This window comes from Scyliorhinus torazame, unplaced genomic scaffold, assembly GCF_047496885.1.
Source record: "Scyliorhinus torazame isolate Kashiwa2021f unplaced genomic scaffold, sScyTor2.1 scaffold_690, whole genome shotgun sequence".
In the NCBI taxonomy this organism is placed as follows: Eukaryota; Metazoa; Chordata; class Chondrichthyes; order Carcharhiniformes; family Scyliorhinidae; genus Scyliorhinus; species Scyliorhinus torazame.
The window spans coordinates 1-111,976 of NW_027308417.1; the positions used below are offsets into that span (position 1 = coordinate 1).

Sequence of the window (111,976 nt, forward strand, 5' to 3'; positions counted from 1 at the left end):
GGGAAGAGCGTGTGGCAGAGGGGGAGAGCGTGTGGCAGAGGGGGGGAGAGCGTGTGGCAGAGGGGGGAGAGTGTGTGGCAGAGGGGGGAGAGCAAGCGACAGAGGAAGAGAGAGCGTGCGGCAGAGGGGGAGAGAGAGAGCGGCAGAGGGGGAGAGAGCGAGCGGCAGAGGGGGGAGAGCGAGCGGCAGAGGGGGAGAGAGCGAGCGGCAGAGGGGGAGAGAGAGCGGCTGAGGCGGGAGAGAGAGCGAGCGGCAAACGGGGAGAGTGCGAGCGACAGAGGGGGAGAGAGAGCGAGCGGCAGAGGGGGGAGAGCGAGCGGCAGAGGCGGGAGAGAGAGCGAGCGGCAAAGGGGGAGTGTGCGAGCGGCAGAGGGGGAGAGAGCGAGCGGCAGAGGGGGGAGAGCGTGCGGCGGAGGAGGAGAGAGAGCGAACGGCAGAGACGGGAGAGAGAGCGAGCGGCAAAGGGGGAGGAGTGCGAGCGGCAGAGGGGGAGAGCGCGAGCGGCAGAGGGGAGAGCGCGAGCGACAGAGGGGGAGAGAGAGCGAGCGGCAGAGGGGGGAGAGCGAGCGGCGGAGGAGAGGAACGGCAGAGGGGAGAGAGAGCGAGCGGCAGAGGGGGAGAGAGCGAGCGGCAGAGGGGTAGAGAGCGAGCGGCAGAGGGGTAGAGAGCGAATGGCAGAGGGGTAGGGAGTGAGCGGCAGAGGGGTAGAGAGCGAGCGGCAGAGGGGTAGAGAGCGAGCGGCAGAGGTGGAGAGAGCGAATGGCAGAAGGGGAGAGAGCGAGCGGCAGAGGGGGAGAGAGCGACCGGCAGAGGGGGAGAGAGCGAGCGGCAGAGGGGGGAGGGGGTGTGGCAGAGGGGAGAGAGCGAGCGGCAGAGGGGGAGTGAGCGAGCGGCAGAGGTGGAGAGCGAGCGGCAGAGGAGGAGAGGGCGAGCGGCAGAGGGGAAGAGAGTGCGCGGCAGGGGGGAGAGAGAGCGAGCGGCAGGGGGGAGAGAGAGCGAGCGGCAGTGGGGAGAGAGCGAGCGGCCGAGGGAGAGAGAGCGAGCGGCAGAGGGGGAGAGAGCGACCGGCAGAGGGGGAGAGAGCGACCGGCAGAGGGGGAGAGAGAGCGAACGGCAGAGGCGGGAGAGAGAGCGAGCGGCAAAGGGGGAGAGTGCGAGCGGCAGAGGGGGAGAGCGCGAGCGGCAGAGGGGGAGAGCGCGAGCGACAGAGGGGGAGAGAGAGCGAGCGGCAGAGGGGGGAGAGCGAGCGGCGGAGGAGGAGAGAGAGGAACGGCAGAGGGGGAGAGAGAGCGCGGGCAGAGGGGGAGAGAGCGAGCGGCAGAGGGGTAGAGAGCGAGCGGCAGAGGGGTAGAGAGCGAGCGGCAGAGGGGTAGAGAGTGAGCGGCAGAGGGGTAGAGAGCGAGCGGCAGAGGGGTAGAGAGCGAGCGGCAGAGGGGTAGAGAGCGCGCGGCAGAGGGGGAGAGAGCGAGCGGCAGAGGGGGAGAGAGCGTGCGGCAGAGGGGGAGAGAGAGCGAGCGGCAGAGGGGGGAGAGCGAGCGGCAGAGGGGGAGAGAGCGAGCGGCAGAGGGGGAGAGAGCGAGCGGCAGAGGGGGAGAGAGAGCGGCTGAGGCGGGAGAGAGAGCGAGCGGCAAACGGGGAGAGTGCGAGAAACAGAGGGGGAGAGAGAGCGAGCGGCAGAGGGGGGAGAGCGAGCGGCAGAGGCGGGAGAGAGAGCGAGCGGCAAAGGGGGAGTGTGCGAGCGGCAGAGGGGAAGAGAGCGAGCGGCAGAGGGGGGAGAGCGTGCGGCGGAGGAGGAGAGAGAGCGAACGGCAGAGACGGGAGAGAGAGCGAGCGGCAAAGGGGGAGAGTGCGAGCGGCAGAGGGGGAGAGCGCGAGCGGCAGAGGGGGAGAGCGCGAGCGACAGAGGGGGAGAGAGAGCGAGCGGCAGAGGGGGGAGAGCGAGCGGCGGAGGAGAGGAACGGCAGAGGGGGAGAGAGAGCGAGCGGCAGAGGGGGAGAGAGCGAGCGGCAGAGGGGTAGAGAGCGAGCGGCAGAGGGGTAGAGAGCGAGCGGCAGAGGGGTAGGGAGGTGAGCGGCAGAGGGGTAGAGAGCGAGCGGCAGAGGGGTAGAGAGCGAGCGGCAGAGGTGGAGAGAGCGAATGGCAGAAGGGGAGAGAGCGAGCGGCAGAGGGGGAGAGAGCGACCGGCAGAGGGGAGAGAGCGAGCGGCAGAGGGGGGAGGGGGTGTGGCAGAGGGGAGAGAGCGAGCGGCAGAGGGGGAGTGAGCGAGCGGCAGAGGTGGAGAGCGAGCGGCAGAGGAGGAGAGGGCGAGCGGCAGAGGGGAAGAGAGTGCGCGGCAGGGGGAGAGAGAGCGAGCGGCAGGGGGGAGAGAGAGCGAGCGGCAGTGGGGGAGAGAGCGAGCGGCCGAGGGAGAGAGAGCGAGCGGCAGAGGGGGAGAGAGCGACGGCAGAGGGGGAGAGAGAGCGAACGGCAGAGGCGGGAGAGAGAGCGAGCGGCAAAGGGGGAGAGTGCGAGCGCAGAGGGGGAGAGCGCGAGCGGCAGAGGGGGAGAGCGCGAGCGACAGAGGGGGAGAGAGAGCGAGCGGCAGAGGGGGGAGAGCGAGCGGCGGAGGAGGAGAGAGAGGAACGGCAGAGGGGAGAGAGAGCGAGCGGCAGAGGGGGAGAGAGCGAGCGGCAGAGAGGGAGAGAGCGAGCGGCAGAGGTGGAGGAGAGCGAGCGGCAGAGGTGGAGAGAGCGAGCGCAGAGGTGGAGAGAGCGAGCGGCAGAGGTGGAGAGAGCGAGCGCAGAGGGGGAGAGAGCGAGCGGCATAGGGGAGAGAGCGAGCGGCAGGGGGGAGAGAGAGCGAGCGGCAGGGGGGAGAGAGAGCGAGCGGCGCAGGGGGGAGAGAGCGAGCGGCAGAGGGGGTGAGAGCGAGCAGCAGGCGGGAGATAGCGAGCGGCAGAGGGGGAGAGAGAGAGAGCGAGCGGCAGAGGGGGAGAGAGAGCGAGCGGCAGAGGGAGAGAGAGCGAGCGGCAGATGAGGAGAGAGCGAGCGGCAGAGGGGGAGAGAGCGAGCGGCAGAGGGGGAGTGAGCGAGCGGCAGAGGTGGAGAGAGAGCGAGCGGCAGAGGTGGAGAGCGAGCGGCAGAGGTGGAGAGCGAGCGGCAGAGGGGGAGAGCGAGCGGCAGAGGTGGAGAGCGAGCGGCAGAGGGGGAGAGAGCGAGCGGCAGAGGTGGAGAGAGCGAGCGGCAGAGGTGGAGAGAGCGAGCGGCAGAGGGGGAGAGAGCGAGCGGCAGAGGGGGAGAGAGCGCGGCAGAGGTGGAGAGAGCGAGCGGCAGAGGGGGAGAGCGTGTGACAGAGGGGGGAGAGAGTGTGGCAGAGGGGGGAGAGCGTGCGGCAGAGGGGGAGAGCGTGTGGCAGAGGTGGAGAGAGCGAGCGGCAGAGGGGGATAGCGTGTGGTAGAGGGGGGAGAGCGTGTGGCAGAGGGGGGAGAGCGTGCGGCAGAGGGGGAGAGCGTGCGGCAGAGGGGGGGAGAGCGTGCGGCAGAGGAGGGGAGAGCGTGTGGCAGAGGGGGAGAGCGTGTGGCAGAGGGGGGAGAGCGTGTGGCAGAGGGGGGAGAGTGTGTGGCAGAGGGGGGAGAGCAAGCGACAGAGGAAGAGAGAGCGTGCGGCAGAGGGGGAGAGAGAGAGCGGCAGAGGGGGAGAGAGCGAGCGGCAGAGGGGGAGAGAGCGAGCGGCAGAGGGGGGAGAGCGAGCGGCAGAGGGGGAGAGAGCGAGCGGCAGAGGGGGAGAGAGAGCGGCTGAGGCGGGAGAGAGAGCGAGCGGCAAACGGGGAGAGTGCGAGCGACAGAGGGGAGAGAGAGCGAGCGGCAGAGGGGGGAGAGCGAGCGGCAGAGGCGGGAGAGAGAGCGAGCGGCAAAGGGGGAGTGTGCGAGCGGCAGAGGGGGAGAGAGCGAGCGGCAGAGGGGGGAGAGCGTGCGGCGGAGGAGGAGAGAGAGCGAACGGCAGAGGCGGGAGAGAGAGCGAGCGGCAAAGGGGGAGAGTGCGAGCGGCAGAGGGGGAGAGCGCGAGCGGCAGAGGGGGAGAGCGCGAGCGACAGAGGGGGAGAGAGAGCGAGCGGCAGAGGGGGAGAGCGAGCGGCGGAGGAGGAGAGAGAGGAACGGCAGAGGGGGAGAGAGAGCGAGCGGCAGAGGGGGAGAGAGCGAGCGGCAGAGGGGTAGAGAGCGAGCGGCAGAGGGGTAGAGAGCGAGCGGCAGAGGGGTAGAGAGTGAGCGGCAGAGGGGTAGAGAGCGAGCGGCAGAGGGGTAGAGAGCGAGCGGCAGAGAGCGCGCGGCAGAGGGGGAGAGAGCGAGCGGCAGAGGGGGAGAGAGCGTGCGGCAGAGGGGGAGAGAGAGCGAGCGGCAGAGGGGGGAGAGCGAGCGGCGGAGGGGGAGAGAGCGAGCGACAGAGAGGGAGAGAACGAGCGGCAGAGGGGGAGAGAGCGAGCGGCAGAGGGGGAGAGAGCGAGCGACAGAGAGGGAGAGAACGAGCGGCAGAGGGGGAGAGAGCGAGCGGCAGAGGGGGAGAGAGCGAGCGGCAGAGGGGGAGAGAGCGAGCGGCAGAGGGGGAGAGAGCGAGCGGCAGAGGGGGAGAGAGCGAGCGGCAGAGGGGGAGAGAGCGAGCGGCAGAGGGGGAGAGAGCGAGCGGCAGAGGGGGAGAGAGCGAGCGGCAGGGGGGGAGAGAGCGAGCGGCAGGGGGGGAGAGAGCGAGCGGCAGAGGTGGAGAGCGAGCGGCAGAGGTGGAGAGCGAGCGGCAGAGGGGGAGAGGGCGAGCGGCAGAGGGGGAGAGAGTGCGCGGCAGGGGGGAGAGAGAGCGAGCGGCAGGGGGGAGAGAGAGCGAGCGGCAGGGGGGAGAGAGAGCGAGCGGCAGGGGGGAGAATGCGAGCGGCAGAGGGGGTGAGAGCGAGCGGCAGAGGGGGAGAGAGAGCGAGCGGCAGAGGGGGAGAGAGAGCGAGCGGCAGAGGGGGAGAGAGAGCGAGCGGCAGAGGGGGAGAGAGAGTGAGCGGCAGAGGGGGAGAGAGAGTGAGCGGCAGAGGGAGAGAGAGCGAGCGGCAGAGGGTGAGAGGGCGACCGGAGAGGGGGAGAGAGCGAGCGGCAGAGGGGGGGAGAGAGCGAGCGGCAGAGGGGGGGAGAGAGCGAGCGGCAGGGGGGAGAGAGCGAGCGGCAGAGGGGGAGAGAGCGACCGGCAGAGGGGGAGAGAGCGAGCGGCAGAGGGGGAGAGAGCGAGCGGCAGAGGGGGAGAGAGAGCGGCAGAGGCGGGAGAGAGAGAGAGCGGCAAAGGGGGGAGAGCGCGAGCGACAGAGGGGGAGAGAGAGCGAGCGGCAGAGGGGGGAGAGCGTGCGACGGAGGAGGAGAGAGAGCGAGTGGCAGAGGGGGGCGAGCGCAAGCGGCAGATGAGGAGAGAGAGCGAGCTGCAATGGGGGAGAGGGCAAGCGGCAGAGGGGGAGAGAGAGCGAGCGGCAGAGGGAGAGAGAGCGAGCGGCAGAGGGGGAGAGAGAGCGAGCGGCAGAGAGGGAGAGCGCGAGCGGCAGATGAGAGAGAGCGAGCTGCAGAGGGCGAGAGAGCGAGCGGCAGAGGGCAAGAGAGAGCGAGCGGCAGAGGGGGAGAGAGAGCGAGCGGCAGAGGGGGAGAGAGAGCGAGCGGCAGAGGGGGAGAGAGAGCGAGCGGCAGAGGGGGAGAGAGAGCAAGCGGCAGAGAGGGAGAGAGCGAGCGGCAGAGGTGGAGAGAGCGAGCGGCAGAGGTGGAGAGAGCGAGCGGCAGAGGGGGAGAGAGCGAGCGGCAGAGGGGGAGAGAGCGAGCGGCAGAGGGGGAGAGAGCGAGCGGCAGGGGGGAGAGAGAGCGAGCGGCAGGGGGGAGAGAGAGCGAGCGGCAGGGGGGAGAGAGAGCGAGCGGCAGGGGGGAGAGAGCGAGCGGCAGAGGGGGTGAGAGCGAGCAGCAGGCGGGAGATAGCGAGCGGCAGAGGGGGAGAGAGAGAGAGCGAGCGGCAGAGGGGGAGAGAGAGCGAGCGGCAGATGAGGAGAGAGCGAGCGGCAGAGGGGGAGAGAGCGAGCGGCAGAGGGGGAGTGAGCGAGCGGCAGAGGTGGAGAGAGAGCGAGCGGCAGAGGTGGAGAGCGAGCGGCAGAGGTGGAGAGCGAGCGGCAGAGGGGGAGAGCGAGCGGCAGAGGTGGAGAGCGAGCGGCAGAGGGGGAGAGAGCGAGCGGCAGAGGTGGAGAGAGCGAGCGGCAGAGGTGGAGAGAGCGAGCGGCAGAGGGGGGAGAGAGCGAGCGGCAGAGGGGGAGAGAGCGCGGCAGAGGTGGAGAGAGCGAGCGGCAGAGGGGGGAGAGCGTGTGGCAGAGGGGGGAGAGAGTGTGGCAGAGGGGGGAGAGCGTGCGGCAGAGGGGGGAGAGCGTGTGGCAGAGGGGGGAGAGCGTGTGGCAGAGGTGGAGAGAGCGAGCGGCAGAGGGGGATAGCGTGTGGCAGAGGGGGAGAGCGTGTGGCAGAGGGGGGAGAGCGTGTGGCATAGGGGGGAGAGCGTGTGGCAGAGGGGGGAGAGCGTGCGGCAGAGGGGGGAGAGCGTGCGGCAGAGGGGGGAGAGCGTGTGGCAGAGGGGGGAGAGCGTGTGGCAGAGGGGGAGAGCGTGTGGCAGAGGGGGGAGAGCGTGTGGCAGAGGGGGGAGAGTGTGTGGCAGAGGGGGGAGAGCAAGCGACAGAGGAAGAGAGAGCGTGTGGCAGAGGGGGAGAGAGAGAGCGGCAGAGGGGGAGAGAGCGAGCGGCAGAGGGGGGAGAGCGAGCGACAGAGGGGGAGAGAGCGAGCGGCAGAGGGGGAGAGAGCGAGCGGCAGAGGGGGAGAGAGAGCGAGCGGCAGAGGGGGAGAGAGAGCGAGCGGCAGAGGGGGAGAGAGCGAGCGGCAGAGGGGGAGAGAGCGAGCGGCAGAGGGGGAGAGAGCGAGCGGCAGAGGGGGAGAGATGGAGCGGCAGAGGGGGAGAGAGAGCGAGCGGCAGAGGGGGACAGAGCGAGCGGCAGAGGGGGAGAGAGAGAGCGGCAGAGAGGGAGAGAGAGCGAGCGGCAGAGGGGGGAGAGCGAGCGACAGAGGGGGAGAGAGCGAGCGGCAGAGGGGGAGAGCGAGCAGCAGAGGGGGTGAGAGCGAGCAGCAGGCGGGAGATAGCGAGCGGCAGAGGGGGAGAGAGAGAGAGCGAGCGGCAGAGGGGGAGAGAGAGCGAGCGGCAGAGGGAGAGAGAGCGAGCGGCAGATGAGGAGAGAGCGAGCGGCAGAGGGGGAGAGAGCGAGCGGCAGAGGGGGAGTGAGCGAGCGGCAGAGGTGGAGAGAGAGCGAGCGGCAGAGGTGGAGAGCGAGCGGCAGAGGTGGAGAGCGAGCGGCAGAGGGGGAGAGCGAGCGGCAGAGGGGGAGAGCGAGCGGCAGAGGGGGAGAGAGCGAGCGGCAGAGGTGGAGAGAGCGAGCGGCAGAGGTGGAGAGAGCGAGCGGCAGAGGGGGAGAGAGCGAGCGGCAGAGGGGGAGAGAGCGCGGCAGAGGTGGAGAGAGCGAGCGGCAGAGGGGGGAGAGCGTGTGGCAGAGGGGGGAGAGAGTGTGGCAGAGGGGGGAGAGAGTGTGGCAGAGGGGGGGGAGAGTGTGGCAGAGGGGGGAGAGCGTGTGGCAGAGGTGGAGAGAGCGAGCGGCAGAGGGGGAGAGCGTGTGGCAGAGGGGGGAGAGCGTGTGGCAGAGGGGGGAGAGCAAGCGACAGAGGAAGAGAGAGCGTGCGGCAGAGGGGGAGAGAGAGAGCGGCAGAGGGGGAGAGAGCGAGCGGCAGAGGGGGAGAGAGCGAGCGGCAGAGGGGGGAGAGCGAGCGGCAGAGGGGGAGAGAGCGAGCGGCAGAGGGGGAGAGAGAGCGGCTGAGGCGGGAGAGAGAGCGAGCGGCAAACGGGGAGAGTGCGAGCGACAGAGGGGGAGAGAGAGCGAGCGGCAGAGGGGGGAGAGCGAGCGGCAGAGGCGGGAGAGAGAGCGAGCGGCAAAGGGGGAGTGTGCGAGCGGCAGAGGGGGAGAGAGCGAGCGGCAGAGGGGGGAGAGCGTGCGGCGGAGGAGGAGAGAGAGCGAACGGCAGAGGCGGGAGAGAGAGCGAGCGGCAAAGGGGGAGAGTGCGAGCGGCAGAGGGGGAGAGCGCGAGCGGCAGAGGGGGAGAGCGCGAGCGACAGAGGGGGAGAGAGAGCGAGCGGCAGAGGGGGGAGAGCGAGCGGCGGAGGAGGAGAGAGAGGAACGGCAGAGGGGGAGAGAGAGCGAGCGGCAGAGGGGGAGAGAGCGAGCGGCAGAGGGGTAGAGAGCGAGCGGCAGAGGGGTAGAGAGCGAGCGGCAGAGGGGTAGAGAGTGAGCGGCAGAGGGGTAGAGAGCGAGCGGCAGAGGGGTAGAGAGCGAGCGGCAGAGAGCGCGCGGCAGAGGGGGAGAGAGCGAGCGGCAGAGGGGGAGAGAGCGTGCGGCAGAGGGGGAGAGAGAGCGAGCGGCAGAGGGGGGAGAGCGAGCGGCGGAGGGGGAGAGAGCGAGCGACAGAGAGGGAGAGAACGAGCGGCAGAGGGGGAGAGAGCGAGCGGCAGAGGGGGAGAGAGCGAGCGACAGAGAGGGAGAGAACGAGCGGCAGAGGGGGAGAGAGCGAGCGGCAGAGGGGGAGAGAGCGAGCGGCAGAGGGGGAGAGAGCGAGCGGCAGAGGGGGAGAGAGCGAGCGGCAGAGGGGGAGAGAGCGAGCGGCAGAGGGGGAGAGAGCGAGCGGCAGAGGGGGAGAGAGCGAGCGGCAGAGGGGGAGAGAGCGAGCGGCAGGGGGGGAGAGAGCGAGCGGCAGGGGGGGAGAGAGCGAGCGGCAGAGGTGGAGAGCGAGCGGCAGAGGTGGAGAGCGAGCGGCAGAGGGGGAGAGGGCGAGCGGCAGAGGGGGAGAGAGTGCGCGGCAGGGGGGAGAGAGAGCGAGCGGCAGGGGGGAGAGAGAGCGAGCGGCAGGGGGGAGAGAGAGCGAGCGGCAGGGGGGAGAATGCGAGCGGCAGAGGGGGTGAGAGCGAGCGGCAGAGGGGGAGAGAGAGCGAGCGGCAGAGGGGGAGAGAGAGCGAGCGGCAGAGGGGGAGAGAGAGCGAGCGGCAGAGGGGGAGAGAGAGTGAGCGGCAGAGGGGGAGAGAGAGTGAGCGGCAGAGGGAGAGAGAGCGAGCGGCAGAGGGTGAGAGGGCGACCGGAGAGGGGGAGAGAGCGAGCGGCAGAGGGGGGGAGAGAGCGAGCGGCAGAGGGGGGGAGAGAGCGAGCGGCAGGGGGGAGAGAGCGAGCGGCAGAGGGGGAGAGAGCGACCGGCAGAGGGGGAGAGAGCGAGCGGCAGAGGGGGAGAGAGCGAGCGGCAGAGGGGGAGAGAGAGCGGCAGAGGCGGGAGAGAGAGAGAGCGGCAAAGGGGGGAGAGCGCGAGCGACAGAGGGGGAGAGAGAGCGAGCGGCAGAGGGGGGAGAGCGTGCGACGGAGGAGGAGAGAGAGCGAGTGGCAGAGGGGGCGAGCGCAAGCGGCAGATGAGGAGAGAGAGCGAGCTGCAATGGGGGAGAGGGCAAGCGGCAGAGGGGGAGAGAGAGCGAGCGGCAGAGGGAGAGAGAGCGAGCGGCAGAGGGGGAGAGAGAGCGAGCGGCAGAGAGGGAGAGCGCGAGCGGCAGATGAGAGAGAGCGAGCTGCAGAGGGCGAGAGAGCGAGCGGCAGAGGGCAAGAGAGAGCGAGCGGCAGAGGGGGAGAGAGAGCGAGCGGCAGAGGGGGAGAGAGAGCGAGCGGCAGAGGGGGAGAGAGAGCGAGCGGCAGAGGGGGAGAGAGAGCAAGCGGCAGAGAGGGAGAGAGCGAGCGGCAGAGGTGGAGAGAGCGAGCGGCAGAGGTGGAGAGAGCGAGCGGCAGAGGGGGAGAGAGCGAGCGGCAGAGGGGGAGAGAGCGAGCGGCAGAGGGGGAGAGAGCGAGCGGCAGGGGGGAGAGAGAGCGAGCGGCAGGGGGGAGAGAGAGCGAGCGGCAGGGGGGAGAGAGAGCGAGCGGCAGGGGGGAGAGAGCGAGCGGCAGAGGGGGTGAGAGCGAGCAGCAGGCGGGAGATAGCGAGCGGCAGAGGGGGAGAGAGAGAGAGCGAGCGGCAGAGGGGGAGAGAGAGCGAGCGGCAGATGAGGAGAGAGCGAGCGGCAGAGGGGGAGAGAGCGAGCGGCAGAGGGGGAGTGAGCGAGCGGCAGAGGTGGAGAGAGAGCGAGCGGCAGAGGTGGAGAGCGAGCGGCAGAGGTGGAGAGCGAGCGGCAGAGGGGGAGAGCGAGCGGCAGAGGTGGAGAGCGAGCGGCAGAGGGGGAGAGAGCGAGCGGCAGAGGTGGAGAGAGCGAGCGGCAGAGGTGGAGAGAGCGAGCGGCAGAGGGGGAGAGAGCGAGCGGCAGAGGGGGAGAGAGCGCGGCAGAGGTGGAGAGAGCGAGCGGCAGAGGGGGGAGAGCGTGTGGCAGAGGGGGGAGAGAGTGTGGCAGAGGGGGGAGAGCGTGCGGCAGAGGGGGGAGAGCGTGTGGCAGAGGGGGGAGAGCGTGTGGCAGAGGTGGAGAGAGCGAGCGGCAGAGGGGGATAGCGTGTGGCAGAGGGGGAGAGCGTGTGGCAGAGGGGGGAGAGCGTGTGGCATAGGGGGGAGAGCGTGTGGCAGAGGGGGGAGAGCGTGCGGCAGAGGGGGGAGAGCGTGCGGCAGAGGGGGGAGAGCGTGTGGCAGAGGGGGGAGAGCGTGTGGCAGAGGGGGAGAGCGTGTGGCAGAGGGGGGAGAGCGTGTGGCAGAGGGGGGAGAGTGTGTGGCAGAGGGGGGAGAGCAAGCGACAGAGGAAGAGAGAGCGTGTGGCAGAGGGGGAGAGAGAGAGCGGCAGAGGGGGAGAGAGCGAGCGGCAGAGGGGGGAGAGCGAGCGACAGAGGGGGAGAGAGCGAGCGGCAGAGGGGGAGAGAGCGAGCGGCAGAGGGGGAGAGAGAGCGAGCGGCAGAGGGGGAGAGAGAGCGAGCGGCAGAGGGGGAGAGAGCGAGCGGCAGAGGGGGAGAGAGCGAGCGGCAGAGGGGGAGAGAGCGAGCGGCAGAGGGGGAGAGATGGAGCGGCAGAGGGGGAGAGAGAGCGAGCGGCAGAGGGGGACAGAGCGAGCGGCAGAGGGGGAGAGAGAGAGCGGCAGAGAGGGAGAGAGAGCGAGCGGCAGAGGGGGGAGAGCGAGCGACAGAGGGGGAGAGAGCGAGCGGCAGAGGGGGAGAGCGAGCAGCAGAGGGGGTGAGAGCGAGCAGCAGGCGGGAGATAGCGAGCGGCAGAGGGGGAGAGAGAGAGAGCGAGCGGCAGAGGGGGAGAGAGAGCGAGCGGCAGAGGGAGAGAGAGCGAGCGGCAGATGAGGAGAGAGCGAGCGGCAGAGGGGGAGAGAGCGAGCGGCAGAGGGGGAGTGAGCGAGCGGCAGAGGTGGAGAGAGAGCGAGCGGCAGAGGGGGAGAGAGCGAGCGGCAGAGGGGGAGAGAGCGCGGCAGAGGTGGAGAGAGCGAGCGGCAGAGGGGGGAGAGCGTGTGGCAGAGGGGGGAGAGAGTGTGGCAGAGGGGGGAGAGCGTGCGGCAGAGGGGGGAGAGCGTGTGGCAGAGGGGGGAGAGCGTGTGGCAGAGGTGGAGAGAGCGAGCGGCAGAGGGGGATAGCGTGTGGCAGAGGGGGAGAGCGTGTGGCAGAGGGGGGAGAGCGTGTGGCATAGGGGGGAGAGCGTGTGGCAGAGGGGGGAGAGCGTGCGGCAGAGGGGGGAGAGCGTGCGGCAGAGGGGGGAGAGCGTGTGGCAGAGGGGGGAGAGCGTGTGGCAGAGGGGGAGAGCGTGTGGCAGAGGGGGGAGAGCGTGTGGCAGAGGGGGGAGAGTGTGTGGCAGAGGGGGGAGAGCAAGCGACAGAGGAAGAGAGAGCGTGTGGCAGAGGGGGAGAGAGAGAGCGGCAGAGGGGGAGAGAGCGAGCGGCAGAGGGGGGAGAGCGAGCGACAGAGGGGGAGAGAGCGAGCGGCAGAGGGGGAGAGAGCGAGCGGCAGAGGGGGAGAGAGAGCGAGCGGCAGAGGGGGAGAGAGAGCGAGCGGCAGAGGGGGAGAGAGCGAGCGGCAGAGGGGGAGAGAGCGAGCGGCAGAGGGGGAGAGAGCGAGCGGCAGAGGGGGAGAGATGGAGCGGCAGAGGGGGAGAGAGAGCGAGCGGCAGAGGGGGACAGAGCGAGCGGCAGAGGGGGAGAGAGAGAGCGGCAGAGAGGGAGAGAGAGCGAGCGGCAGAGGGGGGAGAGCGAGCGACAGAGGGGGAGAGAGCGAGCGGCAGAGGGGGAGAGCGAGCAGCAGAGGGGGTGAGAGCGAGCAGCAGGCGGGAGATAGCGAGCGGCAGAGGGGGAGAGAGAGAGAGCGAGCGGCAGAGGGGGAGAGAGAGCGAGCGGCAGAGGGAGAGAGAGCGAGCGGCAGATGAGGAGAGAGCGAGCGGCAGAGGGGGAGAGAGCGAGCGGCAGAGGGGGAGTGAGCGAGCGGCAGAGGTGGAGAGAGAGCGAGCGGCAGAGGTGGAGAGCGAGCGGCAGAGGTGGAGAGCGAGCGGCAGAGGGGGAGAGCGAGCGGCAGAGGGGGAGAGCGAGCGGCAGAGGGGGAGAGAGCGAGCGGCAGAGGTGGAGAGAGCGAGCGGCAGAGGTGGAGAGAGCGAGCGGCAGAGGGGGAGAGAGCGAGCGGCAGAGGGGGAGAGAGCGCGGCAGAGGTGGAGAGAGCGAGCGGCAGAGGGGGGAGAGCGTGTGGCAGAGGGGGGAGAGAGTGTGGCAGAGGGGGGAGAGAGTGTGGCAGAGGGGGGGGAGAGTGTGGCAGAGGGGGGAGAGCGTGTGGCAGAGGTGGAGAGAGCGAGCGGCAGAGGGGGAGAGCGTGTGGCAGAGGGGGGAGAGCGTGTGGCAGAGGGGGGAGAGCGTGTGGCAGAGGGGGGAGAGCGTGCGGCAGAGGGGGGAGAGCGTGCGGCAGAGGGGTAGAGAGTGAGCGGCAGAGGGGTAGAGAGCGAGCGGCAGAGGGGTAGAGAGCGAGCGGCAGAGGGGTAGAGAGCGCGCGGCAGAGGGGGAGAGAGCGAGCGGCAGAGGGGGAGAGAGCGTGCGGCAGAGGGGGAGAGAGAGCGAGCGGCAGAGGGGGGAGAGCGAGCGGCGGAGGGGGAGAGAGCGAGCGACAGAGAGGGAGAGAACGAGCGGCAGAGGGGGAGAGAGCGAGCGGCAGAGGGGGAGAGAGCGAGCGACAGAGAGGGAGAGAACGAGCGGCAGAGGGGGAGAGAGCGAGCGGCAGAGGGGGAGAGAGCGAGCGGCAGAGGGGGAGAGAGCGAGCGGCAGAGGGGGAGAGAGCGAGCGGCAGAGGGGGAGAGAGCGAGCGGCAGAGGGGGAGAGAGCGAGCGGCAGAGGGGGAGAGAGCGAGCGGCAGAGGGGGAGAGAGCGAGCGGCAGGGGGGGAGAGAGCGAGCGGCAGGGGGGGAGAGAGCGAGCGGCAGGGGGGGAGAGAGCGAGCGGCAGAGGTGGAGAGCGAGCGGCAGAGGTGGAGAGCGAGCGGCAGAGGGGGAGAGGGCGAGCGGCAGAGGGGGAGAGAGTGCGCGGCAGGGGGGAGAGAGAGCGAGCGGCAGGGGGGAGAGAGAGCGAGCGGCAGGGGGGAGAGAGAGCGAGCGGCAGAGGGGGTGAGAGCGAGCGGCAGAGGGGGAGAGAGAGCGAGCGGCAGAGGGGGAGAGAGAGCGAGCGGCAGAGGGGGAGAGAGAGCGAGCGGCAGAGGGGGAGAGAGAGTGAGCGGCAGAGGGGGAGAGAGAGTGAGCGGCAGAGGGAGAGAGAGCGAGCGGCAGAGGGTGAGAGGGCGACCGGAGAGGGGGAGAGAGCGAGCTGCAGAGGGGGGGAGAGAGCGAGCGGCAGAGGGGGGGAGAGAGCGAGCGGCAGGGGGGAGAGAGCGAGCGGCAGAGGGGGAGAGAGCGACCGGCAGAGGGGGAGAGAGCGAGCGGCAGAGGGGGAGAGAGCGAGCGGCAGAGGGGGAGAGAGAGCGGCAGAGGCGGGAGAGAGAGAGAGCGGCAAAGGGGGGAGAGCGCGAGCGACAGAGGGGGAGAGAGAGCGAGCGGCAGAGGGGGGAGAGCGTGCGACGGAGGAGGAGAGAGAGCGAGTGGCAGAGGGGGCGAGCGCAAGCGGCAGATGAGGAGAGAGAGCGAGCTGCAATGGGGGAGAGGGCAAGCGGCAGAGGGGGAGAGAGAGCGAGCGGCAGAGGGAGAGAGAGCGAGCGGCAGAGGGGGAGAGAGAGCGAGCGGCAGAGAGGGAGAGCGCGAGCGGCAGATGAGAGAGAGCGAGCTGCAGAGGGCGAGAGAGCGAGCGGCAGAGGGCAAGAGAGAGCGAGCGGCAGAGGGGGAGAGAGAGCGAGCGGCAGAGGGGGAGAGAGAGCGAGCGGCAGAGGGGGAGAGAGAGCGAGCGGCAGAGGGGGAGAGAGAGCAAGCGGCAGAGAGGGAGAGAGCGAGCGGCAGAGGTGGAGAGAGCGAGCGGCAGAGGTGGAGAGAGCGAGCGGCAGAGGGGGAGAGAGCGAGCGGCAGAGGGGGAGAGAGCGAGCGGCAGAGGGGGAGAGAGCGAGCGGCAGGGGGGAGAGAGAGCGAGCGGCAGGGGGGAGAGAGAGCGAGCGGCAGGGGGGAGAGAGAGCGAGCGGCAGGGGGGAGAGAGCGAGCGGCAGAGGGGGTGAGAGCGAGCAGCAGGCGGGAGATAGCGAGCGGCAGAGGGGGAGAGAGAGAGAGCGAGCGGCAGAGGGGGAGAGAGAGCGAGCGGCAGATGAGGAGAGAGCGAGCGGCAGAGGGGGAGAGAGCGAGCGGCAGAGGGGGAGTGAGCGAGCGGCAGAGGTGGAGAGAGAGCGAGCGGCAGAGGTGGAGAGCGAGCGGCAGAGGTGGAGAGCGAGCGGCAGAGGGGGAGAGCGAGCGGCAGAGGTGGAGAGCGAGCGGCAGAGGGGGAGAGAGCGAGCGGCAGAGGTGGAGAGAGCGAGCGGCAGAGGTGGAGAGAGCGAGCGGCAGAGGGGGAGAGAGCGAGCGGCAGAGGGGGAGAGAGCGCGGCAGAGGTGGAGAGAGCGAGCGGCAGAGGGGGGAGAGCGTGTGGCAGAGGGGGGAGAGAGTGTGGCAGAGGGGGGAGAGCGTGCGGCAGAGGGGGGAGAGCGTGTGGCAGAGGGGGGAGAGCGTGTGGCAGAGGTGGAGAGAGCGAGCGGCAGAGGGGGATAGCGTGTGGCAGAGGGGGAGAGCGTGTGGCAGAGGGGGGAGAGCGTGTGGCATAGGGGGGAGAGCGTGTGGCAGAGGGGGGAGAGCGTGCGGCAGAGGGGGGAGAGCGTGCGGCAGAGGGGGGAGAGCGTGTGGCAGAGGGGGGAGAGCGTGTGGCAGAGGGGGAGAGCGTGTGGCAGAGGGGGGAGAGCGTGTGGCAGAGGGGGGAGAGTGTGTGGCAGAGGGGGGAGAGCAAGCGACAGAGGAAGAGAGAGCGTGTGGCAGAGGGGGAGAGAGAGAGCGGCAGAGGGGGAGAGAGCGAGCGGCAGAGGGGGGAGAGCGAGCGACAGAGGGGGAGAGAGCGAGCGGCAGAGGGGGAGAGAGCGAGCGGCAGAGGGGGAGAGAGAGCGAGCGGCAGAGGGGGAGAGAGAGCGAGCGGCAGAGGGGGAGAGAGCGAGCGGCAGAGGGGGAGAGAGCGAGCGGCAGAGGGGGAGAGAGCGAGCGGCAGAGGGGGAGAGATGGAGCGGCAGAGGGGGAGAGAGAGCGAGCGGCAGAGGGGGACAGAGCGAGCGGCAGAGGGGGAGAGAGAGAGCGGCAGAGAGGGAGAGAGAGCGAGCGGCAGAGGGGGGAGAGCGAGCGACAGAGGGGGAGAGAGCGAGCGGCAGAGGGGGAGAGCGAGCAGCAGAGGGGGTGAGAGCGAGCAGCAGGCGGGAGATAGCGAGCGGCAGAGGGGGAGAGAGAGAGAGCGAGCGGCAGAGGGGGAGAGAGAGCGAGCGGCAGAGGGAGAGAGAGCGAGCGGCAGATGAGGAGAGAGCGAGCGGCAGAGGGGGAGAGAGCGAGCGGCAGAGGGGGAGTGAGCGAGCGGCAGAGGTGGAGAGAGAGCGAGCGGCAGAGGTGGAGAGCGAGCGGCAGAGGTGGAGAGCGAGCGGCAGAGGGGGAGAGCGAGCGGCAGAGGGGGAGAGCGAGCGGCAGAGGGGGAGAGAGCGAGCGGCAGAGGTGGAGAGAGCGAGCGGCAGAGGTGGAGAGAGCGAGCGGCAGAGGGGGAGAGAGCGAGCGGCAGAGGGGGAGAGAGCGCGGCAGAGGTGGAGAGAGCGAGCGGCAGAGGGGGGAGAGCGTGTGGCAGAGGGGGGAGAGAGTGTGGCAGAGGGGGGAGAGAGTGTGGCAGAGGGGGGGGAGAGTGTGGCAGAGGGGGGAGAGCGTGTGGCAGAGGTGGAGAGAGCGAGCGGCAGAGGGGGAGAGCGTGTGGCAGAGGGGGGAGAGCGTGTGGCAGAGGGGGGAGAGCGTGTGGCAGAGGGGGGAGAGCGTGCGGCAGAGGGGGGAGAGCGTGCGGCAGAGGGGGGGAGAGCGTGCGGCAGAGGGGGGAGAGCGTGTGGCAGAGGGGGAGAGCGTGTGGCAGAGGGGGGAGAGCGTGTGGCAGAGGGGGGAGAGTGTGTGGCAGAGGGGGGAGAGCAAGCGACAGAGGAAGAGAGAGCGTGCGGCAGAGGGGGAGAGAGAGAGCGGCAGAGGGGGAGAGAGCGAGCGGCAGAGGGGGGAGAGCGAGCGGCAGAGGGGGAGAGAGCGAGCGGCGGAGGAGGAGAGAGAGGAACGGCAGAGGGGGAGAGAGAGCGAGCGGCAGAGGGGGAGAGAGCGAGCGGCAGAGGGGTAGAGAGCGAGCGGCAGAGGGGTAGAGAGCGAGCGGCAGAGGGGTAGAGAGCGAGCGGCAGAGGGGTAGAGAGCGAGCGGCAGAGGGGTAGAGAGCGAGCGGCAGAGGGGTAGAGAGCGAGCGGCAGAGGGGTAGAGAGCGAGCGGCAGAGGGGGAGAGAGCGAGCGGCAGAGGGGGAGAGAGCGTGCGGCAGAGGGGGAGAGAGAGCGAGCGGCAGAGGGGGGAGAGCGAGCGGCAGAGGGGGAGAGAGCGAGCGGCAGAGGGGGAGAGAGCGAGCGGCAGAGGGGGAGAGAGCGAGCGGCAGAGGGGGAGAGAGCGAGCGGCAGAGGGGGAGAGAGCGAGCGGCAGAGGGGGAGAGAGCGAGCGACAGAGGGGGAGAGAGCGAGCGGCAGAGGGGGAGAGAGCGAGCGACAGAGGGGGAGAGAGCGAGCGGCAGAGGGGGAGAGAGCGAGCAGCAGAGGGGGAGAGAGCGAGCGGCAGAGGGGGAGAGAGCGAGCGGCAGAGGGGGAGAGAGCGAGCGGCAGAGGGGGAGAGAGCGAGCGGCAGAGGGGGAGAGAGCGAGCGGCAGAGGGGGAGAGAGCGAGCGGCAGAGGGGGAGAGAGCGAGCGGCAGAGGGGGAGAGAGCGAGCGGCAGAGGGGGAGAGAGCGAGCGGCAGAGGGGGAGAGAGCGAGCGGCAGAGGGGTAGAGAGCGAGCGGCGGAGGGGGAGAGAGCGAGCGACAGAGAGGGAGAGAACGAGCGGCAGAGGGGGAGAGAGCGAGCGGCAGAGGGGGAGAGAGCGAGCGGCAGAGGGGGAGAGAGCGAGCGGCAGAGGGGGAGAGAGCGAACGGCAGAGGGGGAGAGAGCGAGCGGCAGAGGGGGAGAGAGCGAGCGGCAGAGGGGGAGAGAGCGAGCGGCAGAGGGGGAGAGAGCGAGCGGCAGAGGGGGAGAGAGCGAGCGGCAGAGGTGGAGAGCGAGCGGCAGAGGGGGAGAGGGCGAGCGGCAGAGGGGGAGAGAGCGAGCGGCAGAGGGGGAGAGAGCGAGCGGCAGAGGGGGAGAGAGCGAGCGACAGAGGGGGAGAGAGCGAGCGACAGAGGGGGAGAGAGCGAGCGGCAGAGGGGGAGAGAGCGAGCGGCAGAGGGGTAGAGAGCGAGCGGCAGAGGGGGAGAGAGCGAGCGGCAGAGGGGGAGAGAGAGCGGCAGAGGCGGGAGAGAGAGAGAGCGGCAAAGGGGGGAGAGCGCGAGCGACAGAGGGGGAGAGAGAGCGAGCGGCAGAGGGGGGAGAGCGTGCGACGGAGGAGGAGAGAGAGCGAGTGGCAGAGGGGGCGAGCGCAAGCGGCAGATGAGGAGAGAGAGCGAGCTGCAATGGGGGAGAGGGCAAGCGGCAGAGGGGGAGAGAGAGCGAGCGGCAGAGGGAGAGAGAGCGAGCGGCAGAGGGGGAGAGAGAGCGAGCGGCAGAGAGGGAGAGCGCGAGCGGCAGATGAGAGAGAGCGAGCTGCAGAGGGCGAGAGAGCGAGCGGCAGAGGGCGAGAGAGAGCGAGCGGCAGAGGGCGAGAGAGAGCGAGCGGCAGAGGGGGAGAGAGAGCGAGCGGCAGAGGGGGAGAGAGAGCGAGCGGCAGAGGGGGAGAGAGAGCGAACGGCAGAGGGGGAGAGAGAGCGAGCGGCAGAGAGGGAGAGAGCGAGCGGCAGAGGTGGACAGAGCGAGCGGCAGAGGTGGAGAGAGCGAGCGGCAGAGGGGGAGAGAGCGAGCGGCAGAGGGGGAGAGAGCGAGCGGCAGGGGGGGAGAGAGCGAGCGGCAGGGGGGAGAGAGAGCGAGCGGCAGGGGGGAGAGAGAGCGAGCGGCAGGGGGGAGAGAGAGCGAGCAGCAGGGGGGAGAGAGCGAGCGGCAGAGGGGGTGAGAGCGAGCAGCAGGCGGGAGATAGCGAGCGGCAGAGGGGGAGAGAGAGAGAGCGAGCGGCAGAGGGGGAGAGAGAGCGAGCGGCAGATGAGGAGAGAGCGAGCGGCAGAGGGGGAGAGAGCGAGCGGCAGAGGGGGAGTGAGCGAGCGGCAGAGGTGGAGAGAGAGCGAGCGGCAGAGGTGGAGAGAGAGCGGCAGAGGTGGAGAGCGAGCGGCAGAGGGGGAGAGCGAGCGGCAGAGGTGGAGAGCGAGCGGCAGAGGGGGAGAGAGCGAGCGGCAGAGGTGGAGAGAGCGAGCGGCAGAGGTGGAGAGAGCGAGCGGCAGAGGGGGAGAGAGCGAGCGGCAGAGGGGGAGAGAGCGCGGCAGAGGTGGAGAGAGCGAGCGGCAGAGGGGGGAGAGCGTGTGGCAGAGGGGGGAGAGAGTGTGGCAGAGGGGGGAGAGCGTGCGGCAGAGGGGGGAGAGCGTGTGGCAGAGGTGGAGAGAGCGAGCGGCAGAGGGGGATAGCGTGTGGCAGAGGGGGAGAGCGTGTGGCAGAGGGGGGAGAGCGTGTGGCAGAGGGGGGAGAGCGTGCGGCAGAGGGGGGAGAGCGTGCGGCAGAGGGGGGAGAGCGTGTGGCAGAGGGGGGAGAGCGTGTGGCAGAGGGGGAGAGCGTGTGGCAGAGGGGGGAGAGCGTGTGGCAGAGGGGGGAGAGTGTGTGGCAGAGGGGGGAGAGCAAGCGACAGAGGGGGAGAGAGAGCGAGCGGCAGAGGGGGGAGAGCGAGCGGCAGAGGGGGAGAGCGCGAGCGGCAGAGGGGGAGAGCGCGAGCGGCAGAGGGGGAGAGCGCGAGCGACAGAGGGGGAGAGAGAGCGAGCGGCAGAGGGGGGAGAGCGAGCGGCGGAGGAGGAGAGAGAGGAACGGCAGAGGGGGAGAGAGAGCGAGCGGCAGAGGGGGAGAGAGCGAGCGGCAGAGGGGTAGAGAGCGAGCGGCAGAGGGGTAGAGAGCGAGCGGCAGAGGGGTAGAGAGCGAGCGGCAGAGGGGTAACGAGAGCGAGCGGCAGAGGGGTAGAGAGCGAGCGGCAGAGGGGTAGAGAGCGCGCGGCAGAGGGGGAGAGAGCGAGCGGCAGAGGGGGAGAGAGCGAGCGGCAGAGGGGGAGAGAGCGTGCGGCAGAGGGGGAGAGAGAGCGAGCGGCAGAGGGGGGAGAGCGAGCGGCAGAGGGGGAGAGAGCGAGCGGCAGAGGGGGAGAGAGCGAGCGGCAGAGGGGGAGAGAGCGAGCGGCAGAGGGGGAGAGAGCGAGCGGCAGAGGGGGAGAGAGCGAGCGGCAGAGGGGGAGAGAGCGAGCGGCAGAGGGGGAGAGAGCGAGCGACAGAGGGGGAGAGAGCGAGCGGCAGAGGGGTAGAGAGCGAGCGGCAGAGGGGGAGAGAGCGAGCAGCAGAGGGGGAGAGAGCGAGCGGCAGAGGGGGAGAGAGCGAGCGGCAGAGGGGGAGAGAGCGAGCGGCAGAGGGGGAGAGAGCGAGCGGCAGAGGGGGAGAGAGCGAGCGGCAGAGGGGGAGAGAGCGAGCGGCAGAGGGGGAGAGAGCGAGCGGCAGAGGGGGAGAGAGCGAGCGGCAGAGGGGGAGAGAGCGAGCGGCAGAGGGGTAGAGAGCGAGCGGCGGAGGGGGAGAGAGCGAGCGACAGAGAGGGAGAGAACGAGCGGCAGAGGGGGAGAGAGCGAGCGGCAGAGGGGGAGAGAGCGAGCGGCAGAGGGGGAGAGAGCGAGCGGCAGAGGGGGAGAGAGCGAGCGGCAGAGGGGGAGAGAGCGAGCGGCAGAGGGGGAGAGAGCGAGCGGCAGAGGGGGAGAGAGCGAGCGGCAGAGGGGGAGAGAGCGAGCGGCAGAGGGGGAGAGAGCGAGCGGCAGAGGGGGAGAGAGCGAGCGGCAGAGGGGGAGAGAGCGAGCGGCAGAGGGGGAGAGAGCGAGCGGCAGAGGTGGAGAGCGAGCGGCAGAGGGGGAGAGGGCGAGCGGCAGAGGGGGAGAGAGCGAGCGGCAGAGGGGGAGAGAGCGAGCGGCAGAGGGGGAGAGAGCGAGCGACAGAGGGGGAGAGAGCGAGCGACAGAGGGGGAGAGAGCGAGCGGCAGAGGGGGAGAGAGCGAGCGGCAGAGGGGTAGAGAGCGAGCGGCAGAGGGGGAGAGAGCGAGCAGCAGAGAGGGAGAGAGCGAGCGGCAGAGGGGGAGAGAGCGAGCGGCAGAGGGGGAGAGAGCGAGCGGCAGAGGGGGAGAGAGCGAGCGGCAGAGGGGGAGAGAGCGAGCGGCAGAGGGGGAGAGAGCGAGCGGCAGAGGGGGAGAGAGCGAGCGGCAGAGGGGGAGAGAGCGAGCGGCAGAGGGGGAGAGAGCGAGCGGCAGAGGGGGAGAGAGCGAGCGGCAGAGGGGGAGAGAGCGAGCGGCAGAGGGGGAGAGAGCGAGCGGCAGAGGGGTAGAGAGCGAGCGGCGGAGGGGGAGAGAGCGAGCGACAGAGAGGGAGAGAACGAGCGGCAGAGGGGGAGAGAGCGAGCGGCAGAGGGGGAGAGAGCGAGCGACAGAGAGGGAGAGAACGAGCGGCAGAGGGGGAGAGAGCGAGCGGCAGAGGGGGAGAGAGCGAGCGGCAGAGGGGGAGAGAGCGAGCGGCAGAGGGGGAGAGAGCGAGCGGCAGGGGGGGAGAGAGCGAGCGGCAGGGGGGGAGAGAGCGAGCGGCAGGGGGGGAGAGAGCGAGCGGCAGAGGTGGAGAGCGAGCGGCAGAGGTGGAGAGCGAGCGGCAGAGGGGGAGAGGGCGAGCGGCAGAGGGGGAGAGAGTGCGCGGCAGGGGGGAGAGAGAGCGAGCGGCAGGGGGGAGAGAGAGCGAGCGGCAGAGGGGGGAGAGAGAGCGAGCGGCAGGGGGGAGAGAGCGAGCGGCAGGGGGGAGAGAGAGCGAGCGGCAGAGGGGGTGAGAGCGAGCGGCAGAGGGGGAGAGAGAGCGAGCGGCAGAGGGGGAGAGAGAGCGAGCGGCAGAGGGGGGAGAGAGAGCGAGCGGCAGAGGGGGAGAGAGAGTGAGCGGCAGAGGGGGAGAGAGAGTGAGCGGCAGAGGGGGAGAGAGAGTGAGCGGCAGAGGGAGAGAGAGCGAGCGGCAGAGGGGGAGAGGGCGACCGGCAGAGGGGGAGAGAGCGAGCGGCAGAGAGGGGGAGAGAGCGAGCGGCAGAGGGGGGGAGAGAGCGAGCGGCAGGGGGGAGAGAGCGAGCGGCAGAGGGGGAGAGAGCGACCGGCAGAGGGGGAGAGAGCGAGCGGCAGAGGGGGAGAGAGCGAGCGGCAGAGGGGGAGAGAGAGCGGCAGAGGCGGGAGAGAGAGAGAGCGGCAAAGGGGGGAGAGCGCGAGCGACAGAGGGGGAGAGAGAGCGAGCGGCAGAGGGGGGAGAGCGTGCGACGGAGGAGGAGAGAGAGCGAGTGGCAGAGGGCCGAGCGCAAGCGGCAGATGAGGAGAGAGAGCGAGCTGCAATGGGGGAGAGGGCAAGCGGCAGAGGGGGAGAGAGAGCGAGCGGCAGAGGGAGAGAGAGCGAGCGGCAGAGGGGGAGAGAGAGCGAGCGGCAGAGAGGGAGAGAGCGAGCTGCAGAGGGCGAGAGAGCGAGCGGCAGAGGGCGAGAGAGCGAGCGGCAGAGGGCGAGAGAGAGCGAGCGGCAGAGGGGGAGAGAGAGCGAGCGGCAGAGGGGGAGAGAGAGCGAGCGGCAGAGGGGGAGAGAGAGCGAGCGGCAGAGAGGGAGAGAGCGAGCGGCAGAGGTGGAGAGAGCGAGCGGCAGAGGTGGAGAGAGCGAGCGGCAGAGGGGGAGAGAGCGAGCGGCAGAGGGGGAGAGAGCGAGCGGCAGAGGGGGAGAGAGCGAGCGGCAGGGGGGAGAGAGAGCGAGCGGCAGGGGGGAGAGAGAGCGAGCGGCAGGGGGGAGAGAGCGAGCGGCAGAGGGGGTGAGAGCGAGCAGCAGGCGGGAGATAGCGAGCGGCAGAGGGGGAGAGAGAGAGAGCGAGCGGCAGAGGGGGAGAGAGAGCGAGCGGCAGATGAGGAGAGAGCGAGCGGCAGAGGGGGAGAGAGCGAGCGGCAGAGGGGGAGTGAGCGAGCGGCAGAGGTGGAGAGAGAGCGAGCGGCAGAGGTGGAGAGCGAGCGGCAGAGGTGGAGAGCGAGCGGCAGAGGGGGAGAGCGAGCGGCAGAGGGGGAGAGCGAGCGGCAGAGGTGGAGAGCGAGCGGCAGAGGGGGAGAGAGCGAGCGGCAGAGGGGGAGAGAGCGAGCGGCAGAGGTGGAGAGAGCGAGCGGCAGAGGTGGAGAGAGCGAGCGGCAGAGGGGGAGAGAGCGAGCGGCAGAGGGGGAGAGAGCGCGGCAGAGGTGGAGAGAGCGAGCGGCAGAGGGGGGAGAGCGTGTGGCAGAGGGGGGAGAGAGTGTGGCAGAGGGGGGAGAGCGTGCGGCAGAGGGGGGAGAGCGTGTGGCAGAGGTGGAGAGAGCGAGCGGCAGAGGGGGATAGCGTGTGGCAGAGGGGGAGAGCGTGTGGCAGAGGGGGGAGAGCGTGTGGCAGAGGGGGGAGCGCGTGCGGCAGAGGGGGGAGAGCGTGCGGCAGAGGGGGGAGAGCGTGCGGCAGAGGGGGGAGAGCGTGTGGCAGAGGGGGGAGAGCGTGTGGCAGAGGGGGAGAGCGTGTGGCAGAGGGGGGAGAGCGTGTGGCAGAGGGGGGAGAGTGTGTGGCAGAGGGGGGAGAGCAAGCGACAGAGGAAGAGAGAGCGTGTGGCAGAGGGGGAGAGAGAGAGCGGCAGAGGGGGAGAGAGCGAGCGGCAGAGGGGGGAGAGCGAGCGACAGAGGGGGAGAGAGCGAGCGGCAGAGGGGGAGAGAGCGAGCGGCAGAGGGGGAGAGAGAGCGAGCGGCAGAGGGGGAGAGAGAGCGAGCGGCAGAGGGGGAGAGAGCGAGCGGCAGAGGGGGAGAGAGCGAGCGGCAGAGGGGGAGAGATGGAGCGGCAGAGGGGGAGAGAGAGCGAGCGGCAGAGGGGGACAGAGCGAGCGGCAGAGGGGGAGAGAGAGAGCGGCAGAGAGGGAGAGAGAGCGAGCGGCAGAGGGGGGAGAGCGAGTGACAGAGGGGGAGAGAGCGAGCGGCAGAGGGGGAGAGAGCGAGCGGCAGAGGGGGAGAGAGCGAGCGGCAGAGGGGGAGAGAGCGAGCGGCAGAGGGGGAGAGAGCGAGCGGCAGAGGGGGAGAGAGCGAGCGGCAGAGGGGGAGAGAGCGAGCGGCAGAGGGGGAGAGAGCGAGCGGCAGAGGGGGAGAGAGCGAGCGGCAGAGGGGGAGAGAGCGAGCGGCAGAGGTGGAGAGCGAGCGGCAGAGGGGGAGAGGGCGAGCGGCAGAGGGGGAGAGAGCGAGCGGCAGAGGGGGAGAGAGCGAGCGGCAGAGGGGGAGAGAGCGAGCGACAGAGGGGGAGAGAGCGAGCGACAGAGGGGGAGAGAGCGAGCGGCAGAGGGGGAGAGAGCGAGCGGCAGAGGGGTAGAGAGCGAGCGGCAGAGGGGGAGAGAGCGAGCGGCAGAGAGGGAGAGAGCGAGCGGCAGAGGGGGAGAGAGCGAGCGGCAGAGGGGGAGAGAGCGAGCGGCAGAGGGGGAGAGAGCGAGCGGCAGAGGGGGAGAGAGCGAGCGGCAGAGGGGGAGAGAGCGAGCGGCAGAGGGGGAGAGAGCGAGCGGCAGAGGGGGAGAGAGCGAGCGGCAGAGGGGGAGAGAGCGAGCGGCAGAGGGGGAGAGAGCGAGCGGCAGAGGGGTAGAGAGCGAGCGGCGGAGGGGGAGAGAGCGAGCGACAGAGAGGGAGAGAACGAGCGGCAGAGGGGGAGAGAGCGAGCGGCAGAGAGCGAGCGACAGAGAGGGAGAGAACGAGCGGCAGAGGGGGAGAGAGCGAGCGGCAGAGGGGGAGAGAGCGAGCGGCAGAGGGGGAGAGAGCGAGCGGCAGAGGGGGAGAGAGCGAGCGGCAGAGGGGGAGAGAGCGAGCGGCAGAGGGGGAGAGAGCGAGCGGCAGAGGGGGAGAGAGCGAGCGGCAGAGGGGGAGAGAGCGAGCGGCAGAGGGGGAGAGAGCGAGCGGCAGGGGGGGAGAGAGCGAGCGGCAGGGGGGGAGAGAGCGAGCGGCAGAGGTGGAGAGCGAGCGGCAGAGGTGGAGAGCGAGCGGCAGAGGGGGAGAGGGCAAGCGGCAGAGGGGGAGAGAGTGCGCGGCAGGGGGGAGAGAGAGCGAGCGGCAGGGGGGAGAGAGAGCGAGCGGCAGGGGGGAGAGAGAGCGAGCGGCAGGGGGGAGAGAGCGAGCGGCAGAGGGGGTGAGAGCGAGCGGCAGAGGGGGAGAGAGAGCGAGCGGCAGAGGGGGAGAGAGAGCGAGCGGCAGAGGGGGAGAGAGAGCGAACGGCAGAGGGGGAGAGAGAGTGAGCGGCAGAGGGGGAGAGAGAGTGAGCGGCAGAGGGAGAGAGAGCGAGCGGCAGAGGGGGAGAGGGCGACCGGCAGAGGGGGAGAGAGCGAGCGGCAGAGGGGGGGAGAGAGCGAGCGGCAGGGGGGAGAGAGCGAGCGGCAGAGGGGGAGAGAGCGACCGGCAGAGGGGGAGAGAGCGAGCGGCAGAGGGGGAGAGAGCGAGCGGCAGAGGGGGAGAGAGAGCGGCAGAGGCGGGAGAGAGAGAGAGCGGCAAAGGGGGGAGAGCGCGAGCGACAGAGGGGGAGAGAGAGCGAGCGGCAGAGGGGGGAGAGCGTGCGACGGAGGAGGAGAGAGAGCGAGTGGCAGAGGGGGCGAGCGCAAGCGGCAGATGAGGAGAGAGAGCGAGCTGCAATGGGGGAGAGGGCAAGCGGCAGAGGGGGAGAGAGAGCGAGCGGCAGAGGGAGAGAGAGCGAGCGGCAGAGGGGGAGAGAGAGCGAGCGGCAGAGAGGGAGAGCGCGAGCGGCAGATGAGAGAGAGCGAGCTGCAGAGGGCGAGAGAGCGAGCGGCAGAGGGCGAGAGAGAGCGAGCGGCAGAGGGGGAGAGAGAGCGAGCGGCAGAGGGGGAGAGAGAGCGAGCGGCAGAGGGGGAGAGAGAGCGAGCGGCAGAGGGGGAGAGAGAGCGAGCGGCAGAGGGGGAGAGAGAGCGAGCGGCAGAGAGGGAGAGAGCGAGCGGCAGAGGTGGAGAGAGCGAGCGGCAGAGGTGGAGAGAGCGAGCGGCAGAAGGGGAGAGAGCGAGCGGCAGAGGGGGAGAGAGCGAGCGGCAGAGGGGGAGAGAGCGAGCGGCAGAGGGGGAGAGAGCGAGCGGCAGAGGGGGAGAGAGCGAGCGGCAGAGGGGGAGAGAGCGAGCGGCAGGGGGGAGAGAGAGCGAGCGGCAGGGGGGAGAGAGAGCGAGCGGCAGAGGGGGAGAGAGAGCGGCAGAGGCGGGAGAGAGAGAGAGCGGCAAAGGGGGGAGAGCGCGAGCGACAGAGGGGGAGAGAGAGCGAGCGGCAGAGGGGGGAGAGCGTGCGACGGAGGAGGAGAGAGAGCGAGTGGCAGAGGGGGCGAGCGCAAGCGGCAGATGAGGAGAGAGAGCGAGCTGCAATGGGGGAGAGGGCAAGCGGCAGAGGGGGAGAGAGAGAGAGCGGCAGAGGGAGAGAGAGCGAGCGGCAGAGGGGGAGAGAGAGCGAGCGGCAGAGAGGGAGAGCGCGAGCGGCAGATGAGAGAGAGCGAGCTGCAGAGGGCGAGAGAGCGAGCGGCAGAGGGCGAGAGAGAGCGAGCGGCAGAGGGCGAGAGAGAGCGAGCGGCAGAGGGGGAGAGAGAGCGAGCGGCAGAGGGGGAGAGAGAGCGAGCGGCAGAGGGGGAGAGAGAGCGAACGGCAGAGGGGGAGAGAGAGCGAGCGGCAGAGAGGGAGAGAGCGAGCGGCAGAGGTGGAGAGAGCGAGCGGCAGAGGTGGAGAGAGCGAGCGGCAGAGGGGGAGAGAGCGAGCGGCAGAGGGGGAGAGAGCGAGCGGCAGAGGGGGAGAGAGCGAGCGGCAGGGGGGAGAGAGAGCGAGCGGCAGGGGGGAGAGAGAGCGAGCGGCAGGGGGGAGAGAGAGCGAGCGGCAGGGGGGAGAGAGCGAGCGGCAGAGGGGGTGAGAGCGAGCAGCAGGCGGGAGATAGCGAGCGGCAGAGGGGGAGAGAGAGAGAGCGAGCGGCAGAGGGGGAGAGAGAGCGAGCGGCAGATGAGGAGAGAGCGAGCGGCAGAGGGGGAGAGAGCGAGCGGCAGAGGGGGAGTGAGCGAGCGGCAGAGGTGGAGAGAGAGCGAGCGGCAGAGGTGGAGAGAGAGCGGCAGAGGTGGAGAGCGAGCGGCAGAGGGGGAGAGCGAGCGGCAGAGGTGGAGAGCGAGCGGCAGAGGGGGAGAGAGCGAGCGGCAGAGGTGGAGAGAGCGAGCGGCAGAGGTGGAGAGAGCGAGCGGCAGAGGGGGAGAGAGCGAGCGGCAGAGGGGGAGAGAGCGCGGCAGATGAGAGAGAGCGAGCTGCAGAGGGCGAGAGAGCGAGCGGCAGAGGGCGAGAGAGAGCGAGCGGCAGAGGGGGAGAGAGAGCGAGCGGCAGAGGGGGAGAGAGAGCGAGCGGCAGAGGGGGAGAGAGAGCGAGCGGCAGAGGGGGAGAGAGAGCGAGCGGCAGAGGGGGAGAGAGAGCGAGCGGCAGAGAGGGAGAGAGCGAGCGGCAGAGGTGGAGAGAGCGAGCGGCAGAGGGGGCGGACGCAAGCGGCAGATGAGGAGAGAGAGCGAGTTGCAATGGGGGAGAGGGCAAGCGGCAGAGGGGGAGAGAGAGCGAGCGGCAGAGGGAGAGAGAGCGAGCGGCAGAGGGGGAGAGAGAGCGAGCGGCAGAGAGGGAGAGCGCGAGCGGCAGATGAGAGAGAGCGAGCTGCAGAGGGCGAGAGAGCGAGCGGCAGAGGGCGAGAGAGAGCGAGCGGCAGAGGGGGAGAGAGAGCGAGCGGCAGAGGGGGAGAGAGAGCGAGCGGCAGAGGGGGAGAGAGAGCGAGCGGCAGAGGGGGAGAGAGAGCGAGCGGCAGAGGGGGAGAGAGAGCGAGCGGCAGAGGGGGAGAGAGAGCGAGCGGCAGAGAGGGAGAGAGCGAGCGGCAGAGGTGGAGAGAGCGAGCGGCAGAGGTGGAGAGAGCGAGCGGCAGAGGGGGAGAGAGCGAGCGGCAGAGGGGGAGAGAGCGAGCGGCAGAGGGGGAGAGAGCGAGCGGCAGAGGGGGAGAGAGCGAGCGGCAGAGGGGGAGAGAGCGAGCGGCAGGGGGGAGAGAGAGCGAGCGGCAGGGGGGAGAGAGAGCGAGCGGCAGAGGGGGAGAGCGGCAGAGGCGGGAGAGAGAGAGAGCGGCAAAGGGGGGAGAGCGCGAGCGACAGAGGGGGAGAGAGAGCGAGCGGCAGAGGGGGGAGAGCGTGCGACGGAGGAGGAGAGAGAGCGAGTGGCAGAGGGGGCGAGCGCAAGCGGCAGATGAGGAGAGAGAGCGAGCTGCAATGGGGGAGAGGGCAAGCGGCAGAGGGGGAGAGAGAGCGAGCGGCAGAGGGAGAGAGAGCGAGCGGCAGAGGGGGAGAGAGAGCGAGCGGCAGAGAGGGAGAGCGCGAGCGGCAGATGAGAGAGAGCGAGCTGCAGAGGGCGAGAGAGCGAGCGGCAGAGGGCGAGAGAGAGCGAGCGGCAGAGGGGGAGAGAGAGCGAGCGGCAGAGGGGGAGAGAGAGCGAGCGGCAGAGGGGGAGAGAGAGCGAGCGGCAGAGGGGGAGAGAGAGCGAACGGCAGAGGGGGAGAGAGAGCGAGCGGCAGAGAGGGAGAGAGCGAGCGGCAGAGGTGGAGAGAGCGAGCGGCAGAGGTGGAGAGAGCGAGCGGCAGAGGGGGAGAGAGCGAGCGGCAGAGGGGGAGAGAGCGAGCGGCAGAGGGGGAGAGAGCGAGCGGCAGGGGGGAGAGAGAGCGAGCGGCAGGGGGGAGAGAGAGCGAGCGGCAGGGGGGAGAGAGAGCGAGCGGCAGGGGGGAGAGAGCGAGCGGCAGAGGGGGTGAGAGCGAGCAGCAGGCGGGAGATAGCGAGCGGCAGAGGGGGAGAGAGAGAGAGCGAGCGGCAGAGGGGGAGAGAGAGCGAGCGGCAGATGAGGAGAGAGCGAGCGGCAGAGGGGGAGAGAGCGAGCGGCAGAGGGGGAGTGAGCGAGCGGCAGAGGTGGAGAGAGAGCGAGCGGCAGAGGTGGAGAGAGAGCGGCAGAGGTGGAGAGCGAGCGGCAGAGGGGGAGAGCGAGCGGCAGAGGGGGAGAGCGAGCGGCAGAGGGGGAGAGAGCGAGCGGCAGAGGTGGAGAGAGCGAGCGGCAGAGGTGGAGAGAGCGAGCGGCAGAGGGGGAGAGAGCGAGCGGCAGAGGGGGAGAGAGCGCGGCAGAGGTGGAGAGAGCGAGCGGCAGAGGGGGGAGAGCGTGTGGCAGAGGGGGGAGAGAGTGTGGCAGAGGGGGGAGAGCGTGCGGCAGAGGGGGGAGAGCGTGTGGCAGAGGTGGAGAGAGCGAGCGGCAGAGGGGGATAGCGTGTGGCAGAGGGGGAGAGCGTGTGGCAGAGGGGGGAGAGCGTGTGGCAGAGGGGGGAGAGCGTGCGGCAGAGGGGGGAGAGCGTGCGGCAGAGGGGGGAGAGCGTGTGGCAGAGGGGGGAGAGCGTGTGGCAGAGGGGGAGAGCGTGTGGCAGAGGGGGGAGAGCGTGTGGCAGAGGGGGGAGAGTGTGTGGCAGAGGGGGGAGAGCAAGCGACAGAGGGGGAGAGAGAGCGAGCGGCAGAGGGGGGAGAGCGAGCGGCAGAGGGGGAGAGCGCGAGCGGCAGAGGGGGAGAGCGCGAGCGGCAGAGGGGGAGAGCGCGAGCGACAGAGGGGGAGAGAGAGCGAGCGGCAGAGGGGGGAGAGCGAGCGGCGGAGGAGGAGAGAGAGGAACGGCAGAGGGGGAGAGAGAGCGAGCGGCAGAGGGGGAGAGAGCGAGCGGCAGAGGGGTAGAGAGCGAGCGGCAGAGGGGTAGAGAGCGAGCGGCAGAGGGGTAGAGAGCGAGCGGCAGAGGGGTAGAGAGCGAGCGGCAGAGGGGTAGAGAGCGAGCGGCAGAGGGGTAGAGAGCGCGCGGCAGAGGGGGAGAGAGCGAGCGGCAGAGGGGGAGAGAGCGTGCGGCAGAGGGGGAGAGAGAGCGAGCGGCAGAGGGGGGAGAGCGAGCGGCAGAGGGGGAGAGAGCGAGCGGCAGAGGGGGAGAGAGCGAGCGGCAGAGGGGGAGAGAGCGAGCGGCAGAGGGGGAGAGAGCGAGCGGCAGAGGGGGAGAGAGCGAGCGGCAGAGGGGGAGAGAGCGAGCGGCAGAGGGGGAGAGAGCGAGCGGCAGAGGGGGAGAGAGCGAGCGGCAGAGGGGTAGAGAGCGAGCGGCAGAGGGGGAGAGAGCGAGCGGCAGAGGGGGAGAGAGCGAGCGGCAGAGGGGGAGAGAGCGAGCGGCAGAGGGGGAGAGAGCGAGCGGCAGAGGGGGAGAGAGCGAGCGGCAGAGGGGGAGAGAGCGAGCGGCAGAGGGGGAGAGAGCGAGCGGCAGAGGGGGAGAGAGCGAGCGGCAGAGGGGGAGAGAGCGAGCGGCAGAGGGGGAGAGAGCGAGCGGCAGAGGGGGAGAGAGCGAGCGGCAGAGGGGGAGAGAGCGAGCGGCAGAGGGGGAGAGAGCGAGCGGCAGAGGGGGAGAGAGCGAGCGGCAGAGGGGGAGAGAGCGAGCGGCAGAGGGGGAGAGAGCGAGCGGCAGAGGGGGAGAGAGCGAGCGGCAGAGGGGGAGAGAGCGAGCGGCAGAGGGGGAGAGAGCGAGCGGCAGAGGTGGAGAGCGAGCGGCAGAGGGGGAGAGGGCGAGCGGCAGAGGGGGAGAGAGCGAGCGGCAGAGGGGGAGAGAGCGAGCGGCAGAGGGGGAGAGAGCGAGCGACAGAGGGGGAGAGAGCGAGCGACAGAGGGGGAGAGAGCGAGCGGCAGAGGGGGAGAGAGCGAGCGGCAGAGGGGTAGAGAGCGAGCGGCAGAGGGGGAGAGAGCGAGCGGCAGAGAGGGAGAGAGCGAGCGGCAGAGGGGGAGAGAGCGAGCGGCAGAGGGGGAGAGAGCGAGCGGCAGAGGGGGAGAGAGCGAGCGGCAGAGGGGGAGAGAGCGAGCGGCAGAGGGGGAGAGAGCGAGCGGCAGAGGGGGAGAGAGCGAGCGCCAGAGGGGGAGAGAGCGAGCGGCAGAGGGGGAGAGAGCGAGCGGCAGAGGGGGAGAGAGCGAGCGGCAGAGGGGGAGAGAGCGAGCGGCAGAGGGGGAGAGAGCGAGCGGCAGAGGGGTAGAGAGCGAGCGGCGGAGGGGGAGAGAGCGAGCGACAGAGAGGGAGAGAACGAGCGGCAGAGGGGGAGAGAGCGAGCGGCAGAGGGGGAGAGAGCGAGCGACAGAGAGGGAGAGAACGAGCGGCAGAGGGGGAGAGAGCGAGCGGCAGAGGGGGAGAGAGCGAGCGGCAGAGGGGGAGAGAGCGAGCGGCAGGGGGGGAGAGAGCGAGCGGCAGGGGGGGAGAGAGCGAGCGGCAGGGGGGGAGAGAGCGAGCGGCAGGGGGGGAGAGAGCGAGCGGCAGGGGGGGAGAGAGCGAGCGGCAGAGGTGGAGAGCGAGCGGCAGAGGTGGAGAGCGAGCGGCAGAGGGGGAGAGGGCGAGCGGCAGAGGGGGAGAGAGTGCGCGGCAGGGGGGAGAGAGAGCGAGCGGCAGGGGGGAAGAGAGAGCGAGCGGCAGGGGGGAGAGAGCGAGCGGCAGGGGGGAGAGAGAGCGAGCGGCAGAGGGGGTGAGAGCGAGCGGCAGAGGGGGAGAGAGAGCGAGCGGCAGAGGGGGAGAGAGAGCGAGCGGCAGAGGGGGAGAGAGAGCGAGCGGCAGAGGGGGAGAGAGAGTGAGCGGCAGAGGGGGAGAGAGAGTGAGCGGCAGAGGGAGAGAGAGCGAGCGGCAGAGGGGGAGAGGGCGACCGGCGGAGGGGGAGAGAGCGAGCGGCAGAGGGGGGGAGAGAGCGAGCGGCAGGGGGGAGAGAGCGAGCGGCAGAGGGGGAGAGAGCGACCGGCAGAGGGGGAGAGAGCGAGCGGCAGAGGGGGAGAGAGCGAGCGGCAGAGGGGGAGAGAGAGCGGCAGAGGCGGGAGAGAGAGAGAGCGGCAAAGGGGGGAGAGCGCGAGCGACAGAGGGGGAGAGAGAGCGAGCGGCAGAGGGGGGAGAGCGTGCGACGGAGGAGGAGAGAGAGCGAGTGGCAGAGGGGGCGAGCGCAAGCGGCAGATGAGGAGAGAGAGCGAGCTGCAATGGGGGAGAGGGCAAGCGGCAGAGGGGGAGAGAGAGCGAGCGGCAGAGGGAGAGAGAGCGAGCGGCAGAGGGGGAGAGAGAGCGAGCGGCAGAGAGGGAGAGAGCGAGCTGCAGAGGGCGAGAGAGCGAGCTGCAGAGGGCGAGAGAGCGAGCGGCAGAGGGCGAGAGAGAGCGAGCGGCAGAGGGGGAGAGAGAGCGAGCGGCAGAGGGGGAGAGAGAGCGAGCGGCAGAGGGGGAGAGAGAGCGAGCGGCAGAGAGGGAGAGAGCGAGCGGCAGAGGTGGAGAGAGCGAGCGGCAGAGGTGGAGAGAGCGAGCGGCAGAGGGGGAGAGAGCGAGCGGCAGAGGGGGAGAGAGCGAGCGGCAGAGGGGGAGAGAGCGAGCGGCAGGGGGGAGAGAGAGCGAGCGGCAGGGGGGAGAGAGAGCGAGCGGCAGGGGGGAGAGAGCGAGCGGCAGAGGGGGTGAGAGCGAGCAGCAGGCGGGAGATAGCGAGCGGCAGAGGGGGAGAGAGAGAGAGCGAGCGGCAGAGGGGGAGAGAGAGCGAGCGGCAGATGAGGAGAGAGCGAGCGGCAGAGGGGGAGAGAGCGAGCGGCAGAGGGGGAGTGAGCGAGCGGCAGAGGTGGAGAGAGAGCGAGCGGCAGAGGTGGAGAGCGAGCGGCAGAGGTGGAGAGCGAGCGGCAGAGGGGGAGAGCGAGCGGCAGAGGGGGAGAGCGAGCGGCAGAGGTGGAGAGCGAGCGGCAGAGGGGGAGAGAGCGAGCGGCAGAGGGGGAGAGAGCGAGCGGCAGAGGTGGAGAGAGCGAGCGGCAGAGGTGGAGAGAGCGAGCGGCAGAGGGGGATAGAGCGAGCGGCAGAGGGGGAGAGAGCGCGGCAGAGGTGGAGAGAGCGAGCGGCAGAGGGGGGAGAGCGTGTGGCAGAGGGGGGAGAGAGTGTGGCAGAGGGGGGAGAGCGTGTGGCAGAGGTGGAGAGAGCGAGCGGCAGAGGGGGATAGCGTGTGGCAGAGGGGGAGAGCGTGTGGCAGAGGGGGGAGAGCGTGTGGCAGAGGGGGGAGAGCGTGCGGCAGAGGGGGGAGAGCGTGCGGCAGAGGGGGGAGAGCGTGTGGCAGAGGGGGGAGAGCGTGTGGCAGAGGGGGGAGAGCGTGTGGCAGAGGGGGGAGAGTGTGTGGCAGAGGGGGGAGAGCAAGCGACAGAGGAAGAGAGAGCGTGTGGCAGAGGGGGAGAGAGAGAGCGGCAGAGGGGGAGAGAGCGAGCGGCAGAGGGGGGAGAGCGAGCGACAGAGGGGGAGAGAGCGAGCGGCAGAGGGGGAGAGAGCGAGCGGCAGAGGGGGAGAGAGAGCGAGCGGCAGAGGGGGAGAGAGCGAGCGGCAGAGGGGGAGAGGGCGAGCGGCAGAGGGGGAGAGATGGAGCGGCAGAGGGGGAGAGAGAGCGAGCGGCAGAGGGGGACAGAGCGAGCGGCAGAGGGGGAGAGAGAGAGCGGCAGAGAGGGAGAGAGAGCGAGCGGCAGAGGGGGGAGAGCGAGTGACAGAGGGGGAGAGAGCGAGCGGCAGAGGGGGAGAGAGCGAGCGGCAGAGGGGGAGAGAGCGAGTGACAGAGGGGGAGAGAGCGAGCGGCAGAGGGGGAGAGAGCGAGCGGCAGAGGGGGAGAGAGCGAGCGGCAGAGGGGGAGAGAGCGAGCGGCAGAGGGGGAGAGAGCGAGCGGCAGAGGGGGAGAGAGCGAGCGGCAGAGGGGGAGAGAGCGAGCGGCAGAGGGGGAGAGAGCGAGCGGCAGAGGTGGAGAGCGAGCGGCAGAGGGGGAGAGGGCGAGCGGCAGAGGGGGAGAGAGCGAGCGGCAGAGGGGGAGAGAGCGAGCGGCAGAGGGGGAGAGAGCGAGCGACAGAGGGGGAGAGAGCGAGCGACAGAGGGGGAGAGAGCGAGCGGCAGAGGGGGAGAGAGCGAGCGGCAGAGGGGTAGAGAGCGAGCGGCAGAGGGGGAGAGAGCGAGCGGCAGAGGGGGAGAGAGCGAGCGGCAGAGAGGGAGAGAGCGAGCGGCAGAGGGGGAGAGAGCGAGCGGCAGAGGGGGAGAGAGCGAGCGGCAGAGGGGGAGAGAGCGAGCGGCAGAGGGGGAGAGAGCGAGCGGCAGAGGGGGAGAGAGCGAGCGGCAGAGGGGGAGAGAGCGAGCGGCAGAGGGGGAGAGAGCGAGCGGCAGAGGGGGAGAGAGCGAGCGGCAGAGGGGGAGAGAGCGAGCGGCAGAGGGGGAGAGAGCGAGCGGCAGAGGGGTAGAGAGCGAGCGGCGGAGGGGGAGAGAGCGAGCGACAGAGAGGGAGAGAACGAGCGGCAGAGGGGGAGAGAGCGAGCGGCAGAGAGCGAGCGACAGAGAGGGAGAGAACGAGCGGCAGAGGGGGAGAGAGCGAGCGGCAGAGGGGGAGAGAGCGAGCGGCAGAGGGGGAGAGAGCGAGCGGCAGAGGGGGAGAGAGCGAGCGGCAGAGGGGGAGAGAGCGAGCGGCAGAGGGGGAGAGAGCGAGCGGCAGGGGGGGAGAGAGCGAGCGGCAGGGGGGGAGAGAGCGAGCGGCAGAGGTGGAGAGCGAGCGGCAGAGGTGGAGAGCGAGCGGCAGAGGGGGAGAGGGCAAGCGGCAGAGGGGGAGAGAGTGCGCGGCAGGGGGGAGAGAGAGCGAGCGGCAGGGGGGAGAGAGAGCGAGCGGCAGGGGGGAGAGAGCGAGCGGCAGAGGGGGTGAGAGCGAGCGGCAGAGGGGGAGAGAGAGCGAGCGGCAGAGGGGGAGAGAGAGCGAGCGGCAGAGGGGGAGAGAGAGCGAGCGGCAGAGGGGGAGAGAGAGCGAACGGCAGAGGGGGAGAGAGAGTGAGCGGCAGAGGGGGAGAGAGAGTGAGCGGCAGAGGGAGAGAGAGCGAGCGGCAGAGGGAGAGAGAGCGAGCGGCAGAGGGGGAGAGAGCGAGCGGCAGAGGGGGGGAGAGAGCGAGCGGCAGGGGGGAGAGAGCGAGCGGCAGAGGGGGAGAGAGCGACCGGCAGAGGGGGAGAGAGCGAGCGGCAGAGGGGGAGAGAGCGAGCGGCAGAGGGGGAGAGAGAGCGGCAGAGGCGGGAGAGAGAGAGAGCGGCAAAGGGGGGAGAGCGCGAGCGACAGAGGGGGAGAGAGAGCGAGCGGCAGAGGGGGGAGAGCGTGCGACGGAGGAGGAGAGAGAGCGAGTGGCAGAGGGGGCGAGCGCAAGCGGCAGATGAGGAGAGAGAGCGAGCTGCAATGGGGGAGAGGGCAAGCGGCAGAGGGGGAGAGAGGGTGAGCGGCAGAGGGAGAGAGAGCGAGCGGCAGAGGGGGAGAGAGAGCGAGCGGCAGAGAGGGAGAGCGCGAGCGGCAGATGAGAGAGAGCGAGCTGCAGAGGGCGAGAGAGCGAGCGGCAGAGGGCGAGAGAGAGCGAGCGGCAGAGGGGGAGAGAGAGCGAGCGGCAGAGGGGGAGAGAGAGCGAGCGGCAGAGGGGGAGAGAGAGCGAGCGGCAGAGGGGGAGAGAGAGCGAGCGGCAGAGAGGGAGAGAGCGAGCGGCAGAGGTGGAGAGAGCGAGCGGCAGAGGTGGAGAGAGCGAGCGGCAGAGGGGGAGAGAGCGAGCGGCAGAGGGGGAGAGAGCGAGCGGCAGAGGGGGAGAGAGCGAGCGGCAGAGGGGGAGAGAGCGAGCGGCAGAGGGGGAGAGAGCGAGCGGCAGGGGGGAGAGAGAGCGAGCGGCAGGGGGGAGAGAGAGCGAGCGGCAGGGGGGAGAGAGAGCGAGCGGCAGGGGGGAGAGAGCGAGCGGCAGAGGGGGTGAGAGCGAGCAGCAGGCGGGAGATAGCGAGCGGCAGAGGGGGAGAGAGAGAGAGCGAGCGGCAGAGGGGGAGAGAGAGCGAGCGGCAGATGAGGAGAGAGCGAGCGGCAGAGGGGGAGAGAGCGAGCGGCAGAGGGGGAGTGAGCGAGCGGCAGAGGTGGAGAGAGAGCGAGCGGCAGAGGTGGAGAGCGAGCGGCAGAGGTGGAGAGCGAGCGGCAGAGGGGGAGAGCGAGCGGCAGAGGTGGAGAGCGAGCGGCAGAGGGGGAGAGAGCGAGCGGCAGAGGTGGAGAGAGCGAGCGGCAGAGGTGGAGAGAGCGAGCGGCAGAGGGGGAGAGAGCGAGCGGCAGAGGGGGAGAGAGCGAGCGGCAGAGGGGGAGAGAGCGCGGCAGAGGTGGAGAGAGCGAGCGGCAGAGGGGGGAGAGCGTGTGGCAGAGGGGGGAGAGAGTGTGGCAGAGGGGGGAGAGCGTGCGGCAGAGGGGGGAGAGCGTGTGGCAGAGGTGGAGAGAGCGAGCGGCAGAGGGGGATAGCGTGTGGCAGAGGGGGAGAGCGTGTGGCAGAGGGGGGAGAGCGTGTGGCAGAGGGGGGAGAGCGTGCGGCAGAGGGGGGAGAGCGTGCGGCAGAGGGGGGAGAGCGTGCGGCAGAGGGGGGAGAGCGTGTGGCAGAGGGGGAGAGCGTGTGGCAGAGGGGGGAGAGCGTGTGGCAGAGGGGGGAGAGTGTGTGGCAGAGGGGGAGAGAGAGCGAGCGGCAGAGGGAGAGAGAGCGAGCGGCAGAGGGGGAGAGAGAGCGAGCGGCAGAGAGGGAGAGCGCGAGCGGCAGATGAGAGAGAGCGAGCTGCAGAGGGCGAGAGAGCGAGCGGCAGAGGGCGAGAGAGAGCGAGCGGCAGAGGGGGAGAGAGAGCGAGCGGCAGAGGGGGAGAGAGAGCGAGCGGCAGAGGGGGAGAGAGAGCGAGCGGCAGAGGGGGAGAGAGAGCGAGCGGCAGAGGGGGAGAGAGAGCGAGCGGCAGAGGGGGAGAGAGCGAGCGGCAGAGGGGGAGAGAGAGCGAGCGGCAGATGAGGAGAGAGCGAGCGGCAGAGGGGGAGAGAGCGAGCGGCAGAGGGGGAGTGAGCGAGCGGCAGAGGTGGAGAGAGAGCGAGCGGCAGAGGTGGAGAGCGAGCGGCAGAGGGGGAGAGCGAGCGGCAGAGGTGGAGAGCGAGCGGCAGAGGGGGAGAGAGCGAGCGGCAGAGGGGGAGAGAGCGAGCGGCAGAGGGGGAAGAGAGCGAGCGGCAGAGGTGGAGAGAGCGAGCGGCAGAGGGGGAGAGAGCGAGCGGCAGAGGGGGAGAGAGCGCGGCAGAGGTGGAGAGAGCGAGCGGCAGAGGGGGGAGAGCGTGTGGCAGAGGGGGGAGAGAGTGTGGCAGAGGGGGGAGAGCGTGCGGCAGAGGGGGGAGAGCGTGTGGCAGAGGTGGAGAGAGCGAGCGGCAGAGGGGGAGAGAGCGAGCGGCAGAGGGGGGAGAGCGAGCGACAGAGGGGGAGAGAGCGAGCGGCAGAGGGGGAGAGAGCGAGCGGCAGAGGGGGAGAGAGAGCGAGCGGCAGAGGGGGAGAGAGAGCGAGCGGCAGAGGGGGAGAGAGCGAGCGGCAGAGGGGGAGAGAGCGAGCGGCAGAGGGGGAGAGATGGAGCGGCAGAGGGGGAGAGAGAGCGAGCGGCAGAGGGGGACAGAGCGAGCGGCAGAGGGGGAGAGAGAGAGCGGCAGAGAGGGAGAGAGAGCGAGCGGCAGAGGGGGGAGAGCGAGCGACAGAGTGGGAGAGATGGAGCGGCAGAGGGGGAGAGAGAGCGAGCGGCAGAGGGGGACAGAGCGAGCGGCAGAGGGGGAGAGAGAGAGCGGCAGAGAGGGAGAGAGAGCGAGCGGCAGAGGGGGGAGAGCGAGCGACAGAGTGGGAGAGAGCGAGCGGCAGAGGGGGAGAGCGAGCGACAGAGGGGGAGAGAGCGAGCGGCAGAGGGGGAGAGAGCGAGCGGCAGAGGGGGAGAGAGAGCGAGCGACAGAGGGGGAGAGAGCGAGCGGCAGATGAGAGAGAGCGAGCTGCAGAGGGCGAGAGAGCGAGCGGCAGAGGGCGAGAGAGAGCGAGCGGCAGAGGGGGAGAGAGAGCGAGCGGCAGAGGGGGAGAGAGAGCGAGCGGCAGAGGGGGAGAGAGAGCGAGCGGCAGAGGGGGAGAGAGAGCGAGCGGCAGAGGGGGAGAGAGAGCGAGCGGCAGAGGGGGAGAGAGAGCGAGCGGCAGAGAGGGAGAGAGCGAGCGGCAGAGGGGGAGAGAGAGCGAGCGGCAGATGAGGAGAGAGCGAGCGGCAGAGGGGGAGAGAGCGAGCGGCAGAGGGGGAGTGAGCGAGCGGCAGAGGTGGAGAGAGAGCGAGCGGCAGAGGTGGAGAGCGAGCGGCAGAGGGGGAGAGCGAGCGGCAGAGGGGGAGAGAGCGAGCGGCAGAGGGGGAGAGAGCGAGCGGCAGAGGGGGAGAGAGCGAGCGGCAGAGGGGGAAGAGAGCGAGCGGCAGAGGTGGAGAGAGCGAGCGGCAGAGGGGGAGAGAGCGAGCGGCAGAGGGGGAGAGAGCGCGGCAGAGGTGGAGAGAGCGAGCGGCAGAGGGGGGAGAGCGTGTGGCAGAGGGGGGAGAGAGTGTGGCAGAGGGGGGAGAGCGTGCGGCAGAGGGGGGAGAGCGTGTGGCAGAGGTGGAGAGAGCGAGCGGCAGAGGGGGAGAGAGCGAGCGGCAGAGGGGGGAGAGCGAGCGACAGAGGGGGAGAGAGCGAGCGGCAGAGGGGGAGAGAGCGAGCGGCAGAGGGGGAGAGAGAGCGAGCGGCAGAGGGGGAGAGAGAGCGAGCGGCAGAGGGGGAGAGAGCGAGCGGCAGAGGGGGAGAGAGCGAGCGGCAGAGGGGGAGAGATGGAGCGGCAGAGGGGGAGAGAGAGCGAGCGGCAGAGGGGGACAGAGCGAGCGGCAGAGGGGGAGAGAGAGAGCGGCAGAGAGGGAGAGAGAGCGAGCGGCAGAGGGGGGAGAGCGAGCGACAGAGTGGGAGAGAGCGAGCGGCAGAGGGGGAGAGCGAGCGACAGAGGGGGAGAGAGCGAGCGGCAGAGGGGGAGAGAGCGAGCGGCAGAGGGGGAGAGAGAGCGAGCGACAGAGGGGGAGAGAGCGAGCGGCAGAGGGGGAGAGAGCGAGCGGCAGTGGGGGAGAGAGAGCGAGCGGCAGAGGGGGAGAGAGCGAGCGGCAGAGAGAGCGAGCGGCAGAGGGGGAGAGAGAGAGCGGCAGAGAGGGAGAGTGAGCGAGCGGCAGAGAGGGGAGAGCGAGCGACAGAGGGGGAGAGCGAGCGGCAGAGGGGGGAGAGCGAGCGACAGAGGGGGAGAGAGCGAGCGGCAGAGGGGGAGAGAGCGAGCGGCAGAGGGGGAGAGAGCGAGCGGCAGAGGGGGAGAGAGCGAGCGGCAGAGGGGGAGAGAGCGAGCGGCAGAGGGGGAGAGAGAGCGAGCGACAGAGGTGGAGAGAGCGAGCGGCAGAGGGGGAGAGAGCGTGTGGCAGAGGGGGAGAGAGAGCGAGCAGCAGAGGGGGAGAGAGCGAGCAGCAGAGGGGGAGAGCGGCAGAGGGGGAGAGAGAGCGAGCGGCAGAGGGGGAGAGAGCGAGCGGCAGAGGGGGAGAGAGCGAGCGGCAGAGGGGGAGAGATGGAGCGGCAGAGGGGGAGAGAGAGCAAGCCGCAGAGGGGGAGAAAGCGAGCGGCAGAGGGGGAGAGAGAGCGAGCGGCAGAGGGGGAGAGCAAGCGGCAGAGGGGGAGAGCGAGCGGCAGAGGGGGAGAGAGAGCGAACGGCAGAGGGGGAGAGAGAGCGAACGGCAGAGGGGGAGAGAGCGAGCGGCAGAGGGGGAGAGAGCGAGCGGCAGAGGGGGAGAGAGCGAGCGGCAGAGGGGGAGAGAGAGCGAACGGCAGAGGGTGAGAGAGCGAGCGGCAGAGGGGGAGAGAGCGAGCGGCAGAGGGGGAGAGAGCGAGCGGCAGAGGGGGAGAGAGCGAGCGGCAGAGGGGGAGAGAGCGAGCGGCAGAGGGGAAGAGAGCGAGCGGCAGAGGGGGAGAGAGCGAGCGGCAGAGGGGGAGAGAGCGAGCGACAGAGGGGGAGAGAGAGCGAGCGGCAGAGGGGGTGAGAGAGCGAGCGGCAGAGGGGGAGAGAGAGCGAGCGGCAGAGGGGGGAGAGCGTGTGGCAGAGGGGGAGAGAAAGCACGGCAGAGGGGGAGAGAGCGGGCGGCAGAGGGGGGAGAGAGCGAGCGGCAGAGGAGGAGAGAGCGAGCGGCAGAGGAGGAGAGAGCGAGCGGCAGAGGGGGAGAGAGAGCGAGCGGCAGAGGGGGTGAGAGAGCGAGCGGCAGAGGGGGAGAGAGAGCGAGCGGCAGAGGGGGAGAGAGAGAGAGCGGCAGAGGGGGAGAGAGAGCGAGCGGCAGAGGGGGGAGAGCGTGTGGCAGAGGGGGAGAGAAAGCACGGCAGAGGGCGAGAGAGCGGGCGGCAGAGGAGGAGAGCGTGTGGCAGAGGGGGAGAGAAAGCACGGCAGAGGGGGAGAGAGCGAGCGGCAGAGGAGGAGAGCGTGTGGCAGAGGGGGAGAGAGAGCGTAGCAGAGGGGAGAGAGAGCGGCAGAGGGGAGAGCGAGCGGCAGAGGGGAGAGCGAGCGGCAGAGGGGGAGAGAGTGGCAGAGGGGGGAGAGCACGCAGCAGAGGGGGAGAGAGCGCCCGCGGCAGAGAGAGAGCGTGCGGCAGACCGCACCTGGCAGAGAGCGTGCAGCAGGGAGAGAGGGCACGGCAGAGAGTGCGCGCAGCAGAGAGAGTGCGCGGCAGAGAGAGCACGGCAGAGAGAGAGCGCACGGCAGAGAGTGTGCGCGGCAGAGAGAGAGAAAGCGGCAGAGAGCGCGAGGCAGAGAGAGAGCGCGCGGCAGAGAGAGAGCGCGCGGCAGAGAGAGAGCACGCGCCAGAGAGCGCGCGGCAGAGAGAGAGCGCGCAGCAAAGAGAGAGCGCACGGCAGAGAGCGCGCGGCATACAGCACCCGACAGAGAGAGCGCGCGGCAGAGAGAGAGCGCGCGGCAGAGAGAGAGCGCGCGGCAGAGAGAGAGCACGCGCCAGTGAGCGCGCGGCAGAGAGAGAGCGCCCGGCAGAGAGAGCGCGCGGCAGAGAGTGAGCGCGCGGCAGAGAGAGAGCGCGCAGCAAAGAGAGAGCGCACGGCAGAGAGCGCGCGGCAGACAGCACCCGACAGAGAGAGCGCACGGCAGAGAGAGGTAGCCCGGCAGAGCGAGTGAGAGACGCGGCAGAGAGTGAGCGCGCGCAAGAGAGAGAGAGCACGGCAGAGGCAGAAAAAGAGAGAGCACGGCAGAGACAGAGAGAGTCTGGCAGAGGGAGAAAGAGCACAGCAGAGAGAGAGAGAGCGCGCTGCAGAAAAAATGAGAGCGCGGGCCAGATAATGAAGAGTGCGGCAGAACAAGAAAGCGCACGGGAGAGAGAGAGTGAGAGAGAGCCGTGAGAGAGGTAGAGAGCCGCAGAGAGAGTGTGAATAAGAGTGCGGCAAAGTGAGAGAGAGCAGCAGAGAGAGAGAGAGAACGCTAGAGAGGGAGAGAAAGGGAGAGCGCGAGTGAGGGAAAAACAGTGAGTCAGAGTGCTTCATACGTCCACAAACAGACACACGGGTAAACGTTCAACTGAAATGGATATATTTATAGATTTTGATACAATAATTGCAATGGTGAACATTGAGCGACAGCCAAAGGTTCAGGCTGTCTCGATACTCTCAGGTCAATGATCTGCAACGTTCGGCAGCTGGAGAGTGACATTCGCATACAAATCATTCCTGCGGTGGCTGCGGACCGGCATGTCCTGTCTGATTTCCCGCAGATAGTCCAGGTTGATCTCCGCATAGCAAATGTCGCGACCCACGTTACACTGAGCAGCTACAGTCCCCCAGGGATCCACCACCATCGTGTGGCCGTAGGACGCGCGGTGGTCGTTGTGTTTCCCAGTCTGTGCTGCCGCCACAACGTAACTCTGAGTCTCGATGGCCCGGGCTCGCAGGAGAGGCTGCAGAGAGACGGAGCTCGTAAATCCGGGGGAGACACACAGACACAAGCTTGTGCCCTCTATAATCACTATTAAAGGAGTGTTCCTTCACACCCGGGCTCACACACACTGAAATCACTATTAAAGGAGCGTTCCTTCACACCCGGGCTCACACACACTGAAATCACTATTAAAGGAGCGTTCCTTCACACCCGGGCTCACACACACTGAAATCACTATTAAAGGAGTGTTCCTTCACACCCGGGCTCACACACACTGAAATCACTATTAAAGGAGTGTTCCTTCACACCCGGGGTCACACACACTGAAATCACTGTTAAAGGAGTGTTCCTTCACACCCAGGCACACACACTGAAATCACTATTAAAGGAGTGCTCCTTCACACCCAGGCTCACACACACACTGAAATCACTATTAAAGGAGTGTTCCCTCACACCCGGGCTCGCACACTGAAATCACTATTAAAGGAGAGTTCCTCACACCTGGGCTCACACACACTGAAATCACTATTAAAGGAGTGTTCCCTCACACCCGGGCTCACGCACACTGAAATCACTATTAAAGGAGAGTTCCTCACACCTGGGCTCACACACACTGAAATCACTATTAAAGGAGTGTTCCCTCACACCCGGGCTCGCACACACACTGAAATCACTATTAAAGGAGAGTTCCTTCACACCCGGGCTCACACACACTGAAATCACTATTAAAGGAGTGTTCCCTCACACCCGGGCTCGCACACACACTGAAATCACTATTAAAGGAGAGTTCCTCACACCTGGGCTCACACACACTGAAATCACTATTAAAGGAGTGTTCCCTCACACCCGGGCTCGCACACACACTGAAATCACTATTAAAGGAGAGTTCCTCACACCTGGGCTCACACACACTGAAATCACTATTAAAGGAGTGTTCCTTCACACCCGGGCTCACACACAATGAAATCACTATTAAAGGAGAGTTCCTCACACCTGGGCTCACACACACTGAAATCACTATTAAAGGAGTGTTCCCTCACACCCAGGCTCACACACAATGAAATCACTATTAAAGGAGAGTTCCTCACACCTGGGCTCACACACACTGAAATCACTATTAAAGGAGTGTTCCCTCACACCCGGGCTCACGCACACTGAAATCACTATTAAAGGAGAGTTCCTCACACCTGGGCTCACACACACTGAAATCACTATTAAAGGAGTGTTCCCTCACACCCGGGCTCGCACACACACTGAAATCACTATTAAAGGAGAGTTCCTCACACCTGGGCTCACACACACTGAAATCACTATTAAAGGAGTGTTCCCTCACACCCGGGCTCACGCACACTGAAATCACTATTAAAGGAGAGTTCCTCACACCTGGGCTCACACACACTGAAATCACTATTAAAGGAGTGTTCCTTCACACCCGGGCTCACACACACTGAAATCACTATTAAAGGAGCGTTCCTTCACACCCGGGCTCACACACACTGAAATCACTATTAAAGGAGCGTTCCTTCACACCCGGGCTCACACACACTGAAATCACTATTAAAGGAGTGTTCCTTCACACCCGGGCTCACACACACTGAAATCACTATTAAAGGAGTGTTCCTTCACACCCGGGGTCACACACACTGAAATCACTGTTAAAGGAGTGTTCCTTCACACCCAGGCACACACACTGAAATCACTATTAAAGGAGTGCTCCTTCACACCCAGGCTCACACACACACTGAAATCACTATTAAAGGAGTGTTCCCTCACACCCGGGCTCGCACACTGAAATCACTATTAAAGGAGAGTTCCTCACACCTGGGCTCACACACACTGAAATCACTATTAAAGGAGTGTTCCCTCACACCCGGGCTCACGCACACTGAAATCACTATTAAAGGAGAGTTCCTCACACCTGGGCTCACACACACTGAAATCACTATTAAAGGAGTGTTCCCTCACACCCGGGCTCGCACACACACTGAAATCACTATTAAAGGAGAGTTCCTTCACACCCGGGCTCACACACACTGAAATCACTATTAAAGGAGTGTTCCCTCACACCCGGGCTCGCACACACACTGAAATCACTATTAAAGGAGAGTTCCTCACACCTGGGCTCACACACACTGAAATCACTATTAAAGGAGTGTTCCCTCACACCCGGGCTCGCACACACACTGAAATCACTATTAAAGGAGAGTTCCTCACACCTGGGCTCACACACACTGAAATCACTATTAAAGGAGTGTTCCTTCACACCCGGGCTCACACACAATGAAATCACTATTAAAGGAGAGTTCCTCACACCTGGGCTCACACACACTGAAATCACTATTAAAGGAGTGTTCCCTCACACCCAGGCTCACACACAATGAAATCACTATTAAAGGAGAGTTCCTCACACCTGGGCTCACACACACTGAAATCACTATTAAAGGAGTGTTCCCTCACACCCGGGCTCACGCACACTGAAATCACTATTAAAGGAGAGTTCCTCACACCTGGGCTCACACACACTGAAATCACTATTAAAGGAGTGTTCCCTCACACCCGGGCTCGCACACACACTGAAATCACTATTAAAGGAGAGTTCCTCACACCTGGGCTCACACACACTGAAATCACTATTAAAGGAGTGTTCCCTCACACCCGGGCTCACGCACACTGAAATCACTATTAAAGGAGAGTTCCTCACACCTGGGCTCACACACACTGAAATCACTATTAAAGGAGTGTTCCCTCACACCCAGGCTCACACACACTGAAATCACTATTAAAGGAGTGTTCCTCCACACCCAGGCTAACACACACTGAAATCACTATTAAAGGAGTGTTCCCTCACACCCAGGCTCACACACACTGAAATCACTATTAAAGGAGTGTTCCCTCACACCTGGGCTCACACACACACTGAAATCACTATTAAAGGAGTGTTCCTCACACCCAGGCTCACACACACTGAAATCACTATTAAAGGAGTGTTCCTTCACACCCGGGCTCACACACACTGAAATCACGATTAAAGGAGTGTTCCCTCACACCCGGGCTCACACACACTGAAATCACTATTAAAGGAGTGTTCCCTCACACCCGGGCTCACACACACTGAAATCACTATTAAAGGAGAGTTCCTCACACCTGGGCTCACACACACTGAAATCACTATTAAAGGAACGTTCCCTCACACCCAGGCTCACACACTGAAATCACTATTAAAGGAGTGTTCCTTCACACCCAGGCTCACACACTGAAATCACTATTAAAGGAGTGTTCCTTCACACCCGGGCTCACACACACTGAAATCACTATTAAAGGAACGTTCCCTCACACCCAGGCTCACACACTGAAATCACTATTAAAGGAACGTTCCCTCACACCCAGGCTCACACACTGAAATCACTATTAAAGGAGTGTTCCTTCACACCCAGGCTCACACACTGAAATCACTATTAAAGGAACGTTCCCTCACACCCAGGCTCACACACTGAAATCACTATTAAAGGAGTGTTCCTTCACACCCAGGCTCACACACACTGAAATCACTATTAAAGGAGAGTTCCTCACACCTGGGCTCACACACACTGAAATCACTATTAAAGGAACGTTCCCTCACACCCAGGCTCACACACACTGAAATCACTATTAAAGGAGTGTTCCTTCACACCCAGGCTCACACACTGAAATCACTATTAAAGGAGTGTTCCTTCACACCCAGGCTCACACACACTGAAATCACTATTAAAGGAGTGTTCCTTCACACCCGGGCTCACACACACTGAAATCACTATTAAAGGAGTGTTCCTTCACACCCGGGCTCACACACACTGAATTCACTATTAAAGGAGTGTTCCTTCACACCCAGGCCCTCACACACTGAAATCACTATTAAAGGAGTGCTCCTTCACACCCGGGCTCACACACACTGAAATCACTATTAAAGGAGCGTTCCTTCACACCCGGGCTCACACACACTGAAATCACTATTAAAGGAGTGTTCCTTCACACCCGGGCTCACACACACTGAATTCACTGTTAAAGGAGCGTTCCTTCACACCCAGGCTCACACACACACTGAATTCACTATTAAAGGAGCGTTCCTTCACACCCGGGCTCACACACACTGAAAACACTATTAAAGGAGTGTTCCCTCACACCCGGGTTCACACACACTGAAATCACTATTAAAGGAGTGTTCCCTCACACCCAGGCCCTCACACACTGAAATCACTATTAAAGGAGTGTTCCTTCACACCCGGGCTCACACACACTGAAATCACTATTAAAGGAGTGTTCCTTCACTCCCGGGCTCACACACACTGAAATCACTATTAAAGGAGTGTTCCTTCACACCCGGGCTCACACACACTGAAATCACTATTATAGGAGTGTTCCTTCACACCCAGGCTCACACACACTGAAATCACTATTAAAGGAGTGTTCCTTCACACCCGGGCTCACACACACTGAAATCACTATTAAAGGAGCGTTCCCTCACACCCAGGCTCACACACACACTGAAATCACTATTAAAGGAGCGTTCCTTCACACCCAGGCTCACACACACTGAATTCACTATTAAAGGAGTGTTCCTCCACACCCGGGGTCACACACACAGAAATCACTATTAAAGGAGTGTTCCTCAAACCCGGGCTCACACACACTGAAATCACTATTAAAGGAGTGTTCCTTCACACCCGGGCTCTCACACACTGAAATCACTATTAAAGGAGTGTTCCTTCACACCCGGGCTCACACACACTGAAATCACTATTAAAGGAGCGTTCCTTCACACCCGGGCTCACACACACTGAAATCACTATTAAAGGAGTGTTCCTTCACACCCGGGCTCACACACACTGAAATCACTATTAAAGGAGTGTTCCTCCACACCCGGGGTCACACACACAGAAATCACTATTAAAGGAGTGTTCCTCACACCCGGGCTCACACACACTGAAATCACTATTAAAGGAGTGTTCCTCACACCCGGGCTCACACACACTGAAATCACTATTAAAGGAGTGTTCCTTCACACCCGGACTCACACACACTGAAATCACTATTAAAGGAGTGTTCCTCCACACCCGGGGTCACACACACAGAAATCACTATTAAAGGAGTGTTCCTCACACCCGGGCTCACACACACTGAAATCACTATTAAAGGAGTGTTCCTCACACCCGGGCTCACACACACTGAAATCTCTATTAAAGGAGTGTTCCTTCACACCCGGGCTCACACACACTGAAATCACTATTAAAGGAGCGTTCCTTCACACCCAGGCTCACACACACTGAAATCACTATTAAAGGAGCGTTCCTTCACACCCGGGCTCACACACACTGAAATCACTATTAAAGGAGCGTTCCTTCACACCCAGGCTCACACACACTGAAATCACTATTAAAGGAGCGTTCCTTCACACCCGGGCTCACACACACTGAAATCACTATTAAAGGAGTGTTCCTTCACACCCGGGGTCACACACACAGAAATCACTATTAAAGGAGTGTTCCTTCACACCCAGGCTCACACACACTGAAATCACTATTAAAGGAGTGTTCCTTCACACCCGGGCTCACACACACTGAAATCACTATTAAAGGACTGTTCCTTCACACCCAGGATCACACACACTGAAATCACTATTAAAGGAGTGTTCCTCACACCCAGGCTCTCACACACTGAAATCACTATTAAAGGAGTGTTCCTCACACCCGGGCTCACACACACTGAAATCACTATTAAAGGACTGTTCCTTCACACCCAGGATCACACACACTGAAATCACTATTAAAGGAGTGTTCCTCACACCCGGGCTCACACACACTGAAATCACTATTAAAGGAGTGTTCCATCACACCCGGACTCACACACACACTGAATTCACTATTAAAGGACTGTTCCTCCACACCCGGGGTCACACACACTGAAATCACTATTAAAGGAGTGTTCCTCACACCCAGCCTCACACACACTGAAATCACTATTAAAGGAGTGTTCCTCCACACCCGGGGTCACACACACTGAAATCACTATTAAAGGAGTGTTCCTTCACACCCGGGCTCACACACACTGAAAACACTATTAAAGGAGTGTTCCTCCACACCCGGGGTCACACACACTGAAATCACTATTAAAGGAGTGTTCCTTCACACACGGGCTCACACACACTGAAATCACAATAAATGGAGTGTTCCTTCACACCCGGACTCACACACACACTGAAATCACTATTAAAGGACTGTTCCTCCACACCCGGGGTCACACACACTGAAATCACTATTAAAGGAGTGTTCCTTCACACCCAGGCTCACACACACTGAAATCACTATTAAAGGAGTGTTCCTCCACACCCGGGGTCGCACACACTGAAATCACTATTAAAGGAGTGTTCCTTCACACCCGGGCTCACACACACTGAAAACACTATTAAAGGAGCGTTCCTTCACACCCAATCTCACACACACTGAATTCACTATTAAAGGAGTGTTCCTTCACACCCGGGCTCACACACACTGAAAACACTATTAAAGGAGTGTTCCTTCACACCCAGGCTCACACACACTGAAATCACAATAAATGGAGTGTTCCTTCACACCCGGACTCACACACACACTGAATTCACTATTAAAGGAGTGTTCCCTCACACCCGGGCTCACACACACTGAAATCACTATTAAAGGAGCGTTCCTTCACACCCGGGCTCACACACACTGAATTCACTATTAAAGGAGTGTTCCCTCACACCCGGGCTCACACACACACTGAATTCACTATTAAAGGAGTATTTCTTCACACCCAGGCTCACACACACAGATCACTATTAAAGGAGCGTTCCTTCACACCCGGGCTCACACACACACTGAAATCACTATTAAAGGAGTGTTCCTTCACACCCGGGCTCACACACACACTGAATTCACTATTAAAGGAGCGTTCCTTCACACCCGGGCTCACACACACTGAAATCACTATTAAAGGAGCGTTCCTTCACACCCGGGCTCACACACACACTGAATTCACTATTAAAGGAGCGTTCCTTCACACCCGGGCTCACACACAATGAAATCACTATTGAAGGAGTGTTCCCTCACACCCGGGCTCACACACACTGAAATCACTATTAAAGGAGTGTTCCCTCACACCCAGGCCCTCACACACTGAAATCACTATTAAAGGAGTGTTCCTTCACACCCGGGCTCACACACACTGAAATCACTATTAAAGGAGTGTTCCTTCACTCCCGGGCTCACACACACTGAAATCACTATTAAAGGACTGTTCCTTCACACCCGGGCTCACACACACTGAAATCACTATTAAAGGAGTGTTCCTTCACACCCGGGCTCACACACACTGAAATCACTATTAAAGGAGCGTTCCCTCACACCCAGGCTCACACACACACTGAAATCACTATTAAAGGAGCGTTCCTTCACACCCAGGCTCACACACACTGAATTCACTATTAAAGGAGTGTTCCTCCACACCCGGGGTCACACACACAGAAATCACTATTAAAGGAGTGTTCCTCACACCCGGGCTCACACACACTGAAATCACTATTAAAGGAGCGTTCCTTCACACCCGGGCTCTCACACACTGAAATCACTATTAAAGGAGTGTTCCTTCACACCCGGGCTCACACACACTGAAATCACTATTAAAGGAGCGTTCCTTCACACCCGGGCTCACACACACTGAAATCACTATTAAAAGAGTGTTCCTTCACACCCGGGCTCACACACACTGAAATCACTATTAAAGGAGTGTTCCTCCACACCTAGGGTCACACACACAGAAATCACTATTAAAGGAGTGTTCCTCACACCCGGGCTCACACACACTGAAATCACTATTAAAGGAGTGTTCCTCACACCCGGGCTCACACACGCTGAAATCACTAGTAAAGGAGTGTTCCTTCACACCCGGGCTCACACACACTGAAATCACTATTAAAGGAGTGTTCCTCCACACCCGGGGTCACGCACACAGAAATCACTATTAAAGGAGTGTTCCTCACACCCGGGCTCACACACACTGAAATCACTATTAAAGGAGTGTTCCTCACACCCGGGGTCACACACACTGAAATCACTATTAAAGGAGTGTTCCTTCACACCCGGGCTCACACACACTGAAATCACTATTAAAGGAGCGTTCCTTCACACCCAGGCTCACACACACTGAAATCACTATTAAAGGAGTGTTCCTTCACACCCAGGCTCACCCACACTGAAATCACTATTAAAGGAGCGTTCCTTCACGCCCGGGCTCACACACACTGAAATCTCTATTAAAGGAGCGTTCCTTCACACCCAGGCTCACACACACTGAAATCACTATTAAAGGAGTGTTCCTTCACACCCGGGCTCACACACACTGAAATCACTATTAAAGGAGTGTTCCTTCACACCCGGGGTCACACACACAGAAATCACTATTAAAGGAGTGTTCCTTCACACCCAGGCTCACACACACTGAAATCACTATTAAAGGAGTGTTCCTTCACACCCGGGCTCACACACACTGAAATCACTATTAAAGGACTGTTCCTTCACACCCAGGATCACACACACTGAAATCACTATTAAAGGAGTGTTCCATCACACCCGGACTCACACACACACTGAATTCACTATTAAAGGACTGTTCCTCCACACCCTGGGTCACACACACTGAAATCACTATTAAAGGAGTGTTCCTTCACACCCAGGCTCACACACACTGAAATCACTATTAAAGGAGTGTTCCTCACACCCAGGCTCACACACACTGAAATCACTATTAAAGGAGTGTTCCTCCACACCCAGGGTCACACACACTGAAATCACTATTAAAGGAGTGTTCCTTCACACCCGGGCTCACACACACTGAAAACACTATTAAAGGAGTGTTCCTCCACACCCGGGGTCACACACACTGAAATCACTATTAAAGGAGTGTTCCTTCACACCAGGGTTCACACACACTGAAATCACAATAAATGGAGTGTTCCTTCACACCCGGACTCACACACACACTGAAATCACTATTAAAGGACTGTTCCTCCACACCCGGGGTCACACACACTGAAATCACTATTAAAGGAGTGTTCCTTCACACCCAGGCTCACACACACTGAAATCACTATTAAAGGAGTGTTCCTCCACACCCGGGGTCGCACACACTGAAATCACTATTAAAGGAGTGTTCCTTCACACCCGGGCTCACACACACTGAAAACACTATTAAAGGAGCGTTCCTTCACACCCAATCTCACACACACTGAATTCACTATTAAAGGAGTGTTCCTTCACACCCGGGCTCACACACACTGAAAACAGTATTAAAGGAGTGTTCCTTCACACCCAGGCTCACACACACTGAAATCACAATAAATGGAGTGTTCCTTCACACCCGGACTCACACACACACTGAAATCACTATTAAAGGAGTGTTCCCTCACACCCGGGCTCACACACACTGAAATCACTATTAAAGGAGTGTTCCTTCACACCCGGGCTCACACACACTGAAATCACTATTAAAGGAGTGTTCCCTCACACCCAGGCCCTCACACACTGAAATCACTATTAAAGGAGTGTTCCCTCACACCCAGGCCCACACACACTGAAATCACTATTAAAGGAGCGTTCCTTCACACCCAGGCTCACACACACTGAAATCACTATTAAAGGAGTGTTCCTTCACACCCAGGCTCTCACACACTGAATTCACTATTAAAGGAGTGTTCCTCCACACCCGGGGTCACACACACAGAAATCACTATTAAAGGAGTGTTCCTCACACCCGGGCTCACACACACTGAAATCACTATTAAATGAGTGTTCCTTCACACCCGGGCTCACACACACTGAATTCACTATTAAAGGAGCGTTCCTTCACACCCAGGCTCACACACACTGAAATCACTATTAAAGGAGTGTTCCTCCACCCCCGGGGTCACACACACAGAAATCACTATTAAAGGAGTGTTCCCTCACACCCGGGCTCACACACACTGAAATCACTATTAAAGGAGTGTTCCTTCACACCCGGGCTCACACACACTGAAATCACTATTAAAGGAGTGTTCCTCCACACCCAGGCTAACACACACTGAAATCACTATTAAAGGAGTGTTCCTCCACCCCCGGGGTCACACACACTGAAATCACTATTAAAGGAGTGTTCCTCCACCCCCGGGGTCACACACACAGAAATCACTATTAAAGGAGTGTTCCCTCACACCCAGGCTCACACACACTGAAATCACTATTAAAGGAGTGTTCCTTCACACCCGGGCTCACACACACTGAAATCACTATTAAAGGAGTGTTCCTCCACACCCAGGCTAACACACACTGAAATCACTATTAAAGGAGTGTTCCTCACACCCAGGCTCACACACACTGAAATCAGTATTAAAGGAGTGTTCCTCCACACCCAGGGTCACACACACTGAAATCACTATTAAAGGAGTGTTCCTTCACACCCGGGCTCACACACACTGAAAACACTATTAAAGGAGTGTTCCTTCACACCCGGGCTCCCACACACACTGAAATCACTATTAAAGGAGTGTTCCCTCACACCCAGGCCCTCACATACTGAAATCACTATTAAAGGAGTGTTCCCTCACACCCAGGCCCACACACACTGAAATCACTATTAAAGGAGCGTTCCTTCACACCCAGGCTCACACACACTGAAATCACTATTAAAGGAGTGTTCCTTCACACCCAGGCTCTCACACACTGAATTCACTATTAAAGGAGTGTTCCTCCACACCCGGGGTCACACACACAGAAATCACTATTAAAGGAGTGTTCCTCACACCCGGGCTCACACACACTGAAATCACTATTAAATGAGTGTTCCTTCACACCCGGGCTCACACACACTGAATTCACTATTAAAGGAGCGTTCCTTCACACCCAGGCTCACACACACTGAAATCACTATTAAAGGAGTGTTCCTCCACCCCCGGGGTCACACACACAGAAATCACTATTAAAGGAGTGTTCCCTCACACCCGGGCTCACACACACTGAAATCACTATTAAAGGAGTGTTCCTTCACACCCGGGCTCACACACACTGAAATCACTATTAAAGGAGTGTTCCTCCACCCCCGGGGTCACACACACTGAAATCACTATTAAAGGAGTGTTCCTCCACCCCCGGGGTCACACACACAGAAATCACTATTAAAGGAGTGTTCCCTCACACCCAGGCTCACACACACTGAAATCACTATTAAAGGAGTGTTCCTTCACACCCGGGCTCACACACACTGAAATCACTATTAAAGGAGTGTTCCTCCACACCCAGGCTAACACACACTGAAATCACTATTAAAGGAGTGTTCCTCACACCCAGGCTCACACACACTGAAATCACTATTAAAGGAGTGTTCCTCCACACCCAGGGTCACACACACTGAAATCACTATTAAAGGAGTGTTCCTTCACACCCGGGCTCACACACACTGAAAACACTATTAAAGGAGTGTTCCTTCACACCCGGGCTCCCACACACACTGAAATCACTATTAAAGGAGCGTTCCTTCACACCCAGGCTCGCACACACTGAAATCACTATTAAAGGAGTGTTCCTTCACACCCGGGCTCACACACACTGAAATCACTATTAAAGGAGTGTTCCTCCACACCAGGGCTCACACACACTGAAATCACAATAAATGGAGTGTTCTTTCACACCCGGACTCACACACACACTGAAATCACTATTAAAGGAGTGTTCCTTCACACCCGGACTCACACACACTGAAATCACTATTAAAGGAGTGTTCCTCCACACCCGGGGTCACACACACTGAAATCACTATTAAAGGAGTGTTCCTTCACACCCAGGCTCACACACACTGAAATCACTATTAAAGGAGTGTTCCTCCAAACCCGGGGTCACACACACTGAAATCACTATTAAAGGAGTGTTCCCTCACAACCAGGCCCTCACACACTGAAATCACAATAAATGGAGTGTTCCTTCACACCCGGACTCACACACACACTGAAATCACTATTAAAGGAGTGTTCCCTCACACCCAGGCTCACACACACACTGAAATCACTATTAAAGGAGTGTTCCTTCACACCCGGGCTCACACACACTGAAATCACTATTAAAGGCGTGTTCCTTCACACCCGGGCTCACACACACTGAAATCACTATTAAAGGAGTGTTCCCTCACACCCAGGCCCTCACACACTGAAATCACTATTAAAGGAGTGTTCCCTCACACCCAGGCCCACACACACTGAAATCACTATTAAAGGAGCGTTCCTTCACACCCAGGCTCACACACACTGAAATCACTATTAAAGGAGTGTTCCTTCACACCCAGGCTCACACACACTGAATTCACTTTTAAAGGAGTGTTCCTCCACACCCGGGGTCACACACACAGAAATCACTATTAAAGGAGTGTTCCTCACACCCGGGCTCACACACACTGAAATCACTATTAAATGAGTGTTCCTTCACACCCGGGCTCACACACACTGAATTCACTATTAAAGGAGCGTTCCTTCACATCCAGGCTCACACACACTGAAATCACTATTAAAGGAGTGTTCCTCCACACCCGGGGTCACACACACAGAAATCACTATTAAAGGAGTGTTCCCTCACACCCGGGCTCACACACACTGAAATCACCATTAAAGGAGTGTTCCTTCACACCCGGGCTCACACACACTGAAATCACTATTAAAGGAGTGTTCCTCACACCCGGGCTCACACACACTGAAATCACTATTAAAGGAGTGTTCCTTCACGCCCAGGCTCACACACACTGAAATCACTATTAAAGGAGTGTTCCTTCACTCCCGGGCTCACACACACTGAAATCACTATTAAAGGAGTGTTCCTCCACACCCAGGCTAACACACACTGAAATCACTATTAAAGGAGTGTTCCTCACACCCAGGCTCACACACACTGAAATCACTATTAAAGGAGTGTTCCTCCACACCCAGGGTCACACACACTGAAATCACTATTAAAGGAGTGTTCCTTCACACCCAGGCTCACACACACTGAAATCACTATTAAAGGAGTGTTCCTTCACACCCGGGCTCACACACACTGAAATCACTATTAAAGGAGTGTTCCTCCACACCAGTGCTCACACACACTTAAATCACAATAAATGGAGTGTTCCTTCACACCCGGACTCACACACACACTGAAATCACTATTAAAGGAGTGTTCCTTCACACCCGGGCTCACACACACTGAATTCACTATTAAAGGAGTGTTCCCTCACACCCAGGCTCACACACACACTGAATTCACTATTAAAGGAGTGTTCCTTCACACCCAGGCTCACACAAACTAAAATCACTATTAAAGGAGTGTTCCTCCACACCAGGGCTCACACACACTGAAATCACTATTAAAGGAATGTTCCTTCACACCCGGGCTCACACACAAACTGAAATCACTATTAAAGGAATGTTCCTTCACACCCGGGCTCACACACACTGAATTCACTATTAAAGGAGTGTTCCCTCACACCCAGGCTCACACACACACTGAATTCACTATTAAAGGAGCGTTCCTTCACACCCGGGCTCACACACAATGAATTCACTATTAAAGGAGCATTCCTTCACATCCAGGCTCACACACACTGAATTCACTATGAAAGGAGTGTTCCTTCACACCAAGGCTCACACACTGAAATCACTATTAAAGGAGTGTTCCCTCACACCCAGGCTCACACACACACTGAATTCACTATTAAAGGAGTGTTCCTTCACACCCAGGCTCACACACTGAAATCACTATTAAAGGAGTGTCCCCTCACACCTAGGCTCTCACACACACTGAATTCACTATTAAAGGAGCGTTCCTTCACACCCGGGCTCACACACACTGAATTCACTATTAAAGGAGTGTTCCTTCACACCCGGGCTCACACACACACACTGAAATCACTATTAAAGGAGCGTTCCTTCACATCCAGGCTCACACACAATGAAATCACTATTAAAGGAGTGTTCCTTCACACCAGGACTCACACACACTGAAATCACTATTAAAGGAGCGTTCCTTCACACCCAGGCTCACACACACTGAAATTACTATTAAAGGAGTGTTCCTCACACCCGGGTTCACACACACTGAAATCACGATTAAAGGAGCATTCCTTCACAACCGGGCTCACACACACACTGAAATCACTATTAAAGGAATGTTCCTCCACACCAGGGCTCTCACACACAGAGAAATCACTATTAACGGAGCTTTCCTTCACACCCGGGCTCACACACACACTGAAATTACTATTAAAGGAGTGTTCCTCCACACCAGGGCTCACACACACAGAGAAATCACTATTAAAGGAGCGTTCCTTCACACCCGGGCTCACACACACACTGAAATCACTATTGAAGGAATGTTCCTCAACACCAGGGCTCACACACACACAGAGAAATCACTATTAAAGGAGCGTTCCTTCACACCCGGGCTCACACACACACTGAAATTACTATTAAAGGAGTGTTCCTCCACACCAGGGCTCACACACACACAGAAATCACTATTAAAGGAGTGTTCCTCACACCCGGGCTCACACACACTGAAATCACTATTAAATGAGTGTTCCTTCACACCCGGGCTCACACACACTGAATTCACTATTAAAGGAGCGTTCCTTCACACCCAGGCTCACACACACTGAAATCACTATTAAAGGAGTGTTCCTCCACCCCCGGGGTCACACACACAGAAATCACTATTAAAGGAGTGTTCCCTCACACCCGGGCTCACACACACTGAAATCACTATTAAAGGAGTGTTCCTTCACACCCGGGCTCACACACACTGAAATCACTATTAAAGGAGTGTTCCTCCACCCCCGGGGTCACACACACTGAAATCACTATTAAAGGAGTGTTCCTCCACCCCCGGGGTCACACACACAGAAATCACTATTAAAGGAGTGTTCCCTCACACCCAGGCTCACACACACTGAAATCACTATTAAAGGAGTGTTCCTTCACACCCGGGCTCACACACACTGAAATCACTATTAAACGAGTGTTCCTCCACACCCAGGCTAACACACACTGAAATCACTATTAAAGGAGTGTTCCTCACACCCAGGCTCACACACACTGAAATCACTATTAAAGGAGTGTTCCTCCACACCCAGGGTCACACACACTGAAATCACTATTAAAGGAGTGTTCCTTCACACCCGGGCTCACACACACTGAAAACACTATTAAAGGAGTGTTCCTTCACACCCGGGCTCCCACACACACTGAAATCACTATTAAAGGAGCGTTCCTTCACACCCAGGCTCGCACACACTGAAATCACTATTAAAGGAGTGTTCCTTCACACCCGGGCTCACACACACTGAAATCACTATTAAAGGAGTGTTCCTCCACACCAGGGCTCACACACACTGAAATCACAATAAATGGAGTGTTCTTTCACACCCGGACTCACACACACACTGAAATCACTATTAAAGGAGTGTTCCTTCACACCCGGACTCACACACACTGAAATCACTATTAAAGGAGTGTTCCTCCACACCCGGGGTCACACACACTGAAATCACTATTAAAGGAGTGTTCCTTCACACCCAGGCTCACACACACTGAAATCACTATTAAAGGAGTGTTCCTCCAAACCCGGGGTCACACACACTGAAATCACTATTAAAGGAGTGTTCCCTCACAACCAGGCCCTCACACACTGAAATCACAATAAATGGAGTGTTCCTTCACACCCGGACTCACACACACACTGAAATCACTATTAAAGGAGTGTTCCCTCACACCCGGGCTCACACACACACTGAAATCACTATTAAAGGAGTGTTCCTTCACACCCGGGCTCACACACACTGAAATCACTATTAAAGGAGTGTTCCTTCACACCCGGGCTCACACACACTGAAATCACTATTAAAGGAGTGTTCCCTCACACCCAGGCCCTCACACACTGAAATCACTATTAAAGGAGTGTTCCCTCACACCCAGGCCCACACACACTGAAATCACTATTAAAGGAGCGTTCCTTCACACCCAGGCTCACACACACTGAAATCACTATTAAAGGAGTGTTCCTTCACACCCAGGCTCACACACACTGAATTCACTTTTAAAGGAGTGTTCCTCCACACCCGGGGTCACACACACAGAAATCACTATTAAAGGAGTGTTCCTCACACCCGGGCTCACACACACTGAAATCACTATTAAATGAGTGTTCCTTCACACCCGGGCTCACACACACTGAATTCACTATTAAAGGAGCGTTCCTTCACATCCAGGCTCACACACACTGAAATCACTATTAAAGGAGTGTTCCTCCACACCCGGGGTCACACACACAGAAATCACTATTAAAGGAGTGTTCCCTCACACCCGGGCTCACACACACTGAAATCACCATTAAAGGAGTGTTCCTTCACACCCGGGCTCACACACACTGAAATCACTATTAAAGGAGTGTTCCTCACACCCGGGCTCACACACACTGAAATCACTATTAAAGGAGTGTTCCTTCACGCCCAGGCTCACACACACTGAAATCACTATTAAAGGAGTGTTCCTTCACTCCCGGGCTCACACACACTGAAATCACTATTAAAGGAGTGTTCCTCCACACCCAGGCTAACACACACTGAAATCACTATTAAAGGAGTGTTCCTCACACCCAGGCTCACACACACTGAAATCACTATTAAAGGACTGTTCCTCCACACCCAGGGTCACACACACTGAAATCACTATTAAAGGAGTGTTCCTTCACACCCAGGCTCACACACACTGAAATCACTATTAAAGGAGTGTTCCTTCACACCCGGGCTCACACACACTGAAATCACTATTAAAGGAGTGTTCCTCCACACCAGTGCTCACACACACTTAAATCACAATAAATGGAGTGTTCCTTCACACCCGGACTCACACACACACTGAAATCACTATTAAAGGAGTGTTCCTTCACACCCGGGCTCACACACACTGAATTCACTATTAAAGGAGTGTTCCCTCACACCCAGGCTCACACACACACTGAATTCACTATTAAAGGAGTGTTCCTTCACACCCAGGCTCACACAAACTAAAATCACTATTAAAGGAGTGTTCCTCCACACCAGGGCTCACACACACTGAAATCACTATTAAAGGAATGTTCCTTCACACCCGGGCTCACACACAAACTGAAATCACTATTAAAGGAATGTTCCTTCACACCCGGGCTCACACACACTGAATTCACTATTAAAGGAGTGTTCCCTCACACCCAGGCTCACACACACACTGAATTCACTATTAAAGGAGCGTTCCTTCACACCCGGGCTCACACACAATGAATTCACTATTAAAGGAGCATTCCTTCACATCCAGGCTCACACACACTGAATTCACTATGAAAGGAGTGTTCCTTCACACCAAGGCTCACACACTGAAATCACTATTAAAGGAGTGTTCCCTCACACCCAGGCTCACACACACACTGAATTCACTATTAAAGGAGTGTTCCTTCACACCCAGGCTCACACACTGAAATCACTATTAAAGGAGTGTCCCCTCACACCTAGGCTCTCACACACACTGAATTCACTATTAAAGGAGCGTTCCTTCACACCCGGGCTCACACACACTGAATTCACTATTAAAGGAGTGTTCCTTCACACCCGGGCTCACACACACTGAATTCACTATTAAAGGAGTGTTCCTTCACACCCAGGCTCACACACAATGAAATCACTATTAAAGGAGTGTTCCTTCACACCAGGACTCACACACACTGAAATCACTATTAAAGGAGCGTTCCTTCACACCCAGGCTCACACACACTGAAATTACTATTAAAGGAGTGTTCCTCACACCCGGGTTCACACACACTGAAATCACGATTAAAGGAGCATTCCTTCACAACCGGGCTCACACACACACTGAAATCACTATTAAAGGAATGTTCCTCCACACCAGGGCTCTCACACACAGAGAAATCACTATTAACGGAGCGTTCCTTCACACCCGGGCTCACACACACACTGAAATTACTATTAAAGGAGTGTTCCTCCACACCAGGGCTCACACACACAGAGAAATCACTATTAAAGGAGCGTTCCTTCACACCCGGGCTCACACACACACTGAAATCACTATTAAAGGAATGTTCCTCAACACCAGGGCTCACACACACACAGAGAAATCACTATTAAAGGAGCGTTCCTTCACACCCGGGCTCACACACACACTGAAATTACTATTAAAGGAGTGTTCCTCCACACCAGGGCTCACACACACAGAGAAATCACTATTAAAGGAATGTTCCTTCACACCCGGGCTCAAACACACTGAATTCACTATTAAAGGAGTGTTCCTTCACACCCGGGCTCACACACACTGAAATCACTATTAAAGGAGTGTTCCTTCACACCCAGGCTCACACACAATGAAATCACTATTAAAGGAGTGTTCCTTCACACCCAGGCTCACACACACTGAAATCACTATTAAAGGAGCATTCCTTCACACCCAGGCTCACACACACTGAAATCACTATTAAAGGAGTGCTCCTTCACACCCGGGCTCACACACACTTAAATCACTATTAAAGGAGTGCTCCTTCACACCCGGGCTCACACACACTGAAATCACTATTAAAGGAGTGTTCCTTCACACCCCGGCTCACACACACACTGAAATCACTATTAAAGGAGCGTTCCTGCACACCCGGGCCCACACACACTGAAATCACTATTAAAGGAGTGTTGCTTCACACCCGGGCTCACACACACACTGAAATTACTATTAAAGGAGCGTTCCTTCACACCCGGGCTCACACACACACTGAAATCACTATTAAAGGAATGTTCCTTCACACCCGGGCTCAAACAAACTGAATTCACTATTAAAGGAGTGTTCCTTCACACCCGGGCTCACACACACTGAAATCACTATTAAAGGAGTGTTCCTTCACACCCGGGCTCACACACACTGAAATCACTATTAGAGGAGTGTTCCTTCACACCCAGGCTCACACACACTGAAATCACTATTAAAGGAGTGCTCCTTCACACCCGGGCTCACACACACTTAAATCACTATTAAAGGAGTGCTCCTTCACACCCGGGCTCACACACACTGAAATCACTATTAAAGGAGTGTTCCTTCACACCCCGGCTCACACACACACTGAAATCACTATTAAAGGAGCGTTCCTGCACACCCGGGCCCACACACACTGAAATCACTATTAAAGGAGTGTTCCTTCACACCCGGGCTCACACACACAGAAATCACTATTAAAGGAGCGTTCCTTCACACCCGGGCTCACACACACACTGAATTCACTATTAAAGGAGCGTTCCTTCACACCCAGGCTCACACACACTGAAATCACTATTAAAGGAGAGTTCCTTAACACCCGTGCTCACACACACACTGAATTCACTATTAAAGGAGTGTTCCTTCACACCCGGGCTCACACACACTGAAATCACTATTAAAGGAGCGTTCCTTCACACCCGGGCTCACACACACACTGAAATCACTATTAAAGGAGTGTTCCCTCACACCCACCCAGGCTCACACACACACTGAATTCACTATTAAAGGAGCGTTCCTTCACACCCGGGCTCACACACACTGAAATCACTATTAAAGGAGCGTTCCTTCACACCTGGGCTCACACTCACACTGAAATCACTATTAAAGGAGCGTTCCTTCACACCCAGGCTCACACACACTGAAATCACTATTAAAGGAGTGTTCCCTCACACCCACCCAGGCTCACACACACACTGAATTCACTATTAAAGGAGCGTTCCTTCACACCCAGGCTCACACACACTGAAATCACTATGAAAGGAGCGTTCCTTCACACCTGGGCTCACACACACACTGAAATCACTATTAAAGGAGCGTTCCTTCACACCCGGGATAACACACACTGAAATCACTATTAAAGGAGTGTTCCTTCACACCCGGGCTCACACACACTGAATTCACTATTAAAGGAGCGTTCCCTCACACCCGGGGTCACACACACTGAAATCACTATGAAAGGAGTGTTCCTTCACACCCGGGCTCACACACACTGAATTCACTATTAAAGGAGCGTTCCTTCACACCCGGGCTCACACACACTTAAATCACTATTAAAGGAGAGTTCCTTCACACCCGGGCTCACACCAACTGAAATCACGATGAAAGGAGTGTTCCCTCACACCCGGGCTCACACACACTGAAATCACTATTGAACTCACCTCCCAATGAGCTAATCCGGTTCTCACGGTGAATGCTGATGGATATGTCAAGATTTCAGCTCCTGCTTCAGCCAGTGCCAGCGAAATTTCAGGAAAACGAAGGTCATAGCAGATGGCAAGGCCAACCTAAATCAGGGGTGGAAATTTCCAGCACGGGGTTAGATACAGAGTAAAGCTCCCTCTACACTGTCCCCATCAAACAATCCCAGGACAGGTACAGCACGGGGTTAGATACAGAGTAAAGTTCCTTCTACACTGTCCCCATCAAACACCCCCAGGACAGGTACAGCACGGGGGGAGAAACAGAGTAAATCTCCCTCTACACTGTCCGCATCAAACACTCCCAGGACAGGTACAGCACGGGGGGAGAAACAGAGTAAATCTCCCTCAACACTGTCCGCATCAAACACTCCCAGGACAGGTACAGCACGGGGTTAGAGACAGAGTAAAGCTCCTTCTACACTGTCCCCATCAAACACCCCCAGGACAGGTACAGCACGGGGGGAGAAACAGAGTAAATCTCCCTCAACACTGTCCGCATCAAACACTCCCAGGACAGGTACAGCACGGGGTTAGATACAGAGTAAACCTCCCTCTACACTGTCCCCATCAAACACTCCCAGGACAGGTATAGCACGGGGTTTGATACAGAGTAAAGCTCCCTCTACACTGTCCCCATTAAACACTCCCAGGACAGGTACAGCGCGGGGTTTGATACAGAGTAAAGCTCCCTCTACACTGTCCCCATCAAACACTCCCAGGACAGGTACAGCGCGGGGTTTGATACAGAGTAAAGCTCCCTCTACACTGTCCCCATCAAACACTCCCAGGACAAGTACAGCACGGGGTTAGATACAGAGTAAAGCTCCCTCTACACTGTCCCCATCAAACACTCCCAGGACAAGTACAGCACGGAGTTAGATACAGAGTAAAGCTCCCTCTACACTGTCCCCATCAAACACTCCCAGTACAGGTACAGCACGGGGTTAGATACAGAGTAAAGCTCCCTCTACACTGTCCCCATCAAACACTCCCAGGACAGGTACAGCACGGGGTTAGATACAGAGTAAAGCTCCCTCTACACTGTCCCCATCAAACACTCCCAGGACAGGTACAGCACGGGTTTAGAAACAGAGTAAAGCTCGCTCTACACTGACCCCATCAAACACTCCCAGGACAGGTACAGCACGGGGTTAGATACAGAGTAAAGCTCCCTCTACACTGTCCCCATCAAACACTCCCAGGACAGGTACAGCACGGGGTTAGATACAGAGTAAAGCTCCCTCTACACTGTCCCCATCAAACACTCCCAGGACAGGTACAGCACGGGTTTAGAAACAGAGTAAAGCTCGCTCTACACTGACCCCATCAAACACTCCCAGGACAGGTACAGCACGGAGTTAGACACAGAACATAGAACATAGAAAATACAGCACAGAACAGGCCCTTCGGCCCACAATGTTGTGCCGAACCTTTGTCCTAGATTAATCATAGATTATCATTGAATTTACAGTGCAGAAGGAGGCCATTCGGCCCTTTGAGTCTGCACCGGCACCTGGAAAGAGCACCCTACCCAAACTCAACACCTCCACCCAACACGAAGGGTAATATTGGACATTAAGGGCAATTTATCATTGGCCAATTCACCTAACCCACACATCTTTGGACTGTGGGAGGAAACCGGAGCACCCGGAGGAAACCCACGCAGACACGGGGAGGACGTGCAGACTCCACACAGACAGTGACCCAAGCCGGAATCGAACCTGGGACCCTGGAGCTGTGAAGCAATTGTGCTATCCACAATGCTACCGTGCTGCCCTTGAGAACAAATAAATCTACATTATATCATTTTACCGTAATCCATGTACCTATCCAATAGCTGCTTGAAGGTCCCTAATGTTTCCGACTCAACTACTTCCACAGGCAGTGCATTCCATGCCCCCACTACTCTCTGGGTAAAGAACCTACCTCTGATATCCCTCCTATATCTTCCACCTTTCATCTTAAATTTATGTCCCCTTGTAATGGTTTGTTCCACCCGGGGAAAAAGTCTCTGACTGTCTACTCTATCTATTCCCCTGATCATCTTATAAACCTCTATCAAGTCGCCCCTCATCCTTCTCCGTTCTAATGAGAAAAGGCCTAGCACCCTCAACCTTTCCTCGTAAGACCTACTCTCCATTCCAGGCAACATCCTGGTAAATCTTCTTTGCACCTTTTCCAAAGCTTCCACATCCTTCCTAAAATGAGGCGACCAGAACTGTACACAGTACTCCAAATGTGGCCTTAACAAAGTTTTGTACAGCTGCATCATCACCTCACGGCTCTTAAATTCAATCCCTCTGTTAATGAACGCGAGCACACCATAGGCCTTCTTCACAGCTCTATCCACTTGAGTGGCAACTTTTAAAGATGTATGAACATAGACCCCAAGATCTCTCTGCTCCTCCACATTGCCAAGAACTCTACCGTTAACCCTGTATTCCGCATTCATATTTGTCCTTCCAAAATGGACAACCTCACACTTTTCAGGGTTAAACTCCATCTGCCACTTCTCAGCCCAGCTCTGCATCCTATCTGTGTCTCTTTGCAGCCGACAACAGCCCTCCTTACTATCCACAACTCCACCAATCTTCGTATCGTCTGCAAATTTACTGACCCACCCTTCAACTCCCTCATCCAAGTCATTAATGAAAATCACAAACAGCAGAGGACCCAGAACTGATCCCTGCGGTACGCCACTGGTAACTGGGATCCAGGCTGAATATTTGCCATCCACCACCACTCTCTGACTTCTATCGGTTAGCCAGTTCGTTATCCAACAGGCCAAATTTCCCACTATCCCATGCCTCCTTACTTTCTGCATAAGCCTACCATGGGGAACCTTATCAAATGCCTTACTAAAATCCATGTACACGACATCCACTGCTTTACCTTCATCCACGTGCTTGGTCACCTCCTCAAAGAATTCGATAAGACTTGTAAGGCAAGACCTACCCCTCACAAATCCGTGCTGACTATCCCTAATCAAGCAGTGTCTTTCCAGATGCTCAGAAATCCTATCCTTCAGTACCCTTTCCATTACTTTGCCTACCACCGAAGTAAGACTAACTGGCCTGTAATTCCCAGGGTTATCCCTAGTCCCTTTTTTGAACAGGGGCACGACATTCGCCACTCTCCAATCCCCTGGTACCACCCTTGTTGACAGTGAGGACGAAAAGATCATTGCCAATGGCTCTGCAATTTCATCTCTTGCTTCCCATAGAATCCTTGGATATATCCCGTCAGGCCCGGGGGACTTGTCTATCCTCAAGTTTTTCAAAATGCCCAACACATCTTCCTTCCTAACACGTATTTCCTCGAGCTTACCAATCTGTTTCACACTGTCCTCTCCAACAATATCGCCCCTCTCATTTGTAAATACAGAAGAAAAGTACTCGTTCAAGACCTCTCCTATCTCTTCAGACTCAATACACAATCTCCCGCTACTGTCCTTGATCGGACCTACCCTCGCTCTAGTCATTCTCATATTTCTCACATATGTGTAAAAGGCCTTGGGGTTTTCCTTGATCCTACCCACCAAAGATTGTTCATGCCCTCTCTTAGCTCTCCTAATCCCTTTCTTCAGTTCCCTCCTGGCTATCTTGTATCCCTCCAATGCCCTGTCTGAACCTTGTTTCCTCAGCCTTACATAAGTCTCCTTTTTCCTCTTAACAAGACATTCAACCTCTCTTGTCAACCATGGTTCCCTCACTCGACCATCTCTTCCCTGCCTGACAGGGACATACATATCAAGGACACGGAGCACCTGTTCCTTGAACAAGTTCCACATTTCACATGTGTCCTTCCCTGACAGCCTATGTTCCCAACTTATGCACTTCAATTCTTGTCTGACAACATCGTATTTACCCTTCCCCCAATTGTAAACCTTGCCCTGTTGCACGTACCTATCCCTCTCCATTACTAAAGTGAAAGTCACAGAATTGTGGTCACTATCTCCAAAATGCTCCCCCACTAACAAATCTATCACTTGCCCTGGTTCATTACCCAGTACTAAATCCAATATTGCCCCTCCTATGGTCGGACAATCTACATACTGTGTTAGAAAAGCTTCCTGGACACACTGCACAAACACCACCCCATCCAAACTATTTGATCTAAAGTGTTTCCACTCAATATTTGGGAAGTTAAAGTCGCCCATGACTACTACCCTATGACTTCTGCACCTTTCCAAAATCTGTTTCCCAATCTGTTCCTCCACATCTCTGCTACTATTGGGGGGCCTATAGAAAACTCCTAACAAGGTGACTGCTCCTTTCCTATTTCTGACTTCAACCCATACTACCTCAATAGGGTGATACTCCTCGAACTGCCTTTCTGCAGCTGTTATACTATCTCTAATTAATAATGCCACCCCCCCACCTCTTTTACCACCCTCCCTAATCTTATTGAAACATCTATAACCAGGGACCTCCAACAACCATTTCTGCCCCTCTTCTATCCAAGTTTCCGTGATGGCCACCACATCGTATTCCCAAGTACCGATCCATGCCTTAAGTTCACCCGCCTTATTCCTGATGCTTCTTGCGTTGAAGTATACACACTTCAACCCATCTCCGTGCCTGCAAGTACTCTCCTGCGTTGAAGTATACACACTTCAACCCATCTCCGTGCCTGCAAGTACTCTCCTTTGTCAGTGTTCCCTTCCCCACTGCCTCACTACATGCTTTGGCGTCCTGAATATCGGCTACCTTAGTTGCTGGACTACAAATCCGGTTCCCATTCCCCTGCCAAATTAGTTTAAACCCTCCCGAAGAGTACTAGAAAACCTCCCTCCCAGGATATTGGTGCCCCTCTGGTTCAGATGCAACCCGTCCTGCTTGTACAGGTCCCACCTTCCCCAGAATGCGCTCCAATTATCCAAATACCTGAAGCCCTCCCTCCTACACCATTCCTGCAGCCACGTGTTCAACTGCACTCTCTCCCTATTCCTAGCCTCGCTATCACATGGCACCGGCAACAAACCAGAGATGACAACTCTGTCTGTCCTGGCTTTTAACTTCCAGCCTAACTCCCTAAACTTGTTCATTACCTCCACACCCCTGTTCCTACCTATGTCGTTGGTACCGATGTGCACCACGACTTCTGGCTGCTCCCCCTCCCCCTTAAGGATCCTGAAGACACGATCCGAGACATCCCTGGCCCTGGCACCCGGGAGGCAACATACCTTCCGGGAGTCTCCCTCGCGACCACAGAATCTCCTATCTATTCCCCTAACCATTGAATCTCCTACAACTATTGCTTTTCTATTCTCCCCGCTTCCCTTCTGAGCCCCAGAGCCAGACTCAGTGCCAGAGACCTGGCCGCTAGGGCCTTCCCCCGGTAGGTCATCCCCCCCAACAGCATCCAAAACGGTATACTTGTTTTGAAGGGGAACGGCCACGAGGGATCCCTGCACTGTCTGCCTGTTTGGTTTTTTCCCCCTGACTGTAACCCAGCTATTCTTGTCCTGTACCTTGGGTGTGGTTACCTCCTTGTAACTCTTCTCAATCACCCCCTCTGCCTCCCGGATGATCCAAAGTTCATCCAGCTTCAGCTCCAGTTCCCTAACACGGTCTTTGAGGAGCTGAAGTTGAGTGCACTTCCCGCAGGTATAGTCAGTGGGGACACCGGTGGTATCCCTCACCACCCACATCCTACAGGAGGAGCATGCAACTGGCCTAGCCTCCATCCCCTCTTACCTTAAAGAATATAGCTGCTGTGTGGACTAACTAGATCTCCGCCCTCCGACTCTGCTCCCAGTCAGCTACACTTCCTGTAAACTCCTGGCTCTCTTCGCACTCTTTGCGGAAATGTCGGAAACAAAATGAAAGGAGCACCTTACTCCCTCCTCACCTATCTCCCTTGGTCACCAAACTCTCACTATCGCACTCAAAAAGCACCAAATTCAGCACTCCCTCGGTCACCAAACTCTTACTATAGCACTCAAAAAGCACCAAATTCAGCACTCCCTCGGTCACCAAACTCTTACTACAGCACTCAAAAAGCACCAAATTCAGCACTCCCTCAGTCACCAAACTCTTACTATAGCACTCAAAAAGCACCAAATTCAGCACTCCCTCGGTCACCAAACTCTTACTACAGCACTCAAAAAGCACCAAATTCAGCACTCAGTGCAAACAAAGTCTGCACTGTAGGGGATCACTTTTATACTGTGAATCTAGCCTCTGAAAAACTGGCCTAATCCAATTAACAAATTAACAAGCTCCAGCTGCAAGTGCCTACAAGTAGAAGCCTGTTTAAAGCTTATTGAAAATTCACCTGGTTCTAAACCAAACAGCAACTTTTAAGTTAATTAACTAAATAAAAGAAAGACTAAACTTTAGATAAAAATGAAGCCTTATACTCCCTCGGTCACCAAACGCTTACTACAGCACTCAAGAAGCACCAAATTCAGCACTCAGTGCAAACTCAGTACAGCAGGGGGTTAGAAACAGAGTAAAGCTCCCTCCACACTGTCCCCATCAAACACTCCCACGACAGGTACAGCATGGGGTTAGACACAGAGTAACGCTCCCTCTACACAGTCCCCATCAAACACTTCCAGGACAGGTACAGCACGGGGTTAGATACAGAGTAAAGCTCCCTCTACACTGTCCCCATCAAAAACTCCCAGGACAGGTACAGCACGGGGTTAGATACAGAGTAAAGCTCCCTACACTGTCCCCATCAAACACCCCCAGGACAGGTACAGCACGGGTTCAGAGACAGAGTAAAGCTCCCTCTACACTGTCCCCATCAAACACTCCCAGGACAGGTACAGCACGGGGTTAGATACAGAGTAAAGCTCCCTCCACACTGTCCCCATCAAACACTCCCAGGACAGGTACAGCACGGGGTTAGATACAGAATAAAGCTCCCTCTACACTGTCCCCATCAAACACTCCCAGGGCAGTTACAGCACGGGGTTAGAAACAGAGTAAAGCTCCCTCGACACTCTCCACATCAAACACTCCCAGGACAGGTACAGCAAATTGTTAGATAGAGAGTAAAGCTCCCTCTACACGGTCCCCATCAAATACTCCCAGGACGAGTACAGCACGGGGTTAGATACAGAGTAAAGCGCACTCTGCACAGTCCCCATCAAACACTCCAAGGGCATGTACAGCATGGGGTTAGATACAGAGTAAAGCTCCCACTACACAGTCCCCATCAAACACTCCCAGGACAGGTACAGCACGGGGTTAGATACAGAGTAAAGCTCCCTACACTGTCCCCATCAAACACCCCCAGGACAGGTACAGCACGGGGTTAGATACAGAGTAAAGCTCCCTCTACACTGTCCCCATCAAACACTCCCAGGACAGGAACAGCACGGGGTTAGATACAGAGTAAAGCTCCCTCCACACTGTCCCCATCAAACACTCCCAGGACAGGTACAGCACGGGGTTAGATACAGAATAAAGCTCCCTCTACACTGTCCCCATCAAACACTCCCAGGACAGGTACAGCACAGAGTTAGATACAGAGTAAAGCTTCCTCTACACTGTCCCCATCAAACACTCCCAGGACAGGTACAGCACGGGGTTAGACACAGAGTAAAGTTCCCTCCACACTGTCCCCATCAAACACTCCCAGGGCAGGTACAGCACAGGGTTAGAAACAGAGTAAAGCTCCCTCTACACTGTCCCCATCAAACACTCCCAGGACAGGTACAGCACGGAGTTAGACACAGAACATAGAACATAGAAAATACAGCACAGAACAGGCCCTTCGGCCCACGATGTTGTGCCGAACCTTTGTCCTAGATTAATCAGAGAATATCATTGAATTTACAGTGCAGAAGGAGGCCATTCGGCCCTTTGAGTCTGCACCGGCTCTGGGAAAGAGGACCCTACCCAAACTCAACACCTCCACCCAACACCAAGGGCAATTTGGACATTAAGGGCAATTTATCATTGGCCAATTCACCTCACCCACACATCTTTGGACTGTAGGAGGAAACCGGAGCACCCGGAGGAAACCCACGCAGACACGGGGAGGACGTGCAGACTCCACACAGACAGTGACCCAAGCCGGAATCGAACCTGGGACCCTGGAGCTGTGAAGCAATTGTGCTATCCACAATGCTACCGTGCTGCGCTTGAGAACAAATAAATCTACATTATATCATTTTACCGTAATCCATGTACCTATCCAATAGCTGCTTGAAGGTCCCTAATGTTTCCGACTCAACTACTTCCACAGGCAGTGCATTCCATGCCCCCACTACTCTCTGGGTAAAGAACCTACCTCTGATATCCCTCCTATATCTTCCACCTTTCACCTTAAATTTATGTCCCCTTGTAATGGTTTGTTCCACCCGGGGAAAAAGTCTCTGACTGTCTACTCTATCTATTCCCCTGATCATCTTATAAACCTCTATCAAGTCGCCCCTCATCCTTCTCCGTTCTAATGAGAAAAGGCCTAGCACCCTCAACCTTTCCTCGTAAGACCTACTCTCCATTCCAGCCAACATCCTGGTAAATCTTCTTTGCACCTTTTCCAAAGCTTCCACATCCTTCCTAAAATGAGGCGACCAAAACTGTACACTATACTCCAAATGTGGCCTTACCAAAGTTTTGTACAGCTGCATCATCATCTCACGGCTCTTAAATTCAATCCCTCTGTTAATGAACGCGAGCACACCATAGGCCTTCTTCACAGCTCTATCCACTTGAGTGGCAACTTTCAAAGATGTATGAACATAGACCCCAAGATCTCTCTGCTCCTCCACATTGCCAAGAACTCTACCGTTAACCCTGTATTCCGCATTCATATTTGTCCTTCCAAAATGGACAACCTCACACTTTTCAGGGTTAAACTCCATCTGCCACTTCTCAGCCCAGCTCTGCATCCTATCTATGTCTCTTTGCAGCCGACAACAGCCCTCCTTACTATCTACAACTCCACCAATCTTCGTATCGTCTGCAAATTTACTGACCCACCCTTCAACTCCCTCATCCAAGTCATTAATGAAAATCACAAACAGCAGAGGACCCAGAACTGATCCCTGCGGTACGCCACTGGTAACTGGGATCCAGGCTGAATATTTGCCATCCACCACCACTCTCTGACTTCTATCGGTTAGCCAGTTCGTTATCCAACAGGCCAAATTTCCCACTATCCCATGCCTCCTTACTTTCTGCATAAGCCTACCATGGGGAACTTTATCAAATGCCTTACTAAAATCCATGTACACGACATCCACTGCTTTACCTTCATCCACATGCTTGGTCACCTCCTCAAAGAATTCAATAAGATTTGTAAGGCAAGACCTACCCCTCACAAATCCGTGCTGACTATCCCTAATCAAGCAGTGTCTTTCCAGATGCTCAGAAATCCTATCCTTCAGTACCCTTTCCATTACTTTGCCTACCACCGAAGTAAGACTAACTGGCCTGTAATTCCCAGGGTTATCCCTAGTCCCTTTTTTGAACAGGGGCACGACATTCGCCACTCTCCAATCCCCTGGTACCACCCTGGTTGACAGTGAGGACGAAAAGATCATTGCCAACGGCTCTGCAATTTCATCTCTTGCTTCCCATAGAATCCTTGGATATATCCCGTCAGGCCCGGGGGACTCGTCTATCCTCAAGTATTTCAAAATGCCCAACACATCTTCCTTCCTAACACGTATTTCCTCGAGCTTACCAATCTGTTTCACACTGTCCTCTCCAACAATATCGCCCCTCTCATTTGTAAATACAGAAGAAAAGTACTCGTTCAAGACCTCTCCTATCTCTTCAGACTCGATACACAATCTCCCGCTACTGTCCCTTGATCGGACCTACCCTCGCTCTAGTCATTCTCATATTTCTCACATATGTGAAAAAGGCCTTGGGGTTTTCCTTGATCCTACCCACCAAAGATTGTTCATGCCCTGTCTTAGCTCTCCTAATCCCTTTCTTCAGTTACCTCATGGCTATCTTGTATACCTCCAATGAAATGTAAAGCTCCCTCTACACTGTCCCCATCAAACACTCACAGGACAGGTACAGCATGGGGTTAGACACAGAGTAAAGCTCCCTCCACACTGTCCCCATCAGACACTCCCAGGACAGGTACAGCACGGGGTTAGATACAGAGTAAAGCTCCCTCCACACGGTCCCCATCAAACACTCCCAGGACAGGTCCAGCACGGGGTTAAATACAGAGTAAAGCTCCCTCTACACAGTCCCCATCAAACACTCCCTGGGCAGGTACAGCACGGGGTTAGATACAGAGTAAAGCTCCCTCTACACTCTTCCCATCAAACACTCCCAGGACAGGTACAGCACGGGGTTAGAAACAGAGAAAAGCTCCCTCTACAGTGTCCCCATCAAACACTCCCAGGACAGGTACAGCACGGGGTTAGATACAGAGTAAAGCTCCCTCTACACTGTCCCCATCAAACACTCCCAGGACAGGTACAGCATGGGGTTAGAAACAGAGAAAGCTCCCTCTACAGTGTCCCCATCAAACACTCCCAGGGCAGGTACAGCACGGGGTTAGATAGAGTAAAGCTCCCTCTACACTCTTCCCATCAAACACTCCCAGGACAGGTACAGCACGGGGTTAGAAACAGAGAAAAGCTCCCTCTACAGTGTCCCCAGCAAACACTCCCAGGACAGGTACAGCACGGGGTTAGATACAGAGTAAAGCTCCCTCCACACGGTCCCCATCAAACACTCCCAGGACAGGTACAGCACGGAGATAGATACAGAGTAAAGCTCCCTCCACACGGTCCCCTCAAACATCCCCAGGACAGGTACAGCACGGGGTTAGATACAGAGTAAAGCTCCCTCTACACTGTTCCCATCAAACACTCCCAGGACAGGTACAGCACGGGGTTAGATACAGAGAAAAGCTCCCTCTACACTGTCCCCATCAAACACTCATGGGACAGGTACAGCACGGGGTTAGATACAGAGTAAAGCTCCTTCCACACGGTCCCCATCAAACACTCCCAGGACAGGAACAGCACGGGGTTAGATACAGAATAAAGCTCCCTCCACACGGTCCCCATCAAACACTCCCAGGACAGGTACAGCAAGGAGATGGATACAGAGTAAAGCTCCCTCCACACGGTCCCCTCAAACATCCCCAGGACAGGTACAGCACGGGGTTAGATACAGAGTAAAGCTCCCTCTACACTGTTCCCATCAAACACTCCCAGGACAGGTACAGCACGGGGTTAGATACAGAGAAAAGCTCCCTCTACACTGTCCCCATCAAACATTCATGGGACAGGTACAGCACGGGGTTAGATACAGAGTAAAGCTCCTTCCACACGGTCCCCATCAAACACTCCCAGGACAGGAACAGCACGGGGTTAGATACAGAATAAAGCTCCCTCTACACTGTCCCCATCAAACACTCCCCGGACAGGTACAGCACGGGGTTAGATAAAGAGTAAAGCTCCCTCTACACTGTCCCCATCAAACACTCCCAGGACAGGTATAGCACGGGGTTAGATACAGAGTAAAGCTCCCTCCACACTGTCCCCATCAAACACTCCCAGGACAGGTACAGCACGGGGTTAGACAGAGAGTAACGCTCCCTCTACACAGTCCCCATCAAACACTCCCACGACAGTTACAGCACGGGGTTAGATACAGAGTAAAGCTCCTTCTACACTGTCTCCATCAAACACTCCCAGGACAGGGACAGCACGGGGTTAGATACAGAGTAAAGCTCCCTCTACATTGTTCCCATCAAACACTCCCAGGACAGGTACAGCACGGGGTAGATACAGAGAAAAGCTTCCTCTACACTGTCCCCATCAAACACTCCGAGGACAGGTACAGCACGGTGTTAGATACAGAGTAAAGCTCCTTCCACACGGTCCCCATCAAACACTCCCAGGACAGGAACAACACAGGGTTAGATACAGAATAAAGCTCCCTCTACACTGTCCCCATCAAACACTCCCCGGACAGGTACAGCACGGGTTTAGGTACAGAATAAAGCTCCCTCTACACTGTCCACATCAAACACCCCCAGGACAGGTACAGCACGGGGTTAGATACAGAGTAAAGCTCCCTTTACACTGTCCCCATCAAACACTCCCAGGACAGGTATAGCACGGGGTTAGATACAGAGTACAGCTCCCTCTACACTCTCCCCATCAAACACTCCCAGGACAGGTACAGCACGGGGTTAGATACAGGGTAAAGCTCCCTCCACACGGTCCCCATCAAACACTCCCAGGACAGGTATAGCACGGGGTTAGATACAGAGTACAGCTCCCTCTACACTCTCCCCATCAAACACTCCCAGGACAGGTACAGCACGGGGTTAGATACAGAGTAAAGCTCCCTCCACACGGTCCCCATCAAACACTCCCAGGACAGGTACAGCATGGGGTTAGATACAGAGTAAAGCTCCCTCTACACAGTCCCCATCAAACACTCCCAGGACAGGTACAGCACGGGGTTAGATACAGAGTAAAGCTCCCTCCACACTGTCCCCATCAAACACTCCCAGGACAGGTACAGCACGGGATTAGACACAGAGTAACGCTCCCTCTACACTGTCCCCATCCAACACTCCCAGGACAGGTACAGCACGGGGTTAGATACAGAGTAAAGCTCCCTCTACACTGTCCCCATCAAACACTCCCAGGACAGTTACAGCACGGGGTTAGAAACAGAGCAAAGCTCCCTCTACACTTTCCACATTAAACACTCCCAGGACAGGTACAGCACATTGTTAGATACAGCGTAAAGATCCCTCTACACGGTCCCCATTAAATGCTCCCAGGACAGGTACAGCATGGGGTTAGATACAGATTAAAGCTCCTTCGACACTGTCCCCATCAAACACTCACAGGACAGGTACAGCACGGGGTTAGAAACAGAGTAAAGCGCCCTCTACACTGTCCCCATCAAACACTCCCAGGACAGGTACAGCACGGGATTAGATACAGAGTAAAGCCCACTCCACACGGTCCCCATCAAACACTCCCAGGACAGGTCCAGCATGGGGTTAGATACAGAGTAAAGCTCCCTCTACACAGTCCCCATCAAACACTCCCAGGGCAGGTGCAGCATGGAGTTAGATACAGAATAAAGCTCCCTCTACACTGTCTACATCAAACACCCCCAGGACAGGTACAGCATGTTGTTAGATACAGAGTAAAGCTCCCTCTACACGGTCCCCATCAAACACTCCCAGGGCAGGTACAGCACGGGGTTAGCTACAGAGTAAAGCTCCCTCTACACTGTCCCCAGCAAACACTCCCAGGTCAGGTACAGCACGGGGTTAGACACAGAGTAAAGCTCCCTCTACACTGTCCCCATCAAACACTCACAGGACAAGTACAGCACGGGGTTAGATACAGAGTAAAGATCCCTCCACACGGTCCCCATCACACACGCACAGGACAGGTACAGCATGGGGTTAGATGCAGAGAAAAGCTCCTTCTACACTGTCCCCATCAAACATTCACAGGACAGGTACAGCACGGGGTTAGATACAGAGTAAAGCTCCCTCCACACTGTCCCCATCAAACACTCCCAGGACAGGTACAGCACGGGGTTAGACACAGAGTAACGCTCCCACTACACAGTACCCATCAAACACTCCCAGGACAGGTACAGCATGGGGTTAGATACAGAGTAAACCTCCCTCTACACGGTCCCCATCAAACACCCCCAGGGCAGGTACAGCACGGGGTTAGATACAGAGTAAAGCTCCCTCTACACTGTCCCCATCAAACACTCCCAGGACAGGTACAGCACGGGGTTAGAAACAGAGTAAAGCTCCCTCTACACTGTCCCCATCAAACACTCCCAGGACAGGTACAGCACGGAGTTAGATACAGAGTAAAGCTCCCTCTACACTGTCCCCAGCAAACACTCCCAGGACAGGTACAGCACGGGGTTAGAGACAGAGTAAAGCTCCCTCTACACTGTCCCCATCAAACACTCCCAGGACAGGTCCAGCATGGGGTTAGATACAGAGTAAAGCTCCCTCTACACAGTCCCCATCAAACACTCCCAGGGCAGGTACAGCATGGAGTTAGTTACAGAATAAAGCTCCCTCTACACTGTCCACATCAAACACTCCCAGGACAGGTACAGCACGGGGTTAGATACAAAATAAAGCTCCCTCTACAGGGTCCCCATCAAACACTCCCACGACAGGTACAGCACGGGGTTAGAAACAGAGTAAAGCTCCCTCTGCACTGTCCCCATCAAACACTCCCAGGACAGGTACAGCACGGAGTTAGATACAGAGTAAAGCTCCCTCGACACTGTCCCCATCAAACACTCCCAGGACAGGTACAGCATGGGGTTAGATACAGAGTAATGCTCCCTCGACACTGTCCCCATCAAACACTCCCAGGACAGGTACACCACGGGGTTAGGGACAGAGTAAAGCTCCCTCCACACGGTCCCCATCAAACACTCCCAGGACAGGTCGAGCATGGGGTTAGATACAGAGTAAAGCTCCCTCTACACAGTCCCCATCAAACACTCCCAGGTCAGGTACAGCATGGAGTTAGATACAGAATAAAGCTCCCTCTCCACTGTCCACATCAAACACCCCCAGGACAGGTACAGCATGGGGTTAGATACAGAGTAAAGTTCACTCTACACTGTCCCCATCAAACAGTCCCAGGACAGGTACAGCACGGGGTTAGATACAGAGAAAAGCTCCCTCTACACTGTCCCCATCAAACACTCATGGGACAGGTACAGCACGGGGTTACATACAGAGTAAAGCTCCTTCCACACGGTCCCCATCAAACACTCCCAGGACAGGAACAGCACGGGGTTAGATACAGAATAAAGCTCCCTCTACACTGTCCCCATCAAACACTCCCCGGACAGGTACAGCACGGGTTTAGGTACAGAATAAAGCTCCCTCTACACTGTCCACATCAAACACACCCAGGAAAGGTACAGCACGGGGTTAGATACAGAGTAAAGCTCCCTCTACACTGTCCCCATCAAACACTCCCAGGACAGGTATAGCACGGGGTTAGATACAGAGTAAAGCTCCCTCCACACTGTCCCCATCAAACACTCCCAGGACAGGTACAGCACGGGGTTAGACAGAGAGTAACGCTCCCTCTACACAGTCCCCATCAAACACTCCCACGACAGGTACAGCACGGGGTTAGATACAGAGTAAAGCTCCTTCTACACTGTCCCCATCAAACACTCCCAGGACAGGGACAGCACGGGGTTAGATACAGAGTAAAGCTCCCTCTACATTGTTCCCATCAAACACTCCCAGGACAGGTACAGCACGGGGTAGATACAGAGAAAAGCTTCCTCTACACTGTCCCCATCAAACACTCCGAGGACAGGTACAGCACGGTGTTAGATACAGAGTAAAGCTCCTTCCACACGGTCCCCATCAAACACTCCCAGGACAGGAACAACACGGGGTTAGATACAGAATAAAGCTCCCTCTACACTGTCCCCATCAAACACTCCCCGGACAGGTACAGCACGGGTTTAGGTACAGAATAAAGCTCCCTCTACACTGTCCACATCAAACACCCCCAGGACAGGTACAGCACGGGGTTAGATACAGAGTAAAGCTCCCTTTACACTGTCCCCATCAAACACTCCCAGGACAGGTATAGCACGGGGTTAGATACAGAGTACAGCTCCCTCTACACTCTCCCCATCAAACACTCCCAGGACAGGTACAGCACGGGGTTAGATACAGAGTAAAGCTCCCTCCACACGGTCCCCATCAAACACTCCCAGGACAGGTATAGCACGGGGTTAGATACAGAGTACAGCTCCCTCTACACTCTCCCCATCAAACACTCCCAGGACAGGTACAGCACGGGGTTAGATACAGAGTAAAGCTCCCTCCACACGGTCCCCATCAAACACTCCCAGGACAGGTACAGCATGGGGTTAGATACAGAGTAAAGCTCCCTCTACACAGTCCCCATCAAACACTCCCAGGACAGGTACAGCACGGGGTTAGATACAGAGTAAAGCTCCCTCGACACTGTCCCCATCAAACACTCCCAGGACAGGTACAGCACGGGATTAGACACAGAGTAACGCTCCCTCTACACTGTCCCCACCCAACACTCCCAGGACAGGTACAGCACGGGGTTAGATACAGAGTAAAGCTCCCTCTACACTGTCCCCATCAAACACTCCCAGGACAGTTACAGCACGGGGTTAGAAACAGAGCAAAGCTCCCTCTACACTTTCCACATTAAACACTCCCAGGACAGGTACAGCACATTGTTAGATACAGAGTAAAGATCCCTCTACACGGTCCCCATTAAATGCTCCCAGGACAGGTAAAGCATGGGGTTAGATACAGAGAAAAGCTCCCTCTACAGTGTCCCCATCAAACACTCCCAGGACAGGTACAGCACGGGGTTAGATACAGAGTAAAACTCCCTCCACACGGTCCCCTCAAACATCCCCAGGACAGGTACAGCACGGGGTTAGATACAGAGTAAAGCTCCCTCTACACTGTTCCCATCAAACACTCCCAGGACAGGTACAGCGCGGGGTTAGATACAGAGAAAAGCTCCCTCTACACTGTCCCCATCAAACACTCATGGGACAGGTACAGCACGGGGTTAGATACAGAGTAAAGCTCCTTCCACACGGTCCCAATCAAACACTCCCAGGACAGGAACAGCACGGGGTTAGATACAGAGTAAAGCTCCCTCTACACTGTCCCCATCAAACACTCCCAGGACAGGTATAGCACGGGGTTAGATACAGAGTAAAGCTCCCTCCACACTGTCCCCATCAAACACTCCCAGGACAGGTACAGCATGGGGTTAGACAGAGAGTAACGCTCCCTCTACACAGTCCCCATCAAACACTCCCACGACAGGTGCAGCACGGGGTTAAATACAGAGTAAAGCTCCTTCTACACTGTCCCCATCAAACACTCCCAGGACAGGGACAGCACGGGGTTAGATACAGAGTAAAGCTCCCTCTACATTGTTCCCATCAAACACTCCCAGGACAGGTACAGCACGGGGTAGATACAGAGAAAAGCTTCCTCTACACTGTCCCCATCAAACACTCCGAGGACAGGTACAGCACGGTGTTAGATACAGAGTAAAGCTCCTTCCACACGGTCCCCATCAAACACTCCCAGGACAGGAACAACACGGGGTTAGATACAGAATAAAGCTCCCTCTACACTGTCCCCATCAAACACTCCCCGGACAGGTACAGCACGGGTTTAGGTACAGAATAAAGCTCCCTCTACACTGTCCACATCAAACACCCCCAGGACAGGTACAGCACGGGGTTAGATACAGAGTAAAGCTCCCTTTACACTGTCCCCATCAAACACTCCCAGGACAGGTATAGCACGGGGTTAGATACAGAGTACAGCTCCCTCTACACTCTCCCCATCAAACACTCCCAGGACAGGTACAGCACGGGGTTAGATACAGAGTAAAGCTCCCTCCACACGGTCCCCATCAAACACTCCCAGGACAGGTATAGCACGGGGTTAGATACAGAGTACAGCTCCCTCTACACTCTCCCCATCAAACACTCCCAGGACAGGTACAGCACGGGGTTAGATACAGAGTAAAGCTCCCTCCACACGGTCCCCATCAAACACTCCCAGGACAGGTACAGCATGGGGTTAGATACAGAGTAAAGCTCCCTCTACACAGTCCCCATCAAACACTCCCAGGACAGGTACAGCACGGGGTTAGATACAGAGTAAAGCTCCCTCCACACTGTCCCCATCAAACACTCCCAGGACAGGTACAGCACGGGATTAGACACAGAGTAACGCTCCCTCTACACTGTCCCCATCCAACACTCCCAGGACAGGTACAGCACGGGGTTAGATACAGAGTAAAGCTCCCTCTACACTGTCCCCATCAAACACTCCCAGGACAGTTACAGCACGGGGTTAGAAACAGAGCAAAGCTCCCTCTACACTTTCCACATTAAACACTCCCAGGACAGGTACAGCACATTGTTAGATACAGAGTAAAGATCCCTCTACACGGTCCCCATTAAATGCTCCCAGGACAGGTAAAGCATGGGGTTAGATACAGATTAAAGCTCCTTCGACACTGTCCCCATCAAACACTCCCAGGGCAGGTACAGCACGGGGTTAGATACAGAGTAAAGCTCCCTCTACACTCTTCCCATCAAACACTCCCAGGACAGGTACAGCACGGGGTTAGAAACAGAGAAAAGCTCCCTCTACAGTGTCCCCATCAAACACTCCCAGGACAGGTACAGCACGGGGTTAGATACAGAGTAAAGCTCCCTCCACACGGTCCCCATCAAACACTCCCAGGACAGGTACAGCACGGAGATAGATACAGAGTAAAACTCCCTCCACACGGTCCCCTCAAACATCCCCAGGACAGGTACAGCACGGGGTTAGATACAGAGTAAAGCTCCCTCTACACTGTTCCCATCAAACACTCCCAGGACAGGTACAGCGCGGGGTTAGATACAGAGAAAAGCTCCCTCTACACTGTCCCCATCAAACACTCATGGGACAGGTACAGCACGGGGTTAGATACAGAGTAAAGCTCCTTCCACACGGTCCCCATCAAACACTCCCAGGACAGGAACAGCACGGGGTTAGATACAGAATAAAGCTCCCTATACACTGTCCACATCAAACACCCCCAGGAAAGGTACAGCACGGGGTTAGATACAGAGTAAAGCTCCCTCTACACTGTCCCCATCAAACACTCCCAGGACAGGTGTAGCACGGGGTTAAATACAGAGTAAAGCTCCCTCCACACTGTCCCCATCAAACACTCCCAGGACAGGTACAGTACGGGGTTAGACAGAGAGTAACGCTCCCTCTACACAGTCCCCATCAAACACTCCCATGACAGGTACAGCACGGGGTTAGATACAGAGTAAAGCTCCTTCTACACTGTCCCCATCAAACACTCCCAGGACAGGGACAGCACGGGGTTAGATACAGAGTAAAGCTCCCTCTACATTGTTCCCATCAAACACTCCCAGGACAGGTACAGCACGGGGTAGATACAGAGAAAAGCTTCCTCTACACTGTCCCCATCAAACACTCCGAGGACAGGTACAGCACGGTGTTAGATACAGAGTAAAGCTCCTTCCACACGGTCCCCATTAAACACTCCCCGGACAGGAACAGCACGGGGTTAGATACAGAATAAAGCTCCCTCTACACTGTCCCCATCAAACACTCCCCGGACAGGTACAGCACGGGTTTAGGTACAGAATAAAGCTCCCTCTACACTGTCCACATCAAACACCCCCAGGACAGGTACAGCACGGGGTTAGATACAGAGTAAAGCTCCCTTTACACTGTCCCCATCAAACACTCCCAGGACAGGTATAGCACGGGGTTAGATACAGAGTACAGCTCCCTCTACACTCTCCCCATCAAACACTCCCAGGACAGGTACAGCACGGGGTTAGATACAGAGTAAAGCTCCCTCCACACGGTCCCCATCAAACACTCCCAGGACAGGTACAGCATGGGGTTAGATACAGAGTAAAGCTCCCTCTACACAGTCCCCATCAAACACTCCCAGGACAGGTACAGCACGGGGTTAGATACAGAGTAAAGCTCCCTCCACACTGTCCCCATCAAACACTCCCAGGACAGGTACAGCACGGGGTTAGACACAGATTAACGCTCCCTCTACACTGTCCCCATCCAACACTCCCAGGACAGGTACAGCACGGGGTTAGATACAGAGTAAAGCTCCCTCTACACTGTCCCCATCAAACACTCCCAGGACAGTTACAGCACGGGGTTAGAAACAGAGCAAAGCTCCCTCTACACTTTCCACATTAAACACTCCCAGGACAGGTACAGCACATTGTTAGATACAGAGTAAAGATCCCTCTACACGGTCCCCATTAAATGCTCCCAGGACAGGTACAGCATGGGGTTAGATACAGATTAAAGCTCCTTCGACACTGTCCCCATCAAACACTCCCAGGGCAGGTGCAGCATGGAGTTAGATACAGAATAAAGCTCCCTCTACACTGTCCACATCAAACACCCCCAGGACAGGTACAGAATGTTGTTAGATACAGAGTAAAGCTCCCTCTCCACGGTCCCCATCAAACACTCCCAGGGCGGGTACAGCACGGGGTTAGATACAGAGTAAAGCTCCCTCTACACTGTCCCCATCCAACACTCCCAGGACAGGTACAGCACGGGGTTAGATACAGAGTAAAGCTCCCTCTACACTGTCCCCATCAAACACTCCCAGGACAGTTACAGCACGGGGTTAGAAACAGAGCAAAGCTCCCTCTACACTTTCCACATTAAACACTCCCAGGACAGGTACAGCACATTGTTAGATACAGAGTAAAGATCCCTCTACACGGTCCCCATTAAATGCTCCCAGGACAGGTACAGCATGGGGTTAGATACAGATTAAAGCTCCTTCGACACTGTCCCCATCAAACACTCCCAGGGCAGGTGCAGCATGGAGTTAGATACAGAATAAAGCTCCCTCTACACTGTCCACATCAAACACCCCCAGGACAGGTACAGAATGTTGTTAGATACAGAGTAAAGCTCCCTCTCCACGGTCCCCATCAAACACTCCCAGGGCGGGTACAGCACGGGGTTAGATACAGAGTAAAGCTCCCTCTACACTGTCCCCAGCAAACACTCCCAGGACAGGTACAGCACGGGGTTAGACACAGAGTAAAGCTCCCTCTACATTGTCCCCATCAAACACTCACAGGACAGGTACAGCACGGGGTTAGATACAGAGTAAAGATCCCTCCACACGGTCCCCATCACACACGCACAGGACAGGTACAGCACGGGGTTAGATACAGAGTAAAGCTCCCTCCACACTGTCCCCATCAAACACTCCCAGGACAGGTACAGCACGGGGTTAGACACAGAGTAACGCTCCCACTACACAGTACCCATCAAACACTCCCAGGACAGGTACAGCATGGGGTTAGATACAGAGTAAACCTCCCTCTACACGGTCCCCATCAAACACCCCCAGGGCATGTACAGCACGGGGTTAGATACAGAGTAAAGCTCCCTCTACACTGTCCCCATCAAACACTCCCAGTCCAGGTACAGCACGGGGTTAGAAACAGAGTAAAGCTCCCTCTACACTGTCCCCATCAAACACTCCCAGGACAGGTACAGCACGGAGTTAGATACAGAGTAAAGCTCCCTCTACACTGTCATCAGCAAACACTCCCAGGACAGGTACAGCACGGGGTTAGAGACAGAGTAAAGCTCCCTCTACACTGTCCCCATCAAACACTCCCAGGACAGGTCCAGCACGGGGTTAGATACAGAGTAAAGCTCCCTCTACACAGTCCCCATCAAATACTCCCAGGGCAGGTACAGAATGGAGTTAGTTACAGAATAAAGCTCCCTCTACACTGTCCACATCAAACACTCCCAGGACAGGTACAGCACGGGGTTAGATACAAAATAAAGCTCCCTCTACAGGGTCCCCATCAAACACTCCCACGACAGGTACAGCACGGGGTTAGAAACAGAGTAAAGCTCCCTCTGCACTGTCCCCATCAAACACTCCCAGGACAGGTACAGCACGGAGTTAGATACAGAGTAAAGCTCCCTCGACACTGTCCCCATCAAACACTCCCAGGACAGGTACAGCACGGGGTTAGATACAGAGTAATGCTCCCTCGACACTGTCCCCATCAAACACTCACAGGACAGGTACACCACGGGGTTAGGTACAGAGTAAAGCTCCCTCCACACGGTCCCCATCAAACACTCCCAGGACAGGTCGAGCATGGGGTTAGATACAGAGTAAAGCTCCCTCTACACAGTCCCCATCAAACACTCCCAGGGCAGGTACAGCATGGAGTAAGATACAGAATAAAGCTCCCTCTCCACTGTCCACATCAAACACCCCCAGGACAGGTACAGCACGGGGTTAGAAACAGAGTAAAGCTCCCTCTACACTGTCCCCATCAAACACTCCCAGGACAGGTACAGCACGAGGTTAGACACAGAGTAAAGCTCCCTCTACACTGTCCCCATCAAACACTCCCAGGACAGGTACAGCACGGGGTTAGATACAGAGTAAAGCCCCCTCCACACGGTCCCCATCAAACACTCCCAGGACAGGTCCAGCATGGGGTTAGATACAGAGTAAAGCTCCCTCTACACTGTCCCCATCAAACACTCCCAGGACAGGTACAGCACGAGGTTAGACACAGAGTAAAGCTCCCTCTACACTGTCCCCATCAAACACTCCCAGGACAGGTACAGCACGGGGTTAGATACAGAGTAAAGCCCCCTCCACACGGTCCCCATCAAACACTCCTAGGACAGGTTCAGCATGGGGTTAGATACAGAGTAAAGCTCCCTCTAAACAGTCCCCATCAAACACTCCCAGGGCAGGTGCAGCATGGAGTTAGATACAGAATAAAGCTCCCTCTACACTGTCCACATCAAACACCCCCAGGACAGGTACAGCATGTTGTTAGATACAGAGTAAAGCTCCCTCTACACGGTCCCCATCAAACACTCCCAGGACAGGTACAGCACGGGGTTAGATACAGAGTAAAGCTCCCTCTACACTGTCACCATCAAACACTCCCAGGACAGGTACAGCACGGGGTTAGATACAGAGTAAAGCTCCCTCTACACTGTCCCCATCAAACACTCCCAGGACAGGTACAGCACGGGGTTAGATACAGAGTAAAGCTCCCTCCACACGGTCCCCATCAAACACTCCCAGGACAGGTCCAGCACGGGGTTAGATACAGAGTAAAGCTCCCTCTACACAGTCCCCATCAAACACTCCCAGGGCAGGTACAGCATGGAGTTAGTTACAGAATAAAGCTCCCTCTACACTGTCCACATCAAACACTCCCAGGACAGGTACAGCACGGGGTTAGATACAAAATAAAGCTCCCTCTACAGGGTCCACATCAAACACTCCCACGACAGGTACAGCACGGGGTTAGAAACAGAGTAAAGCTCCCTCTGCACTGTCCCCATCAAACACTCCCAGGACAGGTACAGCACGGAGTTAGATACAGAGTAAAGCTCCCTCGACACTGTCCCCATCAAACACTCCCAGGACAGGTACAGCACGGGGTTAGATACAGAGTAATGCTCCCTCGACACTGTCCCCATCAAACACTCCCAGGACAGGTACAGCACGGGGTTAGGTACAGAGTAAAGCTCCCTCCACACGGTCCCCATCAAACACTCCCAGGACAGGCCGAGCATGGGGTTAGATACAGAGTAAAGCTCCCTCTACAGTCCCCATCAAACACTCCCAGGGCAGGTACAGCATGGAGTTAGATACAGAATAAAGCTCCCTCTCCACTGTCCACATCAAACACCCCCAGGACAGGTACAGCATGGGGTTAGATACAGAGTAAAGTTCACTCTACACTGTCCCCATCAAACAGTCCCAGGACTGGTACAGCACGGGGTTAGATACAGAGTAAAGCTCCCTCTTAGTGTATTAGTGAGAGGCAGCACGGTTTTGTGAAGGGGAGGTCGTGTCTCACTAACTTGATAGAGTTTTTCGAGGAGGTCACTAAGATGATTGATGCAGGTAGGGCAGTAGATGTTGTCTATATGGACTTCAGTAAGGCCTTTGACAAGGTCCCTCATGGTAGACTAGTACAAAAGGTGAAGTCACACGGGATCAGGGGTGAGCTGGCAAGGTGGATACAGAACTGGCTAGGCCATAGAAGGCAGAGAGTAGCAATGGAGGGATGCTTTTCTAATTGGAGGGCTGTGACCAGTGGTGTTCCACAGGGATCAGTGCTGGGAACTTTGCTCTTTGTAGTATATATAAATGATTTGGAGGAAAATGTAACTGGTCTGATTAGTAAGTTTGCAGACGACACAAAGGTTGGTGGAATTGCAGATAGCGATGAGGACTGTCGGAGGATACAGCAGGATTTAGATTGTCTGGAGACTTGGGCGGAGAGATGGCAGATGGAGTTTAATCCGGACAAATGTGAGGTAATGCATTTTGGAAGGTCTAATGCAGGTAGTGAATATACAGTGAATGGTAGAACCCTCAAGAGTATTGAAAGTCAAAGAGATCTAGGAGTACAGGTCCACAGGTCATTGAAAGGGGCAACACAGGTGGAGAAGGTAGTCAAGAAGGCATACGGCATGCTTGCCTTCATTGGCCGGGGCATTGAGTATAAGAATTGGCAAGTCATGTTGCAGCTGTATAGAACCTTAGTTAGGCCACACTTGGAGTATAGTGTTCAATTCTGGTCGCCACACTACCAGAAGGATGTGGAGGCTTTAGAGAGGGTGCAGAAGAGATTTACCAGAATGTTGCCTGGTATGGAGGGCATTAGCTCTGAGGAGCGATTGAATAAACTCGGTTTGTTCTCACTGGAACGAAGGAGGTTGAGGGGCGACCTGACAGAGGTATACAAAATTATGAGGGGCATAGACAGAGTGGATAGTCAGAGACTTTTCCCCAGGGTAGAGGGGTCAATTACTAGGGGGAATAGGTTTAAGGTGAGAGATGCAAGGTTTAGAGTAGATGTACGAGGCAAGTTTTTTACGCAGACGGTAGTGGGTGCCTGGAACTCGCTACCGGAGGAGGTAGTGGAAGCAGGGACGATAGGGACATTTAAGGGGCATCTTGACAAATATATGAATAGGATGGGAATAGAAGGATACGGACCCAGGAAGTGTAGAAGATTGTAGTTTAGTCGGGCAGCATGGTCGGCACGGGCTTGGAGGGCCGAAGGGCCTGTTCCTGTGCTGTACATTTCTTTGTTCTTTGTTTGTTCTTTGTTCTATACTGTCCCCAGCAAACACTCTCAGGACAGGTACAGCACGGGGTTAGATACAGAGTAAAGCTCCCTCTACACTGTCCTATTCAAACACTCCCAGGACAGGTACAGCCCGGGCTAGAAACAGAGTAAAGCTCCCTCTACATTGTCCCCATCAAACACTCCCAGCGCAGGTACAGCACGGGGTTAGAAACAGAGTAAAACTCCTTCCACACGGTCCCCATCAAACACTCCCAGGACAGGTACAGCCCGGGCTAAAAACAGAGTAATGCTCCCTCTACACTGTCCACATCAAACACCACGAGGACAGGTACAGCACGGGGTTAGATACAGAGTAAAGCTCCCTCTGCACTGTCCTCGTCAAAAACTCCCAGGACAGGAGAAGAACGGGGTTAGATACAGAGTAAAGCTGCCTCTACACGGTCCCCATCAAACACTCCCAGGACAGGTACAGCACGGGGTAAGATACAGAGGAAAGCTCCCTCTCCACTGTCCCCATCAAACACTCCCAGGACAGGTACAGCACGGGTTTAGATACAGAGTAAAGCTCCCTCTGCACAGTCCCCAGCAAACACTCCCAGGACAGGTACAGCACGGGGTTAGATACAGAGAAAAGCTCCCTACACTGTCCCCATCAAACACCCCCAGGACAGGTACAGCACGGGGTTAGATACAGAGTAAAGCTCCCTCCACACTGTTCCCATCAAACAGTCCCAGGACAGGTACAGCACGGGGTTAGATACAGAGTAAAGCTCCCTCTACACTCTCCACATCAAGCACTCCCAGGACAGGTACAGCACATTGTTAGATACAGAGTAAAGCTCCCTCTACACGGTCCCCATCAAATACTCCCAGGACAGGTACAGCACGGGGTTAGATACAGAGTAAAGCTCCCTCTGCACAGTCCCCATCAAACACTCCCAGGGCATGTACAGCATGGGGTTAGATACAGAGTAAAGCTCCCACTACACTGTCCCAATCAAACACGCCCAGGAAAGGTACAGCGCGGGGTTGGATACAGAGAAAAGCTCCCGACACCGTTCCCATCAAACACTCCCAGGACAGGTACAGCACGGGGTTAGATACAGAGTAAAGCTCCCTCTACCCTGTCCCCATCAAACACTCCCAGGACAGGTACAGCACGGGGTTAGATACAGAGTAAAGCTCCCTCTGCACAGTCCCCATCAAACACTCCCAGGGCATGTACAGCATGGGGTTCGATACAGAGTAAAGCTCCCACTACACTGTCCCAATCAAACACGCCCAGGACAGGTACAGCGCGGGGTTGGATACAGAGAAAAGCTCCCGACACCGTTCCCATCAAACACTCCCAGGACAGGTACAGCACGGGGTTAGATACAGAGAAAAGCTCCCTACACTGTCCCCATCAAACACCCCCAGGACAGGTACAGCACGGGGTTAGATACAGAGTAAAGCTCCCTCTACACTGTCCGCATCAAACACTCCCAGGACAGGTACAGCTCGGGGTTAGATACAGAGTAAAACTCCCTCGACACTGACCCCATCAAACACTCCCAGGACAGGAACAGCACGGGGTTAGATACAGAATAAAGCTCCCTCTACACTGTCCACATCAAACACTCCCAGGACAGTTACAGCACGGGGTTAGAAACAGAGTAAAGCTCCCTCTACACTCTCCCCATCAAACACTCCCAGGACAGGTACAGCACATTGTTAGATCGAGAGTAAAGCTCCCAATACACGGTCCCCATCAAATACACCCAGGACAGGTATAGCACGGGGTTAGACACAGAGTAAAGCTCCCTCTACACTGTCCCCATCAAAAATTCCAAGGACAGGTACAGCACGGGGTTAGATACAGAGTAATGCTCCCTACACTGTCCCCATCAAACACCCCCAGGACAGGTACAGCACGGGGTTAGATACAGAGTAAAGCTCCCTCGACACTGTCCCCATCAAACACTCCCACGACAGGTACAGCACGGGGTTAGAAACAGAGTAAAGCTCCCTCTACACTGTCCCCATCAAACACTCCCTGGACTAGTACAGCACAAGGTTAGACACAGAGTAAAGCTCCCTCTACACTGTCCCCATCAAACACTCCCAGGACAGTTACAGCACGGGGTTAGATACAGAGGAAAGCTCCCTCTCCACTGTCCCCATCAAACACTCCCAGGACAGGGAGAGCACGGGTTTAGATACAGAGTAAAGCTCCCTCTGCACAGGCCCCATCAAACACTCCCAGGACAGGTACAGCACGGGGTTAGATACAGAGAAAAGCTCCCTACACTGTCCCCATCAAACACCCCCAGGACAGGTACAGCACGGGGTTAGATACAGAGTAAAGCTCCCTCTACACTGTCCCCATCAAACACTCCCAGGACAGGTACAGCACGGGGTTAGATACAGAGTAAAGCTCCCTCGACACTGTCCCCATAAAACACTCCCAGGACAGGTACAGCACGGGGTTAGATACAGAATAAAGCTCCCTCTACACTGTCCCCATCAAACACTCCCAGGACAGGTACAGCACGGCGTTAGACACAGAGTAAAGCTCCCTCTACACTGTCCCCATCAAAAATTCCAAGGACAGGTACAGCACGGGGTTAGATACAGAATAAAGCTCCCTACACTGTCCCCATCAAACACCCCCAGGACAGGTACAGCACGGGGTTAGATACAGAGAAAAGCTCCCTACACCGTTCCCATCAAACACTCCCAGGACAGGTACAGCACGGGGTTAGATACAGAGTAAAGCTCCCTCTACCCTATCCCCATCAAACACTCCCAGGACAGGTACAGCACGCGGTGAGAAACAGAGTAAAGCTTCCTCCACACTGTCCCCATCAAACACTCCCAGGACAGGTACAGCACATTGTTAGATAGAGAGTAAAGCTCCCTCTGCACAGTCCCCATCAAACACTCCCAGGGCATGTACAGCATGGGGTTAGATACAGAGTAAAGCTCCCACTACACTGTCCCCATCAAACACCCCCAGGACAGGTACAGCGCGGGGTTAGATACAGAGAAAAGCTCCCTACACCGTTCCCATCAAACACTCCCAGGACAGGTACAGCTCGGGGTTAGATACAGAGTAAAGCTCCCTCTACCCTGTCCCCATCAAACACTCCCAGGACAGGTACAGCACGGGGTTAGATACAGAGTAAAGCTCCCTCTACCCTGTCCCCATCAAACACTCCCAGGACAGGTACAGCACGGGGTTAGGTACAGAGTAAAGCTCCCTCTACACTGTCCCCATCAAACACTCCCAGGACAGGTACAGCATGGAGTTAGATACAGAGTAAAGCTCCTTCGACACTGTCCCCATCAAACACTCACAGGACAGGTACAGCACGGGGTTAGAAACAGAGTAAAGCTCCCTCTACACTGTCCCCATCAAACACTCCCAGGACTGGTACAGCACGAGGTTAGACATAGAGTAAAGCTCCCTCTACACTGTCCCCATCAAACACTCCCAGGGCAGGTACAGCATGGAGTTAGATACAGAATAAAGCTCCCACTACACTGTCCACATCAAACACCCCCAGGACTGGTACAGCACGGGGGTAGATACAGAGTAAAGCTCCCTCAACACGGCCCCCATGAAACACTCCCACGACAGGTACAGCACGGGGTTAGAAACAGAGTAAAGCTCCCTCTACACTGTCCCCATCAAACACTCCCAGGACAGGTACAGCACGGAGTTAGATACAGAGTAAAGCTCCCTCTACACTGTCCCCACAAAACACTCCCAGGACAGCTACAGCACGGGGTTAGATACAGAGTAAAGCTCCCTCGACACTGTCCCCATCAAACACTCCCACGACAGGTACAGCACGGGGTTAGAAACAGAGTAAAGCTCCCTCTACACTGTCCCCATCAAACACTCCCTGGACTAGTACAGCACAAGGTTAGACACAGAGTAAAGCTCCCTCTACACTGTCCCCATCAAACACTCCCAGGACAGTTACAGCACGGGGTTAGATACAGAGGAAAGCTCCCTCTCCACTGTCCCCATCAAACACTCCCAGGACAGGGAGAGCACGGGTTTAGATACAGAGTAAAGCTCCCTCTGCACAGGCCCCATCAAACACTCCCAGGACAGGTACAGCACGGGGTTAGATACAGAGAAAAGCTCCCTACACTGTCCCCATCAAACACCCCCAGGACAGGTACAGCACGGGGTTAGATACAGAGTAAAGCTCCCTCTACACTGTCCCCATCAAACACTCCCAGGACAGGTACAGCACGGGGTTAGATACAGAGTAAAGCTCCCTCGACACTGTCCCCATAAAACACTCCCAGGACAGGTACAGCACGGGGTTAGATACAGAATAAAGCTCCCTCTACACTGTCCCCATCAAACACTCCCAGGACAGGTACAGCACGGCGTTAGACACAGAGTAAAGCTCCCTCTACACTGTCCCCATCAAAAATTCCAAGGACAGGTACAGCACGGGGTTAGATACAGAATAAAGCTCCCTACACTGTCCCCATCAAACACCCCCAGGACAGGTACAGCACGGGGTTAGATACAGAGAAAAGCTCCCTACACCGTTCCCATCAAACACTCCCAGGACAGGTACAGCACGGGGTTAGATACAGAGTAAAGCTCCCTCTACCCTATCCCCATCAAACACTCCCAGGACAGGTACAGCACGCGGTGAGAAACAGAGTAAAGCTTCCTCCACACTGTCCCCATCAAACACTCCCAGGACAGGTACAGCACATTGTTAGATAGAGAGTAAAGCTCCCTCTGCACAGTCCCCATCAAACACTCCCAGGGCATGTACAGCATGGGGTTAGATACAGAGTAAAGCTCCCACTACACTGTCCCCATCAAACACCCCCAGGACAGGTACAGCGCGGGGTTAGATACAGAGAAAAGCTCCCTACACCGTTCCCATCAAACACTCCCAGGACAGGTACAGCTCGGGGTTAGATACAGAGTAAAGCTCCCTCTACCCTGTCCCCATCAAACACTCCCAGGACAGGTACAGCACGGGGTTAGATACAGAGTAAAGCTCCCTCTACCCTGTCCCCATCAAACACTCCCAGGACAGGTACAGCACGGGGTTAGGTACAGAGTAAAGCTCCCTCTACACTGTCCCCATCAAACACTCCCAGGACAGGTACAGCATGGAGTTAGATACAGAGTAAAGCTCCTTCGACACTGTCCCCATCAAACACTCACAGGACAGGTACAGCACGGGGTTAGAAACAGAGTAAAGCTCCCTCTACACTGTCCCCATCAAACACTCCCAGGACTGGTACAGCACGAGGTTAGACATAGAGTAAAGCTCCCTCTACACTGTCCCCATCAAACACTCCCAGGACAGGTACAGCATGGAGTTAGATACAGAATAAAGCTCCCACTACACTGTCCACATCAAACACCCCCAGGACTGGTACAGCACGGGGGTAGATACAGAGTAAAGCTCCCTCAACACGGCCCCCATGAAACACTCCCACGACAGGTACAGCACGGGGTTAGAAACAGAGTAAAGCTCCCTCTACACTGTCCCCATCAAACACTCCCAGGACAGGTACAGCACGGAGTTAGATACAGAGTAAAGCTCCCTCTACACTGTCCCCACAAAACACTCCCAGGACAGCTACAGCACGGGGTTAGATACAGAGTAAAGCTCCCTCTACACTGTCCCCATCAAACACTCCCAGGACAGGTACAGCACGGAGTTAGATACAGAGTAAAGCTCCCTCTACACTGTCCCCACCAAACACTCCCAGGACAGGTACAGCACGGGGTTAGATACAGAGTAAAGCTCCCTCTACACTGTCCACATCAAACACTCCCAGGACAGATACAGCACCGTGTTAGATACAGAATAAAGCTCCCTCTACACTTTCCCCATCAAACACTCCCACGACAGGTACAGCACGGGGTTAGAAACAGAGTAAAGCTCCCTCTACACTGTCCCCACCAAACACTCCCAGGACAGGTACAGCACGGGGTTAGATACAGAGTAAAGCTCCCTCTACACTGTCCACATCAAACACTCCCAGGACAGGTACAGCACCGTGTTAGATGCAGAATAAAGCTCCCTCTACACTTTCCCCATCAAACACTCCCACGACAGGTACAGCACAGGGTTAGAAACAGAGTAAAGCTCCCTCTACACTGTCCCCATCAAACACTCCCAGGACAGGTACAGCACGGAGTTAGATACAGAGTAAAGCTCCCTCTACACTGTCCCCATCAAACACTCCCAGGACAGGTACAGCACGGGGTTAGATACAGAGTAAAGCTCCCTCTACACTGTCCCCACCAAACACTCCCAGGACAGGTACAGCACGGGGTTAGATACAGAGTAAACCTCCCTCTCCACTGTCCTCATCAAACACTCGCAGGACAGGTACAGCACGGGGTTAGATACAGAGTAAAGCTCCCTCCACACTGTCCCCATCAAACACTCCCAGGACAGGTACAGCACGGGGTTAGATACAGAGTAAAGCTCCCTCCACACTGTCCCCATCAAACACTCCCAGGACAGGTACAGCACGGGGTTAGATACAGAGTAAAGCTCCCTCACCTTTCCAATTGGTGTGCTGACGGGTGGCTCGATGCCAGATCCAGGAATGGTGTAGTTACTTTCTTTGAGCGAGATTTGACCTCTGAGTTCCACGTCGAAGAGGTGAGTTTTTCGATAGACTGATACGATTTCTCCTGAGGGTATTTAAAGTGAGAGAGTTAAAAGGCTGCTGATCTAGGCAGTGGTGTCACAGCGTTGCCAAAGGGCTGACGTACTGACGTCTCACCTCGCAGTGACCTGAGATCACGGCACGGTTGCCCGGTGGCCCAGTCGTTTGCACTGTTGCTTCACAGCACCGGGAACGTGGGTTCGATTCCCGGCTTGGGTCACTGTCTGTGCGGAGTCCGCACGTTCTCCCCGTGTCAGCGCGGGTTTCCTCCGGGTGCTCCGGTTTCCTCCCACAAGTCCTGAAAGACGTGCTATTACGTGAATTGAACATTCTGAATTCTCCCTCTGTGTACCCGAACAGGCGCCGGAATGTGGCGACTAGGGGCTTTCCACAATAGCTTCATTGTTGTGTTAATGCGAGCCCACTTGTGACACTAATAAAGATTATTATATTATAAACCCAACCGGGCAGGCGGTGAAAATCCATAAGTGTTGAAGAGTTGAATAGCTCTCTGCCATTCAGGATCTCTGCCATTGATAAATGAGGCAGTCCCTCCCTCCTCTCCCACATCCCACCAGCTAAGAGAGCAGACAGAAATTCACAATTTAATAATCACTGTTTGATGCCACCCCCTGCTCTCCCTCATTCCTACCCAAGTTGTTGATGAGGATGTGAGCATTGTAGATCCGTCGATCCCGCTCCCAGTCATGGCCACGTTCATGGAAACCACCCAGAGACAGCCAGAGTCTATTGTCCCTTCAACAAGAAAGAGAGAGAATGAGACTGAGGGAGACATAGGGATGGAGACAGAGAGAGAGAGACAGAGAGAGAGATGGGGGGGGGGGAGAGAGAGAGAGAGACAGAGGGACAGGGAGAGGGGGAGAGAGAGAGTGACAGGGAGAGAGAGAGTGACAGGGAGAGAGAGAGAGAGAGAGAGAGTGACAGGGAGAGAGAGAGAGAGTGGTGGACAGAGAGAGGGAGAAGGGGTGAGGGGAGAGGGAGACGGGGAGAGGGAGACGGGGTGAGGGGAGAGGGAGAGGGAGACGGGGTGAGGGGAGAGGGAGAGGGAGACGGGGTGAGGGGAGAGGGAGAGGGAGACGGGGTGAGGGGAGAGGGAGGTGAGGGGAGAGGGAGACGGGGTGAGGGGAGAGGGAGACGGGGTGAGGGGAGACGGGGAGAGGGAGACGGGGAGAGGGAGACGGGGAGAGGGAGACGGGGAGAGGGAGACGGGGAGACGGGGAGACGGGGTGAGGGGAGAGGGAGAAGGGGTGAGGGGAGAGGGAGACGGGGTGAGGGGAGAGGGAGACGGGGTGAGGGGAGAGGGAGACGGGGACGGGGTGAGGGGAGAGGGAGACGGGGTGAGGGGAGAGGGAGACGGGGTGAGGGGAGAGGGAGACGGGGTGAGGGGAGAGGGAGTGAGGGGAGAGGGAGTGAGGGGAGAGGGAGTGAGGGGAGAGGGAGTGAGGGGAGAGGGAGTGAGGGGAGAGGGAGTGAGGGGAGAGGGAGTGAGGGGAGAGGGAGTGAGGGGAGAGGGAGTGAGGGGAGAGGGAGTGAGGGGAGAGGGAGTGAGGGGAGAGGGAGTGAGGGGAGAGGGAGTGAGGGGAGAGGGAGTGAGGGGAGAGGGAGTGAGGGGAGAGGGAGTGAGGGGAGAGGGAGTGAGGGGAGAGGGAGTGAGGGGAGAGGGAGTGAGGGGAGAGGGAGTGAGGGGAGAGGGAGTGAGGGGAGAGGGAGTGAGGGGAGAGGGAGTGAGGGGAGAGGGAGGCGGGGTGAGGGGAGAGGGAGGCGGGGTGAGGGGAGAGGGAGGCGGGGTGAGGGGAGAGGGAGGCGGGGTGAGGGGAGAGGGAGGCGGGGTGAGGGGAGAGGGAGGCGGGGTGAGGGGAGAGGGAGGCGGGGTGAGGGGAGAGGGAGGCGGGGTGAGGGGAGAGGGAGGCGGGGTGAGGGGAGAGGGAGGCGGGGTGAGGGGAGAGGGAGGCGGGGTGAGGGGAGAGGGAGGCGGGGAGAGGGGGGCGGGGAGAGGGAGGCGGGGAGAGGGAGGCGGGGAGAGGGAGGCGGGGAGAGGGAGGCGGGGAGAGGGAGGCGGGGAGAGGGAGGCGGGGAGAGGGAGGCGGGGAGAGGGAGGCGGGGAGAGGGAGGCGGGGAGAGGGAGGCGGGGAGAGGGAGGCGGGGAGAGGGAGGCGGGGAGAGGGAGGCGGGGAGAGGGAGGCGGGGTGAGGGAGGCGGGGTGAGGGAGGCGGGGTGAGGGAGGCGGGGTGAGGGGAGAGGGAGGCGGGGTGAGGGGAGAGGGAGGCGGGGTGAGGGGAGAGGGAGGCGGGGTGAGGGGAGAGGGAGGCGGGGTGAGGGGAGAGGGAGGCGGGGTGAGGGGAGAGGGAGGCGGGGTGAGGGAGGCGGGGTGAGGGAGGCGGGGTGAGGGAGGCGGGGTGAGGGAGGCGGGGAGAGGGAGGCGGGGAGAGGGAGGCGGGGAGAGGGAGGCGGGGAGAGGGAGGCGGGGAGAGGGAGGCGGGGAGAGGGAGGCGGGGAGAGGGAGGCGGGGTGAGGGAGGCGGGGTGAGGGAGGCGGGGTGAGGGAGGCGGGGTGAGGGAGGCGGGGTGAGGGGAGAGGGAGGCGGGGTGAGGGGAGAGGGAGGCGGGGTGAGGGGAGAGGGAGACGGGGTGAGGGGAGAGGGAGACGGGGAGAGGGAGACGGGGTGAGGGGAGAGGGAGAGTGAGGGGAGGGGGAGAGGGAGACGGGGTGAGGGGAGGGGGAGAGGGAGACGGGGTGAGGGGAGGGGGAGAGGGAGACGGGGTGAGGGGAGGGGGAGAGGGAGGGGAGGGGGAGAGGGAGGGGAGGGGGAGAGGGAGGGGAGGGGGAGAGGGAGGGGAGGGGGGGGAGAGGGAGACGGGGGGAGGGGGAGAGGGAGACGGGGGGAGGGGGAGAGGGAGACGGGGGGAGGGGGAGAGGGAGACGGGGGGAGGGGGAGAGGGAGACGGGGGGAGGGGGAGAGGGAGACGGGGGGAGGGGGAGAGGGAGACGGGGGGAGGGGGAGAGGGAGACGGGGGGAGGGGGAGAGGGAGACGGGGGGAGGGGGAGAGGGAGACGGGGGGAGGGGGAGAGGGAGACGGGGGGAGGGGGAGAGGGAGACGGGGGGAGGGGGAGAGGGAGACGGGGGGAGGGGGAGAGGGAGACGGGGGGAGGGGGAGAGGGAGACGGGGGGAGGGGGAGAGGGAGACGGGGGGAGGGGGAGAGGGAGACGGGGGGAGGGGGAGAGGGAGACGGGGGGAGGGGGAGAGGGAGACGGGGGGAGGGGGAGAGGGAGACGGGGGGAGGGGGAGAGGGAGACGGGGGGAGGGGGAGAGGGAGACGGGGGGAGGGGGAGAGGGAGACGGGGGGAGGGGGAGAGGGAGACGGGGGGAGGGGGAGAGGGAGACGGGGGGAGGGGGAGAGGGAGACGGGGGGAGGGGGAGAGGGAGACGGGGGGAGGGGGAGAGGGAGACGGGGGGAGGGGGAGAGGGAGACGGGGGGAGGGGGAGAGGGAGACGGGGGGAGGGGGAGAGGGAGACGGGGGGAGGGGGAGAGGGAGACGGGGGGAGGGGGAGAGGGAGACGGGGGGAGGGGGAGAGGGAGACGGGGGGAGGGGGAGAGGGAGACGGGGGGAGGGGGAGAGGGAGACGGGGGGAGGGGGAGAGGGAGACGGGGGGAGGGGGAGAGGGAGACGGGGGGAGGGGGAGAGGGAGACGGGGGGAGGGGGAGAGGGAGACGGGGGGAGGGGGAGAGGGAGACGGGGGGAGGGGGAGAGGGAGACGGGGGGAGGGGGAGAGGGAGACGGGGGGAGGGGGAGAGGGAGACGGGGGGAGGGGGAGAGGGAGACGGGGGGAGGGGGAGAGGGAGACGGGGGGAGGGGGAGAGGGAGACGGGGGGAGGGGGAGAGGGAGACGGGGGGAGGGGGAGAGGGAGACGGGGGGAGGGGGAGAGGGAGACGGGGGGAGGGGGAGAGGGAGACGGGGGGAGGGGGAGAGGGAGACGGGGGGAGGGGGAGAGGGAGACGGGGGGAGGGGGAGAGGGAGACGGGGGGAGGGGGAGAGGGAGACGGGGGGAGGGGGAGAGGGAGACGGGGGGAGGGGGAGAGGGAGACGGGGGGAGGGGGAGAGGGAGACGGGGGGAGAGGGAGACGGGGGGAGGGGGAGAGGGAGACGGGGGGAGGGGGAGAGGGAGACGGGGGGAGGGGGAGAGGGAGACGGGGGGAGGGGGAGAGGGAGACGGGGGGAGGGGGAGAGGGAGACGGGGGGAGGGGGAGAGGGAGACGGGGGGAGGGGGAGAGGGAGACGGGGGGAGGGGGAGAGGGAGACGGGGGAGGGGGAGGGGGAGAGGGAGACGGGGGGAGGGGGAGAGGGAGACGGGGGGAGGGGGAGAGGGAGACGGGGGGAGGGGGAGAGGGAGACGGGGGGAGGGGGAGAGGGAGACGGGGGGAGGGGGAGAGGGAGACGGGGGGAGGGGGAGAGGGGGAGAGGGAGACGGGGGGAGGGGGAGAGGGAGACGGGGGGAGGGGGAGAGGGAGACGGGGGGAGGGGGAGAGGGAGACGGGGGGAGGGGGAGAGGGAGACGGGGGGAGGGGGAGAGGGAGACGGGGGGAGGGGGAGAGGGAGACGGGGGGAGGGGGAGAGGGAGACGGGGGGAGGGGGGGAGGGGGAGAGGGAGACGGGGGGAGGGGGGGAGGGGGAGAGGGAGACGGGGGGAGGGGGAGAGGGAGACGGGGGGAGGGGGAGAGGGAGACGGGGGGAGGGGGAGAGGGAGACGGGGGGAGGGGGAGAGGGAGACGGGGGGAGGGGGGGAGGGGGAGACGGGGGGAGGGGGAGACGGGGGGAGGGGGAGACGGGGTGAGGGGAGAGGGAGAGGGAGACGGGGGGAGAGGGAGAGGGAGACGGGGGGAGAGGGAGACGGGGGGAGAGGGAGACGGGGGGAGGGGGAGACGGGGGGAGGGGGAGAGGGAGACGGGGGGAGGGGGAGAGGGAGACGGGGGGAGGGGGAGAGGGAGACGGGGGGAGGGGGAGAGGGAGACGGGGGGAGGGGGAGAGGGAGACGGGGGGAGGGGGAGAGGGAGACGGGGGGAGGGGGAGAGGGAGACGGGGGGAGGGGGAGAGGGAGACGGGGGGAGGGGGAGAGGGAGACGGGGGGAGGGGGAGAGGGAGACGGGGGGAGGGGGAGACGGGGTGAGGGGAGAGGGAGAGGGAGACGGGGGGAGAGGGAGAGGGAGACGGGGGAGGGGGAGAGGGAGACGGGGGGAGGGGGAGAGGGAGACGGGGGGGAGGGGAGAGGGAGACGGGGGGAGGGGGAGAGGGAGACGGGGGGAGGGGGAGAGGGAGACGGGGGGAGGGGGAGACGGGGGGAGGGGGAGACGGGGGGAGGGGGAGACGGGGGAGGGGGAGACGGGGGGAGGGGGAGACGGGGGGAGGGGGAGACGGGGGGAGGGGGAGACGGGGGGAGGGGGAGACGGGGTGAGGGGAGAGGGAGGGGGAGACGGGGTGAGGGGAGAGGGAGAGGGAGACGGGGGAGAGGGAGAGGGAGACGGGGGGAGGGGGAGAGGGAGACGGGGGGAGGGGGAGAGGGAGACGGGGGGAGGGGGAGAGGGAGACGGGGGGAGGGGGAGAGGGAGACGGGGGGAGGGGGAGAGGGGAGAGGGGGGAGGGGGGAGGGGGAGGGGGAGGGGGAGAGGGAGACGGGGGGAGGGGGAGAGGGGGGAGGGGGAGAGGGGGGAGGGGGAGGGGGAGAGGGGGGAGGGGGAGAGGGAGAGGGGGGAGGGGGAGAGGGAGACGGGGGGAGGGGGAGAGGGAGACGGGGGGAGGGGGAGAGGGAGACGGGGGGAGGGGGAGAGGGAGACGGGGGGAGGGAGACGGGGGGAGGGGGAGAGGGAGACGGGGGGAGGGGGAGAGGGAGACGGGGGGAGGGGGAGAGGGAGACGGGGGGAGGGGGAGAGGGAGACGGGGGGAGGGGGAGAGGGAGACGGGGGGAGGGGGAGACGGGGGGAGGGGGAGAGGGAGACGGGGGGAGGGGGAGAGGGAGACGGGGGAGACGGGGGAGAGGGGGGAGAGGGGGAGAGGGGGAGAGGGGGGAGAGGGGGGAGAGGGGGGAGAGGGGGGAGAGGGGGGAGAGGGGGGAGAGGGGGGAGAGGGGGGAGAGGGGGGAGGAGGGGGGAGAGGGGGAGAGGGAGACGGGGTGAGGGGAGAGGGAGACGGGGTGAGGGGAGAGGGAGACGGGGTGAGGGGAGAGGGAGACGGGGTGAGGGGAGAGGGAGACGGGGTGAGGGGAGAGGGAGACGGGGTGAGGGGAGAGGGAGACGGGGTGAGGGGAGAGGGAGACGGGGTGAGGGGAGAGGGAGACGGGGTGAGGGGAGAGGGAGACGGGGTGAGGGGAGAGGGAGACGGGGTGAGGGGAGAGGGAGACGGGGTGAGGGGAGACGGGGTGAGGGGAGACGGGGAGAGGGAGACGGGGTGAGGGAGACAGGGTGAGGGGAGAGGGAGACGGGGTGAGGGGAGACGGGGTGAGGGGAGACGGGGTGAGGGGAGACGGGGTGAGGGGAGAGGGAGACGGGGTGAGGGGAGAGGGAGACGGGGTGAGGGGGAGGGAGACGGGGTGAGGGGAGACGGGGTGAGGGGAGAGGGAGGCGGGGGTGAGGGGAGAGGGAGGCGGGGTGAGGGGAGAGGGAGGCGGGGTGAGGGGAGAGGGAGGCGGGGTGAGGGGAGAGGGAGGCGGGGTGAGGGGAGAGGGAGGCGGGGTGAGGGGAGAGGGAGGCGGGGTGAGGGGAGAGGGAGGCGGGGTGAGGGGAGAGGGAGGCGGGGTGAGGGGAGAGGGAGGCGGGGTGAGGGGAGAGGGAGGCGGGGTGAGGGGAGAGGGAGGCGGGGTGAGGGGAGAGGGAGGCGGGGTGAGGGGAGAGGGAGGCGGGGTGAGGGGAGAGGGAGGCGGGGTGAGGGGAGAGGGAGGCGGGGTGAGGGGAGAGGGAGGCGGGGGTGAGGGGAGAGGGAGGCGGGGTGAGGGGAGAGGGAGGCGGGGTGAGGGGAGAGGGAGGCGGGGTGAGGGGAGAGGGAGGCGGGGTGAGGGGAGAGGGAGGCGGGGTGAGGGGAGAGGGAGGCGGGGTGAGGGGAGAGGGAGGCGGGGTGAGGGGAGAGGGAGGCGGGGTGAGGGGAGAGGGAGGCGGGGTGAGGGGAGAGGGAGGCGGGGTGAGGGGAGAGGGAGGCGGGGTGAGGGGAGAGGGAGGCGGGGTGAGGGGAGAGGGAGGCGGGGTGAGGGGAGAGGGAGGCGGGGTGAGGGGAGAGGGAGGCGGGGGTGAGGGGAGAGGGAGGCGGGGTGAGGGGAGAGGGAGGCGGGGTGAGGGGAGAGGGAGGCGGGGTGAGGGGAGAGGGAGGCGGGGTGAGGGGAGAGGGAGGCGGGGTGAGGGGAGAGGGAGGCGGGGTGAGGGGAGAGGGAGGCGGGGTGAGGGGAGAGGGAGGCGGGGTGAGGGGAGAGGGAGGCGGGGTGAGGGGAGAGGGAGGCGGGGTGAGGGGAGAGGGAGGCGGGGTGAGGGGAGAGGGAGGCGGGGTGAGGGGAGAGGGAGGCGGGGTGAGGGGAGAGGGAGGCGGGGTGAGGGGAGAGGGAGGCGGGGTGAGGGGAGAGGGAGGCGGGGTGAGGGGAGAGGGAGGCGGGGTGAGGGGAGAGGGAGGCGGGGTGAGGGGAGAGGGAGGCGGGGTGAGGGGAGAGGGAGGCGGGGTGAGGGGAGAGGGAGGCGGGGTGAGGGGAGAGGGAGGCGGGGTGAGGGGAGAGGGAGGCGGGGTGAGGGGAGAGGGAGGCGGGGTGAGGGGAGAGGGAGGCGGGGTGAGGGAGAGGGAGGCGGGGTGAGGGGAGAGGGAGGCGGGGTGAGGGGAGAGGGAGGCGGGGTGAGGGGAGAGGGAGGCGGGGTGAGGGGAGAGGGAGGCGGGGTGAGGGAGAGGGAGGCGGGGTGAGGGAGAGGGAGGCGGGGTGAGGGGAGAGGGAGGCGGGGTGAGGGGAGAGGGAGACGGGTGAGGGAGGGAGCGGGGTGAGGGGAGAGGGAGACGGGGTGAGGGGAGAGGGAGACGGGGTGAGGGGAGAGGGAGGACGGGGTGAGGGGAGAGAGGGAGACGGGGTGAGGGGAGAGGGAGACGGGGTGAGGGGAGAGGGAGACGGGGTGAGGGGAGAGGGAGACGGGGAGAGGGAGACGGGGTGAGGGGAGAGGGAGAGGGAGACGGGGTGAGGGGAGAGGGAGACGGGGTGAGGGGAGAGGGAGACGGGGTGAGGGGAGAGGGAGACGGGGTGAGGGGAGAGGGAGACGGGGAGAGGGAGACGGGGTGAGGGGAGAGGGAGACGGGGTGAGGGGAGAGGGAGACGGGGTGAGGGGAGAGGGAGACGGGGTGAGGGGAGAGGGAGACGGGGTGAGGGGAGACGGGGTGAGGGGAGAGGGAGACGGGGTGAGGGGAGAGGGAGACGGGGTGAGGGGAGAGGGAGACGGGGTGAGGGGAGAGGGTGAGGGGAGAGGGAGAGGGAGACGGGGTGAGGGGAGAGGGAGACGGGGTGAGGGGAGAGGGAGACGGGGTGAGGGGAGACGGGGAGAGGGAGACGGGGAGAGGGAGACGGGGTGAGGGGAGAGGAGACGGGGTGAGGGGAGAGGGAGACGGGGTGAGGGGAGAGGGAGACGGGGTGAGGGGAGAGGGAGACGGGGTGAGGGGAGAGGGTGAGGGGAGAGGGAGACGGGGTGAGGGGAGAGGGAGACGGGGTGAGGGGAGACGGGGTGAGGGGAGACGGGGTGAGGGGAGACGGGGTGAGGGGAGACGGGGTGAGGGGAGACGGGGTGAGGGGAGACGGGTGAGGGGAGACGGGGTGAGGGGAGAGGGAGACGGGGTGAGGGGAGAGGGAGATGGGGTGAGGGGAGAGGGAGACGGGGTGAGGGGAGAGGGAGACGGGGTGAGGGGAGAGGGAGACGGGGTGAGGGGAGAGGGAGACGGGGTGAGGGGAAAGGGAGACGGGGTGAGGGGAAAGGGAGACGGGGTGAGGGGAGAGGGAGACGGGGTGGAGGGAGACGGGGTGAGGGGAGAGGGAGACGGGGTGAGGGGAGAGGGAGGCGGGGTGAGGGGAGAGGGTGAGGGGAGAGGGAGGCGGGGTGAGGGGAGAGGGAGGCGGGGGAGGGGAGAGGGAGGCGGGGTGAGGGGAGAGGGAGGCGGGGTGAGGGGAGAGGGAGGCGGGGTGAGGGGAGAGGGAGACGGGGTGAGGGGAGAGGGAGACGGGGTGAGGGGAGAGGGAGACGGGGTGAGGGGAGAGGGAGACGGGGTGAGGGGAGGGGGAGACGGGGTGAGGGGAGGGGGAGGGGGAGACGGGGTGAGGGGAGGGGGAGACGGGGTGAGGGGAGGGGGAGACGGGGTGAGGGGAGGGGGAGACGGGGTGAGGGGAGGGGGAGACGGGGTGAGGGGAGGGGGAGACGGGGTGAGGGGAGGGGGGAGACGGGGTGTGGGGAGGGGGAGACGGGGTGTGGGGAGGGGGAGACGGGGTGTGGGGAGGGGGAGACGGGGTGTGGGGAGGGGGAGACGGGGGAGACGGGGAGGGGGAGACGGGGGAGGGGGGAGGGGGAGACGGGGGAGGGATGGAGGGGGAGACGGGGGAGGGGGGGAGGGGGAGACGGGGGAGGGGGGGAGGGGGAGACGGGGGGGAGGGGGAGACGGGGGAGGGGGGGAGGGGGAGACGGGGGAGGGGGGGAGGGGAGACGGGGGAGGGGGGGAGGGGGAGACGGGGGAGGGGGGGAGGGGGGGGAGGGGGAGACGGGGGAGACGGGGGAGGGGGGGAGGGGGAGACGGGGGAGGGGGGGAGGGGGAGACGGGGAGGGGGGGAGGGGGGGAGGGGGAGGGGGAGGGGGGAGGGGGGGAGGGGGAGGGGGGAGGGGGGGAGGGGGAGGGGGGAGGGGGGGAGGGGGAGACGGGGGAGGGGGGGAGGGGGGAGGGGGAGACGGGGAGAGGGGGGGAGGGGGAGACGGGGAGGGGGGGAGGGGGAGACGGGGGAGGGGGGGAGGGGGAGACGGGGGAGGGGGGAGGGGAGACGGGGGAGGGGGGAGGGGGAGACGGGGGAGGGGGGAGGGGGAGACGGGGGAGGGGGGGAGGGGGAGACGGGGGAGGGGGGGAGGGGGAGACGGGGGAGGGGGGGGAGGGGGAGACGGGGGAGGGGGGGGAGGGGGAGACGGGGGAGGGGGGAGGGGGGAGGGGAGACGGGGAGGGGGAGACGGGGGGGAGGGGGAGACGGGGGGAGGGGGAGACGGGGGGAGGGGGAGACGGGGGGGAGGGGGAGACGGGGGGAGGGGGAGACGGGAGAGGGGGGGGAGACGGGGGAGAGGGGGGAGACGGGGGGAGGGGGAGACGGGGGGAGGGGGAGACGGGGGAGGGGGAGACGGGGGGAGGGGGAGACGGGGGGGAGGGGGAGACGGGGGGGAGGGGGAGACGGGGGGAGGGGGAGACGGGGGGGGAGGGGGGAGACGGGGGGAGGGGGAGACGGGGGGGAGGGGGAGACGGGGGGGAGGGGGGAGACGGGGGGAGGGGGGAGACGGGGGGGAGGGGGAGACGGGGGGGGGGGAGACGGGGGGGAGGGGGAGACGGGGGGGGGGGAGACGGGGGGGAGGGGGAGACGGGGGGGAGGGGGAGACGGGGGGAGGGGGAGACGGGGGGAGGGGGAGACGGGGGGAGGGGGGAGACGGGGGGGAGGGGGAGACGGGGGGAGGGGGAGACGGGGGGGAGGGGGGAGACGGGGGGAGGGGGGAGGAGGGGGAGGACGGGGGGAGGGGGGGAGGGGGGAGACGGGGGGGAGGGGGAGACGGGGGGAGGGGGAGACGGGGGGAGGGGGGAGACGGGGGGAGGGGGGAGACGGGGGGGAGGGGGGAGACGGGGGGGAGGGGGGAGGGGGAGACGGGGGGGAGGGGGGAGGGGGAGACGGGGGGGAGGGGGGAGGGGGAGACGGGGGGAGGGGGGGAGGGGGAGACGGGGGGAGGGGGGAGACGGGGGGGGGAGGGGGGAGACGGGGGGAGGGGGGAGACGGGGGGAGGGGGGAGACGGGGGGAGGGGGGAGACGGGGGGGGAGGGGGGAGACGGGGGGGAGGGGGGAGACGGGGGGGAGGGGGGAGACGGGGGGGAGGGGGAGACGGGGGGGAGGGGGGAGACGGGGGGCAGGGGTAGACGGGGGGAGGGGGAAGGGGAGACGGGAGGGGAGGGGGGAAGGGGAGACGGGGGGGGAGGGGGGAAGGGGGAGACGGGGGGAGGGGGGAGACGGGGGGAGGGGGAGACGGGGGGGAGGGGGGAGGGGGGAGGGGGAGGGAGGGGGGAGGGGGGAGGGGGAGCGAGGGGAGGGGGGGGAGGGGGGGGGGAGGGGGGGAGGGGGAGGGGAGGGGGGGGGTGGGGGGAGGGGGAGGGGGGGGGAGGGGGGGGAGGGGGGGAGGGGGAGGGGGGGGGGGAGGGGAGGGGGGGGAGGGGGGGGGGGGGGGAGGGGAGGGGGGGGGGGAGGGGAGGGGGGGGGGGGGGAGGGGGAGGGGGGGGGGGAGGGGAGGGGGGGGGAGGGGAGGGGAGGGGAGGGGGGGGGGAGGGGAGGGGAGGGGAGGGAGGGGAGGGGGCGAGGGGGAGGGGGGGGGAGGGGGAGGGGGGGAGGGGGAGGGGGGGAGGGGGAGGGGGGGGGGAGGGGGAGGGGGAGGGGAGGGAGGGGGAGGGGGGGGGTGGGGGGAGGGGGGGGTGGGGGGGGGGGAGGGGGGGGGGGGAGGGGGGAGGGGGAGTGGGGGGGAGGGGGAGGGGGGGGGGGAGGGGGAGGGGGGGTGAGGGGGGGGTGAGGGGGTGGGGGGTGGGGGGAGGGGGGAGGGTGGGGGGGAGGGGGGGGGGGGAGGGGGGGGGAGGGGGGGGGGGGGAGGGGGAGGGGGGGGAGGGGGGGGGGGGGGAGGGGGGGGGGGGGGGAGGGGGGGAGGGGGGGGTGGGGGGGAGGGGGGGAGGGGGGGGTGGGGGGGAGGGGGAGGGGGGGGTGGGGGGGAGGGGGGGGGAGGGGGGGGGGTGGGGGGGAGGGGGGGGTGGGGGGGAGGGGGGGGTGGGGGGGAGGGGGGGGGGAGGGGGGGGTGGGGGGGAGGGGGAGGGGGGGGTGGGGGGGAGGGGGAGGGGGGGTGGGGGGGAGGTGGGGGGGAGGGGGGAGGGGGGGGGTGGGGGGGAGGTGGGGGGGAGGGGGAGGGGGGGGGGGTGGGGGGGGAGGTGGGGGGGAGGGGGGAGGGGAGGGAGGGGGGAGGGGGAGGAGGGGGGGGAGGGGGAGGGGAGGGGGGGAGGGGGGGGGGAGGAGGGGGGGGGAGGAGGGGGAGGGAGGGAGGGGGAGGGGGAGGGGGGAGGGGGGAGGGGGGAGGGGGGGAGGGGGAGGGGGGAGGGGGGAGGGGGGAGGGGGAGGGGGGAGGGGGGAGGGGGAGGGGGAGGGGGGGGAGGGGGGAGGGGGGAGGGGGGAGGGGGGAGGGGGGAGGGGGTGGGGGGAGGGGGGAGGGGGGAGGGGGGAGGGGGGAGGGGGGAGGGGGGGGGGGGAGGGGGGAGGGGGGGGGGGGGGGGGAGGGGGGGGGGGGAGGGGGAGGGGGGGGGGGGGGGAGGGGAGGGTGGGGGGGGGGGGGGAGGGAGGGGGGGGGGAGGGGTGGGGGGGGGGGGTGGGGAGGGGGGGGGGGGAGGGGGGGGGGGGGTGGGGGGGGGGGGGGGGGGGGGGGGGGGGGGGGGGGAGGGGGGGGGGGGGGGAGGGGGGGAGGGGAGGGGGGGGGGGAGGGGGGGGGGGGAGGGGGGGGGGGTGGGGAGGGGGGGGGGGGGGGGGGGTGGGGTGGGGTGGGGGGGGGGGGGGGGGGGGGGGGGGGGGGGGTGGGGGGGGGGGGGGGGAGGGGGGGGGGGGAGGGGGGGGGGGGAGGGGGGGGGGGGGGGGGGGGTGGGGGGGGGTGGGGGGGGGAGGGGGGGGGGGGGGGGGAGGGGGGGGGTGGGGAGGGGGGGGGGAGGGGGGGGGGGGTGGGGTGGGGGGGGTGGGGAGGGGGGGGTGGGGAGGGGGGGGTGGGGGGGGGGGGAGGGGGGGGGGGGGGGGGGGGGGTGGGGGGGGAGGGGGTGGGGGGGGTGGGGGGGGGGGGGGGGGAGGGGGGGGGGGGGGGGGGGGGGTGGGGGGGGGTGGGGGGGGTGGGGGGGGGGGGGGGGGGGGGGGGGGGGGGAGGGGAGGGGGGGGGAGGGGGGGGAGGGGTGGGGGGGGGAGGGGGGGGTGGGGTGGGGGGGGGTGGGGGGGGTGGGGAGGGGGGGGGTGGGGGGGGAGGGGTGGGGGGGGGAGGGGGGGGTGGGGGGGGGGGGGGGGGGGGGGTGGGGGGGGGGGGGGGGGGGGGGGGGGGTGGGGGGGGGGGAGGGGGGGGGGGGGGGGGGGGGGGGGGGGGGGGTGGGGGGGGGGGGGGGGGGGGGGTGGGGGGGGGGGTGGGGGGGGGGGGGGGGGGGGGGGGGGGGGGGGACGGGGGGGGGGGGGGGGACGGGGGGGGGGAGGGGGGGGGGAGGGGGGGGGGAGGGGGGGGGGAGGGGGGGGGGGAGGGGGAGACGGGGGGAGGGGGAGACGGGGGGAGGGGGAGACGGGGGGAGGGGGAGACGGGGGGAGGGGGAGACGGGGGGGAGGGGGAGACGGGGGGGAGGGGGAGACGGGGGGGAGGGGGAGACGGGGGGGGGAGGGGGAGACGGGGGGGGAGACGGGGGAGGGGGAGACGGGGGAGACGGGGGAGACGGGGGAGACGGGGGAGACGGGGGAGACGGGGGAGACGGGGGGGGAGGGGGAGACGGGGGGGAGGGGGAGACGGGGGGGGAGGGGGAGACGGGGGGGGAGGGGGAGACGGGGGGGGAGGGGGAGACGGGGGGGGAGGGGGAGACGGGGGGGGGAGGGGGAGACGGGGGGGGAGGGGGAGACGGGGGGGAGGGGGAGACGGGGGAGGGGGAGACGGGGGAGGGGGAGAGGGGGAGGGGGGGAGGGGGAGAGGGGGAGGGGGGGAGGGGGAGAGGGGGAGGGGGGGAGGGGGAGAGGGGGAGGGGGGGAGGGGGAGGGGGGGAGGGGGAGGGGGGGAGGGGGAGACGGGGGGAGGGGGGGAGACGGGGGGAGGGGGGGAGATGGGGGAGGGGGAGACGGGGGAGGGGGAGACGGGGGAGGGGGGGAGGGGGAGGGGGAGACGGTGGAGGGGGGAGGGGGAGACGGGGGAGGGGGAGACGGGGGAGGGGGAGATGGGGGAGGGGGAGACGGGGGAGGGGGAGACGGGGGAGGGGGAGACGGGGGAGGGGGAGATGGGGGAGGGGGAGACGGGGAGGGGGAGACGGGGAGGGGGAGATGGGGGAGATGGGGGAGGGGGAGACGGGGGGAGGGGGAGACGGGGGGAGGGGGAGACGGGGGGAGGGGGAGACGGGGGGAGGGGGAGACGGGGGGAGGGGGAGACGGAGGGAGGGGGAGACGGGGAGGGGGAGACGGGGGAGGGGGAGACGGGGGAGGGGGAGACGGGGAGGGGGAGACGGGGAGGGGGAGACGGGGGAGGGGGAGACGGGGGAGGGGGAGACGGGGGAGGGGGAGACGGGGGAGGGGGAGACGGGGAGGGGGAGGGGGAGACGGGGGGAGGGGGAGACGGGGGGAGGGGGAGACGGGGGAGGGGAGACGGGGGAGGTGGAGACGGAGACGGGGAGGGGGAGACGGAGACGGGGAGGGGGAGACGGAGACGGGGAGACGGGGGGAGGGGGAGACGGGGAGACGGGGGAGGGGGAGACGGGGAGACGGGGGGAGGGGGAGGGGAGACGGGGGGAGGGGGAGACGGGGGGAGGGGGAGGGGGAGACGGGGGGAGGGGGAGGGGGAGACGGGGGGAGGGGAGGGGGAGACGGGGGGAGGGGGAGGGGGAGACGGGGGGAGGGGGAGACGGGGGGAGGGGGAGACGGGGGGAGGGGGAGGGGGAGACGGGGGGAGGGGGAGGGGGAGACGGGGGGAGGGGGAGGGGGAGACGGGGGGAGGGGGAGGGGGAGACGGGGGGAGGGGGAGGGGGAGACGGGGGGAGGGGGAGGGGGAGGGGGAGGGGGGAGACGGGGGAGGGGGAGGGGGAGGGGGGAGACGGGGGAGGGGGAGCGGGAGACGGGGGGAGGGGGAGGGGGAGACGGGGGGAGGGGGAGACAGGGGGAGGGGGAGAGAGGGGGGGGGGAGGGGGGGGAGGGGAGGGGGGGGGGGGGAGAGGGGGGGGGGGAGAGAGGGGGGGGGGAGGGGGAGGGGAGGGGGAGGGGGGGGGAGGGGAGGGGGGGGGAGGGGAGGGGGGGGGAGGGGAGGGGGGGGAGGGGAGGGGAGGGGAGGGGGGGAGGGGAGGGGAGGGGGGGAGGGGAGGGGGGGGGAGGGGGGAGGGGAGGGGGAGGGGGGAGGGGAGGGGGAGGGGGGAGGGGAGGGGGAGGGGGGAGGGGGAGGGGGGAGAGGGGAGGGGGAGGGGGGAGAGGGGAGGGGGAGGGGGGAGGGGGGAGGGGGAGGGGGGAGGGGGGAGGGGGGAGGGGGGAGGGGGGAGGGGGAGGGGGGAGGGGGAGGGGGAGGGGGAGGGGGAGGGGGAGGGGGAGGGGGGAGGGGGGAGGGGGAGGGGGGAGGGGAGGGGAGGGGGAGGGGAGGGGAGAGGGGGGAGGGGGGAGGGGGAGACGGGGGGAGGGGGGAGACGGGGGAGGGGGAGACGGGGGAGGGGGAGACGGGGGGAGGGGGAGACGGGGGGAGGGGGAGACGGGGGGAGGGGGAGACGGGGGGAGGGGGAGACGGGGGGAGGGGGAGACGGGGGGAGGGGGAGACGGGGGGAGGGGGAGACGGGGGGAGGGGGAGACGGGGGGAGGGGGAGACGGGGGGAGGGGGAGACGGGGGGGGGGAGACGGGGGGGGGAGGGGGAGACGGGGGGAGACGGGGGAGGGGGAGACGGGGGAGGGGGAGACGGGGGAGGGGGAGACGGGGGAGACGGGGGAGGGGGAGACGGGGGAGGGGGAGACGGGGGGGGAGGGGGAGACGGGGGGGGAGGGGGAGACGGGGGGGGAGGGGGAGACGGGGGGGAGGGGGAGACGGGGGAGGGGGAGACGGGGGAGGGGGAGAGGGGGAGGGGGGGAGGGGGAGGGGGGAGGGGGGGAGGGGGAGGGGGGGAGGGGGAGACGGGGGGAGGGGGGGAGACGGGGGGAGGGGGGGAGACGGGGGAGGGGGAGACGGGGGAGGGGGGGAGGGGGAGGGGGGAGACGGTGGAGGGGGGAGGGGGAGACGGGGGAGGGGGAGACGGGGGAGGGGGAGATGGGGGAGGGGGAGACGGGGGAGATGGGGGAGGGGGAGACGGGGGAGGGGGAGATGGGGAGGGGGAGATGGGGGAGGGGGAGATGGGGGAGGGGGAGACGGGGAGGGGGAGACGGGGAGGGGGAGATGGGGGAGATGGGGGAGGGGGAGACGGGGGGAGGGGGAGACGGGGGGAGGGGGAGACGGGGGGAGGGGGAGACGGGGGAGGGGGAGACGGGGGGAGGGGGAGACGGAGGGAGGGGGAGACGGGGAGGGGGAGACGGGGGAGGGGGAGACGGGGGAGGGGGAGACGGGGGAGGGGGAGACGGGGAGGGGGAGACGGGGGAGGGGGAGACGGGGAGGGGGAGACGGGGGAGGGGGAGACGGGGGAGGGGGAGACGTGGGAGGGGGAGGGGGAGACGGGGGGAGGGGGAGACGGGGGGAGGGGGAGACGGGGGAGGGGAGACGGGGGAGGTGGAGACGGAGACGGGGAGGGGGAGACGGAGACGGGGAGGGGGAGACGGAGACGGGAGACGGGGGGAGGGGGAGACGGGGAGACGGGGGGAGGGGGAGGGGAGACGGGGGGAGGGGGGAGACGGGGGGAGGGGGAGGGGGAGACGGGGGGAGGGGGAGGGGGAGACGGGGGGAGGGGGAGGGGGAGACGGGGGGAGGGGGAGACGGGGGGAGGGGGAGGGGGAGACGGGGGGAGGGGGAGGGGGAGACGGGGGGAGGGGGAGGGGGAGACGGGGGGAGGGGGAGGGGTAGACGGGGGGAGGGGGAGGGGGAGGGGGGAGACGGGGGGAGGGGGAGGGGGAGGGGGAGACGGGGGGAGGGGGAGGGGGAGACGGGGGGAGGGGAGGGGGAGACGGGGGGAGGGGGAGGGGGAGACGGGGGGAGGGGGAGACAGGGGGAGGGGGAGACGGGGGAGGGGGAGACGGGGGGAGGGGGAGACGGGGGGAGGGGGAGACGGGGGGAGGGGGAGACGGGGGGAGGGGGAGACGGGGGGAGACGGGGGGAGGGGGAGACGGGGGGAGGGGGAGACGGGGGAGGGGGAGACGGGGGAGGGGGAGACGGGGGGAGGGGGAGACGGGGAGGGGGAGACGGGGGAGGGGGAGAGGGAGACGGGGGAGGGGGAGAGGGAGACGGGGGAGGGGGAGAGGGAGACGGGGGGAGGGGGAGAGGGAGACGGGGGGAGGGGAGAGGGGGTGAGGGGAAGGGGAGAGGGGGTGAGGGAAGGGGGAGACGGGGTGAGGGAAGGGGGAGATGGGGTGAGGGAAGGGGGAGACGGGGTGAGGGAAGGGGGAGACGGGGTGAGGGGAGGGGGAGACGGGTGAGGGAGACGGGGTGGGGGAGACGGGGCGGGGGAGACGGGGCGGGGGAGACGGGGCGGGGGAGACGGGGCGGGGGAGACGGGGCGGGGGAGACGGGGCGGGGGAGACGGGGCGGGGGAGACGGGGCGGGGGAGACGGGGTGGGGGAGACGGGGTGGGGGACGGGGGGGGAGACGGGGTGGGGGAGACGAGGTGGGGGAGACGGGGTGGGGCAGACGGGGTGGGGCAGACGGGGTGGGGGAGACGGGGTGGGGCAGACGGGGTGGGGGAGACGGGGTGGGGGAGACGGGGTGAGGGAGACGGGGTGAGGGAGACGGGGTGAGGGAGACGGGGTGAGGGTGACGGGGTGAGGGAGACGGGGTGAGGGGGACGGGGGGAGGGAGACGGGGTGAGGGAGACGGGGTGAGGGAGACGGGGTGAGGGGGGAGGGAGATGGGGTGAGCGGGAGGGAGACGGGGGGAGGGAGACGGGGGGAGGGAGACGGGGGAGGGAGACGGGGGAGGGAGACGGGGGAGGGAGACGGGGGGAGGGGGAGGGAGACGGGGTGAGGGGGAGGGAGACGGGGTGAGGGGGAGGGAGACGGGGTGAGGGGGGAGGAAGACAGGGTGAGGGGGAGGGAGACGGGGTGAGGGGGAGGGAGACGGGGTGAGGGGGAGGGAGACGGGGTGAGGGGGAGGGAGACGGGGTGAGGGGGGAGGGAGACGGGGTGAGGGGGAGGGAGACGGGGTGAGGGGGAGGGAGACGGGGTGAGGGGGAGGAGACGGGGTGAGGGGGAGGGAGACGGGGTGAGGGGGAGGGAGACGGGGTGAGGGGGAGGGAGACGGGGGGAGGGAGACGGGGTGAGGGGGAGGGAGACGGGGAGGGAGACGGGGGGAGGGAGACGGGGGTAGGGAGACGGGGTGAGGGAGACGGGGTGGGGGAGACAGGGTGAGGGAGACGGGGTGTGGTAGACGGGGTGAGGGAGACGGGGTGAGGGAGACGGGGTGAGGGAGACGGGGTGAGGGAGACGGGGTGAGGGAGACGGGGGGAGGGAGACGGGGGGAGGGAGACGGGGAGGGAGACGGGGTGAGGGAGACGGGGTGAGGGAGACGGGGTGAGGGTGACGGGG

The 111,976-nt window shown here is 61.8% G+C and overlaps 1 protein-coding gene across 1 annotated transcript; it reads right to left on the reverse strand.

Moving 5' to 3' along the window:
- Positions 1 to 41,259: 41,259 nt before the first annotated feature.
- Positions 41,260 to 94,045, reverse strand: LOC140406594 (deaminated glutathione amidase-like; the record flags this gene model as incomplete). The annotated part of the gene is made up of 4 exons (XM_072494595.1): positions 41,260 to 41,640; positions 61,890 to 62,015; positions 93,181 to 93,314; positions 93,942 to 94,045. Coding segments are annotated over 4 exons (646 nt in total), but the record flags the coding sequence as incomplete, so codon positions are not given.
- Between the last annotated feature and the right edge of the window lie 17,931 nt (positions 94,046 to 111,976).